The sequence below is a fragment of the Orbicella faveolata genome, unplaced genomic scaffold (assembly GCF_042242905.1).
Source record: "Orbicella faveolata isolate gen_17 unplaced genomic scaffold, um_ofav_v1 contig_35, whole genome shotgun sequence".
In the NCBI taxonomy this organism is placed as follows: domain Eukaryota; kingdom Metazoa; phylum Cnidaria; class Anthozoa; order Scleractinia; family Merulinidae; genus Orbicella; species Orbicella faveolata.
This window is the reverse complement of record NW_028301564.1, coordinates 22,147,837-22,292,015: the sequence shown is the minus strand read 5'-3', so window position 1 is coordinate 22,292,015 and position 144,179 is coordinate 22,147,837. Positions and strand designations below refer to the sequence as shown.

At 38.6% G+C, this 144,179-nt stretch overlaps 8 protein-coding genes, 4 long non-coding RNA genes and 3 pseudogenes across 15 annotated transcripts in view; 8 read left to right on the top strand and 7 right to left on the bottom strand.

Moving 5' to 3' along the window:
* Positions 1 to 22,473, top strand: part of LOC110062018 (RYamide receptor-like) — a 30,232-nt gene extending 7,759 nt beyond the window's left edge. The window contains exon 2 of the mRNA XM_089272881.1: positions 20,670 to 22,473. Coding sequence (XP_089129007.1) covers positions 20,692 to 21,690 — 999 coding nt within the window. The 5' untranslated portion in view covers positions 20,670 to 20,691 and the 3' untranslated portion in view covers positions 21,691 to 22,473. The remainder of the gene's footprint in view (positions 1 to 20,669) is intronic.
* Positions 22,474 to 28,341: 5,868 nt separating this feature from the next.
* LOC110062019 (allatostatin-A receptor-like) lies at positions 28,342 to 30,357 on the top strand. Its single transcript, XM_089273886.1, has one exon. The coding sequence runs from the start codon at positions 28,342 to 28,344 to the stop codon at positions 29,332 to 29,334; it is 993 nt and encodes a 330-aa protein (XP_089130012.1). The 3' UTR covers positions 29,335 to 30,357.
* Positions 30,358 to 35,913: 5,556 nt separating this feature from the next.
* LOC149103770 (uncharacterized) lies at positions 35,914 to 64,365 on the top strand. Of its 3 annotated transcripts, none has more exons than XR_016201875.1 (4): positions 35,914 to 36,060; positions 37,348 to 37,428; positions 38,096 to 38,129; positions 64,171 to 64,365. It is a non-coding gene; the product is annotated as an uncharacterized LOC149103770 (long non-coding RNA). The 3 variants fall into 3 exon arrangements; XR_016201874.1 differs by having other exon boundaries at positions 35,915 to 36,069; XR_016201876.1 differs by lacking the exon at positions 64,171 to 64,365 and adding an exon at positions 38,826 to 39,017 and having other exon boundaries at positions 35,915 to 36,069.
* LOC149103773 (melanopsin-like) lies at positions 43,694 to 44,436 on the top strand (annotated as a pseudogene).
* Positions 58,888 to 60,254, bottom strand: LOC149103772 (uncharacterized; annotated as a pseudogene).
* On the top strand, positions 60,913 to 62,485 carry LOC149103771 (uncharacterized). Its single transcript, XR_016201877.1, has 2 exons — positions 60,913 to 61,067; positions 62,405 to 62,485. It is a non-coding gene; the product is annotated as an uncharacterized LOC149103771 (long non-coding RNA).
* A 10,056-nt stretch (positions 64,366 to 74,421) lies between the features above and the next one.
* Positions 74,422 to 75,979, top strand: LOC149103769 (melanopsin-like). Its single transcript, XM_089274210.1, has 2 exons — positions 74,422 to 74,877; positions 75,073 to 75,979. The coding sequence occupies exons 1-2, from the start codon at positions 74,762 to 74,764 to the stop codon at positions 75,977 to 75,979; spliced, it is 1,023 nt and encodes a 340-aa protein (XP_089130336.1). The 5' UTR covers positions 74,422 to 74,761.
* Positions 75,980 to 83,120: 7,141 nt separating this feature from the next.
* On the bottom strand, positions 83,121 to 83,637 carry LOC149103768 (uncharacterized). Its single transcript, XR_016202242.1, has 2 exons — positions 83,561 to 83,637; positions 83,121 to 83,500 (listed from the first exon to the last, which is right to left on the bottom strand). It is a non-coding gene; the product is annotated as an uncharacterized LOC149103768 (long non-coding RNA).
* Positions 83,638 to 85,612: 1,975 nt separating this feature from the next.
* On the top strand, positions 85,613 to 92,049 carry LOC110062011 (uncharacterized). The gene is made up of 4 exons (XR_002298039.2): positions 85,613 to 85,694; positions 89,010 to 89,108; positions 91,395 to 91,419; positions 91,750 to 92,049. It is a non-coding gene; the product is annotated as an uncharacterized LOC110062011 (long non-coding RNA).
* Positions 92,050 to 94,422: 2,373 nt separating this feature from the next.
* On the bottom strand, positions 94,423 to 95,338 carry LOC110062020 (mite group 2 allergen-like Ixo r 2). Its single transcript, XM_020768893.2, has one exon. It carries the CDS (start codon positions 95,248 to 95,250, stop codon positions 94,798 to 94,800), a length of 453 nt encoding a protein of 150 aa, XP_020624552.1. The 5' UTR covers positions 95,251 to 95,338; the 3' UTR covers positions 94,423 to 94,797.
* Positions 95,339 to 96,987: 1,649 nt separating this feature from the next.
* Positions 96,988 to 106,349, bottom strand: LOC149103767 (heparan-sulfate 6-O-sulfotransferase 1-B pseudogene; annotated as a pseudogene).
* Positions 106,350 to 106,480: 131 nt separating this feature from the next.
* On the bottom strand, positions 106,481 to 122,593 carry LOC110062025 (ras GTPase-activating protein-binding protein 1-like). The gene is made up of 13 exons (XM_020768900.2): positions 122,455 to 122,593; positions 117,906 to 117,984; positions 113,434 to 113,535; positions 112,836 to 112,910; positions 112,601 to 112,697; positions 112,154 to 112,298; positions 110,741 to 110,843; positions 110,137 to 110,344; positions 109,844 to 109,953; positions 109,175 to 109,370; positions 109,045 to 109,082; positions 107,959 to 108,018; positions 106,481 to 107,343 (listed from the first exon to the last, which is right to left on the bottom strand). Exons 1-13 carry the CDS (start codon positions 122,544 to 122,546, stop codon positions 107,044 to 107,046), a joined length of 1,605 nt encoding a protein of 534 aa, XP_020624559.2. The 5' UTR covers positions 122,547 to 122,593; the 3' UTR covers positions 106,481 to 107,043.
* A 3,788-nt stretch (positions 122,594 to 126,381) lies between these two features.
* On the bottom strand, positions 126,382 to 130,496 carry LOC110062027 (mortality factor 4-like protein 1). Its single transcript, XM_020768903.2, has 2 exons — positions 130,154 to 130,496; positions 126,382 to 127,576 (listed from the first exon to the last, which is right to left on the bottom strand). The coding sequence occupies exons 1-2, from the start codon at positions 130,381 to 130,383 to the stop codon at positions 126,907 to 126,909; spliced, it is 900 nt and encodes a 299-aa protein (XP_020624562.1). The 5' UTR covers positions 130,384 to 130,496; the 3' UTR covers positions 126,382 to 126,906.
* An 82-nt stretch (positions 130,497 to 130,578) lies between these two features.
* On the top strand, positions 130,579 to 133,174 carry LOC110062026 (GDP-fucose protein O-fucosyltransferase 3-like). 2 transcript variants are annotated; one of them, XM_020768902.2, is made up of 3 exons: positions 130,579 to 130,880; positions 131,268 to 131,516; positions 132,009 to 133,174. In XM_020768902.2, exons 1-3 carry the CDS (start codon positions 130,634 to 130,636, stop codon positions 132,977 to 132,979), a joined length of 1,467 nt encoding a protein of 488 aa, XP_020624561.2. In that variant the 5' UTR covers positions 130,579 to 130,633; the 3' UTR covers positions 132,980 to 133,174. The 2 variants fall into 2 exon arrangements, with proteins under 2 accessions (XP_020624561.2, XP_020624560.2); XM_020768901.2 differs by having other exon boundaries at positions 131,265 to 131,516.
* Positions 133,175 to 136,010: 2,836 nt separating this feature from the next.
* On the bottom strand, positions 136,011 to 143,797 carry LOC110062029 (uncharacterized). The gene is made up of 5 exons (XM_020768904.2): positions 143,177 to 143,797; positions 141,931 to 142,416; positions 141,100 to 141,228; positions 138,545 to 138,667; positions 136,011 to 137,815 (listed from the first exon to the last, which is right to left on the bottom strand). The coding sequence occupies exons 1-5, from the start codon at positions 143,675 to 143,677 to the stop codon at positions 137,594 to 137,596; spliced, it is 1,461 nt and encodes a 486-aa protein (XP_020624563.2). The 5' UTR covers positions 143,678 to 143,797; the 3' UTR covers positions 136,011 to 137,593.
* Between the last annotated feature and the right edge of the window lie 382 nt (positions 143,798 to 144,179).

Here is a 144,179-nt window from a genome sequence, read left to right as displayed (position 1 = left end):
AGCCTTGTTGGCTTGGCAGTCAATCAATTTGTTTACTCCGTCCTCAGAAGAGGAAATACTTGATGAAATTCTTTGGAACAATAGATTCATCAGGATTGGTAACTACTCAGTGTACTACAAAGAATGGCATGAAGCGGGTGTAGAAAAAATTAGAGATATCTTCAACGGTGACACATTTACATCTTACCGAGATTTCTGCTCTCACTTTGCCCTTAAAACTAACTTTCTAACCTATTACGGTTTATGCCAAGCAATTCCATCTAACTGGATTAAAATTTTGAAAGGCAAATTACAGCCGCATTCGAAGGAACCTACAAACATGGATAGAATTCCCCTTGAGAAGCTCTCTTGCAAACTTGCTACTAACTACCTTGTTGAAAAGAAGTTCGTTTCTGCCACCGCCGAAAAAAGACTGAAAAGAGCTAATTTGAACGACCAGCAAATTTATCAAACGTACATTATGCCTTTCAAGGCCACTAAAGATATTCAACTCTCGATGTTTCAGTTCAAGATTGTACACCATATTTTACCCACCAATGCTGCATTACATAAATTCGGTATTAAAGAGCACGATCGCTGTCATTTATGTGCTGAAAAGCAAACAATTACACATCTCTTCGTAACTTGCCCCAACGTCCAGCTGTTTTGGACAGAGTTTACTGATTGGTGGTACAGAAAAAACAATACTGTAATCACGCTCTCTGAAGCACAAATACTTTACGGCATCACAGACACCGTGCCTCTGTGTCTCGGTTTAAACCTCTGTACAATAATTGCAAAATATTATATTTACACCGCTTCAAAAAATGAGGAAGATTATTTCTTAGACGCTTTCTTGGCTATCCTTAAAAACAAAATAGAAATAGAAACTAGCAGAGCAAAGGTGCAAGTTAAACTGTAAATATAGCTAAATATACTGTAAATTGTCGCTTTTTTGTCTTTTTTTTTTTTTTTTTTTGCAGTTTTCACTAGTTCTAGTAACCGTAGTAAAAGTTTGTAGTAATTGTCCGCGATTAAAAAGTAGTGTAACGTAAGCGGTTTACATAATACTGTTGTTCCGTCAAGCATTGTAATTAGAGCAAGTTGTAATTAGCGTAAGTAGCTGTATTGTTGTAGTTTTATACGTAGTTTTTTGTAATTAATAATGTAAGTATGCGTGCTGTAAAAAATAGATAATTAATAATAATAATAATAAAAAAAAACAAAAAAAAACAAAAAAAACAAAAAAAAACAAAAAAAATCAATCTAACGAGTTTTGATTGGGCTGAAAATTGACCATTTTAATTCGATTCGCATTTCGCAACTATCACGGAGCGCTGAAGAGTTGCAATACTACCAGTTTTTTTACAGAACTATTCCTTGTCCAAAAAGCACAATTTCAAGAAGACTGGATTAATCTAATTATTTCCCATAAACAAAACCAGAGTGTTCTCCAATGTTGAGTTAGTCGGTTGGTGAAATGTGCCAGCCATATCTCGGAATTCCAAAAGATTTTAGATTCTGACTAGGATAGGTCTTTCGATATATGTAAAGTTTACTTTGGGCAAATGATTAGACTTTCGAGATACCTTTCACTTATTACTCAGCAATAATTAGCTAACTGGAGAAATAATTTTTAGTTATATAAAGGATTTAAGTGGGCGCAGCGTTTTTTTTTTTTAAAAAGTTGCACTCAATGAAAACATTTGCCCTTATATTTTCGATAAATTGTTGATCTGGTTATATTGACTAATAAGCTGGTGGGATTAAAAGCTACTCGCTAACGAGCAGTTTTTGTTTACTATCATAAATAAGAAAAGAGTGCATATGTTGTGTGTGTGGCAGTTGTTTCAATCTAATTCTGACGAGGTTTCTTTCTTTCTTTCTTTTTTCTTTGAACTTCCATAACTGGCTGGGAGAGGGCTGAATCCCTTCTCCTCCTTTCAGTAACTTCAAGAATTAATGCTTAAGAAATTATTACGAATGGGACTTTGAAGTCCCAAACTGTCTCCTTTATTGAAAACACCATGGGACGATGGCGTCACATCAGATAATACGGTAATTACTTCACAACATTCAAACAACCACCTTCTTTAATCCACCATCTCGATTTTCCCCAAAATTGTAAACAAACGAAAAACATCAAACATCACCAAAACTGACTCACTATTTTGTTTTGTATCCATAATGATATATTAACAGAACTTCCCGTCAGAATCGCATCAGCTCGAATGCGAGGAGCATCTAATCCCTGCAACATTCTTTTTTTTGTTGTTGTTTTTTTCCAACTTGAAGTACAGCATATACATACACTGGTCACTATTACAGTACATTGAAAATCATGTACAATCAGTTTCATGCAAAATAGCTAAAACTATGGAAATAAGTTTGAAAACGAAACTCTGGCGAGATGAGCTGATTTTCGAGAATTTTATACTGTTTATAGAACTAGCGAAAACTTTTAAATAGTTTGCAAAATAAGCAAAAGGCTTCTTACCAGGCAAAACAAAATCCTAGCCCAGCGTTAAGATCATAGTCGATTTGGGCCAGCCGCGAGTAGCGCAGAGTTGGTTAATTTACAATTAATTCAAGGTTACAGTATATCTTCGGGTCGGCAATTTTCTTCAAGTTTGGATTTTTGGGTCAAAGTAGTGGTCGAAGAATAATCCCTAATTTCTGAAAAAAAAAATTGAAAAAGGCTCAATATTGGCGGAGAAATGGCGGTTTTACGTTTTCACCGGAAGTAAAAGTTTACCTCTTGATTGACAGCCCTGTGGTGCGTATGCAATCAACCGACACGATTTTCGCGGGAATTACCTGTATGGATGTCATGAATTGACTACTCAGTTGATCAGCATTGTTGTTCTGACTACCCAGCATTTTTGGTATTAGGTGTAACTCCATTAAGTTATAAGCAAACATAGACCACGTTAAAACCATGGACCAGTTCGAAAAAGCGAAAACAGCGAAGAACGAATGAAAATACATCAAGGAGTGAAGAAACGAAAGTTCGCCACGCGGATGAAGCTATAGCTATCGTATAATTAAGGCGGGCAAAATATTCGTGGTAAGAGAAAAGAAAGGTTCTGTAAAAATTTCGGAACTTGACAGCAATAACAGGGATGTTGACAGAGACTCTTTTGATGAGTCCGATATCGACGAATCGCCGGACTCATTGAGACCATTTGAAACATTATCCATGCACAGTTGACCACACACAGTTGCTCCCCGCGCTCTCTTTTGTTTGTTTTCTTCGCTCAGCCACTCTAGCGTTCGTATCCAATTTAGTCTTCCCCATTTTGCCAGAGCAGCTTCAAGAAAAACCGAGCTACAGAAAAATTATCTCTCCGCCTTCGATTCCTTGAGCGCATTGCGAAACACAAGAGTTTTTTCAGAGATTCGTGCGTAAATTTCACCAGGAGGTTAACGGTAATAAGCTTTCCCTGCACTGACTGGCTCAGTTATCTGAGAACCCAGTTGAAGGCGCTTGTGGGCGGAATTTGTTTGCGAAGCAGAAGATTTTTCTTAGCGCTGTTTTCTCGAATAAATTTTTTCACTTGAAGCAGACACTTTAACGAGTTATAACTCAAAGGGAATTTGTTCAATTGCCCTCAAATTTGGACAGTAGCTAGTAACAGTAACATATAAACTACAAAAGTGTGTCTGGGAATTGTTAATTTCGAAATACCTTTTCTTCGACAGAAATTTTTGTACGATTACTCCACATTTTTTAAATCCTATTTCGAAAATGTTCTGTAACTTTTTACTGCAATTGAATATGCCAAAACGCAAACACATTTTTAAGCGCTTTGGGCCCTGAAACCAAGGAAAAAATTAAATTTGCGAAAACGAAATTCGCTTTGACTTGTAGCTTTCGAAAGGTGATTCGGGCGCTCGCATTTAGTGGTCGTGAAAAATTCGACAATTAATTTTATTTCAAAATTCTTGGTATAGTTTGATAGCCAGCTCTATAAGCTTTAATTTGATATAGGGGTTTAGGTATCTACAGCTTAAACTGCACGCGCTACATCGCTTGCACGCGAGACACCCCTGAAGGTATACTGTAACCTTAATAAACGAGGGCGCGACTGCACATATTTTGTAAGCTTCCAGCCTTCATAGAACACTTTATGTAACAAAAAATACAGTGTAGATGTTCCATTTATCTATTATTATTGACTTAAATCTAAACAAACTTTTGCCACTTTTTTGTGAAATTGTTGAGCACGAAGTACGAAGGCAAATATATCTGTTGTTCCATCTCAATTCTAACAATTGCAAGCTCTTGACACAAGTACCGATGGAGTTGAAGCTTTTCTTGCATTTGTTTTATGTTTCTCTCTATCGTCTACCTCAGAACAGAATTGAAATATACTTTTTGTTAAAATAAACTTGATAACTTCCTTTTAATGCAGTTGTCTTTGCCAACACTCTGTCGCTAAACACAATAAAAGAACCTCTGAACTGAAAAGAGGGAAATGTCATATATAATTTGAAATGTTTCTTAATAGTATGCCTGCTTAATAGTATGCCTGCCACTATTTTTTCCTTTATGTGTTCTTTAAAAGTATCTTCACTTAAAGCGAGCTGAACAAAGTATTTCTTTCTATCTAAACAGGAACATGTATAAGCGTTGCGCAGTCTAGGCCAACTAAAATGGAGTGCATGTGATCAATGGAACATGATAAAAAATACTGGCAAGTATCCGCGCAAAATTTCAACAACATTCAACTGTTCTTACCGACACTCAGGAAAACATCCGTGTGCACACTTAGGAAAACATCTCGCAACGTCTCGGCCGATGAGTGGTTCGTTAAAAACTTCGCACCTGCTTATAATTATAATTTCTTAAGCCACTTCCAACATAATTGACTGTAGCGAGCTATCAAAATTCGTTTTTTCTTTTTTTTTCTTTTGTTCTCAGAGTAGCATCTGTCAAATGTGCTTGATATTTTTCCATTCATGTTAAAGCGTGTTTATTCTTGCAAGTCTATTTCCGCCTTTCCTTGTGAAAATACAACACATCAATACAACACATCAATACGTATTTATCACTTAATACTAAATTTGAGCTCACAAACAAAATGGCTACTACTTTAAATTACAAGACAACAACCATCAAGCAGTGTTCGGCTCTTTATGGTTTACTTTTCGCTCAGAATAGTTCATAATCCATCACGTGACTCCTTACCAGACTCACTATTTAGGCCTGTGCGTCACTTGTTTATTCTGTTTGCAATTATGATTCAAATTATGATTTGTAGTCTCGTTAATTTAAGTGGAGCAGAGGAACTTTACACACTTCAAATTCAGGTAGATTAAACCGCAAAATTTAATTGTAATCCAAAGGAACTTATTCCAGTTTAACCCTGATAAGTACCAGTAAACTCATACCCCTACGTTGTTACAAGTGAAAGGGAGAGGAAGAGAGAGTGCTGGGGGGAACCCTGGATAGAATATTATTTTCCCACGCTATTTTAAGATTCGCTACCTTCTCAGAACGTCAGAAAGTAACCTAAATTGATTTGAAATTACTCCAGAGTGTTCGTGCAATTTTTTAAGAACTTATTCTACAATGCTAATCAAGAAAACTAGAACAAACCTTACAAGATGTCTCAAAACAAATGGAACTTCTACACATAAAAATGCGGTTGCTACGGCAATTTCAAATGACGAATACAAAGTACTTAAAGGATATAACACAATTTGTGCAAGAAATGAATGAACAACTACTGAAGGTTTCAGCACTATAGAGTAAATTTTTACAAAATTCTGTAAAAAAAAAAAAACGCTAGGGAGTAGCATGGCTCTTTTCCTTTGCAAACTTATATGTATTCATCGCGGATATTGAGTCCCAAAACTATCAACCAAGACGCGATTAAAACTACAGTTTACGTTTAATGTTCAAAGTAAAACAGACAATAAAAACTTCTTACCGGCCCTTCCACCCATCTTCAGGGTTTAAAATCTCACCAAGAAAGTGACACTACTTTTCTGTTCAGTTCAGTGTTAAAGATTAGCGATACAAGCAGCGCGCAATCGATCACTATCAGAAATCGAAGTCACATGCAAAAAAATGACAGCAGACTCAAAAAGATATTACTTTTTGTTGCACAATACCAGCTGTCAACACCAAACATCAATGAACTCTTAATTAATTAAATTTCGGCCGAATCAACCACTACTCAGACGCTTTAAAAAAGTTATACCTTCAAAGAAAGGAAAAATGCTCTAAAATCCTCCTGCTCGTTAGAGCAAGAATTTAAAAAGTTTTTCAAATGTTTCACATCAGAAAAAGAATTTGGGTGGACAGATAGCTAGCTCTCAACACCGTGCTTACTATTTCCTGTTGGGGATGTCGTCAGCGTCATCTTTTCACAATTTTATAAATGGCATCTTCCCACTGACGCGAGCCAAGATGTTTGCGGATGTCAGATTTTCATATTGTGTTGGATTTCGGAAGTTATATATGAGAGGTTGAATATTGTCGAATGTCGTATAGCACCTGTAAGCCCCATGAGCTGTCTGTAACCGCTTCGGCTTTTTCCTTTTTCACATTCGCTCTTGAATCTGCTTATCGCCTTAAGAGTGCCTGCCTGTAAAAATCAGACAAATTCTTAATTTCGCGGCAAGGGTCGAAAATTCGATTTCGCTCATATTCTTGTGGTAGATAGGATAGGGCATGACAAAAACTACTGGATAGTTTTTTTGGCAAAATATCCGTTTATTTCAAAGAAATATGCAAATTACCAACTTCCGTTAAAATCGTCATTTGACGCACCATTTTATTAAGCAAGTTTGAGAGCCTCGCATGCAAAACCACATCATTCTTCCGTCTTTAAAACACTCAAATAGTTTCGTCCAATGTTTAAATGTGTACTGGGTTGGTTTTAGGGAATGTTGCGGTGTCTTTTTGGATGCAAAATAATTAAATTTCGAAGACATGTATTTCATTCACTTAAAAGTACTTCGTGAATATAATTGATTTTCACAATGTGCGAAACCTTCAAATGGATTAAGCTTCTGGTGGTTGAATCGCAGAAGGATGATCTACCGCTTCCTGTAAACATTTCTTTGGGCAAATGATTGTGAGCGACACGAGAGCTTTTCAAAGTACGTCAAAAATGCAAATATTTGACCATCCGTCGTCAAATTTCAATTTACGGGTTAGACGTATATTTTAGCATGCGCCACAGGACTTGACCTATAATAAGTTGAAATAGACACAGAGCTGATAATTTCGAAATTTTCTAACCTTATTTGTTGCAAAAGGCAGGTCCAAAGCCGATTTGACGTGTTTCTAGTCGATCTCTCACCATTCGTCGTACATAAAGCAGAAGTTTGCTTTTGTTTACACAAGGTTAACGTCCGATGTACGTCGCCAACTGTCAACCTATTATTCGTCGAATACCATGGATCTGTGACCATCTTTCTGCGCATATGAACATCACTGCATCTAAAATGGCTGAGTCATTTGTAGATAGTTGCTTGCTTTGTACTGCGCCAAAATAATACGTTTGATCGATTGCTGACCATTGCTGATAAGCGTGTCGGCGCAACACAATCTTACAGCCGTTATTTGTTCGCACGCAATGCTGTCACGGCATATGTTGCACATTTTGATCCATTTTGTATAGAGCACTCTCAGGATAAATGAAACAATTTAATCATAGTTCATCTGTTTGTTCATATATATAATAACATGTGTATATTTATATAATCGTATTCTATAGTGTGCGTGGCCTCGGTCCAAATCACGATTGTTGTACGTTTTGATGTTTCAGACAACAGCTGATAAAGCTAGTGCCAGTACTCACTAGAATTTTTAAAAAATCACCATGAAACAAATTATAGATCAATGAAGCAAGAACTAGCTGAAATGAAAATTGGAGATCACAACGTGTCTAATTCATGAGAAAAACAGACTAAATTTAATTAGTAATTACGTGAGTACATAGCCCTGGCCATGCCATTTTATTTGGCGTATTTTGTTTGCCTAGTGGCGAGGCATCGGTATGTTTGTAACAGAAAATAGAGGACTGTTGTCAATACAGTCCAAAATTATTGTCAGTAAAATATTGTAAATAAAACACCTATTGACCGGTTACCTCCGCGGCCACCATTTGGTCGTTCCGATAAGGGTTTCACTATTGTCTTTACCCCTATGATAGGGGTAAAGACAATTCAGCGGCCACCCAAAATTTAAACACTTTGTTTTGTAAAGGGCGATGGTAGATAAGGGTCCGAAATTGAAGGTGCATGACGAGTGATAATTCAGATACACGTTTATCATGATTGTCTTGAATTGACTCCACGTTCACCAAGAAATTTATAACCCGATAGTGAAAAATTAAATATTCAGAGTACACCTCTATTTAAGCGGCTAGCCCCATAGTAAGCGGTCACCACCCATTTCCCCGGGGGTAACCCACTGTATTACATGTAAATCAAAAATAATTGCACAGCGCGAAAAGACCTAGGTATGAGTTTAGCGTTACAGTATTACGCAGGCCATGTAGGTAACGGTGGTCGAGTAAAAGATATCAACAGGGGCAATGGTAAACTATTCATTCTTCTCATTTCTTAATTTAATCTCTTCCTACTCAACACGATTGTATGCTCCCAGTGGTTCCCAGCTTTACGGAGCCTTATGTATTAAGGATAGAAATTGTCCTTCCCCTACCCCCTAAAATAGGATGACAGTATTGCGTGACGAAAAAGGAACCGCTGCAAGCAAGGATTCAAGCCATCAAACCATGATGATCAAACGTAATATTTTGGTGTCTTGCAAAGCAAGCAACTATCTACAAATGACTTACCCGTTTTTGACTTAGATGCAGTGGTAATCATATGTGTCGAAAGAGGGTCACAGATTCATGGTATTCGACCATTAAATAAGTTGACAGTTGGCGATGTACATCGGACGTTATGTAAACAAAAGCAAACTTCTACTTTAGGTGCGACGAATGGCGAGAGAAACACGTCAAATCGGCTTTGGACCTGCCTTTTACAACAAATGAGGTTAGAACATCTCGAAATTATCAACTTAACATTGGTCAAGTCATGTGGCGCATGCTAAAATATACGTCTAACCCGTAAATTGAAATTTGACGACGGATGGTCAAATATTTGCATTTTTGACATACTTTGAAAAGCTCTCGCGTCGCTCACAATCATTTGCCCAAAGAAATTTTTTACAGGAATCGGTAGATCATCCTTCTGCGATTCAACCACCAGAAGCTTAATCCATTTGAAGGTTTCGCACATTGTGAAAATCAATTATATTCACGAAGTACTTTTAAGTGAATGAAATACATGTCTTCGAAATTTAATTATTTTGCATCCAAAAAGACAACGCAACATTCCCTAAAACCAACCCTGTACACATTTAAACATTGGACAAAATTATTTGAGTGTTTTAAGGACGGAAGAATGATGTGGTTTTGCATGCGAGGCTCTCAAACTTGCTTAATAAAATGGTGCGTCAAATGACGATTTTAACGGAAGTTGGTAATTTGCATATTTCTTTGAAATAAAAGGATATTTTGACAAAAAAACTATCCAGTAGTTTTTGTCATGCTCTAGCCTATCTACCATGAAAATATGAGCGAAATCGAATTTTCGACCCTTGCCGAGTTATTTTCCATTTTTATGGACAGGGACTCTTAAGGATTTGGGCAAAAATATTTCGAATCGAACAAAACGCTTGTTTTGAATCCTTTCAAAATTCTCCTTTGTTTGTATAAGTAATCCTATGAATGCGAATGCAATTAAAGGGAGGGTTTCACGGCTCGGCGCATGTGCAAGCTACAACGTTGAACGTTCAACTTCATTGTTTATAAAACAATCGGAGGCGTGCGGATGACTTTTCCAAGAGAATTGCCATTGGCAATTTGCTGTCATTCGCGAAAACTTAACGATAGCGGTGAGATTTCTCATTCGAATTTCTTTCGTTTGTTCCGACTTTATGCGTAAAGTACATTTTCATTTTGGCACCAACCACATCTATTTCAGTACGTAATCAACGACGGTAATTTTGTGAAATCAGAATGATAGCTTTTTTGTTGTTTGGCCTGACGGTTTATTCTGGACCAGACGTGTGAGCTGTCTACTCGCATCTGATTGGTTCATAAACAATGAAATTGGGTGAGTTACATCATGGTTTGCACGCGCGCTGAATCGCGAAACCATTCCTTTACAGATCTACAACTAAGAGTGATTTTGAATTTTCAAATATCACAAGAAGTAAAATTGTTCAAGCTTTCATACGATTATTCATTTGTTATATGACTGAGCAAATTATGAACGCGCGGACGCTAATTCACACTGCAGTGCAAATTAAAAATTAATGATAAATTTGCCCGCTCTAAGCCAATCACAAGTTTAATTTTTTGTTTATTTCATTAACCATTCGCTGCCTGTTTACATTTGGTCGCCAATAATGAAAGTTAGTCGCCAAAATATATTTAGATTATTATTGATAATTAATATTATCAGTAATAAAAAATTGTTTATATATTATCTTTAATATTTCTACCACTTGCCTTGATTATCGCAATTAAGTAAATATTCAAAGTCATATAATAAACGCCTCTTACTAACCAAGCTCGAGGGCTGTACTGCAAGTTACGGACGGAGTTTTTTTCTCCACCGATTTACGGCCCAAGCGCGAAGCGCGCGGGCCATAAATCGAAGATGAAAAACGAGGATCCGTAACTTACAGTACGGACCAAGAAAACGAGGTTAGTGAGAAATTTATAATATCTCTACTGTGTATCTGTTGGGTTCGGGAACGATTTCTATTCACGCGGAAAGGCTTCAAATTTCTGACGCACCTCGAAAGCAAAGCGAGTCAATATGAAGTCATTGTTAACTGGCTCTTAAGTCGTTAGCGGGTTTTAATACATAATTTCAAAAGTAAAAGAAATTTTTAAACTTTTACTCGCGTAAAATGTTAAGAACACTTGGCGATAAATCACGAGCCATTTTGGCAACAAAAACAGCTTTAAGTTTAGCAAGCCGTAATTGACCAATCACAGCGCGCGTACTAACTGAGAGATATAATAATGTAAATAACACGCGGTGACAGCTAATCAATTCACATGGGCCCGTTGGCCTATTTAATCAGTGGGGTAAGTGTGCCGCAAAAATATAGAAATCGTCAAAAAAATCAGGTTTTGTGCAATGCCTTTAGTTCTCAGGGTTCGTTTGAGTGAAACAGAAATTCAGGCAAGAGACTAAAAATGGTTGTGAGCACTTCGCAATGAAACGTATTTCAGTTAGCCCTGATATTGTTTTGAGAATATTGGATCAAACATAGTAAGCAGGTTAACTTATAAACTTCTATTACACCTTTATGGTAGTAAGTATTGAGCACTATGACAACGCTCTGATCGGCCATTTGTGAGTCGTAATTCCTCTCTTACGCCCACAGTTATTACGAGTTATGGTTAATGTCCTACTAAAGGAAACAGATTATTCAAAGCAAACAAAAGACGACCTTCGTAAGAAAACGCATTGGGAATCCGGGATCGCAGTTAGCCGTGGTTTTGTACTAACCTTAATATATTTTTTTTCTCGTGTTCGATTGTAGCTTCTAGAGTTCTTCTGGGAGCAATCCTAACCTCTCACTTGACAATTGGCTGGTACAGATGATTTTTACATTAACACTGCCCAAACTTTGGAGGCAAATATTTTTTCACCTTCAATATTTTGCTGTCATCGGAACGGAAGCTTTTAAAGAATCCATTCAAAATTTAAATACGATAAACAAAGAGGAATTACAGTATATATTTAGGTCTTGTACGCTTACTCCATTCAGCAATATATCACATATTGATTTGTGCAATATCTTCAGGAAAAGATCGGTAGTTTGAAAAAAATTTAAAATTATTTTTGGCCAAAATCATTTCCTAAGACGCACCAAAATGAAGCAAATGTTACACCACCGTTAATTTGTGTCAACGTTGTACTTCCAGAGTTCAACCACTTTATTGCTGATATGTTTTAAAAGAGATATGCAAAATATACATGTTTGGTCAAAAACTACTTTGCTTTAATTGGAGGCAAGCCAAAGGTGCGGCATTTTAATGACGGTTCATTTCAACCACTGAAAGAAATTTGAGGTGTCAGATTAAATAAACAACCGCCTTTTAAATAACTCATTGATTCTAGTGAAAAAAAAAAAAAAAAAGCGCAAACGGCACGCAAACGAGATTGTGGTGAGATTTGTTCTATCAACTCATGACATCAAGAGAACGTTGAACCTGTCATTCAGCCACATCTTCTTACATTACAATACTCAAATTAAGGTGAGATGTGTTATTGCATTTTGTCCCAATTTTCAACATAGAATTTCTAGGTCACTTTTCGTTTGTGGATGTCAAAGCGAAAAAATTACATCTTCAATAAAACGGTCGAGAATGTCTGCGGTTATTCCGTGTCAAGTCTCAAGGAAACTACGAAGTTGTAGTCCTGGAAGTAATTGCCTTGGGTATTCATAAAAGACATAATTGACAAATGGACCCATCTGAGAGTCAAATGGATTTTTTGGTACAGTGCAATTGTTTTAGTGAGAAGTTTTACTTCGACGCTAGAACCTTTTAAAAGTCACGTTTTTCACACTTTTTTAATAATAACATCCAAGTGAATCCTGACTCTTCGTAACGTAAAATTGTAATCGTCTTAGTAGGATGCCACCTGCAGATAAAAATCCCGAATAGAATTCATACAACTGATCGATGTACGCTAAACCTCCTGATTAGCAGAAAAATACTTAAAGTATGCTCTTTAAGATTTCCGATTTACTTTTTGCTTGAGAAAGATACGATGAAAAACTAAATCATAAAAGAGAATCATTTTCTCTCAATTTCTTTTCCTACTGTTTTTGTCACAATGCTACATCTTCAAATTACCACCACAGTAAATAAAGGGCGAAAACATTTAATATTGCAAGTTTGAACGTAACACTTCAACACCGGTATACACATCCACAGCTGTATAAATGTTATGGAACGACAATAACAGATGATCGACAGCAGTTCATAAATGGACGATTTCCATTTAGACTGAGTGACAATTTTTAAATATACACTACACCATTTATAACAAACGAAAGATGAAACAAACATGCCGACGGCAGCTTCTCCGGGCTCGGCTTCCTTGCTGAACAATTAATTATTTAAGAACAGGAGCACACAAATCAGTGAAATCAGCAGTATTCGGACATCACTTAAAGTAGTTTCGTGCTATTGCTAGTTTTGATGGTTGTAAAGGTTAGGCAAGAAACGGGTCAATTTTAACATGCGCATGCATGGCCCTAAGATTTAGAGCAACGCAACAAATATAGGTTTGGGGGATTGTTTGTTTGTTTGTTTTTTTTGTTTGTTTGTTTGTTTGTTTTGTATTTTTCTTCGGGTTGTTTTTCTCCAATATGCATGGGACGTGTAACTACAAAAATGACTTGCCAACCCAGCTTTTAAATGGAAGAGGGAGACTCGCCTTGTGAAAAAAAAAAAAAAAGCTATCGATAGAGGCGACATTCTGTAGACAGGTTGCTTGACATTAAATTGTGCTATCAAATACTACTGACAAAGCAAATTAAAGTTGTTTTTAAAATTAGAGCAACTCAGGACGCCTGTTACGAGGAAATAAAAAATAGTCCCATGCAATGGGCCATAACAGACCCAGCTCGGTAGAATTCAAGTTTCTGAAAAACGCCCATGGGTCCATAGCGCATTTAATTTTGCTGTAATTGTTGTTGTTGTTGTTGTTGTTGTTGTTGTTGTTTGTTTGTTGTTTTTTTTTGGCTTGGTATACATCACGTTTTTATCGAGTTGATTCATTAAAAATTACTCCAGACTTGTCGGCAACCTTTCATCCTTTACGAAACGCGTTGTACTGTAATCTTTTTGCTATTTCTCCGTTTAACTCCGAACTATTTTGATGATTATATTTGACAGTACTTTTTCGGTGTATTTAGCCAAGAAAACAAAGTAAAGTTAATGTTTAAACTGCTTCCACCTGGTTAAACATTTCATTTTTCACCCCATTAAAATTGGCGGCCAACGTTAATTTCAACATTGAATAATTAATGGCTTTAAAGTGAGCTTTCCTTATAAGTTAAGATTATAAGCTTTTGTTTTTGTACATCTTTACGTTGATTGCAGGGTAGTAAATACTGGTTTCAATATGATCGCTGCAATCCTTAAGATCGCTACAGAAAAATGTGAGCGACCTTACGACTTCGGGACATTTAACCAAGGAAACAAAGTAAACGTAATGTTTAAACTGTTTCCACCTGCTTAAACATTTCATTTTTCACCCCATTGAAATTGGTGACCAAAGTTAAATTCAACATTGAATCATTAATGCTTTAAAATGAGCTTTTCTCATAAGTTAAGAGTCCCTGTCGATAAATATGAAAAATAACTCGGCAAGCACCGAAAATTCGATTTCGCTCATATTTTTATGGTAGATAGGCTAGGGCATGACAAAAACTACTGGGTAGTATTTTTGGCAAATTATCCTTTTTTTTTCAAAGAAAAATGCAAAATACCAAATTCCGTTAAAATCGTCATTTGACGCACCATTTTATTAGGACGGTGCATCATGTAAGGCATAGTGTAAAAGCCAGGCGAGCGCTTGGTTTGGAATAATCAACTACGCTACCAAGCGCGCGACTTAAAAAAAAAAATCGTATTGTGGCCGAAACAAATATCGCAGTAAAATTACGAACGTGTACTAAAACCAGGAACACCAGAAAAGCAGCATATCGCTAAGCACTAACTGTTAAGGGCTTTCAGATGAAAAACTAGCTGTTATCGTACCCGCAAAAGAAATTATATCCAACTGCAGATGGCTTATGCGCGTGCCAAACAAGTGCGAGAGACGTCAATGTTTGACTTCCTAGGAAGGTCACAGGAAAAAATGTAACGGGCAAACAACAAAGTTTTCGAAAGGATGAAACAACCCATTTAACTTTTGAAAACGTGTGATCACCGCTACATTTTATGCTATGAAATGGAAGTGACAAGCTTATTCAACACGTGAATAGTTTTTGGCTGTGAGGAAAAACTATGTAGACTGTATTTTGGCTAAACCAGAGGAGAGCTGTCCAGGGATGCTAAAAGCGCCTTTGCGACGATTTTGTTATTAAAAACATACCAAAAGTTATTTTTATGTTACGATTTGGCATGTGCTTAAAGATGTTTATTAATGTGTTTAGTTTTCTGCATGTAAAGGCGAACTCTAGGAAAATCTGTGAAGAAATATCTTTTCCTTTTTTTTCCGACAAATGCTAACGTCAGCAGTTTTCTTCGAGATTCAACGCTAGTATCTCGGAAAATTTAATGGCTACCCCCAGTTTTCTTTGTGGATTCAAATAACCCTAGCTAAGACCTACTTTTTCCACGTTCTCCTTACCTGGCGGAAACAGGTTTATATTTAGTAGACACCGTTCTTTATGAGCCTAAGACACCCCTCAGTTGCTAACGTCGTCCAGTTCTGTGATGGAGCACAGCTACATGTCTGCACAAGACTAGTCTTCAACTCTATGTAGGGTGCTTTACGCGATCTTGGGATGTTGCAAACATCTAGATCAAAATATTCGCATATCAAGCTAAACATGTTGACGCTTAGCTTTTTAAAACTTTTGCTGATGCAATTCAGCGCGCGCACAAGGATTGCAAAAAACAAACGTGCCGTCAATAGAGCGATCATTTTATTTACTCAACACCCGCAGTATCCGTGCTATTTTTCTCTCTAATTGAACGCATTGTATTGATGGCTTTAGTCTTTCATTACAAAGATATGTTAGAAAAGGTGACGATGCAAAGAACCCAGCAATTCTTAGCTTTTTCTTTCTTACCGAAAGAACTCAGTTAAATGCAGCGCATGCGTAGTAAGTCAAAAAATTGCGATTGAATGAAAATTGCACTCTCGGAAATACGCCTATTTCTCGAGAACCACTCATTAGAATTTCACGAAATTTGGCACGAAAATACTTTAGGAAATACGTAACTGGAGTATTGAAAATAATTGAACTTTAACAAAGGAAATTATAGATATTCCAGTGAACCTTCAACAAGGGATAATTAAAGATCTCTCTGTTAAATTATTAGCAAAATGGTGTTAACTTGTGAGAATCGTTACAAGCTTGTTGCATGCAAATTATAAAGAAAATCTAATGACTAGATTTTCTGCAAATAAACAAAACCGATTTTAAAGGCCTGTTTATATTTATTCATGTTGCCATGGCAACGGCACATACGTCAGCTTAACCATCAAAAAACCAAAGTTTGTCTTGTTAACTAGCTTGCTACCATTTTTGACGACCGAGGGATCAAGGGTTTTAGAGAAAAAGGTGAATGAAACACAGGTATCAAAACTGAGTTCAGCCACCTTAACTGACACTTGTCAATTGCAAGAATATCTGCAGCTCGATTCTCAGCGGGCTGTTATGTCTTCTTCGAGGACCTCCTCCTGTCTATTTCTGAGGTTCGCAGCCATCCTGGAGAAGAAGGATTGAACGTGGCGAGAAGTCAGGAACTCATCTAAGATGAACCCCCAATTCTGTCCTCATCTTTTGTGATACAGTAACTGCTTCCACTTTATGGCCGTCTCCTGACCTAAGAAAAACGTTTCTTCAAGGTATTTTTTTTGTTTTTCATTGAAACGAGTGGCCAGTTTCGCCAGTTTCAGGGCCCAGCCTTTAGGTTTAATTTCTTTAGCAGGGTCTGGAAGTGTAGAAATTGCTAGGACCGGGTGAATAACACGACTGTCGTTATAGCATATTTTAGCGTAGTCAAATAGGTTTTCTCTTTCAGGAACAAGTCAACATGAACCGTCCTGTAAATGGTTCTTCAGTTATTATCTTAGCATTTCCTTGCCTGATGCAAAAGTGAGACGGCTTAGAAGATATTAGGAGTTTGAATAAAACGCCGCTTACCATTACTTCTTGCGCACTGCTTGTCAGTCCGTTGCCTTTCAGCAGCATTTGATGGCACTTCGGGCAGCGAAAGACACAAGTATCATATAATGCTGAACAAAAAAACCAGTAAGAGGCTTTTTATTGCAATTCTATCCCCATTTTATTTGTAGTAAATTAAAACGCTCCGGAAAAACTAATGGCTGTCAATGAGCTTAGGATAAATGGTTACATATATAGTGTGGGATGTTGTGCCTCGATCTCGTTGCAAAGATACAGAGGGTGTCATGTAAGACGTTCGTGTTTAACTGTACAGAATTCGGAACACTTTTAATTCTCTGTTTATTTCTCTAGCCCCGTCTCTAACCCCGTCTATTTATTCAGGGTAGTAGGGTAACGAGTGTGGGCTTAGAAATAACTAACAAGGGGATGCGTTACCTAACCTCAAACCCCTACAATCAGATACCAAACTCTCATATTTCACCGTGATATAAGTACTAAAAGTCCAGAGTAAATGCTTATAGCAGTTGGCATACTTTATTCTTTGTGTTTATATTTTATGAGGTCCTTATGGGGAAGGAGGGTAAGGGCTGTGTATCCCTTATCCTATTAATTTTTGGCCTAAATATCTTGTATCCTGTTAATCGCAGCTTAACGATTTCCTACTCAATTAATGTCCCGTTTTATCTGATCTAAACGTGCTCTACCCCATTAATTTTCCCCCTTAATTTCGTGTGTCCTGTCAATTTTTAACCCAAATATCCAGTATGGTCAAAACCCCTAATAGAGCCTCGTTGAAAAACTGATAAAGCTGAACAGGAGATTATATCAAGATTATAACCTTTTGACTTGATATTATCTATCGGTTTTTTTTTTTGTTTTTTTTTCATACAATGCACCCCTCCCTCCCCCCTCCCCCCCCCCCCCCCCCTACTGATAATGTAACATGAGGTATCGTGGAACACCCAGTTGTCGACATGTCGCGAGGTAAGTGGAATATATCATCATTTTCTTTGTGCATCGTTGTTTTCACGTCATTATATATGCTAATTAGACGGCGGTCTTAGTTGACAAAAGTTCGGCAAAATTTTCGCCGAATTTCACGGGTCTCGCAGTCTCATTTTTTAGCGGTTATGTGCGTCTCACAGTCTCGATTTTCTTCACAAAGCTGTCTCGCATTCTCGATTTTTTTTCAAGGCTAAGAAAGTAGCGAAGTACCGATTTGTTTATTTTTTTTTTAAGTAAAGTTAAATGACATCACAACATCTTAGAACCTGGACCTCTTGAGTTCGCATTTAAAACACTTTAAAGTCTCGGTCTCGCAATTGAAGAAATCAAAATGTCTCGGGCTCGCAAAGAAAAACGCTTATCTCGTCGTCTCGCAAAGTCTCGCATTTACCATTCGCCACCCCTAATGGCGTAGTGTACGTTTTGATCCTTATTTGTTTAATTTGAAGCTCGACCTCGTTATTTTGTGTTTCTTTGACGGCATCCAGATTTTTACGCACTCTATGGCTAATCTGCAGTGTGGAGCTATTTTGATATAAACACACACGTTCTGAGTGCGTATTATTGGGCCTTATGCTCCTTGACGTTGGTTGAGTGTTGGTATGTCTCGCACGATGTAGAACGGGGCCTGTCCATAAAATGGGTTGACCTCAAAAACTTTGCCATAGCACGGTCTAACGGCTCAACTCTACTTAAAAATCCTCCTTATAACACAACATAAAGCGCCCTTCATAAACACAACTAAAAGGTCGAGAGACCTAAGAGAGTACGGCAAATGTACAAATGTCACGAACTGAAGGAGTCGTGAAGGCCTGTCAAAGATGATCACAGATTCATGGTATTCAACCATTAAATACGTTAACAACTGGCGACGTACATCGGACGTACTGTAAACAGAAAAACTTTACTGCTTCAAATGGGCCGAATGGTGAGAGAAACACGGTAAATCGGCTTTCGGACCTGCCTTTTACAGCAAACAAGGTTAGAACATTTCAATATTATCAGCTCTTTGTCAATTTCAACTTAATATAGGTCAAGACATGTGGCGCATGCTAAAATATATGTCTAACCTGTAAATTGAAATTTGACGACGGAAGGTCAAATTTGCATTTTTGACGCACTTTGAAAAGCTCTCGCGTCGCTCACAATCATTTGCCCAAAAATTTTTTTACAGGAATCTGTGGACCATCCTTCTACGATTCAACCACCAGAAGCTTAATTCATCTGAAGGTTTCGCACATGGTGAAAATTAATTATATTTACGAAGTACTTTTAAGTGAATAAAATACATGTCTTCGAAATTTAATTATTTTGCACCCAAAAAGACAACGCAACATTCCCCCAAATCAACCTAGTAAATATTTAAACATTGCACAAGACTATTTGAGTGTTTTAAAGACGAAAGATGTCCTTTTGCACGCGGCGCTTTCGAACTTGTTTAATAAAATGGTGCGTCAAATGACGATTTTAACGGAATTTGGTAATTTGCATTTTTCTTTGAAATAAAAGGATATTTTGCCAAAAAAAAAACTATCCAATAGTTTTTGTCATGCCCTAGCCTATCTACCATAAAAATATGAGCGAAATCGAAGTTTCGACACTTGCTGCGAAATTAAGAATTTGTCTGATTTTTACCGGCAGGCACTCTTTAGATTACGAGCTTTGGTTTTGTGCATTTTCACGCTGATTGCAGGGTAGTAAATGCTGGTTTCAATATGATCGCTACAATTGCTAAGATAGCTACAAAAATATGTGTGCGACCTCGCTCTATGTTACGTTTCAACACAGAAGATTATCACGATCGATGCAGAATAAGAAAACGCCCGAGAGGAACTGGATCAGACAACGACGAAGTGTATTCTGATATTCCTATAACCGTAACAACGATCTCTGGAGAGCTGTCCCCGTATAATAGCAATCATCGCCGATCATCACCAGTGATCGTATACGAAATGACCGCTGTGGTCGCTACTATCGCTCAAGAGTTGTTTTAAATGATCGCAAAGAGCACTAAACGACTGTTTTTTTTTCGGTGACTGTTACTGTCAGAGCGATCAAGCGATTGTAAAGTCACTAGCCATAAACACCAAAGATACGTAAAACGGTCATGAAACATCAGCTATCATGTGACAGTTTCGAAATTCACCCTACACCCTACATATTCACCCTACAGCGTATAGTTGTGATACTTAAATTTACACCAGGTATATAATCAGGGACAAAGTTGACCATAAGGTCTACGCCCGTATAAATATTACGATAGCGCGCGTTAGACTGTCCTACTCTTAGCCAATCACAATGAAGTAATTTCCTCAGTCAGATAATCAGAAGCGGCCACCTGGGGCCATTTCGTTGTGTTCTTGGGCAAGACACTTTCCCTTAACAGTGTCTCAGCCCAAACGGCAGTGGAATAAATCGCGACGGCGTCTCAGTGCAACGACAGCTTATAAAAATGATTGGGAAGTCTAGAAGTAGCAGTTCTTCAAAATTTGTAATTATTTGTAATTTAATGTGTAACTCCCAATGCTATGTCAGATTAACCTATCAGCTCACTGATACCCATTTTGGGTTAAGAGGACTGAGCACTTTGAGACTTAAGTGCCTTGTCCAAGAACAGAAACGATCCCAGCCAGTATCTAAACTGCGACGTGCCAAACAGAAGGCTTCCCAGTCTCTTTATTTCACTATCAGTTAATCGTTGACAATGATACTGGTCCACCGAGAACTTTCTGACTGACTTTCTCACTTTCTTTAGACTGACAAACACTAAGAGGAGGATGTCTTCCGCAGAAAACATCGTATTAACCGTCATGTACATCATAACGATGCTGGTATCATTAGTCGGGAACATTCTTCTACTCTACATCGTGTGGAAGAAACCTGACGTAAGATCAATGACCAGCTTCATGTTCGTCAACATGGCCGTTGCGGATTTACTGGTCACCTTGGTTGTGATTCCTTACACAGTGTCCGATTCCTACACTCACGGTGTGTGGCCGATGACTGGTCTTATTGGACAAATCACGTGTAAAGCAGTAATATACGCCGCTTTCTTCACAATAACCACGTCCATTCTTTGCCTGACATTTATGGCGGTTGACAGATTTTATGCAGTGGTTTACCCATTCCGACGCCTTCTTTGGTTCCGAAAACCCAAAGTCCTCACACCAGTCGTCTGGCTCTTGTCAATGGCGTTGATGTCTATCGCTCCTGTTTTTGTTGTCTTGCAATGGCATCCTAAAAATTCGGAATATGTGTGTCAGGTGGACTTTTCAATTTTGGGAGACAAATCGAAAGCCATCCGCGGGGTGTACGTTTACTTTTTCGTCATCAACTATTTGCTGCCTGTAAGTATCATTTCCGTCCTCTACACCATTACTGCTCGTAAGTTGTGGTCCCATGAGGCACCAGGTGAGGGCTTGAACCAAAATCGGCAACGACAGCAGCAGACCAAGAGAAAGGTTGTCCGAACGCTCATCATCGTTTTCACTGCGTTTGCTCTCTGTTGGCTTCCTGGGCAGGTGTTCCAGCTGTATTTAGCGATAACGGAATGGCCCAAGGATTTACCAATTGTCACCGCAACCTGCTATTGGTTTGGCTACAACAACAGCGCCATTAACCCATGGTTGTACATTTGTTTGAACAGCAAGATCAACCATGCATTTTCTACACTGATTGGTAGGAAAAGACTCATGGGAAATCGTTTGTGGAAAACGGGGGTAACAGATATGACACTCGCAGAGATAAAGGAGACAAAACAGACACATGTGAATTAGTCAAATGCTTATGAATAAAACAATCAGTGGTATTCGTCTATTCATAGTTAATGGAGGGCAATGGTTAGAAAGGCCGTTCAACATCAAAAAAGCGAGCAAACATGCTGAGAGTTCTGTTGGAAGGTCGCTGACCCTACACATCTTTTGTTTTGTGCTCATAGACTATGCGTGAATTACGTAATCGAAATGCTTCTATTTGTAGTTGTATGAGCACACATAACAAGATTTTGCATTTGCTACGTTTTGTGCACGGTCAAACCCCGAAATAGCCATTAAAATAGCCGAACAACCATTTAGGCTGCCAAAAAACACAAGGAAAGCGGTTAAATCCTTCTTGTCAATAAAGCGAAACTTTGCAAAGTGATCAAAGCGCGAAGATGTAGAAATAGGTTCGAGCAACCTTAAAAGCCAAACGTTTTCTTCATTTATTCACCATTTCTTCTAGAGAGTGTTTTTGCTTGTTTTCATCACGAAGAAGCCTACGATTAGATTAGATAGACATGTTAATTCAGGACGCGCGGGTACAAGCAGGACATTAAGTGATCCATAAATAACTTGCATATGATCAAGTGAAATGATAGCTAAGAAAGGAAATTAAGTGAAGTTGTCAGAACTGGCATCCATAGGTAGCCCACGCTGATGTGGAAATTAAGGTGATACACACGTTTCTTCTTTTGTGAAGAAAATGAAACTTCTTCCGGTGTCTGAATCTCGCCCTACAAGCAAACCTATTGCTTCAAACCAGATCGTGTTTAAATAAAGGTTGTTGTTGTTGTTGCTGCTGTTGATGCTGTCTTGTCTGATAGTTTGCTACGTATGTGAATCACTCAAGATAATTATTGAAAATCACTTCGAACTAAACCAAAATATTGCTGATTGAAGAATTTTTAGTACTAATATTGTTTAAGTAATACTTAGCAGTTTTCGTTTCTATATACCTGTAACAACAAGTCTCCTTTTTTAAACGTTGGTAATATCAACGAGCACGTATTTGAAAAGTATTATAATTTACACACAGATAGTGGAAGGGGTTTTCCTCTTTCATACAATTATGCGCTATGTATCTCTCCGGTTAGAGGAAGTTGCTGGTTGATAAGTGGACTAAAAGAGTTGATTTCCTGTCGATTCCAAGCATGAGGAAGTTGATTAATGGCGAAGTACTCGTCGCTTTTAAAACCTTTTAACTCTCATGATTTATTTTACGCAACCTGCTCGCTATTTAAGAGTTCCGAAACCGTCTGTGAACCTGCCTCTTCTCAGTTCGAAAAGAGTTCAAGTTCATGAACTTGAACTCTTTTCGAACTGAGAAGAGGCAGGGGCCTATTGGATGTTCAGAACACCAAAGCTAAACTAATGGCTATGTTATTTAAAACTTAAATATAAACAAAGACGAATTTGCGCAAAGTTACAAAATGTATGCCGCTAGAAACCTTTCAATAAGATATCATGTATCTATCTAAGCTGCGAGAAAACTCTCTTCGGTAAGAATCGTATTACCGGAAAGATTTTTGTGGAGCGTAAAATAAGGAATTTGAAAGCTTTGGACATGCACGGTATGGTTAAACTTCCCATGGCACAGAAAAAAAAAATTACTTCAGTGAATCGAATAAAAGATGATATCCGATAGGAAATCGAGCAATGTCAGATTTTAGTGGACAAAAACCTTGTACCAGAATAATTTTTTAGTGATAACAGTCTTTTTTGCATTTTCTGTTTTGCATTTTTCTTTCTTTTTTGCATTTTCAGTTCGATTAGCTTTTTAGTTGTTCTGAGGGAATGTTACCTTCATTTGTATTAATATATTATGCTGTTATTTAAGTTTAACTTTTAATCTGGTAATAAAGCTTGTTGTTGTTGCTGTTGTTAAAAGCTAAAAATATAAATAGTTGCCTGAAATAACGCCAAAAACAACTTTCAGCGGGAACACGAGAAAATAAATTTCAAAGTTCATAGACATTTTCCCAGCACGAGTAAAATTTCATGATGATCAACATTTCACCAGTACTTTGTGGTGTTTTTATGAACTTTAAAATTTGTTTTCCATGTTTGGTGTTGTTAGAAATGATATTCTGTTGAGAAGATATTAAAAACAGTCGCACAGAAGTTTGCAATACAATGTAAATATTCTTTGTACAAAGTTTTTGTCCGCTTGTTGCTCGAGCTTCTGGTAGATTCCTTCTTCATCTTTACTCTTTTCTACATATCATGAAGGTCAATAATGAACAGTATTGCTTATACTGAACTAAAGCATTTGCCATAGATATTTTTTAATAAAAAAAACGTCATCACGGACCATGTTTTGAAATAAATGATGCCCAATCTGCAATTAAACCAAGTAGCAGTCGATGTGCAGAATGGTAGTGCAATAGCAAGTGTCCCCAATTAGTGCTTTTTAAACCTAAATACCCTTTGGCACTTAAATATAGTCTTTCATTCATTCATTTACTCAACTTCTTAAAAGCCATAGCTTGAAATAAACAAAAAACTGTTCCGTTGAAACCATATATGCTCCAACTTGGCCATTAGATCGGTGACAGTTTAGGTGACAGACATTTTAATGAATCTTTTTCTCCCTGCACCTGTTCTTTATATTGGTCATAAATTAACTTACAAATAGAAAACATATAAAACGATGGCACTGCAAGCCGTAGAAACACAGCGGTCATCTTGCTTCATTTGAAGAAAACTTTGGGCTGTTGTTTGACCATCTGTTTTCTTTCAATCGCATTGCAAAAGTGAAAAGGTGAGATGGATTTCAACTAGGCTTATTACAATTTTCTGCGTTAGAATTACTCCTTTTCAGCTAAAGTTCAACCAATCTTCACTATATTTTTCCCGTGTTTGTCGTGGATCAAAACACATCGAAAAACGAAACTCTCACCTCTGTGTATGTAGGAGTTGTTCGGGTCATTTCAGCATGGAGCCGTAAATAATGGTAAAATCCTTGTTCTTTTTTCATTGCTGTTTTCATTTAAAGAAGTTAGGGTGTTATGCGTAAATCCGGTTAACTGAACTTAACGTTTTGGTGTCTTACCTCCATAAAATCGCATCCAGACTATAACACCGATGGTTCTTCTCGATTCTCAGGGCACTGTTGTTTTACAGATGCTAATAACTTCAAAATCGCGTTTTTTGTGTGTGTGTTTTTTGTTTTGTTTTGTTTTGTTTTTGTTTTTGTTTTTTTATTTTTTATTTTTGGTAAATAGGGACGGCAGGCTATTACACGGTATTTGAATTTTACAATTCGCGCTCACCACAAAACTCATCCATTAAGTAAACAAAGTAAAGTAAAGACGTAAGTGAGTTAGTGAGGGGATCAGTCAAGCAATTAACTTTGTAATTATTTAAGCGAGACGCTAAAATAAACCGAGACCAGACTTTACCTCTGAGTGTGATAGACACTAAAGAAATAGAGAAGCATCAAGGGAAAGATATGTACACAAATAAGGTAAAATTCCAATTCTCTCTCTCTCTCTCTCTCTCTCTCTCTCTCTCTCTCTCTCTCTCTCTCTCTCTCTCTCTCTCTCTTTGAAAGGCAAAATCGGGCACAACTTTCTCCTAAAAGCAACATAAAGTATTTTTTGAAGAAATATCCTTCGTATACATAGTTGTTTCCTGCTTAGGTATAATTAGACGGCTTTTGTCACTCTGATTCACCTCTTCTCTTCGTTAAACCAGCAGCCAGACCTGTTTTTCCTCTTTAGTTTCTTCCCGCACAAATATATATACGCACAATGTTAAAGGTAAAAGGTAAAGGTAAACTTTATTTAGCCTGGGTGGCCCATTCAGCGACGTGGCTGATATCCCGAGGGGCCCTGGACTAAAAATATAATTATTAAAGATAAAAGACATCGTAATAATTTAAAATACAAGATAAAATTTAAAAAATACAAGATATAAATTAAATTTACAAGTAATAATTAAAAGTATAGAGTATAATATAAACAAGCATGCAATAATTTATAAAAATCTAGTTCCTATATAATGTAAAAATTGTAGGCGTCAATTGAAACTTTGAAAGAAGAAAGTGACTCGGCGTTTTGAATGCTACGGGGTAAGAGGTTAAAAAAAGCTAAGCCCGAATATCTAAAGGTTGGGTTTGGGCAGGGGGCAAATCTCTTCTTCTGCGAGTATTGTAATTATGCACGTTATAATTTCTTGTGAAATAGTCACTCAAATATTTAGGTACTAGATTATTTAGACATTTATATACTAAAGTACATTTATGTCTTTTTCGCTTTGTTTCTAGCTCAACTCACCCTAAAACATTAAAAGTGTCTCAGTTGGAAGAGTCACGCCTTAAAACCATGCGGGCAGCGCGATTTTGTAACCGTTGTAAAATTTTGCTGGAGGTGGCTAACAATTCACCCCCACAAGGTGTCCGTATAACACAGGATTGGATCTATAAGTGTATGGTGGACACACTTCGCTGCTTTAAGAGTAAGGCAAGATCTTATTCGTGCTAAAATTTCCACTCGCTTTAGTTCTGATCTTCTGCTGCTTCCGTCCTCTGCTTATTCAAAAACCTAAATATATACAAAAAAATAATAATTCCGTCCAAAATATTCGCTCGTATAAACTAACTAGAATGGATGTTGTAACAGCTCTGACTTCCAATTGGATTCAGGCTTGTTATTTGTTTGTATTGACATGAACCGTAACCAATAACACTGGAGTTCTCGATTTGTCCACATTAGTTGATTTGGAACAAGCTAAAGGTCAAGCTAAACTTTGGCTCATTGCACAGAACGCAGCAGAAACTGTCAAGGTGAGCTTGTTTGAAAGTCAAATGTTGTATTTTAAAAGAACAGGAACTGTTGACGTCAATGCTATAAATTAAAACCTCAAAAGGGCGTGGCTGGTTGCCGTAACAACCATTTTACGTAAAACTTTTAAAATTTATTTTCTCTTCATAAATGCAATCGCACATTGTTTATCATTCTTCGCCATATTTAAACAAACGTTTTGGTCCCTTTTCGCCTATTGGGCCACCTTAATTTATCTTGAAACAGAAACTGCTTTAAAACTTTAAGTGCCACCGTTGTAGTCATCTTTGGGTTTAAGATCTTTTAAGTATGATATTTCATTGCAGGAAAAAACGTCAGTCTTCCACTTGCCGATAAGTGTTACGTTTCTCCAATGTCTCGATTGTAGCTGGGTAGTGACAGCTGTTCGTTTAGCTGTTTTTCAGTTAAAACAAAGGAAATTTGGAAAATTTTCCAAGGAGTGTTAAAAGTTGGTGATATAAACGAGGATGAAACAGTAAAATCGGTCCCGGATCCTAAATTAACTATTTTAAATAGACCGGCAGAACAAGAAAACTCAACACACGCAAGATGGTAAGCTCGGCCTCCGTGATAGTGCAAAACGTATTGTTTAAAAATCATTGCGGAGTATTCTTTGGGAGAGGGAAGGCATCCTTCTGGGCGAGTGAAAATTACAGCGGGCGAATGCATTTTGAGAGTCACTCGACCTAATGGCGAGCGCTGTCAAACTTTAGTTTCAAACACCGTATATACGCTCAATGTTTCTGATCTTTCGCTGCTTCCGCCTTTTGCCTACTTATCCCTTTTTTTAAGATGATTATTCCGTTCAAAATATTCGCAGGTATAAACTATCCAGAATGGATGGTGCAACAGCATTTACTTGCTGAAACTTTTAATCAGATTCAGGCTTGTTTATATTCATGGCATAATTTCAATAAAACTTGACAGCAACCTCGTCCACTAACTGGAGTTTTCCATTTGTGCGATATAACTTGCTTTAGAGCAAGACGGGGGCGCCACGTCAAACGGTAAAAGACAATCCAAACTAATCGAGCAAATATTGCAGGCCTATCCGTTGTGATATGCTATCAATAACCTACTAGAATGACAGATTAATGTAATTTCAAAGTTGCACTGATAATGTTATGCAGAAGATATGACGTTTTAAGTTCCGCTGTCTCGTGAAAAGACAAAAGTTAGATCAACGTTAAGACTTGGCGCCATTCAGAAAAAAGACATTTTCACTTCCTTACATTGTTTTGCAGTTGAAGGACTGAACAAACTCCTGAACTGAGACAACCAATTCAAGGTGAGAAAGGATAGAAAAATACTATAAAAGACAATCCAAACTAATCGAGCAAATATTGCAGGCCTATCCGTTGTGATATGCTATCAATAACCTACTAGAATGACAGATCGATGTAATTTCAAAGTTGCACTGATAATGTTATTCAGAAGATATGATATGTTTATCATTCTGGACAAACACACAGACGGACAGACGGATGGACGAACTGACGGACGGACGGACGAACGGACGCATAAACGAATGTACCAACGAAAAAACTTTTTGTTTTTGCAAGTTTATGCACCGAGCCTGCTGAACTGACTATATTGACGGGCACGCTCGATAACGTCTCAGAAAAATATGCCCGGTCAATAAGAAGGATATTCTCTGATAAAATGTCCAAGAAACGACCAAAAGAACGAACAAACAAACGATCAAATGGACGAACGAAAAAACGGATGCACCAACGGACAAACCGAATTCAAAACTTAACTACCCGTAAATGAGAGCAATTATACTCCATAAAAATTATAACCAATTTAGTGACAAATTTGCGTGCAACTCGGTAATAATGAAAATGTTTGCTTTTTAGCAGGAATGGTGTCACAAGTAGAAAACATCATATTTACCGTTATGTACATCATAACGATGCTGGTATCATTGGTCGGGAACATTCTTCTACTCTACATCGTGTGGAAGAAACCTGACGTAAGATCAATGACCAGCTTCATGTTCGTCAACATGGCCGTTGCGGATTTACTGGTCACCTTGGTTGTGATCCCTTACACCGTGTCCGATTCCTACACTCACGGTGTGTGGCCGATGACTGGTCTTATTGGACAAATCACGTGTAAAGCAGTAATATACGCCGCTTTCTTCACAATAACCACGTCCATTCTTTGCCTGACATTTATGGCGGTTGACAGATTTTATGCAGTGGTTTATCCATTCCGACGCCTTCTTTGGTTCCGAAAACTCATAGTCCTCACACCAGTCGTCTGGCTCTTGTCAATGGCGTTGATGTCTATCGTTCCGGTTTTTATAGTTTTGCAATGGTATCCTGAAAACTCGGAATATATGTGCATAGCCAAGTTTTCCATTTTGGGAGAAACATCGAAAGTCATTCGCGGAGTTTTCATTTACTTTTTCTTCATCAACTATTTGCTGCCTGTAAGTATCATTTCCGTCCTCTACACCATTACTGCTCGTAAGTTGTGGTTCCATGAGGCACCAGGAGAAGGCTTGAACCAAAATCGGCAACGACAGCAGCAGACCAAGAGAAAGGTTGTCCGAATGCTCATCATCGTTTTCACAGCGTTTGCTCTCTGTTGGCTTCCCGGGCAGGTGTCTCAGCTGTACTTAGCAGTAACAGCCAAACATTTACCACTTGTCCAGACAGTCTGCTATTGGTTTGGCTACAACAACAGCGCCATTAACCCATGGTTGTGCATTAGCTTGAACAGGAAGATGTACAATGCATTTTCTCGAATGACCGGCAATAAATTACAATTGGCAAAAGGTAGCTTGAAAAAGGACGAAGATGAGATGACACCCAGACTGACAAACGAGTCGCAAGAGTCACGGTTGTAAAATAAAAAGGCCTGCGGAAGAAGTCTCACGGTTATTCAGTTGTTTAATGAAATCCTCTCATAATGCCCCATTCACACCAACTAAACTAGTTCAACTAAATCAGGTTTGGTTTTCTCCAATTTGTCAATTTCGCTTTGTAGTCATTTTGAGAAGAGAAATTTCAAAACCATCTTACTCAGATATTTTAATCAAACAGGTTTTTGCCTTGTTTAGTTGTGGGGTTTGCACAGCATAAGCAACTAGTTTTTAAAAAGTTAAACCAGTTTTAAACATGTTTAACATGTTGGCGAGAATGGGATATAATTAGTGAGCGTTATCCTGAAAGGAACTGCTTAAACATCATCTGAGGAATCAGTTTCAAAATCGATTGAAAACTCATTCTAATTGGCAATTTTACTAGTAATTTGCTGTAGTGTAATTGCTCACTTAAAGGCTGAACTTAACACCTCTTAACGACCATTGACACCAGTTAGTTACTGGATACTCTATTATGCTTATTAAACTGATTAACATTGACGCCTTTATAAACAGCTTTTCACTTGTCAAAGTGTCCAGCTGTAGGGCTCTTGTTTACAGTCTGTATATATTTTCGTGGCTTGTTGGCTATGACATTCTGTAGGTAAAATGGTTGTGGATGATTTTTGGTAAACAGTGGAACATTTTCATTCCTATAATCTACCTGTTGTTTCATGCTAGCAAGGTATTCTGTGCCAGTTGCCAATTGTTGGATGTTATAAACAAAAGTGAACATAAACAAGACTTTGGCCCATTTGTTGAAAAAACTGCGCCCCCTTGCAAATCTTCAGGTTACAACATTTGTTTTCTTATTTCAGTGTCCCCAATTATTGCAGTAGTGTTAAACACTTCGACACTTAAAAAATGTGATTTATTTATTTTTATTTATTTAGTTGACATATCATATCAGCTTTGTAGTTACCAAGACAGCAGGAAAAATCTGTCATGTTAAGAGGTTACTAGTTACATTACTTACATTTTAATAAAGAATGTTGTCATGCGTGTATACATTTGCGCCATTTCTCTTAAACAGGAGCAACTGCATCTATCGCCTTTGCTTCTGTGTGTTGTTTCCAGCAACGCATCCAGCAATAGAGGGGTGGGGGCTGGCGGGGGGGGGGGGGGTGTTTCTAAGGCACTCTACAACAAGGGAAGGTGTCGCTTATGCCACGTAGCGTTGCGAAATATTAGTATGTACGTCATCAGTTCATGTTGAACCGTGGTAAACAAAACCAGAAGTTAAGACGAGTGCATTAGAAAGGACGGCTCTCTTTAAATTGAGATTGAAAACTCGAGAAGTGCAGATATTGATACCGTAGACTAACATAACAGAACGTCATGAAGTAGAAACATTTACCATATCTGACTGGCTTTCCTATCGACCACAGGAAACAAGATCTAGACATGAAGGGCCAACCTCATTTTTAAGAACTGTTTTTAATACTTTCCGTCTTTTATTTTGTAAAAACAAACGTACAGCTCAGTCACACCAACTTTACGATATTTGCTCCCCAAAGTAAAGACCCCTCGAAAGTAGCGAGCCCCAAAGGCTAATACTTCCGAGAATAACAAGGGTCGTTTCTTTAGGAATTTTATTTCGTTCCATTTTTACTACAAGATTTGTACTTATAGCGATAATTTATGCCAACGTCACACCCATTCAAACCAATCAAGTCGATAAGCCGAGGCAGGTTGAACCTTAACAGAAGAACGCCGAAAGAGAAGTTAATGAATTATTTACTTGCATCAATAATTTTAGCTGGGTCATGGGCATTATTGATATTTTCCATGAGAAGGTTTCGCTGAATCATGATTCCATTGCTATGTATAAAAGAACCCATTTTCAAAACGCGATTCATTTTGGTGAAGGAACACTGCCAACCTTAGCTGTCGTCTGAGAGCATTCGGAAAGTTATTTAAAATTCCGTTACTGGTCAAGTGAGAAAAAGTATGTATCTCATATGTTTATATTATATTGACTGCCTTTCCGGTTAAATATTGAGCGGGCTCTTTTTTAAAATGTCTTCCGAGAGGTTTGATTGTCACAGAATCTGTTTACTCTCTGAAGCATTCCATCTGGGAGGTTTGTAATAAAAAATATTGTTTACTTATTATATCTATCAGCTAGTACACGCTGTGATTGGTCAATTTAGTGGGCCATATTCTACTATACGGCCCGTTAAAATTTAAAGCTGTTTTTGTTGCCAAAATGTTTCGTGATTCATCGCGATCGTCAAGTTTTCCTAAGTTTCTTAGCAAGTAAAAGTTTAAAACTTCTGAAATTGTGTGTAAAAACCTGCTTAAGACTTAAGACTCACTTAACAACGATTTCAAATTGACTCGTGTGCTTTCGAGGTGCGTCAGAAATTTGAAGCCGTTCGGCGTGAATAGAAAGCTTTCTCGAACCCGTCAGACACACGGTAGAGATATAATAAATATCTTAATAACCTCGTTTTCTCGGTACGTACTGTAAGCTACGGTTCCTCGTTTCTCCCCTTCGATTTATGGCCAGCTTGGGCCATAAATCGATGGGGAAAAAACTCGATCCGTAACTTAGGGTCTGTTTACAAGATGAGAGGGCTACCCTAGCAAGCGGGTTACCCTAGCACTCACACATTTCCTCTTTTTTTTTCTTCGTCGTGTTTACAAGGCAGCTACCGGGTAGGCGGGTTACCCTATCTGCATGTTAGGGTTATCCTGGCAGGCGGGTTAACTTTTTCTCTTGTAAACACTCCAGGTAGGGTTAAACCGCCTACCCGGGTTAACATTCTATTTGTTTCCAGACCCTTTAAGTGTAATCGCGCATTAAGTGCCGGGTTGTAGGGTTACCCTACCTGTGAAATTTTGCTTCTGAACCCGGGCTATCTTTTGCCCTCCAGCTAGGGTTAACCCTCTTGCTTGGGTAACCCTTCCTACTTGTAAACAGGCCCTTACAGTACGGCTCTCGAACTCGGTTAGTAAGAGGCATGGATTGTTTACTGTGTCAAATGCCGCGAACCTATTGCGGTATAAATTAAAGACGACGCAAATGGCTGGTTACAGAACTATAAACTAAACTATCCTCCAACGTCCCGTCACCAGTCGCTGAATATGGTTTGAAAGTATTCCACTCATGTGAGAATATATCTAAGAGCGATAAGAACGAGAGGAAATTAAATACAACACCTCCTTCTGTTATTGTAGCTGCATTATGGACAGTATAAAGAGTTAGTCCCAGTATTTTTCGTTCATTCATTAAGGAACTTTAGACTGGACTGCAATCGCCAACAACCAAGCCATAAAGATATACATTGCCTTTGTGGTGATGTGCCTTGTTTCTTTGCAGTCCCAACACCGAATGAGTTTGTATTTAGAATTAAAATAACTTTTTCAAATTTTACGCGCAGCTGCGAGCGCTTAAAACCTTGTCCGAAAAACGCTAAGCACCAAAAGCAATAAAAAAAAAAATTAAAACGTTTGGAAATTTGTAATCTAGCTTAAAAACTAATAAGATGACACGCAGTTTATGACTCATATATTATTCTGTTTCTATACGTTTTGCCACAGATAAAGTAACTAATTCGTAAACTAAAAGGAACTCTCCTCGTTACCCTGTGGTGAGCAAAGTCACGTCATTTGTACTGGACTGTGAAATTTTAAAAAAGAGTGGAAAGGCGGGCGCTTGACTCATATGTTCTGATCAGTCACCAATTTGGCGCGCAAAGTCAGTGCATCAGTCAAGTCTTGTTCTCACATCTCTTCTGCATGTTGAAACATGAAAAACGCCTGGTCTGATATTTGTTAAGTACTCGAACTTTAATAAGCACAACAAGTACAACGCTACGTCGAGCACATGGGGGACCTGATCCAAGAGCGCGTTGATCTGACGTAACAGCACGTAAACGAGGCTACTGACGTACCCAGACTCTTATCGGCGGGAGTACAAAATACACCACAATATTGAATAGTGTCAAGACAACAAACGAGTTCTTCATCGACAAAACATTAACAATTACACTTGCGATTAGCTACAAATTTTCCGTTCTTTACTACATACGAGTTTTGATTTTTAACAAGAGCACAGGAGTCGTGTTATCGTGTTTTCCCCTTTTATGTCTTCGACGTTTTAGGTTGCAACAGCGATTCTTCTGGAATGGGGGAAACATATCACTTTCATTTCGACATCATAAACGATTTGCCTATATATCTAAAACAATAGCAGCAATCTTTTATTTACACACGATTTAGTTTAAAGCAATAGGTCTTCTTGTGGGGTCGTGTTTAAACTAAAAGCTAAGAAAGCTATTTTGAGAACTCGAGTTTTACATGTCCAGACGAAACTTCTCAAACTCATTGATAATTCATCAATTTAAAACAAAGGAAATCACAACCGTGAAGGAGGTTTGGATACTCCGTCTTAATTAGCATAGATTTTGACGATTATACTTCTCCGTTTACTCCTTAGTTCTTCTTTAAATTGAGAAGACATATCAAACACTTGAAACAGTGTTTCATCGGACATCGAAACACCTCTGATTTCGTCAAAAATACTCTGCTGCGCGTCGTATTTTCAACTCTCTTCTCAGCGTTTCGATATCCCAAAGAAACACTGTCTCTCGTGTTTGACATATTACATCAAATTTTAATTTGATGATGCGTCTGATCACGCACAACGAATAATTAATATTTTCTCTAAATCGCATGCCTTAAATTTTTTAAAGTAAACATGGGCAGATATAATGTAATCAGTTCAACAACTGTGGAGCAAACTGTTACAAATTTTGTAGGCAACGTTAGTATTTTTTTCCTCTTTCGATTTTTTTCTTGTCGTGAACGTTTTTATCCAAAAAATGTAAACCACTCTTTCAGCAGAAAGGTCTTTCTTGTAACAAGCTCTTCAATCGAGAATTTTCATTCCGTTTCCAGAGCGCTTTCTTTTAAAAATGGTCATTTTTAAATTTACGATAGTTCAGCTGAGCACATTCCCCAAATGACAAAACTGGCAAAGATCTTCACTCTACAGATCCATCTTTGTGCTGGACAGGATAGTATCGACATATTTTCAGAACATACGCTGTGTGTAAGCAACACGCCGCTTCGCACACTGCTACACTGTAGAAGCAGGCTGTGCTCTAACATGTCAACACTCCGATTACCAAACAACATCTTACTTGATTTACTCTGGCCTATTTAGCCTAACTAGCACTAATATTTGGTTTAAGCTTACAACACTGAAGCACGCTTTCCTATCAACCAAGTGACAAACGTTGTATTTTATTCTTATGATTTTTTTTTTTTTTTTTTTTTTTTTTTTTGCAGAAATTTGTCCAGACGCACATCTTGTGAGATGCCATTTTGATTCGTGTCTGACAGGACCTTGTGAAAGTGGTTTCAAATGTATTGCTTGTAATAATTCCATAGGATTTTTTTGCAAACCATAGTTCCTGTAGAGGGCCGATCTAACCTCCGTTAATAGCACCATTCGTGCATCAGGTTAAAGCAAAGACTGAGATTGCTCCTACACGAAGAAAACTGCTTTACATTGCAAACGACCATGATTAAGCGAAAATTACTACTGTGAAATATCAATATATATAATACCCAAGGTACAGCGAAAATAACTGAGATAAAAATAATACATACAACTTCTTGCTTCCGCGTTGCTTTACAACCCAGAAGCACATCCTGGGAGGTGCCATTTTGATCCGTGTCTGACAGGATCCTGTGAAAGTGGTTTCAAATGTATTACTTGTAATAATTGCATAGGATTTTTTGCAAGCCATTGTTCCTTAAGAGGGCCGCTCTAACGTCCGTTAAAACTACCATTCGTGCATCAAGTTAAAGCAAAGACTGAAATCGTTCCTACACGATGAAAACTGCTTTACGTTGCAAACGACCATGATTAAGCGAAAATTACAACTGTGAAATATCAATATATATAATGCCCATGATAACGATCATGATTAAGCGAAAACTACAACTGTGAAATATCAATATTTATTACACAGAGACGAGTGTTTTACTGGAAAATACACCCCTCGTGAGATATTGTTCTTGCCACTGGAACATAAAATTCGTATCTTCTCGCCACCGAGTGATATCCTCTATACGTAATGCCCGCGATACAGCGAAAATAACTGAGATAAATATAATACATTCAACTTCTTTATCCGCCTTGCTTTACAACCCGTATTGTATCTAAAAAGTTGACCGTGCATCTTCTTATATTGAGCTTGTATTTTGTTGGCATGACGCCAGAAGACATAGTGATCTTTAAATGTCCATAACAGTGGTCTAAATCAACGACATAAGGATATATGACATCAAACGAACAATATAGAAGGCCCACCATAGAAGGCATTTAGAAACAACGACTACTGGGCCATAAATTGTTCGTTTAATGGTTTTTACACCGTGTGTTTATGACTATTTACATTTGAAAACAACTATGTCTACCGACGTCATTCCAACACAACAGAAGCTCAACACCTAGAGATGCAAGTCGCGTTGTAAAGCAATGCGGAAGAAAAAAGCTTAATGTCTTATTATTAACTCACTTAATTTTCAGTGCGTCATAGGCATTACAGATATTGATAAGTTATACCAGTAGCTTTTGCTGAGTCATGAATCGGTGGTTATGTACAGAAGTTTTCTTGGCGAAGCAACATTGTCAGCCATCACTTTAACCTGAGAGGATCTCGGAAGTTCGTTTCTACGACAGTTATAACTCAAGTGATTAGAGTATGTACATTGTTTTCTTTAAATATTGAGGTCTGCTTTACGCTCAAGGTTCGAAGGCGTTCTAGCGGCTTTAAGGGAAATAGAATTTGTTCAATTATTGGAGTTACTGAAATCGGTTTATTTCCAAGAAGATGGTGACACTATTTCGCTATCCGCCACTGGCACGGTCCATTTTCCCGGTTTGCGCATCTTGAAAAGTTAAGCCTAAATTTTTCTCGTCGTTTGTAATCCACGTTAATCTTCTTTATCCTTAACTATCCTTGTTTCTTTATGGTTTATTATTATCTCTTTGGTGTTTTTTCAATCTTAGAAAATTACTATTTTCAGGTTTCCTTCAATTTAAAAATAGTTTTGTACGTGGCCAGAATAACTCAAAAATACCTTGACCGAGCTCCTATAACATTTAGGTCATCTCTAACAAATTATGAGCTTTTCATATGGGCATATAGGTGAGAACAAAAGAAACGAAGGGAAATTGAATGAACTACTTGCAGTTTGTTTTGCAGTTTGTTTTGTGTGGAGGCGCGGTGGCCTCATGGTGATCGAGCGGTCCTGGTTCGAGCCCTGACCGGGGACATTGTGTTGTGTTCTTGGGCAAGACGCTTTACTCTCAAAGTGCTTCTCTCCACCCAGGTGTATAAATGGGTACCGGCGAATTTAATGCTGAGGCTAACCCTGCGATGAACTAGCATCCCATCCAGGAGGGAGGAGAAATACTCCTAGTCGCTACATGCTACGGAAACCGGGATAAGCTCCGGCCTGGTGGGCCATTTGGCTCATATGCAGACTTCAGCTTTACCTTATCTTGCAGTTTGTAATTTAAACTGCATGTCATGTTGAAGTTATTAATTTTCTACATTCAGTTTATTTTTTGCTAAATCTTGATTCATTAACCGTACACAGTCAAACCCTTTGTTATCCCTTCCACCTCGGGAGAGCACCAATGTGTTTGTGACGTCTCTAGGCAGGGTGGTGCCAATAAGTGCCAATAATCGAGTAAACGTTTAGTTCCGAGCAATGAGCCACAACTGAACTGTCTTAATTATTTACAAAATATTTCCCAAGATGTTTTTTTCGTCGAGTTGAACGCAATAAGTAATACGGAAAGAATCCTTATTCAAGGGGTGTCCTCCGTATTAAGCGGCTTCTCTGTAACATCACGATGTATGTGACTTGTAGAGGGTTTCCTTATTTAAAAACAGTCATTATCATATATATGAGCAAAGCTGCTTCGAGTGTGTATGCTTAAACTTTAAGGAACTATTGTTATCTTAACAGGCGATCTGAAGCGTCCAAAGCATGAAGATATACATTGTTCTAACCGTCTTGATGTGCTTTGTTTCGTTGCAGCCCCAAGAAGTGAGTTTATAATTTGGTTTTAAATAATAACCTCAAAACGTTTTCCAAAACAGTTTTTGCTTTTTTTTCATATTTGCTGATACCTTAGGCAGAGTTAATTTTTGGTGTACATTCTTGACTTGAGATTTCATCTATAAAATATTCTCAACATTTATAATGTTATTAAAACAGCGTTCCTATTAAGAAATGATTTACAAAAAAATTGGGCTTGGTGCCTATTATTTCAATAATCGTATCCGTCTGTAACAAAATTCTCGATCGTGATTGGTTTTTCGGGTATCTATTAGTCACAAAATCGGCGCGCGATCGCTTGGGTCTCCAATAACAGTTATCCAAAAATGTAATGGGATACCTACGCAACTGGCACGTCAATTACGTGCGTTATAATGGTATCCTTCTTAATGCTTTCTACAATTTTAAAACTTATGGAAAGCGTTACTGACTTTTTCGCTCAAAAGAAGTTCTCAAAAGATTTTGTACTTAATAAATTGCTATAAATGCGATTAATGTTATAATTTTAACAAGAGTTCTGTAGTTTTTTTTTTGTTTTTTTTTTTGTTTTTTTTTTTTTGTTTTTTTGGCCGGTTCTCGTTGTCAGTGAAAAAAGAAAACGTGTTGCGTTTAAATATCATAAGTAACCGTTACCCAATCGCTTTCCTTCCTTCAGGTTTTTGGAGGCAAACTTGTTAAAAGGAATATAGGTAAGAAAAGTATTTAAACAATTCGTGGCTCCGTTTTCCGAATGAAACATCTAATCACTAAATATACATTTTACCGAATAATTGTTAGCTATTCGTAAATCTTTTCCCCAACAACTAAGCTGTTAGTCCGCTCCAGTCTCTGAATTCTCCCTTTTCCCGCCAATTACTGACGGAGTCTAGTTTATGCTCCTGATGATACCAGGCTGGACTTTGTTGTCAATACCCTTTTAATTTAATTTAATTTAATTCAATTTAATTTAATTTGTTTATCGAGGGAAACACAGAACAGTATACGTAGTAACTGAAAAACCAGTGGCCCTCATATAAATATTTACAGAATAAAAAGATTAACTATTATATTCGCGGTTAACTTTTCTCATTTACATTACAGTGTTATCCAATGGATGCGAGGTGATTTCGGACAGAAACGTCAAAATAGCCCGAAATTGCCTCACATACATGCTGGTTTATATCGTAATGCAAATGAGAAAAGTTAACCGTGAAAAAGACTACCGCTATAATTAGTAGCTTTGTTTACAACAGCTCGGCTGTCCTCATGACAGCAATCTGGTTACCCGTTGACAACTGAATTACATTTAGTTAATTTGTCATGAGTTTTTAGTGATTGTTATTGGTTTAAAAACACTTAAAACATGCTCTACTAAAAACTATTTCATCAACGTTGCTTATTTTTAGAAATTTGTGACAAAGGGAGTTCTGACCGGTGCTACCCTGATCCGTGTGCCAGCCACGGCTGCCCGAGAGGTACCATTTGTGTTCCTTGTCCAGGCTGCGGCAGTATCTTTTGTAAACCCCATTTCTAAGGATGGAGACAGTATGAATAAATATCTGCGAGCTGTAGATCATTAAAAGCAAGCTAAAACTAAAGTGTGCTTTTCTTTTTATGGTAATCATTTTGGTGTGCGGGACTGGTATCGCCTTTTTATTATTTCTTTTTAACACGTTTACAGGCTTCGACTTCGTCAAACACACACCAAACATTCACTTTGCCAATATCTCACCAGCACGGTGTAACGTTTGGTCAATAACCGATATTATTATTTATATAATAACCCAAGTTATTCTCCCATTTTGATTGGTTCTCGCCTATGATCTATTAGAGGACAAACGCACGATTGACGTCATCATTACAAAGTTTTTCCCTCTGTGTTTTAATATGGCGGAAAGTTTTGAGAATTTAGATAATATTTTACGTGACTGGGCAAAAGATAAGGTACAAAAAAAGTCTTGTCGAGGCATTGAACAGGTACGAGAAGTAGGAAGAAGAAAGATAAAGCCGTTTCTTTTTTAGAAAATGACTTTTATGTTCTCGTGGCAAGAACAATATCTCACGAACGAGCGCAGCGAACGAGTAAGATATTGTTCTTGCCACGAGAACATAAAATTCATATCTTCTTGCCACCATGTAATATCCTCTATTTACTATATGACCCTGTCTCACATGGACTGGGAACTACCGAAATTACGAATTTGATTGGCTGCAATTGATATTGACTGCGGTCTAGCAAACCAAAATCAACTCACGGTAAAATCAAATAAACTTACAGCAAAAGAAAATCTACTGACGGTAGAACAAAATCAACTCGTGAAAACACTTGAAGCAGCCTGGTCATTTCTACGGTGAGTGTTGTTTTCATTTATTATATGGCTGAGTCTCACAAGGACCAGGAACGACCGAACTCACGAATTTGATTGTCTGGTATCGATATTGACCGCGGTCTAGATTTTCTCATCAAGACCAGCATCTATACCGATTACATTTTGCGGTGAAAAAGTTCCAAACTAAAATGCAAAAATATTGACTATTTTCTTCTAAATGGAAGTGCCAAAAAGCATGATGAAGAAAAGAAAAGTAAGAGGACAAGCAAACTTGGGCAGATTTAAGTTCAGTTTATTGCCGTTCGCAAGAAAAAGGGTCAGCTAGGTAGTACAAACCAGTTACATTAAACGAATTACAAGTTTCTTGCATGCCATGTAATAAACATCTTATTAACCGTGGTCATATAAAACATGTCAAATGTTGCCAAATCACCTCGAGCAACGATAAACCGATTTCGTTTGACAGTTCGGCGTTTAGTATTCTTCTTCGGTATAATTGGTGCACATTGGGTTGTAAACAGGCAGCTGGACGCAAAAGGTGTTTTTCACGATAACTGAAGAAATTCTCGCGCGCTCACTAGCTAATTTTCACTGTCAATAAGCAGACATAAACATGAATTTATAATTTATGCGATGCGTCAACGAGCGAGAGCCGACAATTTGACAATTTGCTATAGTAAAAAACAAATTGACGTCAGTTTTTCATGCGTCTGTCCTGTTATCGACAATAAATTTTGTCATAACATTGTCAAAGTAGTCTGCGCGGATGTGTTTACAATCTATGAAATAATAAAAAGAAAGATTCTAAAATCTCTGAATGCTAGATAAAATCAACAATTGCATGTAACGACGTCTGCAGAATTTAAATTACTCGATTCTGATTGGCTAAAAAGGAGTACAGTTCTCATGTAACACGAGTGCAACTTTGAAGTACGGGTGCAAATTTGAAATACCAGTGCAAGTTACAACGAAGATATCCGAAGTTAGTTCGAAGACACTCATGACTGCCGACGGTAATCCGAGGTAATTCGAAGGTCGTCAAAGTTCACCCGAACCCTTCCGAATATAGCCGAAGGTAATTGGACGTTATCCGAGCAACCTGAACGATGATCCTGCTGGTATACGTTGGATCAATAGTAATCTAATCGACCTTACACATAAAATGAAGAATATAAAAGTAGAAACCGACACACCGTAGGATGATTTTTTTTGAAGGCGTAGCCGAAATATAGTACACCTTCAAAACAATCATCCAACGTTGTGTCGGTTTCTGCTTTTATTTTCTTCACTTCAAAAGATCATCTGAACCCTTGCCTTCCGAAGATCAACAAATATCAACCAAACGTTTAGGAAGACCCCCGACAATCACTCGAACCCTTACAAAGTTTTAAGTTTTGACTATTGTCGTAATCTAACCAACATTTAATGAATTTAGTCGAGCACTCAATTTCGTTAAAAGCTATAGCTAACAATTAGCGTGGGCGATCGGGCATATCAATCAACAAAAAGACTGTACCGTTTAAACATGGAAACCATGTGTTCCAGCAGTGGTCATTAAGGTAAGGTGACTGTTTAAGAGACGTTTTTTTCTACCAGCACCTGTTCCTTATATTGGTCATCGATTAATTCAGAAAGAGACAACATTTTCCGGTTTTTTTTTTTTTTTTTGGGGGGGGGGGGGGTTTATAGAAATACAGTTGAAAGTTTGAGAGAACGAGCCGAAAGGCGAGTGTTTCCACAGTTTTTAAAGTTCTCCCAAACTTCAAAGAGTTTTTTCTCGCTATAAACTCTTTCAGAAAACACCCTTAGCAAAAGGCAGAAAAATCATTAGTTCGATTGTCAGAATTTAAATTATGTTTGCTTGTTCCATCATTATGTCAATAACTCGTGTTACATGTCTTATATCTTTGTTTCTGTCTTGTTATTGAAGTATTGGTTTTAGTACACGTTGAAGCATAATACTGGTAAATGGAAAAATGTGGGAAAATGTAGTCATCTTGCTGATTCATTCTTGATTCTTGATTCAAATCTTTGGACTGTTGTTCGACCATCTTTTTGTATTCAATCGCCTTGCCGGCAAGAAAAGTGAATTTAAGGTGAGGTCGATTTCAACCAGGTTTATTGTAATTTTCAGCGTTGGAATTAGTATTTTCAACTGGAGTTCAACCACACTTCGCTATTTTTACCGTGTATGTCTTAGGGTCAAGCTACATCAATCGAGACCGCTATGTATACATGTGTGAGAAACGGCCCTCAATTGCAAAGACTGTGTTTGTAGGTATACTTTTGATATATGATGGCGACGTAAATAATATTAAACTCCTTCCTTATTTTCAATTTGAAGCAGTTGGAGTGTTATCGCTAGACTGTAAATCCGGTTAGCTCGATTAAACGGCATCCAAACTTAACATTGATGGTGCACCGCCATTCTCAGAGCAAACTTGCTTTTTGGATGATTATAACTTTAAAACCATGTTTAATTTGGTGACTTGCTTTCTTAACTACATTAAACCGCATCCAAAACTGGCATTGATGGTGCATTGCATTGATGGTGCACTCATAGCAATGTTGTTTTACAGAAGCTTACATGAGCTTCAAAACAGTGTTTTGAAGTAAAAAGCATCCGTCCCCAGTGATGTAGAAGTACGGGTTTAAGTCAGAACAAACTAAAGAGATTTGATACAAGGCAAATGGCAAGCTAGTTTAAGTAGTGGAAACACAGTGGTCTTCTTGCTTTATTTAATGAAGACTTTGGACAGCTGTTCGACCATCTGTTTGCATTGAATCGCACTGCAAATTAAAAGTAAGGTTCAAACCATCTTGGCTACTTTTCCGTGTTTGTCGGGGATCAAAATAATCAAACGTCTCTAGCTGTTCTCTAAAATTGTGATGTTAGAAGGAATCATGTCTTGGTTATTTCATGATGGCCTCGTTAAGGGTCCGTTAACAATGCTAAAGATCTTTTTTACGATTGAAGAAGCTGGAGTGTAATGGCTAAATCCGGTTATGAACTTGGCGGTTTGGCGTAATTTCAAATTTGCACTCACCACAATAAAACTAATCGATTATTACAGGCGGTGAAATATGCAGGGGATTTTAGGTTTTGCCTAGTTTGTGATTGCATCACTTAGCATAGCCATCAATCCGGTAATTTTATTCCCATACAGGTCTAATTTCTTTGGGGGGGGGGGGGGGGGGAGGGGCGGTGGAAAGTTTCCAAGTGTTTCATTTGAGCCAGACTGAAAGTTTTATTTCGAAATACAGCCATGTTTCTCGCACCGTGGTTTGCAAAACGCGAGGACAACAGGAGAATTTGAAATGTCAGTGCTCTTTAATCAACAGTCCCTCCACTTCTCTGCGAGATTTCGTGCTGGAACTTAGTCTCGTCTCATCTGATCACTGGGAATCTTTCCATTCGCATCAATTATTTTTCGATAAAGAAATTAAAAAACTGCATAACAACAACTACAACAAACTTCATTTCTAACAATTTGCATTTATAGATAAAATTACAATTTTTTAATGTTAACGGTTTCTTGTTGCAAGGATTGATTATAGATTTCTGTAAGTGCCTCACTTATTAAAGAGGCATGCTAGTTTAATACATTTTGGGGCTCCAATGGAAGATTTTTTGAGCTCTAGTCCCATTTTTGCGTCCTGTACTTCGTGTGTGTAGATTCCGCGAAACTGTCCAGGTAAGGATTTGTATCGCTCGGCGGGAGGTCTTCAGAAAGATTTCTAGCCACATTTATAAAATGCGTATTTAATTGATGGGCGATATTCTTCCTATCTGTGTAGGACTTGGCATTGGATAATAATTTTGTTACTGCTGATGGGGCGCTGGTTTCAATCGCCGGGTAAAAAATTTTTGCAGTCATCCTACGATAACAACAAACTTTACCTGTTACTGAGATCCCGGAAGGTACGCAAGAACCAGCGGAAACATGAACAACTCTACTCACATCGATACCAGTGGAAATCCGCCTTGCCCGGGCGGTGTTTCTGTGTTCTTCACAACGGCCCTGGCTGTGATAAGCTTAGGAGGGCTTATCGGAAACATTTTGGTGATTGCAGCGGTGTACAAAACGGCAAGCCTCAGGACAAGCATCAACTGCTACTATGTGAACATGGCGGTCTCAGACTTTCTTTCCAGCCTTACCACCTGGCCTCTGTACCTTACTGATGAGATTATAACGAGCAGTGGAAGTCTCATACAAGGTCCTCTGGCAACCGTTGGGTGCAAAGTGGGAGTGTTCTGTAGAATAGCATCGATTATAGTGTCCATTCTAAGCCTGGTTTTGATTGCTGTTGACAGATTTGTGGCTATTGTATTTCCGTTGAACGCGATGCTGGTCACACGAAAGATGAGGGCTGTCCCACTGTTTACAACGTGGTTTGTGTCGATAGCTTATTGCATTCCCATCGTCTACTATTACACAACGGAAAACGTTGGTCAACAAACATATTGCAAGTTTGCGTGGAATAGGTATGCGCTCATGGTATACAACATTACGGGCCTGGCCTTATTCCAGTTATTTCCACTACTTACAATCATCATTCTTTATCCCGTATCATGAGTGCATTGAGCCAAAGATCAAACGCAGAGTACACCGCAAGGTGCGGTATCAACCAACAAAACAGATTTAAGCAGACCCAAAACTTCATTCATTCAATACTTTTTGCGTAAATAATGCTTAATGGTCCGGCATCTAAGCACTGTTTTAGTGAAATTGCTTTAAATAACAACAAAATGTGTCTTGGAGTTATTATGTTTTGAAGCCACGAAAGTTTTGCTGAGTTTCATTTTCGCAGGGTGACCTTTTTATCCTCGGCCAACTGGAACAACTTTTCACATATAAACTTCCGATTAAGTTTTCTAGGAGTAAGGTTGTCTCGAGTATCCGAGACCATAGAAATGGCGCCTAAGGTTTTCACGTGTTTTTTGCCTAATGGGTGCAACGCGACGTCAAACACTCAAATTTTCTCATTGTGGATTCGGTCTGCGAAAGAGCTGGATATCTGAGAGGATATCAAATCATTTTTGAAATTTCCAATATTGTTTGCATTTGAAGTATTACAAAATCAGGAACAATATAATTATAATCCATCAAATATTTTCGCTCGCGCGCAATTGGTCTAAACGCGTCCGGTGACCGAATATTCCCAGAATATTCCCCAATTTTCAAAACTGGGCGTGTTGCAAAAAATTTTTGAAGGATTATAAACATAATAGCCTCCATTTCACTTTGAAAATGTGCTTGGATATTTGTCCTTAGACATTTTACCTGTTCCTCAAAGCTCACAATTTTCCTCGAGCATCGCTTCTCGGAACAGATAATGGCCGTGGACAAATATCCGAGCATATTTTCGCGCCAAATGGAGGCTATTGTTTATTCACCGACCTCCCAAGTGCCATGAAATAATGTCGCAAAAGGCCACGAGAAAAGTCTGATTACCACAGCTTTGAGCCTAACAGGTACATAGCTTCGCAACGCGTGCGATTAACGTGAAAAATCAATCTTGACAATATTTCATGAAAGCAAATGTTGTCTTTGAGATGTCGCTTGATTCTCTTATTTGCGGCTAATTCAGGCATGTCCTGAATGCTGATCTTTAAAAACTGATCTCAATCTTCCCAATCTTAACCACATTATGTTCCTTTTCTCTTGTTGTATTATCATTTAATTATAATATTTATAAAAATATTGTTGTATCATGACTTAATTACCATAATTGTAATAATATTATTGTTTTATCATTTAATTGTAGTCACAAAGAATCTGACTGAATATAACCCGTCATATAAACTCCCTTTTAACATACCGATTTAAATTTCGTGCTAATATTCCAAAACGTGCCAAGACCAAAGGTTAACAAGTCCCGTTAACCCATTTGGATAACTGTAAATATTGAAAGTGATATTTACTCAATTTGCCGTTGTGAGTACACACCTTCGCTTCTAAAGACAACGACCAATTAACACAAAGGACCAACTTCTCGCCCACGGAGCACCTTGGTTACAGCTCTGGATACCAGCCACTGTGCTGAATGGGCCACCCTGCATAAATAAAGTTTCACCTTACCTACCTTACCTATTGTTGTTTGTTGTAATCCACGACTAAAGAATCCCATTCAGCTGAGTTACATCGTCTTTTCAAGGACACGAGTCTTTTGTTTGGATGATATGCAAAGTTATTGTCTAATGCTTTGATCAACAAAGACACGCCACAGTCGATAGTGTTCACAGCGAGTAAACACCCGACAAACGTAATTATTCTACGCATGAATAAGTATTACAGTTTAGAGAGCATCGTGATTCCAAAGTTTTTCAATCACCAAATTTCAGTTTCCCGCTTTTGGTACAGGGTGTTCACAATACACACTCAAAGTCATAGACCACACAACCAGGTAAGTGAAAATGTCAGTTCATGTTTTATCATCCATTGAATTTTCGGTAATCAGAATTACAAAATCTTACTGTAACCGGCAATCCATAGATTTTACCTGGAATAAAGTCTGTCATTTTGAAAACAGAGTGAGCAAGAAGCAATCTCAAATAATTCATTTGGGTCAACTGAGGTACTTGCCCATTCTAAAAGCATTTTGCTGCAGTCATAATCGGGGACTGCAAATTTTAATGGAACATGTAGACCAGGTTTTTAGCTTTAACATGCATTTATCTTCGGGGGTTCTGTCATCGATTTTCAGGGGAAAATGTTTAAAAGCCGATAGCTAGGGTGCTATCGGATTTTTGACCATGACATGGTAGTTTAAAATAGGACTAATTGTTGAAACTCTTGAGTTGCTAGCCAACTTGCCGCAGCAGCCTGCTATTGGCTTGACTACAACAACAGCGCCATTAACCCATGGTTGTACATTAGTTTGAACAGGAAGATGTACAATGCATTTTCTCGAATGACCGGCAATAAATTACAACTGGCAAAAGGTAGCTTGAAAACGGACGAAGAAGAGATGACACCCACACTGACAAACGAGTCGCAAGAGTCACGGTTGTAAAATGAAAAGGCCTGCCGAGAAGCCTCACAGTTGTTCAGCTGTTTAATGAAATCGTCTCATAATGCCTATTCACACCAACTAAACTAGTTCAACTAAATCAGGTTTGGTTTTTTCCAATTTGTCAATTGCGCTTTGCAGTCATTTTGAGAAGAGAAATTCCAAACCATCTTACTCAGATATTTCAATCAAACAGGTTTTTACCTTGATTAGTTGTGGGGTTTGCATAGCACAAAAAACTAATTTTCAAAAAGCTAAACCACTTTTAAACATGTTTAACATGTTGGCGAGAACGGGATATAATTAGTGAGCGTTATCCTGAAAGGAACTACTTAAACACCATCTGAAGAATCAGTTTCAAAACCGATTGAAAACTCATTCTAATTGGCAATTTTACTAGTAATTTGCTGTAGTGTAATTGCTCACTTAAAGTCCGAACTTAACACCTCTTAACGACCATTGACACCAGTTAATTACTGGATACTTTATTATGCTTATTAAACTGATTAACATTGACGCCTTTATAAACAGCTTTTCACTTGTGTTTTACTCGAGTGTTCAGTTGCAGGGTTTTTGTTTACAGTCTGTATATATTTTCGCGGTTTGTTGGCCTTGACATTCTGTAGTTGAAATGGTTTTAGATAATTTTTGGTAAACAGTGGAATATTCTCGTTCGTATAATCTACTTGATGTTTTTATGCTAGCAAGGTGATTCTGTGCCAGTTGCCAATCTGAGGATGTTATAGACAAAAGTGAATAGAGGCAAGACTTTGGCCCATTATATTTGTTGAAAAATCTTCAGGTTACAACATTTATTTGCTTATTTCAGTGTCCCCAATTATTACAGTAGTGTTAAACACTTCGACACTTACAAAAAGTGATTTATTTATTTATTTTATTTTTATTTATTTAGTTGACATATAATATCAGTTTTGTAGTTACCAGGAAAACGGAAAAAATCTATCATGTTAAGCGTTACTACTTACATTGTAATAAAGAATGTTGTCATGCGTGTATACATTTGCGCTATTTCTGTTAAACAGGAGCAACCGCATATATCGCCTTTGCTTCAGAGTGTTGTTCTCAGCAACGCATCCAGCAATAGGGACGGGGGCGGGGGGTTCTTCGTCACTCTACAACAAGGGAAGGTGTCGCTTATGCCACGTAGCGTTGCTAAATATCAGTACGTGCGTCATCAGTTCATGTTGAACCGTGTTAAACAAAACCCGCAGAAAAGACGAGTGCATTAAAAAGAACGTCTCTCTTTAAATTGAGATTGAAAACTCGAGAAGTGCAGATATTGATACAGCAGACTAACATAACAGAACGTCATGAAGTAGAAACATTTACCATATCAGACTGGCTTTCCTCCCGACCACAGGCAATAAGATCTAGACATGAAGGGCCAACCTCATTTTTAAGAACTGTTTTTAATACTTTCCGTCTTTTATTTTGTAAAAACAAACGTACAGCTCAATCACACCAACTTTACGATATTTGCTCCCCAAAGTAAAGACCCCTCGAAAGTAGCGAGCCCCAAAGGCTAATACTTCCGAGAATAACAAGGGTCGTTTCTTTAGGAATTTTATGTCGTTCCATTTTTACTACAAGATTTGTACTTATAGCGATAATTTATGCCAACGTCACACCCATTCAAACCAATCAAGTCGATATGCGGAGGCAGGTTGAACCTTAACAGAAGAACGACGAAGGAGAAGTTAATAAATTATTTACTTGCATCAATAATTTTAGCTGTGTCATGGGCATTATTGATATTTTCCATGAGAAGGTTTCGCTGAATCATGATTCCATTGCTATGTATAAAAGAACCCATTTTCAAAACGTGATTCATTTTTGAGTTATTTTTTTGTAAAAAAAATACCTCTTAGTCGGCGCGTCGGGTATGTTATGGACGGGTCAATGGGTGAGTGAGTGAGTGAGTGAGTGAGTGAGAGATGTATGTATGTCACACCAATCAGATTGGATCTACTATGAACAGCCAATCAAATTTCTTGTTGTAAAGGTAAATGATACTTGAGAAATACAAGGTATGTATAAACGCAAGGACTTTGGTAATTGAAAAATAAATAGTGACGTGTATGTTGCCGGTTTGTGCTTTTAAGTCCGGTTTGGAGGGGAGTGTGACAGTTACATACGTACATTGGGTTGTTTTAGAGTGCATAATTTTCAGTGTAATGGTGGCTAGTTATGAACGAGATGAGTCTTGAGTTTTGAAGCAGTTCATGAGTAGTAGGCAAATGGCACGAGATATTTTTATTTTTAATTACAAAGGGTAACTTGATACTTTTGTTTTTCACAAGGAGTTAGTTCAATTAGAGGTCACGAATCGTCAGTTCTAGTTCTTGGGACATGTTTTAGAGGAGACGAGACTATTTAGATTTGAAGCAGTTCTAACGTTTACAATAGTAAGTGCAGGTAACGATTGTTTTGTTCTTATTGCATGCAAATATAACGAGGTATTTTTATTTTTTAGTTACAATGGGTAATTTGACACTCTTGTTTTTCACAAGGTAGTAAATTCAATTAGAGCTGACGAATCGTCACCATTTGTTCCCACGAGATGTTTGCTATTTTTAGTTACAAATGGTAACTCGACACTTTTGTTTTTCATATGGGAGTAAATTCAATTAGAGCTTACAAGTTATCGGCTATTGTTCCCAGGATATTAAACAAAAAAGAAGCTTTCATTTCTAGAGTGTTTTTACGTCTCTGCAGTAGCAGTTTAATATTTTTATTTGATGGGCATTTTATGACATTCTTTTCAGTCCGATATTTTTAAAGGTAAAAAGTATGAAAACTGTTCAAATGTTCTTTGAAGACTGTGTGGCACCATGTTAGAGCGCAATTTAATTAAATCAGACTTTCAACGTGTCAGAGAGGCTTTTTCTCTTTCTTTCAATTTTCGGTGAAGTAGTGTTGTTGCGTTGTGTTGTGTAAAAAGGGTAAACTTACGACTCGTATAAAATGCGAAAAGTTCTCTTAACTTGAGTATTTTTGAGCAAAAATTCCTCCTGGGGGCTGGAAGGGCTCCCGAGGGGGTACTCCCAGAAAAATTGATCGGGGGTGTGCGGCCCGCTTCCCAAAACCCTTACCCTGTTTATGACCAAAATCTGCGATATTCCTTACCCTATTTATGACCTGACCAAAAATTCCAAACCCTATTTACGACCTGACCTCAAATCAAAACCCTGTTTCAGACCTGCGTTATAATTAGCTCCCTATGTCGAGGAAAAGGTTGTTGTTATTCATCGTGGTAGATGCGATAATAAAGTGTATTATCGTTTGTCTCACGATGTAGTCACTTGAGATGTAGATCGCGACGTTTCGACTGCTTACTGCTAGTCTTCTTCAGGCGATAAGGTCGACTGATTGCACGGTATCATTTATATCACAAAGGTCGGCTGTGATTGGTGCATTTCGATCCTCCTATTGTTCCATTATTCCGGCGAGTAGCTGTTCCCTCAGTGGTCCGCTGTTGTACCGTTCTCCTGTTGTTGTGTTTCTTGATCGTGGGTATCCATGCTTCAGTAAGCAGTCGAAACGTCGCGATCTACATCTCAAGTGACTACATCGTGAGACAAACGATAATACACTTAATTAATTAGCTCCCTAGTTCAAACCAATGATAAATTACGGTAAACATATAAATTTGTGAAGGGCTTTTGTTGATTTTCTTTTCGATAATGATGAAAAAGTGGCTTCTTCTTAAAGCATACCCATATCAAGGCTAGAGTGCAAAAACCGTACCCTATTTATCATCAAAATGAACAAAACCAGCTAAAATCGATACCCTATTTATGACCAAAACGGCTGAAAAACCATACCCTTCGGGGCTGCACAGACCTATATGGCCCATATAAGGGAGTCCTCCCCCCGGGGAAGGGCTACGTGATCGGTGAGTGAGGGAGTTATGCATGTGCGCGTGTCAGACCAATCACAGTGTGGGTTGTATCAAAGAACGAATAAAATTGCCTGTTAGAAAATAAGATGGTATCTACATTAATCTGGAGACGTGTCAGATTACTGTAGTTTGTTCAGTCAAACATTTTAGGGCTTACTATTTAGTTATCTTACCATTACCGATGTAACATCGTATGTACATCATAAACTCCCAGTTTCTTTCTTGCTGTACATCGCAACCAAAAAACTTGTCAAATCAACCAAATCATTACTGTAAACAGTTCCATGAATGCTCCTATCTCCGAGACTTATAGTTCACAAAAAAATAACTCTTGCACGCCTTGCGTGCCTATGTTTGGTGAAGGAACACTGCCAACCTTAGCTGTCGTCTGAGAGCATTCGGAAAGTTATTTAAAATTCCGTTACTGGTCAAGTGAGAAAAAGTATATATCTCATATGTTTATATTATATTGACTGCCCTTCCGGTTAAATATTGAGCGGGCTCTTTTTTAAAATGTCTTCCGAGAGGTTTGATTGTCACAGAATCTGTTTACTCTCGGAAGCATTCCATCTGGAAGGTTTGTAATAAAAAATATTGTTTACTTATTATATCTATCAGCTAGTACACGCTGTGATTGGTCAATTTAGTGGGCCATATTCTACTGTACGGCCCGTTAAAATTAAAAGCTGTTTTTGTTGCCAAAATGTTTCGTGATTCATCGCGATCGTCAAGTTTTCCTAAGTTTCTTAGCAAGCAAAAGTTTAAAACTTCTGAAATTGCGTGTAAAAACCCGCTTAAGACTTAAGAGGCCCTGCGCCTAAGAAACGACCGATGATTTCCGGCTAAAAAATAAAATCGGCCGATTTTTATCTCTCAAGTAGAGGTTACCGAATACTATTTAAAAATGAATTTCTTTTGTTTCAGTTTCGCTTTAAACCAAAAATATCGAGCCGCAAAGTTTTTCCGTCTGAAAGCAGCAAAATCAGGCCGAAAATAAGCCCCCGCAAAAAACTGTTTAGAAATTACTATCGCAACGCAAAATAATGATAAAACTACACAGTGTTGAAGAAAAAGGCCTTTTAATGCAATATCATTCGATAAACATCAAAAAACTGCCGAAGCGATTAGCAAATAAAGTTTCAAATATTGCATACTAAATTAGATGGAGCGTTGGAGCTGATTTTAAAATAATTATTTCTCAAAAGTTCAACGCTTTTGAAAGCAATCACAGTGATGAATGAGACATTGGAGGGATACAAATCACGTTTCTGGAAAAACATTTTTCGGCCAAAGTATATTGACCTTGTACAAAGTGTTCAAAGTTACCGTTTTTACCGTTATCCTGCTACTTCGGCGAAACACTTCTCTTTTGCCAATACGGCCGTGGATAGCGTGTTAAACGTCACTTTAAACCTTGCTAGGCATTCAAAGACCGTCCTAAGTAGAAGGAAGAAGAATTAAAAGAGAAAGGATGATGAAAAATACACAGAAAAAGAAAATAACTCGAAATTACCATCTGCTAACGAAAGTTCAATCTGGAAAATGTCGTCGCGTGACAGCGGCCATTGACGTCATTTGTATCAATAGCGGTGGAATCCAAACGAATGCACAAATAGGAAAACAATTTTTCCCGGCCAGAAAACGTTTAGTGGAACAATGTTATGTTATTTTTCACAAATGATGGTCACTCAAAAAGAAAAACTTCCCCAACCGCCACACCGTTTTGGCGGCAGCGTGATCTGAGTTATGGGTCACGACTGGATCTCTAGCCGCTGACCGCCCGAAGGACATTGCAGACTCGTTTTCCCACGCTCTTGCGACCTTTACGTGACAAATGACGTCATTGGCTGCTGTCACGCGACGACATTTTCCAGATTCAACTTTCGTTAGCAGATGGTAATTTCGAGTTATTTTCTTTTTCTGCATATTTTTCATCTTCCTTTCTCTTTCAATTCTACATCCTTCTACCCAGGATAGTCCCTGAATGCCTAGCAAGGTTTAAAGTGGCGTTTAACACGCTATCCACGGCCGTATTGGCAAAAGAGAAGCGTTTCGCCGAAGTAGCAGGATAACGGTAAACACGGTAACTTTGAACGCTTTGTACAAGGTCAATATACTTTGGCCGAAAAATGTTTTTCCAGAAACGTGATTTGTATCCCTCCAATGTCTCATTCATCACTGTGATTGCTTTCAAAAGCGTTGAACTTTTGAGAAATAATTATTTTAAAATCAGCTCCAACGCTCCATCTAATTTAGTATGCAATATTTGAAACTTTATTTGTTAATCGCGTCGGCAGCTTTTTGATGTTTATCGAATGATATTGCATTAAAAGGCCTTTTTCTTCAACACTGTGTAGTTTTATCATTATTTTGCGTTGCGATAGTAATTTCTAAACAGTTTTTTGCGGGGGCTTATTTTCGGCCTGATTTTGCTGCTTTCAGACGGAAAAACTTTGCGGCTCGATATTTTTGGTTTAAAGCGAAACTGAAACAAAAGAAATTCATTTTTAAATAGTATTCGGTAACCTCTACTTGGGAGATAAAAATCGGCCGATTTTTTTTTTTAGCCGGAAATCATCGGTCGTTTCTTAGGTGCAGGGCCTCTTAAGACTCACTTAACAACGATTTCAAATTGACTCGTGTGCTTTCGAGGTGCGTCAGAAATTTGGAGCCGTTCGGCGTGAATAGAAAGCTTTCTCGAACCCGTCAGACACACAGTAGAGATATAATAAATGTCTTTATTAAATCCATTTTGAAATCACTGGTTATCCTTGCAATCTGATTGGCTCTCAATGGTGCGATTTATTCACGAATCGCACTATTTTTTGCTCTAGATCGCATCTTCTTCTCAGCCATTGAGAATGGGACAGTAAAACAAAACAACAAATCAGATTGCAATATTAGTTTAAAGTAAACAATAAAATTTCAAGAAAATGAAAGGCAAAAAGCCATTGTTTGGAGAATTTAGCAACTAGTATTGCCAAAACTTTGTTGTTATTGTGTTTTTTTCCAAAAAACTTGACGAATGTAATTAATTGCAGTTTCTAAATGACGATTATCAGCTCCTTCAGGCTGAACACCTACTTTAATGGAAGTTTCCAACTTTCAGTGTCCATTTTGACGAATATTTTGGCGATTTTTCTTCAACATCTGCTCAAAATCCGTATGATACCGAGTCCAGTAAAACATAAACAAACGAAAACCACACAACAACAAATTCAGGGCCATCTCAAGAAGGTAGATGTTTCCAGGTTTCTGGTAGTTTCAAACGAAGCAACAAAAGAGCTCAACTCTGTCGCTGTGAATAAACATAGTCAAAATACGCCCCGCTCCACAAAACAGTGAATGAATGAACGTCTTACGAAGCTGGTGTTAGTCCCGCCATCTTGGAAATATCTTGAAACAAATGGCGCCGCAAGAACTTGACAAGGTCCTGAGTATTGAGTCCTTCGCCGAGGTCACAAAAAGAAACGGAGGTGATAACGAGCTGGACTCCCTTAAAATTATGCCATTAAACGGTATGAAAGAAAAAAAACGTACCATCCACTGGACATCGTGCACTCGAGGGAGTTTCACAACTCAAAAGAAATCCATCGCAGAATTACGCAGGATGCACCTTCAAATTCCTTCTCCAAAGACAATGAAAAGTCTCAGCCTCAACCACAGAAGAAAGAAAGACCTTCCATCATTGATTCAGGCGACGAGAATTGAACTTTTATACCTGAAGCAGACTATTTTCGTTCTGACTTCAAAACCGCTTGTTTCTTTGTCATGCTCGGATGAGTTTTCGTCACATGACATCGTTTTGCATACTAAATGAGACGTAAAGGCGTTTCCGGTTCCGCTTTTTTTTAACAAATCGGCTACTGGAACAATACACCAAAAGTCTAAAAATTAAGGCGATAAAATTGTGCGATTTCAAAATGGATCTAATAAAGTGGCAATTGAACTGAGTGGAGTGCAATTTTGGTCTGAAATCATACTTGTGATTTCAAATCGAACTCGCGCTGCGCGCTCGTTCGATTTTGAAATCACGCGTATGATTTCAGACCAAATTGCACTCCACTCAGTTCAATTACCATTATTAATAACCTCGTTTTCTCGGTACGTACTGTAAGCAACGGATCCTCGTTTCTCCCCTTCGATTTATGGCCAGTTTGGGCCATAAATCGATGGGGAAAAAACTCGATCCGTAACTTAGGGTCTGTTTACAAGATGAGAGGGCTACCCTAGCAAGCGGGTTACCCTAGCACTCACACATTTCCTGTTTTTTTTTTTTCTCCGTCGTGTTTACAAGGCAGCTACCGGGTAGGCGGGTTACCCTATCTGGATGTTAGGGTTATCCTGGCAGGCGGGTTAACTTTTTCTCTTGTAAACACTCCAGGTAGGGTTAAACCGCCTACCCGGGTTAACATTCTATTTGTTTCCAGACCCTTTAAGTGTAATCGCGCATTAAGTGCCGGGTTGTAGGGTTACCCTACCTGTGAAATTTTGCTTCTGAACCCGGGCTATCTTTTGCCCTCCAGCTAGGGTTAACCCGCTTGCTAGGGTAACCCTTCCTCCTTGTAAACAGGCCCTTACAGTACGGCTCTCGAACTCGGTTAGTAAGAGGCATGGATTGTTTACTGTGTCAAATGCCGCGAACCTATTGCGGTATAAATTAAAGACGACGCAAATGGCTGGTTACAGAACTATACACTAAACTATCCTCCAACGTCTCGTCACCAGCCGCTGAATACGGTTTGAAAGTATTCCGCTCATGTGAGAATATATCTAAGAGCGATAAGAACGAGAGGAAATTAAATACAACACCTCCTTCTGTTATTGTAGCTCCATTATGAACAGTATAAAGAGTTAGTCCCAGTGTTTTTCGTTCAATCATTAAGGAACTTTAGACTGGACTGCAATCGCCAACAACCAAGCCATAAAGATATACATTGCCTTTGTGGTGATGTGCCTTGTTTCTTTGCAGTCCCAACACTGAATGAGTATGTATTTAGAATTAAAATACCTTTTTCAAATTTTACGCGCAGCTGCGAGCGCTTAAAACCTTGTCCGAAAAACGCTAAGCACCAAAAGCAATAAAAAAAAAATTAAAACGTTTGGAAATTTGTAATCTAGCTTAAAAACTAACAAGATGACACGCAGTTTATGACTCATATATTATTCTGTTTCTATACGTTTTGCCACAGATAAAGTAACTAATTCGTAAACTAAAAGGAACTCTCCTCTTTACCCTGTGGTGAGCAAAGTCACGTCATTTGTACCGGACTGTGAAATTTTAAAAAAGAGTGGAAAGGCGGGCGCTTGACTCATATGTTCTGATCAGTCACCAATTTGGCGCGCAAAGTCAGTGCGTCAGTCAAGTCTTGTTCTCACATCTCTTCTGCATGTTGAAACATGAAAAACGCCTGGTCTGATATTTGTTAAGTACTTGAACTTTAATAAGCACAACAAGTACAACGCTACGTCGAGCACATGGGGGACCTGATCCAAGAGCGCGTTGATCTGACGTAACAGCACGTAAACGAGGCTACTGACGTACCCAGACTCTTATCGGCGGGAGTACAAAATACACCACAATATTGAATAGTGTCAAGACAACAAACGAGTTCTTCATCGACAAAACATTAACAATTACACTTACGATTAGCTACAAATTTTCCGTTCTTTACTACATACGAGTTTTGATTTTTAACAAGAGCACTGGAGTCGTGTTATCGTGTTTTCCCCTTTTATGTCTTCGACGTTTTAGGTTGCAACAGCGATTCTTCTAGAATGGGGGAAACATATCACTTTCATTTCGACATCATAAACGATTTTGCCTATATATCTAAAACAATAGCAGCAATCTTTTATTTACACACGATTTAGTTTAAAGCAATAGGTCTTCTTGTGGGGTCGTGTTTAAACTAAAAGCTAAGAAAGCTATTTTGAGAACTCGAGTTTTACATGTCCAGACGAAACTTCTCAAACTCATTGATAATTCATCAATTTAAAACAAAGGAAATCACAACCGTGAAGGAGGTTTGGATACTCCGTCTTAATTAGCATAGATTTTGACGATTATACTTCTCCGTTTACTCCTTAGTTCTTCTTTCAATTGAGAAGACATATCAAACACTCGAAACAGTGTTTCATCGGACATCGAAACACCTCTGATTTCGTCAAAAATACTCTGCTGCGCGTCGTATTTTCAACTCTCTTCTCAGCGTTTGGATATCCCAAAGAAACACTGTCTCTCGTGTTTGACATCAAATTTACATCAAATTTTAATTTGATGATGCGTCTGATCACGCACAACGAATAATTAATATTTTCTCTAAATCGCATCCCTTAAATTTTTTAAAGTAAACATGGGCAGATATAATGTAATCAGTTCAACAACTGTGAAGCAAACTGTTACAAATTTTGTAGGCAACATTAGTATTTTTTTCCTCTTTCGATTTTTTTCTTGTCGTGAACGTTTTTATCCAAAAAATGTAAACCACTCTTTCAGCAGAAAGGTCTTTCTTGTAACAAGCTCTTCAATCGAGAATTTTCATTCCGTTTCCAGAGCGCTTTCTTTTTAAAACGGTCATTTTTAAATTTACGATAGTTCAGCTGAGCACATTCCCCAAATGACAAAACTGGCAAAGATCTTCACTCTACAGATCCATCTTTGTGCTGGACAGGATAGTATCGACATATTTTCAGAACATACGCTGTGTGTAAGCAACACGCCGCTTCGCACACTGCTACACTGTAGAAGCAGGCTGTGCTCTAACATGTCAACACTCCGATTACCAAACAACATCTTACTTGATTTACTCTGGCCTATTTAGCCTAACTAGCACTAATATTTGGTTTAAGCTTACAACACTGAAGCACGCTTTCCTATCAACCAAGTGACAAACGTTGTATTTTATTCTTATGATTTTTTTTTTTTTTTTTTTTTTTTTTTGCAGAAATTTGTCCAGACGCACATCTTGTGAGATGCCATTTTGATTCGTGTCTGACAGGACCCTGTGAAAGTGGTTTCAAATGTATTGCTTGTAATAATTCCATAGGATTTTTTTGCAAACCATAGTTCCTGTAGAGGGCCGCTCTAACCTCCGTTAATAGTACCATTCGTGCATCAGGTTAAAGCAAAGACTGAGATTGCTCCTACACGAAGAAAACTGCTTTACATTGCAAACGACCATGATTAAGCGAAAATTACTACTGTGAAATATCAATATATATAATACCCAAGGTACAGCGAAAATAACTGAGATAAAAATAATACATACAACTTCTTGCTTCCGCGTTGCTTTACAACCCAGAAGCACATCCTGGGAGGTGCCATTTTGATCCGTGTCTGACAGGACCCTATGAAAGTGGTTTCAAATGTATTACTTGTAATAATTGCATAGGATTTTTTGCAAGCCATTGTTCCTTAAGAGGGCCGCTCTAACGTCCGTTAAAAGTACCATTCGTGCATCGAGTTAAAGCAAAGACTGAAATCGTTCCTACACGATGAAACTGCTTTACGTTGCAAACGACCATGATTAAGCGAAAATTACAACTGTGAAATATCAATATATATAATGCCCATGGTAACGATCATGATTAAGCGAAAACTACAACTGTGAAATATCAATATTTATTACACAGAGACGAGTGTTTTACTGGAAAATACACCCCTCGTGAGATATTGTTCTTGCCACTGGAACATAAAATTCGTATCTTCTCGCCACCGAGTAATATCCTCTATATATAATGCCCGCGATACAGCGAAAATAACTGAGATAAAAATAATACATTCAACTTCTTTATCCGTGTTGCTTTACAACCCGAATTATATCTAAAAATTTGACCTTGCATCTTCTTATATTGAGCTTGTATTTTGTTGGTATGACGCCAGAAGACATAGTGATCTTTAAATGTCCATAACAGTGGTCTAAATCAACGACATAAGGATATTTAACAATTATTCCATGAGCGCGCGTTGGATATGAGATGGTAAATAGCCAACGAGGCCCGTAGGGCCGAGTTGGCTATAACCAATCTCATATCCAACAAGCGCGAATGGAATAATTGTTTTATTAAATTCTCAACCTTCGGTTTTGCTAAATTTTTATTTAAGTTTAAGAAACGACCGGAAAGTGAGGTGACTTCCGGGCGCCAAAACTACATGATCTCATGATCACATGATGAGTGCACCGCCGTGCGAGCAGTTGAATGAAAAATCAAAAGCGAAGCAAATTACCGTTGAACTCAATTTACAGTAATCCAAACTTCACGGTCTGTTTTGTACTGGTAAAAACCTTACTGCAGTGTCCTCAAGTGTTCAAAGTTCAAACTCATCGGGAAGAGTAATAATTGTGGACATTTACACTACAGTTGTAAAAATACTGGGGAAAGCTTCTCTGATCGCCATGCCGTGAAACGGAGGTTGAACTGGTGGAAAAATTGTTTTCGACAAGAACTGCTCTCCCGGACTCTTGATGGGGAAATTCGTCTGGCATTGGTCTGCTCTGCTGCTGTATTTCGTTTTCCTTCCCCTGCACTGAAGTGGCACTACCAGAAGACGCATTTCCAATGAAATCACTGAGAGCGAGTGACATCTTCTGTTGTTGTTCCATCGAAGGCCGCTCGTTGTAGGACTCAACTGCCTGGTCAGACTTGTGTCCCGTTATGGACTTGATGTGCCTCGTCTCGCAATTATGGTCGGAAAGCACTGTGACAGATGTAGCTCTCAGGCAGTGGTTTGTGAGATGTGGTTCTATACCTGCTCGCTTTGACATCTCTTTCATCACGTTGTCGAGCGTAGTTGTACCCAGAGGTGCGCTGCAAAACCAGATTTTGTCGGCTGCGGGATTGAACTTCTTGCTTTGACCATCTCTTGGTCTCTGAAACAGAGCATCTGACGTTGGATTGAGATGACCCAAGTAGTTCTTGAGCGTTTCCACTGGACATCTTTCAGATGCCGGGACGGAAAATATCTTCGCATCCGATTCATCCTCAGCATCTGCGAGGCCTCACTGGTGATTTTTTGTAGCCGGCAAGTAACCAGGCTGACTTCTGTTCAGTTCGTAGTATTCAACCCCTTGTGGAGTTTTTCGTAGAGAAAGCATTGCGGGTGTCAGCTGTCGCTGGTTTTTACGTCCCCGTCTTCCAAAAAAGAGGCCGAGGTAGAACCAAGCCGTCCTCTGTAACTGGGCAGGATTCAAACTGTCGGCTGGGCCGAGTTCGCCGCTCTCAAATAGTTTCTTCACCTGCTCTTTCGAGATTGCGTTTTTGTGAACGACGCCAACTATTTTACCCGTTTTCCTTAGGTCTTTCACGAAAGCGTCCAAAACTTTATTTGCCTCAGTGAAAGCGGGGTCAGAGATTATGGAAAACGGTTTGTTGTGTGGCGGCGAGCGAAGAAAACGATCAATGGCGGCTCTTATGGATTTCGTGGATGAACTCTTATAATATGTGCCATCTTTCTTCCTCGCTGACGTGTAAAAGCACTTCAAACAAACGTTCAGCTCTTCTTTTGACATTTCTTGTATTGATTTTGAAAATGTGGTGCCACCAGGACTAGCAAGCCACTCTAACATTAAGGTAAATATTGTTGTTGTTGTTACGTAACCTTCATGAATGCGTAAAATCTCGACGGTCGTATTTGAAATTTTGCAACTTTTAATTGAAAATTAACGGGTACGTACCGTTAAATAATCTCATCCCGAACTTTGTGGCTTTTTTTGTTGTTTCTGGGACAGCCTTGTCCATGATTTCTTGTATTTCTTCCGTGGATAGCTCACCAAATCTGCTTTTTTCATCCATTTTTTTTTTCTGTCGACGAAACTTGGCTTCCCGGGAAAAATTTTATGCTGAACGACATTTGCCGCATTCATTTCCGTATAAGGTCAAACGCAGGTATAATGGCTGGTAACCGAGATCTAGTGAACCAATCAGAAAGCTATAATTGCATTATCCGAGGTTGAGAATTTAATAAATGACATTAAACGAACAATATAGAAGGCCCACCATAGAAGGCATTTAGAAACAACGACTACTAGGCCATAAATTGTTCGTTTAATGGTTTTTACACCGTGTGTTTATGACTATTTACATTTGAAAACAACTATGTCTACCGACGTCATTCCAACACAACAGAAGCTCAACACCTAGAGATGCAAGTCACGTTGTAAAGCAATGCGGAAGAAAAAAGCTAAATGTCTTATTATTAACTCATTTAATTTTCAGTGCGTCATAGGCATTACAGATATTGATAATTTATACCAGTAGTTTTTGCTGAGTCATGAATCGGTGGTTATATACAAAAGTGTTCTTGGCGAAGCAACATTGTCAGCCATCACTTTAACCTGGAAGGATCTCGGAAGTTCGTTTCTACGGCAGTTATAACTCAAGTGAGTAGAGTATGTATATTGTTTTCTTTAAATATTGAGGTCTGCTTTACGCTCAAGGTTCGAAGGCGTTCTAGTGGCTTTAAGGGGAATAGAATTTGTTCAATTGTCGGAGCTTCTGAATTCGGTTTATTCCCAAGAAGATGGTAACACTATTTCGCTATCCGGCACTGGCAAGGTCCATTTTGCCGGTTTGTGCATCTTGAAAAGTTAAGCCTAAATTTTTCATGGTCGTCGTTTGTAATCCACGTTAATCTTCTTCATCCTTAACTATCCTTGTTTCTTCATGGTTTATTATTATCACTTTGGGGTTTTTTGAATCTTAGAAAATTACTATTTTCAGGTTTTCTTCAAGTTGAAAGTAGTTTTGTACGTGGCCAGAATAACTCAAAAATACCTTGACCTAGCTCCTATAACATTTAGGTCATCCCTAACAAATTATAAGCTTTTCATCTGGGAATACAAGTAAGAACAAAGAAACGAAGAGAAATTGAATGAACTACTTGCAGTTTGTTTTGCAGTTTGTTTTGTGTGGAGGCGCGGTGGCCTCATGGGGATCGAGCGGTCCTGGTTCGAGCCCTGGCCGGGGACATTGTGTTGTGTTCTTGGGCAAGACGCTTTCCTCTCAAAGTGCTTCTCTCCACCCAGGTGTATAAATGGGTACCTGTGAATTTAATGCTGAGGGTAACCCTTCGATGAACTAGCATCCCATCCAGGAGGGAGTAGAAATACTCCTAGTCACTTCATGCTACTGAAACCGGGATAAGCTCCGGCCTGATGGGCCACTTAGCTCATATGCAGACTTCAGCTTTACCTTACCTTGAAGTTTGTAATTTAAACTGCATGTCATGTTGAAGTTATTGATTTTCTACATTCAGTTTATTTTTGCTAAATCTTGATTCATTAACCGTACACAGTCAAACCCTTTGTTATCCCTTCCACCTCGGGAGAGCACAAATGTGTTTGTGACGTCTCTAGGCAGGGTGATGCCAATAAGTGCCAATAATCGAGTAAACGTTTAGTTCCCAGTTCTAAGGGAAAATGTACGTCAAAATGTTTTGGTTGTATACCGGCTTAAAAAGCAATGAGCCACAACTGAACTGTCTTAATTATTTACAAAATATTTCCCAAGATGTTTTTTCGTCGAGTTGAACGCAATAAGTAATACGGAAAGAATCCTTATTCAAGTAGTGTCCTCCGTATTAAGCGGCTTCTTTGTAACATCACGATGTATGTGACTTGTAGAGGGTGTCCTTATTTAAAAACAGTCATTATCATATGGGCAAAGCTGCTTCGAGTGTATATGCTTAAACTTTAAGGAACTATTGTTATCTTAACAGGCGAGCTGAAGCGTCCAAACCATGAAGATATACATTGTTCTAACCGTCTTGATGTGCTTTGTTTCGTTGCAGCCCCAAAAAGTGAGTTTATAATTTGGTTTTAAATAATAACCTTAATACGTTTTCCAAAAACAGTTTTTGCCTTTTTTATATATTTGCTGATACCTTAGGCAGAGTTAATTTTTGGTGTGCATTCTTGACTTGAGATTTCATCTATAAAATATTTTCAACATTTATAATGTTAATAAAGACGGTGAATTTTAAGCACGGTAATGAAATGTGAAGGTGAATTAATCAACATGACGCGAGCGTGGGACAAAGAAAAATTCTGAGTCCCCGACAGGAATCGAACCCATGACCTTCCAAACACAGGGCGGGCGCTCTATCCACTGAGCTACGAGAACTCATGGAGAGCAAGGTCATTTAACTTAGTTCATATATGACAGGTGTCCTGCATACTGCTAGGATCAACGCTATCGAAGTCATCGTAAGTAGTGATAAGTTAATAAAGGTGGTGTTCGGGAGGTCATGGGTTCGATTCCTGTCGGGGACTCAGAATTTTTCTTTGTCCCACGCTCGTGTCATGTTGATTAATTCACCTTCACATTTATAATGTTATTAAAACAGCGTTCCTTGTGAGAAATGAGTTTACCAAAAAATTGGGCTTGGTGCCTATTATTTCAATAATCGTATCCGTCAACAGCCCTTTTCTTTTCTTTTCTTTTCTTTTCTTTTCTTTTCTTTTCTTTTCTTTTCTTTTCTTTTCTTTTCTTTTCTTTTCTTTTCTTTTCTTTTCTTTTCTTTTCTTTTCTTTTCTTTTCTTTTCTTTTCTTTTCTTTTCTTTTCTTTTCTTTTCTTTTCTTTTCTTTTCTTTTCTTTTCTTTTCTTTTCTTTTCTTTTCTTTTCTTTTCTTTTCTTTTCTTTTCTTTTCTTTTCTTTTCTTTTCTTTTCTTTTCTTTTCTTTTCTTTTCTTTTCTTTTCTTTTCTTTTCTTTTCTTTTCTTTTCTTTTCTTTTCTTTTCTTTTCTTTTCTTTTCTTTTCTTTTCTTTTCTTTTCTTTTCTTTTCTTTTCTTTTCTTTTCTTTTCTTTTCTTTTCTTTTCTTTTCTTTTCTTTTCTTTTCTTTTCTTTTCTTTTCTTTTCTTTTCTTTTCTTTTCTTTTCTTTTCTTTTCTTTTCTTTTCTTTTCTTTTCTTTTCTTTTCTTTTCTTTTCTTTTCTTTTCTTTTCTTTTCTTTTCTTTTCTTTTCTTTTCTTTTCTTTTCTTTTCTTTTCTTTTCTTTTCTTTTCTTTTCTTTTCTTTTCTTTTCTTTTCATTTCATTTCATTTCATTTCATTTGTTTATCGAGGGAAACACAGAACAGTATACGTAGTAACTGAAAAACCAGTGGCCTTCATATAAATATTTACAGAATAAAAAGATGAACTATTATATTCACGGTTAACTTTTCTCATTTGCATTACAATGTTATCAAATGGATGCGAGGTGATTTCGGACAGAAACGTCAAAATAGCCCGAAATTGCCTCACATACATGCTGGTTTATATCATAATGCAAATGAGAAAAGTTAACCGTGAGAAAGGCTTCCGCTATAATTAGTAGCTTTGCTTACAACAGTTCGGCTGTCCTAATGACTGCAATCTGCTTAGCAGTTGACAACTGAATTACATTTAGTTAAATTGTCATGAGTTTTTAGTGATTTTTATTGGTTTAAAAACACTTAAAACATGCTCTTCTAAAAACTATTTCATCAACGTTGCTTTTTTTAGTACTTTGTGCCCAAGAGAGTCCTATTCCGTGCTACCCTGATCTGTGTGCCAAACACAATCCCTGCCAGGGAGATTCCATTTGTGTTCCTTGTGCAGGCTGCGACGGTATCACTTGTAAACCCCATTTCTAAGGATGGAGACAGCATTAATAAATATCTGCGAGCCGTAGATCATTAAAAGCAAGCTGAAACTAAAGTGTGTTTTTCTTTTTATGTTAATCATTTTGGTGTGCGGGACTGGTATCGCTTTTTTATTTTTTATTTTTTTAACATGTTTCGACTTCGTCAAACACACATCAGACATTCACTTTGCCAATATCTCGCCAGCACGGTGTAACGTTTGGTCAATAACCGATATTATTATTTATATAATAAACCAAGTTATTCTCCCATTTTGATTGGTTCCCGCCTATGATCTATTAGAGGAAAGACGCATGATTGACGTCATCATTACAAAGTTCTTCCCTCTGTGTTTTAAAATGACGGAAAGTTTTGAGAATTTAGATATAATTTTACGCGTCTGGGCAAAAGACAAAGTACAAAAAAAGTCTTGTCGAGGCATTGAACAGGTACGAGAAGCAGGAAGAAGAAAGATAAAGCCGTTTCTTTTTCAGAAAATGACTCAGAAAAAATACTCGAGCAGTCTCAGTCGTCAGACTGTCGAGCGAGACTAAACCAAGGACAAAATTGGCCTTGGTAAGCCGAGAACAGTTCCTTTATCTCGAATTTGACAAACCCAATAAACAAAATGTCTATGAAATTAATTTATTTAAAAAATTCAACTTTTCTCAGTCTCAAATAATTATATTGTTCACACACTGATTGATGTCAGGAACATCACTTCTTGAAATCAGCTAAAATAAGCACATAACCTTGCTTTCCGATGCGAATGTTCCCGTCCGTTTGAGGGCAAAGCAGTGAGCAAAGTATAGCTAACTACAGCTCACGGCCAATTGTATCGCAGCTTAAAGGTGTCTCCGAGACTATTCCAAACTGATTCAACCACAAAGGACACAAATTTCCGCCGTCACTAACGCTCCTTTCACTCAAACCTTGGATTGGAATGGCCTCCAGTTTACCGCAACCGCAAGTTTTCCGAACGTATTTTGTCAACTCCTGCAATATTCAAGGCAACATCCAAGCTTTTCGGCCCACAGGGCTGCTCCGATGACAAACACTGACTTGATTTTTCCAGCATTTTCTTTAAGATTTGTAGATTTCGCAATTCAACTCTGCTTTCGCCGTAAGTTTTCATTCCACGAGAAGCGACCCTCGAGTCAAGTTTGACAGTGGCGTGATCTTCCTGGACCAATCACAATTCTTTACTACGCATAGCAACCAATGAGATTGCTTCATTTTGTATAGACAATAGATTAAGTCAAATCGCATTTTTTTCGTGTTCGCCAAAGTGGCCAAAGGCCGGCTTTCGAGTTATGTTGAAATAAAAAAAAGCTTCATCCGTAGTACTTTGTTCCGTAATTATATAAAACAAATAGATTCCATGTTGCCGTGCGTCTGTTCTGTGCCACTTTTTTGTTCTTACCAATTTTGACGTCATCTGTGATCTATTACTGAACAGACGCACGGCAACATGCAATCTATTTGTTAAATAGACAAGAGCGTTTTATAATGGTAATTGAACTGGGTGAAGTGCGATTTGGTCTGAAATCATAGGCGTGATTTCAAAATCGAACGAGCGCGCAGCGCGAGTTCAATTTGAAATCCCAAGTATGATTTCTGACCAAAATTGCACGACACGAATTTCAATTGGCCATTTATTAGATCCGTTTTGAAATCGCACAATTTTATCGCCCTAAATTTTAGATTTTGGTGTGTTGTTCCATTAGCCGGTTTGTTGAAAATAGCGGAACCGGAAAAGCCGTTACATTTCACTTAGTATGCAAAACGATGTCATGTGAGGAAAACTCATTCGAGCATAACAAAGGACCAAGTAGTTCTGAAGTCAGTACGAAAAACCGTCTACTTCATGCATAAAAGTGCAATTCTCGTCGCCTGAATCAACGATGGAAAGCCTTCCTTTCTTCTGTGGTTGAGACTGATACTTCTAGTTGTCTTTGGCGAAGGAATTTGAAGGTGCAGCTTGTGGTAATTCTGCGATGGATTTCTTCTGAGTTGTGAAACTCCCTCGAGTGCACGATGCCCAGTGGATAGTTTTTCTCTTTTAAATACCCGTTCAATGACACTCTGCATGATTTCAAGGGATTCCAGCTCGTTATCATCTCCGTTTATTTTTTGTAACCTCGGCGTAGAACTTTATACTGAGGACCTTGTCAAGTTCATGCGGCGTCATTTGTTTCAGATATTTTCAAGATGGCGGGACTAGTGGCACCAGTTTCGGAAGACGTTCGTTCATTCACTGTTTTATGGAGCGGGCGTATTTTGACTATGTAAATTCACAGTGACAGAGTTGAGCTCTTGCAGACGTTGAAGGAAAATCTTTAACTATAAAAAATTGCGATAAAGTATTTCTAAGCATATTGAGAAAGTTTAAAATTTGTTAAAAAACGACGACGTTTCGACGTTGAGCTAACGTCATTATCAAGTCAAAATGATAGTTGTTAAAAAATGTATAAATAGTCACTAAAACAATAGTTCAATGGATGTGTTGAAGGAAAATCGCCAAAATATTCGTCAAAATGAACACTGAAAGTTAGAAACTTCCCTTAAAGTAGGTCTTCAGCCTGAAGGAGCTCATAATCGTCATTCAGAAACTGTAATTAATTAAATGCATCAATTGTTTTGAAAAAAAAACCAACAACAACAAAATTTTGGCAATAATAGTTGCAAAATTCTCCACCCAATGGCTTTTTGCCTTTCATTTTGCTGAATTTTTGTTAGTTGCTTTAAATCCTGCTTTAAACTAACCTTGATATCTGATTGGTCATTTTGTTTTACTGCCCCAGTCTCATTAGCTGAGAAAAAATGCGATTTAGAGCAAAAAATAGTGCGATTCGTGAATAAATCGCACCGCTGAGAGCTAATTAGATTGCAAGGATAGCCAGTGACTTCACAATGGAGTTAATAAACTGGAAAATACACCACTCGTAAAATTCATACGAAACCACATACGGGACTCGAGTGGCGTATTTTCCATACCCTCATTAGTGAAGATATCGATGATTTCACTGATATCAAGTTTGTCTCTGAAATTGTACTTAAATTCGTTGGTGTATCATCGAAACATCTTCGGGTCTTCCTCGAAAATCTTCGGCAATCTTCGGTAATCTTCGGTAATTTCGGAAATGTTCAGCAACGTTCGTGGGCCCTTCGGACAAATTTTGGAGAATATTCGGAAACTTCGGCAAGTGGTTGGAAATCTTCGGAAAATCGTCAAAAACGCCGTCATCAGTATGTCTACATAATGAAAAGAACATTACACGTTAGCTCGAAGATATGACTTTTATATTCTCGTGGCAAGAACAATATCTCACGAGCGAGCGCAGCGAACGAGTGAGATATAGTTCTTGCCACTCGAACATAAAATTCGTATCTTCTCGCCACCGTGTAATATCCTCTATTTATTATATGACCGTGTCTCACAAGGACTGGGAACTACCGAATTTACGAATTTGATTGGGTGCAATCGATGTTGACTGCGGTCTAGCAAAGCAAAATCAACTTACAGCAAAATAAAATAAACTTACAGCAAAAGAAAATCTACTGACGGCAAAACAAAATCAACTCGTGAAAACACTTGAAGCAGCCTGGCCATTTCTAACGTGAGTGTTGTTTTCATTTATTATATGGTTTTGTCTCACAAGGACCAGGAACTACCGAACTCACGAATCTGATTGGCTGGTATCGATATTGACCGCGGTCTAGATTTTCTCATCAAGACCAGCATTTATACCGGTTACATTTTGCGGTGAAAAAGTTCCAAACTAAAATACAAAAATATTGGCTATTTTCTTCTAAATGGAAGTGCCAAAAAGCATGCTGAGAAAAAGAAAAGTAAGAGGACAAGCAAACTTTGGCAGATTTAAATTCAGTTTATTGCCGTTCGCAAGAAAAAGGGTCAGCTAGGTAGTACAAACCAGTTACATTAAACGAATTATATTTTTCTTGATTGCCATATAATAAACACCTTATTAACCCAGCTTAGTCGGTCTGTATGTGAGAATCTTGACCTCGTTCGTGTGTACTCACGACCAAGGTCCAGATTCTCCCTTACAGACCTCCTGCTCGGTTAATAAGAGCTAATTGCATAACGTGTTCATATAAAACATGTCAAATGTTGCCAAATCACCTCGAGCAACGATAAACCAATTTCGTTTACAGTTCAGTGTTTAGTATTCTTCTGCAGTATAATTGGTGCACATTGGGTTGTAAACAGGCAGCTGGATGCAAAAGGTGTTTTTGCGATAACCGAGGAAATTCTCGCGCGCTCATTAGCTAATTTTCGTTGTCAATAAGCGGACATAAACATGACTCGTTATAATTTATGCGATGCGTCAACGAGCGAGAGCCGACAATTTGACAATTTGCTATCGTAAAAAACAAATTGACGTCAGTTTTTCATGCGTCTGTCCTGCTATCGACAATGAATTTTGTCATAACATTGTCAAAGTAGTCTGTGAGGATTTGTTTACAATCTCTGAAATCATAAAAAGAAAGATTCTAAAATCTCTGAATGCTAAATAAAACACAGGCGGCCCAAGCTCTCAATGTTATCCTTTTTTTTTTCTTTTTTATGCGAACGTTCAGGCTAACGTGACATATGGCATGTACTCTTACATAACGACCGAACTTGACCACGCGAAACATGACTCCCGCCTTGCAGCATATGGAGGTGTTGTGTTACAACGGTTTGAATTTATAAAGGTTTGTATGGGAATGCAACGGCTTTGCTTGAAAAGCCAATTATTCTTATATTTTGTGAATAAAATCTACTTACCCTGTTGCTGTGTTGTATTCTTTGTTGTTTGCCAGCTCCTCGGGCCGATCTAACGCGATTTCGGCGAGTTATCGTTCTGTGGGTTTCCACTACTAAAAGAAAGACAAGGCCGGACACCGATTTCCGGAGTGCCCGCCGCTCGAAGCGAATAAATCCACTGAAAATAACCCTGCCGGCTCAATTCCTCCGTAGAATCGAAGAAGAGATGTTGAAGTTCCATGTCAGTTCACTCGCAACGCGATTCTGTCCACAACGCCTTCGCAACGATACATTTATTTCGAGATTGCTTCGCTCGTAAACTCGAAAACAGCCGCGTCACAAAAGTTAGGACACTTTCGCGGTGTTGGGTAATTATAATTAGCCCGACCGGGGGTAGTCAGCAACGATTTGTCAACGGTCAAACCAAAATGCTCCCCGGGTAACCGGGCACCCCCTCTATGGGTTTGACAACTAAAGCACGAGGGTACCCGGGGAGCATTTTGGTTTGACCGTTGACAAATCGTTGCTGACTACCCCCGGTCGGGCTAATTATAGTTACCCAACACCGCGAAAGTGTCCTAACTTTTGTGACGCGGCTGTTTTCGAGTTTACGAGCGAAGCAATCTCGAAATAAATGTATCGTTGCGAAGGCGTTGTGGACGGCATCGCGTCGCGAGTGAACTGACATGGAACTTCAACATCTCTTCTTCGATTCTACGGAGGAATTGAGCCGGCAGGGTTATTTTCAGTGGATTTATTCGCTTCGAGCGGCGGGCACTCCGGAAATCGGTGTCCGGCCTTGTCTTTCTTTTAGTAGTGGAAACCCACAGAACGATAACTCACCGAAATCGCGTTAGATCGGCCCGAGGAGCTGGCAAACAACAAAGAATACAACACAGCAACAGGGTAAGTAGATTTTATTCACAAAATATAAGAATAATTGGCTTTTCAAGCAAAGCCGTTGCATTCCCATACAAACCTTTATAAATTCAAACTGTTGTAACACAACACCTCCATATGCTGCAAGGCGGGAGTCATGTTTCGCGTGGTCAAGTTCGGTCGTTATGTAATAGTACATGCCATATGTCACGTTAGTCTGAACGTTCGCATAAAAAGGAAAAAAAAACCGATAACATTGAGAGCTTGGGCCGCCTGTGAACAAAATTAGCAGTTTCATGTAACGACGTCTGCAGAATTTGTAATTAAATTACTCGATTCTGATTGGCTAAAAAGGAAGGCAGTTCTCATGTAACACGAGTGCAACTTTGAAATACCAGTGCAAATTACAACGAAGATATCCGAAGTTAGTGCGAAGACACTCACAACTGCCGAAGGTAATCCGAGGTAATTCGAAGGTGGTCGAGGTTCACGCGAACCCTTCCGAATATAGCCGAAGGTAATTGGACGTTATCCGAGCACTTCCAAAGACTAAAAAATGTTTAAGCAAGCAACCGGAACGATGATCCTGCTGGTATACGTTGGATCAATAGTGATCTAATCGGCTTCACATATAACATGAATAATATAAAAGCAGAAACCGACACAACGTAGGATGATTTTTTTGAAAGTGTAGCCGAAATATAGTACACTTTCAGCAAAATCATCCTACGTTGTGTCGGTTTCTGCTTTATATTCTTCACATCCAAAGATCATCCGAACCCTTGCCTTCTAAAGATCAACAAATATCGCCCAAACGTTTAGGAAGACCTCCCGACAATGACTCGAACCCTTACAAAGTTTTAAGTTTTGACTATTGTCGTAATCTAACCAACATTTAATGAGTTTAGTCGAGCACTCAATTTCGTTAAAAGCTATAGCTAACAATTAGCGTGGGCGATCGGGCATATCAATCAACAAAAAGACTGTACCGTTTAAACATGGAAACCATGTGTTCCAGCAGTGGTCATTAAGGTAAGGTGACTGTTTAAGAGACGTTTTTTTCTACCAGCACCTGTTCCTTATATTGGTCATCGATTAATTCAGAAATGGAGAACATTTTCCGTGTTTTTTGGATTTATAGAAATACGGGTGAAAGTTTGAGAGGACGAGCCTACAGGCGAGTGTTTCCACAGCTTTTAGAGTTCTCCCAAACTTCCAAAAGTTTTTTCTATGCCTCGATATAAACTCTTTCAGAAAACACCGTAAGAAAAAGACAGGAAAATCATTAGTTCGATTGTCAAAATTTAAATTATCTTTGCTTGTGCCATCATTATGTCAATAGCTCGTGTTACACGTGTTACATCTGTGTTTCTGTCTTGTTATTGAAGTACTAGTTTTAGCACACACTGAAGCATAATATATGGTGAATGGAAAGTAGTGGTAAAATGTAGTCATCTTGATTCATTCTTGATTCTTGATTCAGCGCACATGTTGTGGGAATGAGTTGTCTGATGAGTTACCAGTCACCCACGGGGTTCCTCAGGGAAGTATCTCGGGTCCCCTCCTATTTGTCATCTACATCAACGATATGCCAAGCGTTCTAGATGCCTGTCAAGCGTCACTCTATGCAGACAATACGGTGATCTACTACTATGGGTCTTCCTCCCAGGAGCTGACTGACAAGCTCAATCAAGACCTCCTGGCGGTGGCGAAATGGCTGAACGAACATAAATTAACACTGAATCTGGACAAAACCAAATGTATGCTCATAGGCAGTAACAGGAAACTAGAGAGTAAAGTTGCTCTAACTGTGTCTATTTTTGATCATTGTGTGAACGATGTTACTTGTTTTAAATATCTTGGAATTTTAATATCGTCTGATTTTACCTGGACAAATCATGTCGAATATATGGCAGGGAAAATTAACCAGAGGCTTGGCCTACTTAGGCGCATTAAGCTTTTATTACCGTTTAGGGCGCGCATTCTTTATTACTAAAGTCTTGTCATGCCCTTATTCGAGTAGGCAGATCTAGTTTGGGGTGACAAGCATAATGTAACTTTAATGTCTAGCCTACAAGTTTTGCAAAATAAAGCGGCTAAAATAATTTTAGATCGACCGCTGTATTCATCTGCGTCGCATGCATTAGCGACTCTGAAGTGGATACCATTAGAGAAAAGGCGTTTCCAGCGAAGATGTGTGCATGTATACAAATGCCTAAATGGATTTATAAATCACGAATTGACTTTAGTAACACAACAACATCAGCATAATTATAACACCAGACATAAAGTCAATCTTAGACTCCCCTGCGTTAGAACGAATTGGGTAAAACAAAGAACTGCCTATCGCGCTGTTAATGATTTTAATTCTCTCAGCCAGATAATACGAGACTCTGCTAATGTAGATATTTTTAAGAGACAGGTTTTTAATTTTTTAACTTAAGTGTTTTATAAATTTCATATTTTTAGTTCTATTAATTACTATTAATCTTTGAGGCCCTTTTCGAAAACCACAGGTACGTGAAAAAGTTTCCTCAATAAAGATTATTCTTATTATTGTTATTATTATTATTATTATTATTATTATTATTATTATTATTATTATTATTATTCAAATCTTTGGACTCTTGTTCGACCATCTGTTTGCATTCAATCGCATTGCCGGCAAGAAAAGTGAATTTAAGGTGAGGTGGATTTCAATTAGGTTTATTATAATTTTCAGCTTTAGAATTACTATTTTCAACTGGAATTCAACCACACTTCGCTATTTTTTCCGTGTATGTCTTAGGGTCAAACTACATCAATCGAGACCGCTATGTATACGTGTGTGAGAAACGGCCCTCAGTTGCAAAGACTGTGTTTGTAGGTATACTTTTGATATATGATGGCTACGTAAATAATATTAAAATCCTTCCTTATTTTCAATTTGAAGCAGTGGGGGTGTTACCGCTAGACTGTAAATCCGGTTAGCTCGATTAAACGGCATCCAAACTTAACATTTATGGTGTACTGCCATTCTCAGAGCAAACTTGCTTTTTAGATGATTATAACTTTAAAACCATGTTTGGCGACTTGCTTTCTTAGCTACATTAAACCGCATCCAAACTTGGCATTGATGGTGCACTGCAAAGATGGTGCACTCATAGCAATGTTGTTTTACAGAAGCTTACATGAGCTTCAAAACAATGTTTGAAAAAAAAAACATCCGTCCTGATGTAGAAGTACGGGTTTAAGTCAGTACACGCTAAAGATATTTGATATAAGGCGAATTAATGGCAAGCCAGTTTAAGTAGTGGAAACACTGTGGTCTTCTTGCTTTATTTAATGAAGACTTTGGACAGCTGTTCGACCATCTGTTTGCATTGAATCGCACTGCAAATTAAAAGTGAGGTTCAAACAATCTTCGCTATTTTGCCGTGTTTGTCGAGGATCAAAATAATCAAACGTCTCTAGGTGTTCTCTGAAATTGTGATCTTAGAAGGAATCATGTCTTAGTTATTTCATGATGGCCTCGTTAAGGGACCGTTAGTAATGCTAAAATCCTTTTTATAATTTGAAGAAGCTGGAGTGTAATGGCTAAATCCGGTTAACTGAACTTGGCGGTTTGGCGTAATTTCAAATTTGCGCTCACCACAATAAAACTAATCTATTATTATAGGCGGTGAAATATGCAGGGGATTTTAGGTTTTGCCTATTTTGTGATTCCATCACTTAGCATAGCCATCAATCCGGTAATTTTATTCACATATAGCACTAATTTTTGGGGGGGGGGGGGGGGGGGGGGAGGGGCGGTGGAAAGTTTCCAAGTGTTTCATTTGAGCCAGACTAAAAGTTTTAGTTCGAAATACAGCCATGCTTCTCGTGACCGTGGTTTGCAAAACGCGAGGATAACAGGAGAATTTGAAATGTCAGTGCTCTTCAATCAACAGTCCCTCCACTTCTATGAGAGATTTCGTGCTGGAACTTAGTCTCCTCTCATCTGATCACTGGCAATCTTTACATTCGCATCGATTATTTTCGATAAAGAAATAAAAAAAAATGCATAACAACAACAACAACAAACTTGATTTCTCACGATTTGCATTATAGATAAAATTACAATTTTTCTTAATATTAACAATATACCTTTTCAGTTTATAATTATAAAAGTTAGAGTATGGCGATCAAGTAAACCATTCGGTATTGCAAGCAACTGCTATTGAAATAGAATAACTAGCTTTTCATTATAATTACTGAGTTGCTTAAAAATCCATTTTTTCAAACATTTGAGAAAGAACTGATAAAGTTGCAATTGGCTGATAATTCGCTGAGTGGGTTGTGTGCCAACCCCACCCCCCCACCCTCCGCCCTTTCTTGTCAATAGGAGTTACTTTCTATATTTGGAGTATATCTGAAACGGTTACTTGTCGCAAGGATTGATTATAGATTGCTGTAAGTGCCCCACTTATTGAAGAGGCATACTAGTTTAATACATTTTGGGGGGACTCCAGTGGAAGATTTTTTTAGCTCTAGTCCCATTTTTGCGTCCTGTACTTCGTGTGTGTAGATTCCGCGAAACTGTCCAGGCAAGGCTTAGTGGGATTTGTATCGCTCGGCGGGAGGTTTTCAGAAAGATTTCTAGCCACATTTATAAAATGCGTATTTAATTGATGGGCGATATTCTTCCTATCTGTGTAGGACTTGTCATTGGATAATAATTTTGTTACTGCTGGTGGGGCGCTGGTTTCAATCGCCGGGTAAAATATTTTTGCAGTAATTCTACGATAACGACAAACTTTACCTGTTAGATCCCGGAAGGTACGCAAGAACCAGCGGAAACATGAACAACTCTACTCACATCGATACCAGTGGAAATCCGTCTTGCCCGGGCAGTGTTTCTGTGTTCTTCACAACAGCCCTGGCTGTAATAAGCTTAGGAGGGTTTATCGGAAACAGTAGGCTGATTTAGCAAGAGAACGGGAAAGTCACTTGACGACGGCGCGCGCAGTACAAATACCCAAATATGGTCAAATTAGAACAGAATCCAGGTTATTCCGCGCGCCTTGCAGTCGTCATCTGACCATATTTGGGTATTGTACTGCGCGCGCCGTCGTCAAGTGACTTTCCCGTTCTCTTGCTAAATAAGCCTATTTTGGTAATTGCTGCGGTGTACAAAACGCCAAGCCTCACAACAAGCACAAACTACTACTGTGTGAACATGGCGGTCTCAGACTTTCTTTCCAGCCTTACCACCTGGCCTCTGTACCTTACTGATGAGATTATAACGAGCAGTGGAAGTCTCATACAAGGTCCTCTGGCAACTGCTGGGTGCAAAGTGGGAGTGTTCTGTAGAATAGCATCGATTATAGTGTCAATTCTAAGCCTGGTTATGATTGCTGTTGACAGATTTGTGGCTATTGTATTTCCATTGAAAGCGATGCTGATCACACGAAAGATGAGGGCTGTCCTACTGCTTAAAACGTGGTTTGTGTCGATAGCTTATTGCATTCCCATCGTCTACTATTACACAAAGGAAAACGTTGGTCAAGAAACATATTGCAAGTTTGCGTGGAATAGGTTTGCGCTCATGCTATACAACATTACGGGCCTGGCCTTATTCCAGTTATTTCCACTACTTACATGTACAATCATCATTCTTTATTCCCGTATCATGAGCGCATTGAGACAAAGGTCAAACGCAGAATACACTGCAAGGTGCGGTAACAACCAACAAAACAGATTTAAGCAGACCCAAAACTTCATGAAGACATTCAGGTCAATCGTTGTTGTGTTGTTCACTTTGTTTTCACTTTCTACTCTGTATTTGATTCTAAAAATCATTCCTCCTGTACTTTTTACCAGAGACCGGTGCAAGTGGATCTTCGGTTTCGCCTATTTTGTGATTCCATCACTTGGCATAGCCATCAATTCGCTAATTTTATTCACATATAACACTAATTTTCATCAAGCTGTGCCAAAGCTTTGCCCTTTTCCTTCACGCAATGCCGTTCATATAGCAAAGCAGGAGAGCACGACGAGGCCGTCAAAATATGTCTAGCTACAGCTCGTGGCATTTGAACAGAGACCGTGTTGCATATGAAAGTTGCTGGCATACTGTTGTCAAATGAGTCTGTTGTATCGTACCGTTAGGACTGGGCTTTAGGCCCATTACATGCTGGGGCCACGCAGACCCGGTTACCTTTATTTGGAGTTTCAGCCACCATGGCATCCGTAGGCTATTAAGGAGTCCCATTATCCTTTAAGACTGTTACTAGTGTCAGTAAATCGACATACGTGGTGTGAACCCGAGGCAATATATTTTACACTTAATTATCGATGCCGAAGGACGCAGTTTGTTTTGTTTTCCCGAGAATCTCGTTGTTTCCCCAGACGAAGTCGACGGATATATCGATTTGAGCTAAATTTTCTCAGAGAGAAAGCAAAATCTAACACGGTTTGAGCTGTAGGCCTTGAGAAGGACTGATGAAAAATGACTGAAAAACCGACTGGAAAATCATTTACAAAGTCAGATGATAATACTGTATGTTGACACAAAAGTTCAGTCACGCTAAATTGTATTATATTGGTCCTTGTCATTGAATAAATACCAACTGTATGTAAATTCCCCCTTTTTCAGCAATTCAAATTATCTTTCGACACATATTCCCGTATCATGTGCACTTTGAGGCAACCCAGACTGATCGCTTAGGAAGAAAATATGTTAATTCCAAGTTTTTTAGATACGTCTGTTGCCATATGAGGAAAGGTAAGGGAGTGAATAGGTTTATGGATTGAGGGAGGGTTGCGGACATCGGAAATGGATTGAAGTTTGGTATTATGTATGTCCTAAGGCAATCGACATTTCCATGGAAACGATAAACAAACATTGAGAAACCGTAAAACACGAATTATACACGAAGCAGATGTGAAAGTTAATGTCGGCCATTGTTTTAATCTATAGTTTATGGTAAGTAGAATTCTGAAAAACAAAAAAAAAATCTGTATATTAGATTTTAAGTAAATCGCAAAAAAAAACAAAAACATTTCAATACTTTTTGCGTAAATAATGCTTATAGGTCCGACATTTAAGCACTGTTTTGGTGAAATTGCTTTAAATAACAACAAAATGTGTCTTGGAGTTATTATGTTTTGAAGCCACGAAAGTTTTGCTGAGTTTCATTTTCGCAGGGTGACCTTTTCAGCCTCGATCAACTGGGGGTTCTGTCATCGATTTTCAGGGGAAAATGTTTAAAAGCCGACAGCTAGGGTGCGATCGGATTTTTGACCATGACATGGTAGTTTAAAATAGGACTAATTATTGAAACTCTTGAGTTGCTAGCCAGTTTGCTAGCCAAAACAAGTATCGTTCAAATTCGAAAAAAGCCAACTTGAAGTTAAAATAAGATTGCTTATGTGGTCGAGGTTCATGTTTTGAATGCGTGCTCCAGTCTCCAGGATGGGAGACGAAATCTAGCTCCAATAGTTCAGCCGAACTAAGGACATTGTTTGGCCATCGTCCATTTTTGCAGGTTGTGTGGAAAATTTGAAACACTCCGGAGCGCTAGTTACGAAGTTAATAAGTCGCTAAGTGCTAACACGAACAACTACGATATCTCCTCGATAGTGATTTATCACGTTCCTCTAAAGGCGTCATGCAACGTTTGAAAAACCACATCAAACCAAGGGCGTCTGTTTTTTTTTTGTTTTTTGTTTTTTTTTGTTGTTTTCCCTTTTTTCATGTTTTAACCGATAACGAGGTTATCAGGCGATTCTATTTCGTCACCTGTCTTTGTCACAAGGAAATCACGTGAGATATGCATGCGCACCTCTGCCTACAGTTGCTTACTAAGCTTCAAAGCGTTTGGAGTTACGTCGACCACTTTCACTTGTTTAGAAGAATTAATCCCTTGAATAACAAGATATACCAGAGCTGTTAAGTACTAAAAAACTCCTACTCATCTGGGACCCGCCAGATTCAGCGAAGATCCAGAAGAAATCAGACATTTCGAGTTGACATCATCTTGAGAAATGGCGGGAAAACACTCCCACGAGAACGATACTCAGGAAAACGTTGGAAACATGGCGGAGTTAGACCACAATGAAGACGGTTAACTCCTTGGGGAAGGTGATGAAATCAACCATTCCCCAAGGACAAAACCTGCCGCTTTAGGAAAAAACCAACGAACCGTTGGGAGCGACACTTCTACAGCTGAATGACAACATGTTGTCAGTAACTAAGTCGATGCGCCCCACGCAAGAAACCCTTGAACGGTGTTCTGATGGCCACAGACCTTCGAAAAGGCCAAGAGTTAATGAATTGTCTGACACAGACACCGATTCAAATAAGGACGCGTCTGAATTTTCCGAAGATGACTGGGTCGAGCTACTTGAAGGAGAGACGAGTTGCCCGACTCGGGACTCGAAAGATGATCCGATCGACACGATTATAAATGATCTCAATGCAGACGAGCAGACTGACCAAGATGTATCGGATAAGCGCGCCAAACTCAATAAAAAGAGATGGTCGGAGAAATGAAATTCAGATTAACTCTCTGAGAAATTAAAGAAACATTCCCGACCCGGAAACCCTCAGATCAGCCAATACCCAGAACATCGTTTCAAGGTGGGCACAATTATTGCAAAATGCACTGACAATTTGCTCAAGGCCCGCATAAAAGGATGCAAAGAAAATTTGCATTGATGAAATGGTTCGTTGTCATACCGATGCTCTGGCTTTGTTAGGCCACACGCAATACGACTCATCACTGAAAAGGCGCGAGGCGATAAGACCCAGCCTCAAGAAAGAATATGCTGCACTTTGCTCTCCAAATGTCCCTGTTACTTCGTTGCTTTTTGGGAATGACCTTCAACAGCAGCTTAACAATATCAAAGCGGCCAATAAAATCTCACAAGCGTACGCGAACGCCAACAAATCGAAAAAGGCTGACTACAAGGGCGTTCTTAGTGGCAGCGGACGGCACAGATCCTACGACTAATAGTACAAAAGGTCTTTTCATTCCAAAAACCAATGGCGAAATTGTGGGGACAACTCAAAAAACTTCAAAGCCCCCTTCTACAAGAAGAAGTAGGGGGGCAAGAGCTAAATACAACTGTTAATGAGCTGACCAACATCCAAACCCTGCAGGTGAGCAATTTTGAGTCTAATGTTGAGAACGTTAAACAATTATTATTGTTTAAGATTCAGCGCTTTAAGGATGGCAGCGTAAGAAAATTTTATCCGAGATGGACAGACTTAACCTCGGACCCTGAGGTCCTGGGCACTGTGAAAGGAGCGTTTATTGAATTTACTACCACCCCTTATCAAGACAGGGTTCCAGCACAAAAGAAATTCAGTGTAGATGAAAGCACTGTTATTCAGCCTGAAATTAACAAATTACTTCAGAAAGAGGTTATCATACCTACTAGAAATGAACCAGGGCAATTTATATCTACTACATTCCTCAGACCAAAACCTGATTTCACTCATCACATGATCCTAAATTTAAAACTACTTAATAGCTCAATAAAATATGAACACTTTAAAATAGACACCCTCTGGACGGTGTTTCGAATGATGAAACCTAATTGTTATATGACCTCCGTTGATATCAAGGATGCGTATTATTCAGTGCCCATGGCTGTAACTGACCAGAAATACCTTAAATTTGAATGACAAGGAAAACTGTATAAATGTACATGTTTCCCTAATGGCCTGGCGTTGTGCCCAAGAAAGTTCACTAAACTGCTCAAGCCTGTAGATATCATCAAATTATTTGATTCGCCGGATTTCATAATACACACAGAAAAGTTAGTCTTCCTCCCTACCCAAACCATTACTTTTGTAGTATTTATCCTAGACTCTAGGAATATGACAGTTTGCCTCACAGAACAAAAACAACTCGAAATGAAAAATGCCCGCCTCCATATTATCAAGGTTCAGAGGCCAACAATTAGACTTATTGCACAGTTGTTGGGGCTAATGACCTCCAGCTCCCCTGGGATGTATCACCGCAGATTTGACACGGAGAAAACCAAAGTCCTATCCCAATGTGAGGACTTTGAGGGTACCATGGAATTAACATCCCCTGTTCTTGATGATATAAACTGGTGGATAAATAATATTCATTTATCATATTATGTCATTGATCATGGGGAGCCTCATGCAGTCTTATACACAGATGCCTCAACAACTGGGTGGGGCTGTGAATTTTAGGGAGCCCCCACAGGGGGGTCGTGGAGCTCAATTGAGACCCAAAATCACATTAATTGCCTTGAAATGTTGGCCTTCAAACTAGGACTACAATATTTTCAGGAAAAATCAGACATCAGCATTTGAAACTCATGTTGGACAATATGATAGCAGTCCCAGTCCTTAACAACATGGGTACTAGGAATATGGCTGACTGTAGCCCATATTCCAGGAAAAACCAACCTAGTTGCTGACAGAGAATCTAGAGAGCATCGGAGAGAAATTAAGTGGACCATTAATCAAGGGTTGTATGACGAGGGTAACTGTAGACGGTCAGTGAAACCAGATATTGACCTATTTGCCTCCAGATTCAATTATAGACTTAAGCCTTATGTATCTTACAAGCCTCACCCAGGTGGTGTAGCTGTGGATACTCTTACTGTACAGTGGTCACACTATGTTTTTTTATGCTTTTCCCCCATTTGGTGTGATCACGAGAACCCTTCAGAAGATACAACAAGATCAAGCGACCGGGCTGCTACTTGTACCCTTTTGGCCCACTCAAACATGGTGGCCACCACTAACAAGGATACTGATACAACCACCACTTGTACTGCCGAACCGAAAGGACACACTGTACCTTCCTCAGGATCCCAGTGCTGTACACCCACTGAACTGTCGGATGTCCCTATTCCTTTGCCACTTGTCCCGTCAGCATCCGACATTATCATGCAGTCCTGGCGCACAAGCACCAGAGTCCAGTATAGCTCTTACATTAAGAAATGGATGGAATACTGTCGTAAATGGAAAATTAATCCAATTTCAATTCCTGTAGCAAGTGGACTCAACTTTCTTGCTGAGCTTTACAACAAGGGGCTCAGTTACAGTGCGTTAAACACTGCGAGGAGTGCATTGACCAGTGTCATTGTATTACAGGGTGACCAGTCTTTTGGTAATCATTCACTTGTTTCTCGTTTTCTTAAGGGAACCTTTACGACAAGACCAGCCCTACCTAAATACAAGGAAGTTTGGGACGTGAATATAGTTCTTGTACATTTAAAAACGTTACGTCCTGCAGAAACTTTATCTTTAAAATTGTTGTCATTTAAAATAGTCATGTTAATGGCCATATTGTCAGGCCAACGCTGTCAAACTATTCATGCTTTAACTACAAGCAACATGAAAGTCTCTAATAGCAAGGTTACGTTTATTGTAAATGACTTATTCAGTAAAAACCACTAAGCCTGGTAAAGAATGTACTAAGTTAGAAGTTTTGCGGTTCGATGGAGATCCTCAGTGGAATCTGTGTAGTGAAATATCACTCTGGATACCTGAAGAGGACCAAGGAGATGTGGCATGATCATCAAAAGTTACTTGTTAGTTATCAGAAACCACACAGGCCGTTTTCCAAGGACACTGTTAGCAGATGGTTGAAGCACGAATTAAAGCTTGCTGGTATAGATACGTCCACCTTTGGTGCCCACAGTACGAGAGCTGCATCAACTTCAGCGGCAAAAGCTCAGAAACTCTCAATAACCACTATCAGGAGCCCATCAGATGGTACTCTGAAAATACCTTCATGAAATATTACAACAAAGCAATTTCCGAACCGGCAGATAACTTTGGACAACAACTGCGTACTGCTTTGTAGAAAATAGTCGTTAAGTAAGCTTGGTGCTTGATTTAACCCCAGTTGTTAACAGAGTGACTGTTACAAAGCGTTATTCATGTTTATGACAGGTTGTTTTATAAACATAAGGTGTGATTAAAATTCTGGTTTGCTATTGTCAAAATATGGTCGACTTCTTACGGTCACATGCTTACAAGTCTCACGTGATTTCCTTGTGACATAGACCGATGACGAAATAGAATTGATATTCCCACATAGATGGTGTTACTTAAATGCAGAATCGCTAAATAAAAATTCAAAAACGAAGCAAATTACAACAGCAACCAGAAAGAAAAATAAACATAGTTAGTTACAAGATTCTTCATTTTAAGTTCTAGGGTTACAAAATTCTCTTACTTGTAGTGCTTCGTATGTAAAGTAATCTAGTTTTTTACAAATAAAAGTGTCAGCATTGTTAAATAGAAATATTGTTTTCTCTGTGTTATTAAAGGAATCAAATTTTGGATATTTCTTGATGATGTCATTTGTGACTTGTTGTCTAATATTATTGTATCGGTCACAATGAAATAAGAAATGCATTTCATTCTCAATTTGGTTAGAACAGCAGTATTGACAAATTCTAAGAGTTTCAGGTAATTTAGGAGTACAGTGTCGCCCAGATTCAATTCTAAGATTATGATTACCAGATCGGAGTTTTGCCAAAGCTTGTCTATGTTTGAGGTTCTTTACTTGTTCTAGGTACTCAGATTTGCTTACATCTCTTTTAAAACTTAAGTGGAAATTCAACTTTCTGTTAGACCGAATTATCTCCATTTGGTGTCTTTTCATATCATTTGAGATGTGACATTTTAGTTTTTGTAAATTATGTTTGATGATTTGTTCATTGTAATTGTGTGTGTTTATATTATGCGGATGGTTTTCGTCATCTAAATAATTTTTGATGATTTCATTGACTGTTAACATGACAGTATTCGACCAATCATATGTCGTCTCAGCCGGAGCAATGGCGGACACATTTTTCGTTGCGAATGGGGAGTAGGTTGTCGTTTCTCGACCGATTTCTGCATCAAACCTTTTCTAGGAGCTGCTATTGTAATATCTAGACCAGTTATTTGCCAGGCCTCAAGTGCAGGTAAGCAATTTTTTGCATCAGAACTAGTCAATGGAAATCACGCTATGTTGAAAACGGTAGATTACCACACGCGCTTGACATGGATATTCTTTTGGTCGTTTGCAGGATAACATGGATCAGTATTGTGAATTTTTTTTGCTTGAAACTTTAGTTCGAGAGTTGAACTTTAAGAAAAGTCCGGCAGGCCCAGGCGGGCCCCGCCGTTTTAACGGTCAAAATCGGACTTGAAGTTGGGGCATTTTCCTTGATTTGTCAGATGTTCGCGGTATTTCGCGGGAGTGATTGTGTGATTTCTACCCTTGTTATTTTGTGGCTCGGCTTGTTCCCTTTACATCTTAATGTTTTCTTGTTATGTTTTTTTTTTTTTTTGTAGTGCGTATGTCATCCGTTTGTTTGGCCGATGTTCAAGACTTTTGGATCCTGCTTTGGATGCTAGTCCATTAAAGATATCGTCTCATTTACAGTGAATTTTCACTATCATGATCACTGCCTGTCTTGAATTGTTATCTCTAACAGAAATTTACTACTCTTGGATCGGATGTTATTGTTCGGTCGTCTATGGCTGATTATTTTTGATCTCCCACTTCTTTATGCTTGTTTTCCTTTGAATGTTGGTAGTAGTGGGAGACTATACATCAATAAATAATAAGTGTTTCATGTGTATAGTTACGCATAATCGTCAACCCACCTGGAGCAGAACCAGCCAATGTGTTTGAAGCAAATGCTGAATTACCCGCTGGTATTTTAAAAGACTATGGGCTTGAAATTAACTTTGCTATATTTTCCAAGAACTAAATTTATCCACTTACACTGTAGTGATCTAACAAGGAAAGCTACAGCATGCTGCTGTTTAGGATATCAAATTTAGAATGGAATAGAACAAAACAGAATGCATAATGACATAATGCAAGTGACTACTTAGAAAGCTACATGGCAATCCCAAGTTTTAAGAGCTATTGCAAGTGGTCAATATAGTGTATCTGCTTGTATTTTAAAATGTTGTTACATCTTGGTTATCTCAGTCAAAACATCTCACTATAGATGATCTAGGATACAGCTACATGCTAGATTATTCTGAATTAAGTTGGTCACAGTCATTACGAGTCAACACAAGGAAGTGCTGCGGAGATTGTTTTTGGCAAAACATTTAACAGCCAATGTAGGAAATGTTAATAACGGTACATGATCACTGTGTTGTTGACCACAGGACTTGCAGTAAATGATAAATTTTAAACTGATAGATATTTCAAATGACCTGCATAGCACTGTTCTGGGTAAGGAGCTCCCTTTAGTTTACTTAAGTTACATTGAACCTTAAACTTCAGCAGAGTTGCGATATGAGGACATGCAATGAAGGCACAGGACCATGAGCAATTCAGTCATTGCTAATTGACAGCGCCTATCATTCACAGTCTTCCAGTTTACTAATTTATAAGTGAACTTAACGTTGGCTGCTGTTTCCAGAATATGGTTTTTGTGCTATTTTGCTGGTTTTTAGTTGTGCTTGTCAGTACTTTGCAAATATTCAGTTTAAAAAGCATACTTTGGAATTGAATTATTATTTGCAAGTAAATGTAAGTCAGTTTTTTTTTTCACATCTCCCATATGCAATTTTAGTTGCAACCACTTTAAATAGCATGAGGTATATTATTTGTCCAAAGCATTCATTTCATGTAACTCAACCAAGCCTTCTTTCCATTGAGCCTGATTTCCCTTTTACACGGCCTCACATGTACTGAGAACCCAGGAATGGACACTTGGAGGCAGATACAAGTTACATCCAACCCCTAAGCACTAAGCGAAGAGAAATCTCAAACTCCCATCAGTTTGAACATTGATATATCCAGTGGCAATGTCTGAGGCAAAGTCATTTGTAGACCTTTTACTTTAAATGCATTCAAGGAAGTTGAATTAGACCAAAATCGTGTTATCCCATTGTCTACAAAATGGATCCAAACAGTACATATTTAATCTTGGATTTGTAAGTTGAACAAGAATTTGCTGGAAGTGTGATCTGGTACAGGGGACGAATACAATTATTTTTTACCACTTACATTGAGCAAAACATACCCTACTTCTCCCATTAAGCTCCTAGTTTTTTTATTCCATTTATTGCAAATTATTTTTGTTATTTTGAAAGAGCCATAGCTCATTAGCAAGTTGTTTATGACTCCTTTTGGTTAATAAGGAAATACAGCGGGCGAAACTCGATTAATCAAGCTTTACACAAGTTTTCAAGGACAAAACGTTGCTTTGATTTCGAATTATTCAACCCTTTTTTTCGTAGGGTTTACTTCTCAGCTCTCTTATCGTCGAACGAAAACATAATATCTGTCAAGAACCATGTTGTTGGCCAGCGATACACTGATATACTTCACACACAAGTCGAGATATCTAAGAAGGAAAGTGCCGAAGGTAGGTTCAATTCCGGCAAGTTAAGATCGAATTCGAAGAGATCAGAAACGGAAATAATTTATCTTTCAACCGTAGAGATTCGACGGACCGCGAAGCTTCGATTCCTAAAATCATCTGTTTAGCACTGAAAATGGTGGCTTTGTAAATCGAGCAGAAGTCATCTACAGCTATTACTTGGCGTTCGGAACATTTCACATGGATGTCATTCCAGATTTCTTTCAGCATCTGATGCGAACGAACCTCCTATAAGTCATACTTCCACATCACCATCAGCGCGTGGAAATGTCTGCCGTTCAGCGATCAGATGAAAATGAGCTGCAGGGAAAAGTTCTCCCGGCATGCTTTGCAAGTCGTGTTCAACACCACCTGGGTGACCCTAGACTAATCAAACCTCAACTTACGTACAGGTAAGTCTCGCTTAATTTTTCAAATATTAACGTTAAAAGCCGACGTTTCGGCGTATCGTGAAACCATTCTCAAGGCAAAGTGAACAAGTAATGCGAAGATTTGATTTCTATACAGTCTCTACAAATTAGCATAATAACAAAGGGTCACAAGCTTTTCAAGTGAATACCTTTGTGCGAATCGAGTCCGTTTGCACGTTTAGGGATGGTTTAAGTTTTCTTATCGAAAAAGCATCTCCTTAATGAGGCAAACGGACTCGATTCGCGCAAAGGTATTCATTTGAAGAACTTGTGATCCTTTGTTATTATGCTAATGTGGAGACTGTATAGAATTCAAATCCGTGTTCGCATTATTTATTCACTTTGCCTTGAGAATAGTACGTGTCACGATGACGCCGAAACGTCGGCTTTTAACGTTAATATTCGCCTGCTAATGTTTTAAGAAATCGTTATTGGACGAGGTTATCGCTGGTGAATAAGTATTTTTTCATAAGACTACTGTTTTTTTCCGGCCGAGGCAAACGGACTCGATTCGGGCAATTAACGTATTTACTTGAAGAACTTGTGATCCTTTGTTATTATGCTAATTTGTGGAGACTGCATGGAGATCAAATCTTCGTATTATTTATTCACTTTGCCTTTTGAATGGTGTCACGATGACGCCGAAACGTCGGCTTTTAACGTTAATATTCGCCTGCTAATGTTTTCAGGAATCGTTATTGAACGAGGTTATTGTTGGTGAATAACTATTTTTTCTCAAGAATACTGTTTTTTCTCGGCCGAGGCAAACGGAATCGATTCGTCCAAAGATATTTACTAGAAGAACTTGTCATCCTTTGTTATTATGCTAATTTGTAGACACTGTACAGAAATCAAATCTTCGCATTATTTATTCACTTTGCCTTGAGAATGGTGTCAAGATGACGCCGAAACGGCGGCGTTTAACGTTAATATTCGCCTGCTTATGTTTTAAGAAATCGTTATTGAACGAGGTTATCGCTGGTGAACAATTTTTTTCTTTTTTTTTTTTTTTAAATAAGAATATTGTTTTTTTTTTTTTTTCGGCCGAGGCTGAATATCCATATTTTCCTACCGATTTTACGCTGAAAATATTCTTGTGAATATTCTTAGATTATAACATATGATATATATATTTTTTTCGAATGTATTTGGTGTCTGGATGGTGTTCAAGTAATTTTGGAGCCAGGCTGCAGGCATTTAAGCCTTATATGACGTACATAACTTCTTGCAGAAATCTTATTAGCATGGAAAAATTAACCCTTTGACGCCCAAGTGGCCATATACGGCCACTTAATGGTGGTGCTCTTTGTACCACTTGTGACGTCATCAATTTAAACGTCATCAGATCTTCTTGATAAGCAGATAGTAGTACTAGGCTAGGCCTTTCCGCACAATGGTCAGGTTTAGATATCGACGACATTCCGACGTCGTAAATCCAAAAGCAACGTTATCAGTTTCGGTGCAAAAACGGTGGTAAAATGGTCCACTACGCCTATGATTGATCAAGGTCCATTTCTAGGCTTCACCCGTAATTAACATCCAACTTTTGACGGCAGCCAGAAAGAACATACAACGCAAAAGGTAGCCAGTGTAAAAGGGCCGAGAAAAACAGAAAGGAAAGGGGGCAACAAGCAAAATTGAGAACGGTTAATGGCAAAAACAAACAACCAAAAAAAAAAAAAGTACAAATTTTGGCTTATGCGCATGCCCGGATTTGAAATTTTGCTCAATTATGTGCCTAATCCTCGTAAAATCTCTCCTTTTAGTAAAAAAAAGCTTTCTTAGCAAAACTTAGGCTTATTTAGCGTCATGGCAGCTGAAAAACCTCACTAAACGGTTTAAAACGGTATTTTTTGGCTGAAGTTTGGTATTCAAAGGGTTAATATGGCTAATGCTGTTTTTGTTCATTTTTTCTTGTTTTGATGTTTGGAGAAAGGAAACATTTTACATGGTTCAGTTAAAAGCATATAATTGTATTGTATTGTATTTATATTATATTCCTTTCAAAACCTCTGCCTCGGGTTTTTTACTTAAAATTTCGCAACTTTCAACCTCGACATTTTTATAAAATATATTCATATAATAAAGAATGTATCTGGGTTTCAACAGATTGTTTTGGGGTGTTTTTTCTTTCTTTCTTTTTGGAACGTGCCTGATCATGAGTCAGATCATCATGTTGTGCACTTTCAGTTTAGTCGGTGAAATTGAAGTCAGCATGTAAACACGGAACACACGTCAACATTGCCGTGATATTCCATAGTGTCAACGAGACAAACATTTTTTAGTATACTCAAGAGATTATGGTATAATTTATTGAGGAAAAACATAACAAGATTCTAATGATCTCCAGCCAATTAAAACATGTTTTTTGTTTGTTTGTTTGTTTGTATGTTTGTTTTCATGTACATGTCAGGAATTTACTCCTTCGGAGGGAGGGGGATATCAGGGAATTTCTGTTTTACGTGATAGAGTTTTAAGGAACCCTTTTTCGCATCCTTGTTACTGGCACACGCTCTGAGCCGGCTGCTACCATGTTGTTAAAAAATTTATTCCCGCTCAAGATCAAACCTTATCCAGCTTTGACCATTCCGCGGAGCCCCCGTTTCTTTTGGTCACGTGGTGCGAACGACATTTTAAGACGAGTAGCACTGGGGACGAGAATAAGCTTTGACTTTCCCGCGAACCTAGTGCTGCCCTGAGGTAAACGATCCCTTGAACTGCACTAAAACTGCAGGCTTATATTAGAGGCTAACTTCTCCAAGTTCTGTCCTTCGTAAATGGTTTGTTCACCTTGAAAGATCAACTCTTTTCAACAGGAAACTTGCTAAAAGCTGGCTGCGGGGAAGGGTGACCTTCCTACCAATGGCTTTTACCCCTTTTTTTTTAGTGTACGCAGCGTAAAGTTGTGCAACAAATCATTGTAGGCAATCTCCTGCGAAACTGAGAGTAATCTCTTGGTTTTGTCTTTTTTTTCTTTTTGAATCTGTTTTGTTTCTTTGTTTTTGTTTAGTTTGCAGGGAAGATAATAAGTTTGTCAAGTCATAATTGGGGACGTCGAAGAACAATTAACCGATCTCGTATAGTATTATGTCCTGTTGTGGACAAATTCCTGTCTAAAATCAGCAAATATTGACTCGGGATTTACGAAACTACTTGTGAAGTTTGCATGCGATTTAGTACCCTGAGCTAAACGAATCTAATCGGAATGTAGCAAAAACACAAAAACCATGAATCAAATAAAAGAAGCTAGTAATCTTGATATCCATAAATTGCGTCTGTACCGCTTATCTTTTCCAGCCATCCCAGCAGCTACTGACTTTTGGTGCCGATATGTCGATCGCGAATATATTCACCGTCCTGTTAATACTTTACTTTTCTTGTGGGGAGGCTTTGCCGGTAAGTATGAAAATTAGTCCATTTTACAGTCTCGTGCTTAATGGCCAGGCGTAGTCAATCGAGAAAAACTGATATCGGAAATCAATCGATTCAATCGATATCAATCGGCGATTGCTATCGATTGATAACGGCAATCGATAACAATCGATAACTCAGAGAAAAATTTCTTTATCGATTGCTATCGATGGGCAAAAATCGATAAACAATCGATAATTCCTGTCTTCACAGGAGCCATAATCGGGGACGGAGACCGTAAGTCTCGGGATTCGCGCGCACCTATGATATGGGACAATTTTTCTATTTTTAGAACAAATTGCGCCATCCTGACGTCATATATCCGCGCGGATTCACGCACATGTCGGGGGCTCTCGCGTGGATGTTGTCACGTTGCGTGATCAAATGGTGAGAGTTGAGAGATTCTCTTGCGTATTTTTCACAGCGATGGCAGGGAATAAGGCAGGGAATACGAACCAGGGCGCTTATATGTAGTTTTATGCTCTGAGCTAACGGAAAAGGTGGGTTTTTCAGTGTCGAAAACAAGACTTCAATCTCGCTCTGGGAATGAATAATAAGATCTGCTCACGCTAGTTGTAAGCTTACGCGAATGTTTTTGCGTTTATTCTGACTTAACAATATAGCAAAAAAAACTCTCTACTCTGGTATCGAGTTAATTTGTGAGTTTCTCAGACAATGGTTCATCATAACCAAAACCTGTTTTGATGGTTTCTTATTGTTTCTGCTTGTTTGCTGAGTTTGCAAAAGTTTTTGAAAGGAAAGTCTGACGCGTACAATTCGCTCATTTGCATAGTGCAGCTCGCGCACTTTCACGTCCGAGTCGGTCTTTTCAATTGTCAACAAATCTTGACAAAGATTTCTTTCGTTATCTTTTGTGCTGAGATGCTGTAACAAATTTCACGAACGTGAAAAAGGCTACTAACATCATGTGTGTTTCTTCAACATAAGCATAGTGAAGTTTTACACTGCGAAAATGAAAATAGACAAGGAGTTTGATAACTCGATCAACAAAATCGAAATCGTTATTCCAAGTCGATCAAAGAGAGCGTCATAATAAATTTGCTGATTATTTCTGCTTTATTCACATATTTTCAGCTTAGCTTTTAATATGCTGTCAAACATTTATCAATCTTAAATATATTTAAAAACTATAGAGTTATTGTGTGAGTTCGATATACGCTTTCACACGAGAGTGCGGCGGAAGTACAATTTGTCATGTTTACTGACTGTACAAAAACACGCATCGGCGGGCTCTCTCATTCATCGACAACAGAGAATTCACTGGATTTTTACACGAATAAAACTCAGCAGTATCTACGGACGTAAAGTTATTGGGCCTTGATGAAACATCAAGCGTTGCTTACAATTCAAGCCAAAATCAAACTAGCAATTATTTCGTTTTACTTTTCGGTCGCGATAGACTGACAAATTCCTCGCAAGCGTATGGCAAGAGGAGCTAGGAAACTATGAAGTCCTGAAGCTCTGCTATATCTAAATATATCCAACTAGTTTTTTGCTGTGTAATGGAAAAGCTGTTAATCTTCAACATATGTGAAATTTAAAGTGGAGTAATGTACAGCTCATGCAAAAGAAGCATCCGTCGGTACACAACTTGGTCAGCGATATATATAAGCTTACAGCGGAACATACCTAAATTCGACACTGTCTTACTTTACTCAAACTGGAGCAGCTTACGACGAAAATACTTAAGCAAAATTCCAACAGACGTAAACGCGTTGAGTTGTGGGCGAAAAACATGAAAAATTTCGGGAATTTCGGACGCCATTTCTCCCGCGCGACATCTGCAAAAATCCTCGCAACATGTACGCGCGTGTGCCGCAGGCGATGGCGCAATTTGTTCTAAAAATAGAATTATTGTCCCATATCATGGGGACAACCCCAATACTAGAAATGGCGCGCGCTTACGGTCTCCGTCCCCGATTATGGCTCCTGGTCTTCAGGAATATCGATTGTTATCGATTTTTAAAAAAAGATCGACAATAACCGCCCAGACTATTCAAAGATGGCTTTGTTATTGTGTAACAACACGAGACGTTCATCTTCAGCATGCTACTGGTGTAGATTACATTTTCCTTTTGGCCTTCTCCGAGTTGTTTCCTTATGCAAATAATTGAAATCACAAGAATGGCTCACCGAAAGTTGTGGTACTTACCTAAAAGATCTTCTGCCAAGTAATTCCTTTTACTCAGCCCAAAATGAGATTTTCCATTGCTCTGAATATTTCCTTTTTATCACATTCTCTCTCCACAGATTGAAGGCGAATTGGAGCCCATAGGTATAAGAGTGGTTAATCATTTCATCTACAAATATAATTTTCTGCGCGGAGCTTCGGGGGTTATACCAACGCTAAAACCTTTTCAAGTGAAACATGACGTATGTTGTTCTTGAAGCAAACCTAATCGACACTGATGTACATGGAGTTTTATTTGCGAATACAAAGTCCGCGCTGCCATCATCCCAGCAGACACACGCTATAACAGCCAATTCATATCAATCAGTCATTTCCGTTTTCCATTTTTACTTCTAAACATGTAATGAACATTGCAGTTGAGTCACACATGTATAGAGCTTGAAAAAGTGGACAATTAACTTTTTCCATTCACAGGTCGGGGTAGTCCGTCTGCGACTGCGCGGTGCCATTGCTACCCACCACCCGAAAATCCTCGGGAATGCACCTTTGATCCGTGCAACGTTAGTTTTTGTCCGGTTGGTCAAAAATGCAGACCCTGTCCATGCAATTGCAAAATTGGTGAATGTGTGGCTATATAACTTATCATTGGCCATTGGAGATGGACCATCAGAAGTCTCTTTACCGTTAATACAACTAAAACCCAGAGATAGAGATGACTGTAACGATAAGTGCAAATATATCTCTTGAATAAAGTTAGCAGTGTTCTTAGCCCGACACATCATAGTCGACTGATTTACTGAATTCTGAAGCGAATCACTTCAAATACGGGTTTAAATCAAGGTGGTAACACTTCAACCATACGATGAACTGCCGACCCCTTTCAGGAGGGGGACACGGGCTGGAGGAGGGGGCGCTTAGCAGAGAGGAAGGACATAATAGAAAGAGGGAGCGGAGCTATTTAAATATGGCCAAATCCTTGCGGGCTGTAGCTATTTAACAACCAATTTACTAAGTGACCCGGCTACGATTCTTGTTTCGTACATAGTGTTTTTCACTCAAGGACGGATCTCAGAGCTCGCAGGTATAGTATATTGAATTCGATTCCGTATTGCATGGTACGATAAAAGTGCACGGGTATTGCAGTCCATTATTTCAAGACTCGCACATTTTCTTTCGTTATTGATCGAGCTCTATTTTACTTACAACTCGGGTGAATATTACAGTTATTGAAAATCAGGGGAGCTCAGGACTTGAGGCAGCTGGGAAAAGCAGCTAGGACCGAGGTAGTATGCTCCATTGATCCCTTGAATATTTCAAAATTTTTCCCTTGTTCCTGATCAAATATGTTTTCCGATTGGAGGAGAACGTGTGACGTGTCGTGGGTCAAACTCACTAACTCCTTAGGGAAACAACAACTTGAACTTTTGACTTGCACGTGATCAGGTAGTGCTCCTTGAAACCGCGGCAAATTTGTGAGCCTGCTGGCGTCAAGCAAACGATTTCTTCACATTTGTTTTTCTTTTTGAGTTGGGAGGTATAACAAAACACTTAATGACTGATCCCGTGGGAAACAGTGAGTTTTGTTTCTCCTCGATCTCAAGGTTCCCCTCGGCTTCGCTTCGGGGAACTTTAAGGGTAGGCTCGATTTCCGCCGCTTTCTCGAGTCCGGTCCACGTTCCTCGGGGGAGGAGCGCGGGCTCCTTTCCCGAACAGCGGCTGGTAATCGAGCCTACTTTGCAGGTCTCGGGGAAACAAATCTCACTGTTTCCCTCGGGGCCAGTCATCAAGTGCTTATTGTTCCCAAATTCCCATTGTTTCCGTATTTTTTGACAAACTTCCCTTTAATAGTAGAGTTATCTCTTGCTTTCTCAAATTAAAAGTATCCTAAATGTATCCCTTGTTCCCTTAAAATAAATCGGACAGGTATTTATAAAGATAAATCCTAAAACAAGGGATTTATCGGTGTAAACCCTCATTGATATTCTACATATTCTACATTCCAGCTGATTCATGGTCATCCCGACAAAATCAAGTCCTTGCTTTTGAAAGAATTCCAACAATAAAATAAACCGCTCGATACAAGACCTGTCAAGAAAGAAAATTAAATTTCGGCCGCGTTGTTCTCAAAAATTTATTTGTCGCCAATCCCTCTACTGATGTGTTTCGTTTTATATTGCTGTTTTCAATCGACAATTAGCACTTCGTATTCTCGAAAACGTTTAGGTCACTTTCTACATTTTGAAATTCAGCTTGATAGTGAGGCCTGGAGGACACAAACAAAAGAAATGAACAAACATGGCATTCAATTCCCTTTGTTTCTGTCCACTAAGCCTCACTGCCAAGTTGAATTTTAATATATCGAAAACAGTCTATACTATTAACACCAGCTTGAGCTGCAGTTTGACCTTATTGCTGTTGTTGCCTTACCTCTACTTAAGGCGGGGGTTAACATGAAAGCCGTATTTTGGCTGGGTATTATGGTTTTAACGCAAATATCTCGTTCACGTTTCAAGCAGTCAAACATCTCTCTGCTCATCCCACATATCTACGTTTTTGGGCTGTTTTGTAAATTTTTTGGTGATTTTTGGGTACATTTATGGGGATAAATAGTTTTTCTTAAAGGATTAGTAAAATTTATGGAAATAGGAAATTTTGAAGATATGAAGTTGTTTTAAAATTAGAATTTGAAGTTAAAAACTTGGTGGATGTACAGTTGTCTACCAACCTGGGGTGCCCTTTTGGGGGGCGTATAACTGTCTGGTGGTGTTCCAAAACATTTTTTTTCCTTTTAATCCCTCTTTAAACTTTCGAAAATTTCACTTAATTATTGTCTGAGAAAAAAAGCTTGTGATAATAATAAATTTCTTGCTCCAAAAAGGGGTGGGGCTTATCAATGATTCACAGTTTCCCGTTTCTCTATGAAACCTAGCTTGGGCGCTTTCCTTTCGACCTAAGATTCCGGTTTGAATTTCCAGAAATTTTTGTTGGCGAATGAAACAGCGTTCCCAAAGCGGTCGACTATTTCATACCCAGAATTTCCGTTCTTCCTTATTTTCTTCCGGAATTTCCGGAATTATCGGCTGAATGGCCTTAACAAGATCTGAATTTTCTGAAAACTTTCCTGAAATTTTGGAGCACTTCAAGCCATTATATGAAATATAAATTTTAATTTTCGTGAAAATTTAGTTAAACTGAGGGAACAAACCTTCACATTATCTACCCGTTGATGACACTTTTTAACATTAATTCATTCATTTCTATTGAAGACTGCCAAAAATGTATTTTTTTTCACCGATATTTCAAGTGGCGATCGATGTCGCGATTTGCTATTTTGTATTGCTATTTTGCATTGCTATTTTCATACGTGTACCACAAAATAATGCTTCACTAAGAGAAAAACATGATAAAACTAAAGCACTACAAAAAGAAAATGGTATGGTTATAGTAACTGAGATGGCCCGGGCAATCTTGAGAAAAGTTTCAGGTGAGTCTTGTACGATGCGCCATCCCAAGGCATCTCGTTTAAGCGATTTCTAAATTAATCTTTACACAGACCACCAAGTTGCCATTTTGGTCCTTGATGTAGGCTTCCATCGCGTACTCTCCACGCGGTATGTAAAATGCATGAAGTTTCACAGAGAACACCAACTCCGCTTCGACGCCAGCCTTCAGAGGACAGCTCAGCCCGTAGCCTTGGCAAACATCGTGGTTTATCGGCAAAGGAATCTTCGCACCACCCATCATTCCGTTGGCATAAATTTTTGCGGATGTTATCAATTCGCGCGGAATGAACTTCATTGTAAATGTCTCCTGTTTTCCTCGTCTGAAAACACAAGGATCTTGATCGCAGGGAGTTATATCCACGGAGCTGATTTCTGCACGCGTTTGCGAACCGCAGCTCTGGTATCTGATTCTCTTTGATGAAACTGCGCCAATGGTCAACAACATTACGGCAAAGAAAATGTTGGCATTCATAGTGATTGAGGCAGGTTTTTAGTCTCAACCGTCTGGTCGTCTCTCTGAAGCTTACTTCAGCAGCTGAACGAAAAATGCTTTGCCTAGCTGAATTTAATGGAAACTTTGAGGTTCGGTTCGGAAGTAGAAAAACTCGAAAGGAGATTACAAAACTATCACGTGGCATTCTCGACCAATAACTAGCAATCCAATGTGAAAAATGGTTCGACCTGTTTTGGTTTGGAGTCAATACTTCAAGATCGAAACATCAGAGACCTTTCGAACTGATGTTAAACTCTTGAATTGATGATGGAAAAGAAATTTGGTGAAAAAGTATTAGGTGGAATGAAAATTAGGGCTGAAACTTTTATATTACAAATACTGGTGTACTGATAAAATAGGTGCATGGCTTTAAATAGCGATGCCACGGCAAACAACCCAACTAAAAATTTCACGATGATAGTTGTAAGTAATTAATTATGCATTACTATCACAGAGCAGACCGATCGTTATCATAAATTTAATATTTCTTTGTTTACATACTTGAAGCGCAGCCAAAGCGAGCATTTTAACTACTTCCTTACGGAAAAGTCGATCATAAATCTGATAAATTATTGCTCCCTTATTTGGCAACGAAAGATAGACTGCTTTCAGCGCTTTGAGATATCTGCCGTTTGAATTACGAAACTGGAAACGTGTATTGTCTTGGCAGTGCCAACAACAGGCGAAACTGGAAAAATTAAAGGCTTGTTTTGAATTTAACAAGCCCGATTTGTAACTGGAAGTAACTGGAGTTGGTTTAGAGGGAAAAATACCATTCACTTTTAATAAATATTTGGACGACAAACGCGTCCACGCATCCCTGCCTGCTTTATCGGAAATTGTTTTCGTTTTCGTCTACTAGTGATCTTTAGTCTTTTCTAGGAATATTTTACAGATTCCGAAAAACTGTTGTAAGGCATACTATAGTTGCAGATTTATTTTGAAGACTTTCCATAATGACTATTAACCGAACTACACGCACCGACGAGAAAAATGGAAATTTTATCTGTGTCACATCCTAGACAGAAAACATATTTGTAATTTATTTAAGTCAACCATCGGAGAAGAGGGAAAATTATTTAATTTCCATATTGACCCGCAATGCGGGCTGTAAATGATCAATTGAAACAATACCCTTGGACAAGAGAATCTCTTGCCTTGGAATAACTCTCATAGAACAAGCCTCGATCCATTCCGCCTGAGCCCAAAGAAAATACTTTTTAATCGGACGTCTATTAGACTCGCCAACTATCAAAGGCGTGAGCCTTTAAGGTGCGTTCCTTTGAAGTGATCTGGATCAGGATCAGGGATCCAAGATCACTCGCATCATGGTGCATCAAAGGAACCGATGAATCCGTGACCAGAGCAGATTCATCGGTTCGAAGTTTGATGTACCCTGATCCGAGTGATCTTGGAGCGCTGATCTTGATCCCGACCACACAAACTTTATTGTTTTCGCACAAGCCATCGATCAATGGAAACGAAACAATATTTCAGAATTGAAACTGCACGAAAATTAAATGTTAAAGATTTACCAAGATTTGTCGTATATTGTCATATATCGATCGTTAGACGGGCACTACATATAGCCAATCAGATTGCACGATTACTTGATATTCACTTCTGAGTGGGTTAAGCTTATCGCTGACAGAACACCGCGACGGTGCGATCATTGCGATCCCGTGGCTTGCTAATGGAAAATTATCCGCCACGATGTTTTTGTTTTTGTTTTTTTTTTTTGTTCCATTTCCTCCTAGACGAAACGCGATATCATTTTGGCTTCAGGAGTAAACTATTAACACAGCACTTGGTGAAACCAGCTTAGAAGACACGACACAAGAGCAAATTGAAATACCCGGAGACTCCCATCAGGGAAAGGTCAGGGAAGCTTGTCGGAAAATTTTAATTGGATATCTTTAGTGTGTGTACTGAAACATTTGAACTACTCGCTTTCGTTTTCCTTGGATAAAGATCGTATATCAGTTGCGTTAGTTGTCCAGAGGTTACCACCACAGTGACTGCGCATGGGGAGAAAAATGTAAAACAGAACATGACGTAATAAAAGAACTAAGCAGGTCTTCATAAGTAGAAGTTTAAATTGACAAAACAATTTAGACTAATCTCCTGAGTCGGATACGTGGACAGATTATTGAGTGCCAAGCACCAATGAACACTTTCGATTTTGTTTTCCTTCGGGCTAAATTTAAAATCGCAAAACGGCTTTTTTCCCCACCCAGATAACTTATCAGAATCGTACAGATCCGAGACAACAATGCCAGTTGTTAGTGCTAAACTGGTTGCTTATGTCGACATCTGAAGCGACGCTCATTCAAAATCATTCTTCGACGCCGGCGATTTCCCTCATTTGCAAATTAATGTTGTCAGCGACAAAGCGTACACCAAGGAAAATTGAAATCGACAGCAATACCCCCACAGCTAACGAACACGACACTCCTTTCCATAACAAAAGTACTTGGAACCCCACCAACGACAGAGGACGAGCCCTAAACACCTTTTTAGACGCTGTTAAACTTGACATAACCACAGGTAAACCCAACACTATTCATGATAACCTTACTGCTACAGAACGACAAGCCATACGCCAACTTAAACAACGACAAGATATAATTATAAAACCGGCTGACAAAGGTTCTGGTACTGTTGTTATGGACAAAACTGGGTACATCGACGAATGCAACAGACAACTTACTGACACCAAATTCTACCAACGCTTAAACGAAGACATAACTGCCGACATACAAAAACGTGTCACCTTTTACGTTAACATAATGCATAAGGACAAACTCATAAACGACAAAACCAAACAATACCTTATACAGTCTGACGTTAAACCAGGCCAATTTTACATTCTACCCAAAATACATAAACCGGGTAATCCAGGACGCCCTATTGTTTCATCTAATAGCCATCCCACTGAACGCATATCCCACTTCGTTGACTACCACCTTCAACCTTTAGTTCATAAACTGCCATCCTTTGTTAATTGGTAATTTACCCGCTAATTCCTTACTAGTTACACTTGATGTTTCATCATTATATACTAATACCCCACATAATGAAGGTATTAATGCTTGTGAGCATTTTTTACGTACTTGCTCTCACAATACCATTCCTACTGGCACACTGTGTGACCTCATTCGCATGATTCTCACCATGAATAATTTCTCATTTAATGATAACCACTATCTTCAAATCCATAGCACCGCCATGGGTACTAAAATGGCCCCCTCTTATGCTAACCTTTTTCTAGGTTATTTCGAAGCCAACGCTTTGGAAAATGCCCCATTTCAACCCCACACGTGGCTACGATACATCGATGATATTTTTATGATCTGGACCGAAGGTCTAGACAACCTAAAAATTTTCATCGATTATCTTAACAACATTCACTCCACCATTAAATTCACCAGTTCACACTCTTCTACTAACGTACCTTTTCTTGACGTTAGTATCTCTTTGACTAACGACGGTAATATATCTACTGACCTCTACACCAAACCTACAGACAAACACCAACATCTACTCTATTCATCTTGTCATCCCTTACATACTAAAAAAGCCATTCCTTTCAGTCTAGCACTCCGCTTACGACGTATCTCACGGTTCTACCGATGCCACGTTTAATACTCGCGCGGCTCAACTTACCACTTACCTCCTTAAACGAGGTTACAACCGTAATTTCGTCACCAAACAAATACGACGAGCCGCCGACATCCCCCGCAGACTCTCGTTACAAACCAAAGACGTAAACAAACCTAAACGTATACCATTTATAACTACCTTCAATCCATCACTCCCTCACATCTCTAACATCATTAAAGAAACATTACAATTTGTTGCTCTCTTCTAACCGCTGCAAAAACGTTTTTCAGCATTTGCCTGTTGTGGCCTTCAGACGTTCCCCTAACCTTCGTGACTTACTAGTTACAGTTAAACTCTCTTCTAATTCTTCTAATCCCCAACTACCTTCTGGTTCTTTCCGTTGTGGCAAAAACTGTGTTACTTGTAACTACATTTCTCATGGACTTACTACATATACCTTCTTTTCTACCGGGGAAACGCGTGCCATAAAATCCAACCTGACCTGTGACACTAAAAACCTCATCTACATGATTCAATGTAACCGCTGTAATTTACAATACATAGGAGAGACGAAACGACGATTAAAAGACCGATTTAATGAACACCGCCGTACCATAGATAACCCTAACAACAAATCTAAACCTACTACAGCCGCCGAACATTTCCTATCCTCTCCTAACCACACTGCTAACAACATGCAATTAATCCCCATCGAAAAAACCGTTTCTAACCGAGACTCTATCCGTAAGGCCAGGGAAGCTTTTTTAATTCAAAAAGGCAGAACAATTGATCCTAATGGTCTGAACATCCGCGAAGAAACATATTAATTGTTTCCATTTGTTTTCTTTTATTATGTTCTTTTATCATGTTATTTTATTTTACCGTATGCTTATCTTCAATTTACACTATCAATTACTTTTGCGTATTTCCGGTATTACGTAAATATCGGCTACATAAAAACACGCACCAATATAAAATCTTCCATTGTACCTGAAGAAGGCTGGTTTGGCCAGCCGAAATATAGTACACCTTCAAAAAATCATTCAACGTTGTGTCGGTTTTTGCTTTTGTATTTTTCTGTAAAAAGACTGGACTGTACTTTGAATCCATTTAGTCTCGATCTCTCTCTCTCTCTGGAGAAAAACTCGCTAGATCTCAAGGCTATCAAAAGTTAAATGCAGAGAAGTAAATTTGTCTTTGTAATTGTTTAACACCACACTTGTTGATTTCAGAAACATTTCCTGAAAGTTCAGGGGAAAGAGCATGCGCCCCACCCTTACGCCTGCCCCGATTGTGCTCGTACAATGCTGGAAAGCTGCCCACTGGAATGCCAAAAAGTTGCCAAATTGCCAGAAATTCGAAAAGTTGCTACCTAACATTCAAAAGTTGCTTCCTAAATTTCTTGATATTTTAGGTCAAGAAAAACAGCTTGAAACTTAGCTTTAGGGTTGCTCGCAAATATGGGCGAAATTTAAGAACACTCTTAGGTCTAACGGAACAAAATACACGGTTCATTTGATGTCCTGCCGAACGTATGTGTTCAAGCTTCAAAAAGCTGCTAAACATTCAAGAAATTTGCATAAATTGAATTTTTCTACGAAACCGTTGACTTTTTCGTGCTTGATACGTGCTCTAAAACGATATTTTGCTCAAAAGTTGCTCAGAAAGGCAAAACCTGCAGGAAGTTGCCAGAACCGCAAAAAGTTGCTCCAAACGCCAAAACGTTTCTCAAAAGTTGCTAAGCACAATAGGGATAGGCCTACCCCCTCCCACCCTTATTAGCTCACGCTTTAGCACTGCCGACCTATCAAGTGTAGAAAAATCCAGTTTGAAGGCTTGGTATCAGTTTACGGCTTGATTCAGCAAAGGCTATGGATTTTCAGCAGAAATGGAAACTTACAGATCGGTTTGTTTGAATTTTCAGCCTGCTGTTATGATGTCCTTCAGCTTCCTTCCCAAGTTAGGGAGGGCTAAGAGCGCCCTTGCGATCTTAGTTGAATTGGAATCAATCGCACATTTTTACGTCTGAATAAAATTTTAAGATGCCTGGAGTCTGTCACTGCTCGAAGTACTGAGATTATGAATATGATTTCGGACAACGACACATGTCAAACAAAAGCTGATCAAACCCGAGATAAATATATTGATTTCTTACAACAGATGTGCACAATAAACTTGAGAACGATATCAAAGGAAATTGAGTCGACTAGAACTTGCTTTCAATTCTCATCGCCATCACGGCGCCATAGCAAACAGCTCGTTCAAATGATTAGCTATTAATGGTCATTCATTTGCAGTTCTAGTAAGCAGCTTTATGACAGCCGACCCCAGAGAACTACTAGTATCAAAAGACTAAAGAGACAGAGTTCCCTCTCGCAAAGTCTCTCTCGTATGGCCCTAAATTGGACAAACATTTTAATATGAGATTTTAACATGTTTAACGAATTAGTAAACAAACTGCGAGTCTTTACGGTCTGTAACATGTTTACTCAGTTTCCCATTCCATTCTAATTCTATCTGCCTCTTTAAAGTGTGTCAAGCGCTTAAAGAACACGTTTTTGGCGAACGTGTATAGCTCTATGTCCAGCGAGTTCAAGGTCTCTATTTGACTCAACACAGAACTGTCTAATATTGGCAATATATTTCCCGCTCGAGTTTCGTCCTCGGGCAACTGAGCAAACGGAGTCACGAATTTCAACCCAAATGTCTTCTCAAAGAGATACTGGCTCGCCTCTTGATATTCAGTCAGGCCAAAGAAGGGCATTCTTTGCAGATTTCTCTTGGCGCTTTCAAGCATGAGTCTTCCTCGTTCGGTTGGCGACATTCCACTTGTATTGTAACAGTTTACCAGCCGTAGATCAGCCAGCATTCTGGTTTGGCGATTGAAAGCTAGATTCCAAGGGCACCCTAGAAATTCGTCGAGAGTGACGTCGCTGAGATCTGCTCTAGTGAAGCACTGCGGAAGTTCTTCTTGAGTTGGCGATCGACCATTACAGCGAAGAGAAGAAGCTCTCCACATCTCACCTACGTTCCGAACGAAGGCGAATTCGCTCAAAAACCTTGAAACGGCTTCTCGGACTATCGTAATGTACACGAACTTTCGCCTATTAAAGTTTCGCCCCTCTCGTTTGTTCATGTATTTTGGAACGCATTCATGGTGCTCCGTCCAGTCGGCATGCAAACCACAAGGCCAACCTAAATGATGCCGAGAAAACAGCCAAATCCTTTTCGAGCCTGGACGAAAACAGTGACAAACCTTTCTTTCTTTAGTCTTCTGTTTAGCTGCGTGTTTACGGAGGTCGTGTGACCCTTTCCTTGAACATACACACGGCCTTTTTAAGTCCAAGTTGCTCACAAGTTGAGCACCGAATTTCGATCCTCCTGTTTTTTGAATGTGTAAGAAAACCATTACTTCAGTCCCTCGCATGTCGAACTTGTGATCTCGCACCACCATGTCCATTTCGGTTGTATTCGCGAATGAAATTTTACGAACAGGAAAAAGTCTTGGCACTTGTAAAACTGTGACAGCCATCAAAACGACAGACCCCGTCGTAACAAGAAGAATTGCAGCGAAAGCGTTCTTCAAATTCAATCCACCACAATACTTTACGACCATAATTATATAAACGCATTGATTTCCCGTTTCAAAAAGAAGTAGCCTTGTTTCGTAAGCTTATATGCCTTTTGACCTTTACGAAAGCTCGCGGCGATTAGCAAAACTAATCATGACGAGTGGCACAATCATGAAGTTTGAAATTTGACACTAACTTTTAGCACGATTTCTCTGCTTGGCATGCTTTTCATTACGGAACAACAAATGTGGTCACGCAAACTTCAATTTCGCTATTATGGCGTTGAAAAAAAACACAAAAATACTACTTACAATGCACAAAACGCAGGTGGCGATTTTTCCGCTGACGAATAACAGCTTTCAGTGGGTTTTATTTCTCGTCTTCCGTAAAAAGGAGAGGCACAATCTTGGCGCGTCTGACTTCCGGTCCGCATAGTGTGCTTGTCAAAACACAAAAAAATTGAATGGTTCTCTAAATAGCTGTAGTTCCTGTTTTGAGTGTACCGATCTCTGTTACACGCCTATCGATTTCCTAGAGGCATTTTCAACTGACTTGGAAAAGCATCTGCCACCTGTCAAATAAAGTCTATCTGATAAAATTGAATCTGCTTTCAACTCGATAGTTCTCGAAACCAATTAGCCGCGCGACCGCAAAAATTAAAAGCCGTGCCCGATGTATCGGATATCATTGAACACGATCACGTTTGCAGCTGTTGGTTTTAATAAAAAAAATACGTGAAATTTTTATATAAAACCCAGATAATACGGACACCACATAGACACGGAAGAGCGTTCGTATTAGCGGCTCTGGGGCCCGTTTCTCGAAGGTCCCGAAACGCTTTCGCATCCGCAAAATCTCAAACCTTATAATTATTGATCTGCTTTATTCACGTATCCTTTTAAAATATGAACAAAGATTCCCTTCATACAAGAAGTTTCAGGCGTAAACACCTCTCTGTTTTTAGATACAGATTAATTGAAAATGGCTTTGCGGACCCGAAAAGGTTGCGGGGCTTTGGAGAAATGGTCCCCTGGTGACCGGCTGGCGACCGTATCAAGCGAGCACGCCCGACGTCAGAGACACTCGTTGTAAATAATGGAGAAGAGAACTAAATTTGGAAGTTAAAGAACGTCTTAACTGTTACTTGCAGTCTACAAAGTAATAATGAAAATAAATCTGTGACTTTCTTTAAATCGCATATAATTAATCCTGTAGAAAGCTTATCTTCATTTTCGAAAAGGTTACAATATGAGGTACATCTGAGTACATAATTGCGGCCGCATAAAACCGGTGTCCGGAAGGGCTTTCATTTACGATAAGGTTACAATAAGTATATAGCTGCGACATACTGAACCATACGAGACTATATAACCAGCGTCCGGAAAGCGAGGTTAACCTTTGAATGAAAGCGTATATCGTTTGGGTCGGAAAAAAAGCGTCCGTCGTCTTTTCTGTCAAAGCTGGTATGGTACCGGATATTTGTGCTTTTTTAATCCCTTTATGAAACGTCAAAGATACCCGGAAATAACGAAAGAGAATCTAAAGAATTGCCGTCGTACGAATTCTATGGAAGGTCCAGCAAGGTTTTGGCCAGACGACGATCGAATAGTATCCCATGATGCATCTGGTTTAGACTTATATTATCACTGCGTACGTGACGTCATCATTCATTCCACGCTCTCAGGATGAAGCCATGGCGTGCTTTCACACTTGTGTGGGATTACGTGGCTTCTGCTTTTAAGAGTACCGAGTTAGTTTATGTTCAATGCGTTTCAAAGGAGAATTTTGCCGTTACAGTGAAAGGTTTTACTTGTGTTTCGTTGGTCTGTCGAGAAATACATATAAGCTATGTGGAAAGCATAGACGAACGAAGAAGAGCTCTCGTTCGTGTGGTTGTTGTGAATTCGCCTACGGACGAATTATTCGCTGGGGTAAGAAGCCCTGTGCTGATACGAATAAGTTACAACAGGTACATTCTCCGAAGTTCAGAAGGTTTTCTGATTTTTCTTTTGACATTTCTTGTTCGCTTCTTAGCAGGCTTGTTCCGTGTTGTGCCGTTTGCTGCATGACATCTCTTGATTACGGCTCCATTAACTATTGAAATTTACGAAGTTAAACACTCCGTTATTAAGGCTAGTTATCACTGCTGAACATTTTGCAGTTTCGGAAAGAATAGCAAACAAAACACCTTCGAAAATAATCATTTTGACTCTAAAAGATGACCAAGCTCGGGAATAAAGCGCCAAACGAACTGAGACTTTTAAAAGCAGACATTCACACACGCAACACTGGTAATTGCACTGATATGTTACGAAATTTCAGTCCAGTTCGATCGCTTGAAAGGTCATAAAAATGTGGGTACTCCTCGGTACTTCTTTGCCAAAAATCATCATTATGTCTATATTTTGTGGCGTGATGCCCAAAAATCGAAGACATCAACATACTGTGCCAAGAAAAGCGAATATTCACGACCTTGTTACGGGTCGACGAACACTTTGTGATGCGAATAGTCACATAACACGATCAATGACAAGAATACTATAATAAGGCCGCGCTCTTAAACATTTGCAAATCATTATAATCGCGTCAAAGATTTAAATAATGCACTTTTCTAACCTTTTACTGCAATAAAAATAAGAAATAGACGCGGAGAAAACCACGTTATTCCACGCTGAAATCCATGATAACTTCGATGTTGCGTCACGTACGTAGCAAATTGCATCATGGGATACTATTCGATCGTCGTCTGGATTTTGGCTTAGAGAGCTCCCTCATCCACGGCTTCTGTTTTCTCTTAGCAAAAAGAAGATTAAAAAGATATCGAGACTAATATTTTATCCCATAAAAGTATTGTCAAATACTTGTGGAAAATAGTTCAGTTCGTGGCAAGTATGACGCGGCGTTTTGTCTCGGCCAAGACCCTTCAGAGAGTTATAGAGTTTCACAACAAACTCGTTGAGCATCGCGCTCAATTCAAGTCGACCCGTTGAAAAATCCAACTGAAGATGTTAGGGCTATAGCATCTTGTAAGATTTCATCCCCAAATAAAATTTTGCTTCGTGTGACTCTAGACGTTAAAATAAACAATTAACTTTATCTCCGTCTATTGATTTTCCATACAAATCGAAAGACAACCAGAAATTGGTCTACGTTCACATGCTATAACCCAAAGGAAATCCATGTTGATACGTGGAAACCTTCCATTTTTTTCCCATAAAAATCTCCCTTTGCGTCAAAATTTCTCACGTTCATTGCATCCTGCCCGATTGTGTCGCTTATTCCATATAAAAGCGACAAAACACTGTTAAGTTCACGTCCGCAATCTCAAACCTCTGCCACCAAGCCTCCACGTCACGCGTTTCACACTTTTGTGGCGAGCAAGTGAAGAGCGCGAGCTAAGGAACTTGGTACCAGGCAGTCTGGCACCTCGCACGATTTTTTTTTCTCTAAACTGAATTATAAAATGTACAAATGTGGGGCTTGGGGGTTAAATTGCCTACAAATAATTATAAATAAATAACTCAGTGTCGCCCAAACCGCAAAATGGAGGTTAATCCCAAGCAAATCCGAGCGGAACTAAGCGCAAGCAAACCGGAGACGAGTGTTAACCATGGTTCAGGTCCTTGTTATGTATAGTTCTCGACTGAGGGCAGATTACTTATACTGTTAGGTGACTGCCATTAAAATCACTTAATTCCTGTATCATGAAAATAAACTTTTTGAGACTGCTTAAGTGTATCTTCAATTACAATTTATGTCAAATTTGCTTTTTATCCTTGGTCTCAAGTACTCAGGGACTTGCAAACAAAATTCAGGGACTGCTTATAAAAATTCAAAGGCTGTTCAAGTAGAAAACTACAAATTTACAAGACTTTTCAACGACAAAATTTCAAGGACTCGACTAGGATTTGAAGGCAATTTTTCAAGGCCTCCTCAAGGTCTACGCGAACCCCGTGAAATCAAAATGGCGGACCGCGGGCTCAGGCTCTGTCGCTTCTGGCGTTTTCGGCTAAGAATACTAACAACAGCACCAGTTACAATATTGCAGGCTTCTTTTTATTCCTTGGTGATTCGTAATAGTGGTATCCAATATAAATACTGCAAACGTCGCATTTCCATATAACTTTGGACGGTCTCTATACTAAAAAAAGGTCACAATTATTTTTAAATCTGAAATTTCACTTCGTATAAAGTTCGCCTGTGTTGAAAGAGCGATAGAGGATGGGCAAAACCATGGCGGCATTGCGGCTCGGTGGTGTAAAAGCCTGGCTTTTCCACTTGCCTTGAAAAAATAAACGTAAGTGGCTTATTATTTAGTAACGATAAAACTCTCTAACACGACGAGCACACCGCGACACTGTATGACTATAATTACAACTACTACAACAATCTTCAACGTTATCCGCCAGCAGACAAAATGCAAACCAGCCCGCCATGTTGTTCGGCCGACAACACATTATACATGAAAACGACATAAAAGCTTTCTAGGAAGTGAAAAGGAAAAAAAAACAAAAACGCCACCATGGCTGTCTGCTTGCTTTTGTCTTTTGTTTTCCTTGGGAATAATTTATGCTACTTCTCTCAACGTCGCACCATACTACTTGTATTTCCCGCCACGACCCCCGCTGTCCCGACGCCCGCCCGATCGCCCGCTAGATCCAGACCCTGCGTTTGCATTGCCAGTATTCGCTCCAAATCCTCCGCGGTTACCCGCCCGAGATCCTCCAGCGCCTCCTCGGCCAGCTTGTCCACCGCCTCCACTGCCACCCCCACGCGCGTTTCCACGCGCACCTCCGCCACCACCACCACCTCGACGATTTCCACCTCCACCGCGGCCGACTGCTCCGCTAGGCTTCTTCTCTTCAATGTTGATTTCATGGTCACCAATTTTGATTGGCTTAAAATAAAATGAATAGTAGTGGACTTAAATACAGAAAATTGTCGTGTAAAACTTTGATGTTCGTTGGTTTTACCATTCTTCCACTCCCTCTACCACTATATTTTGACATAAAGGAAATCTCAGTAAGTCCTTGTTTTCTTATCTTAGGAGTCCCTTGATACGGGCAGCACAGCGTGCAAAAAGAAGTCTTGTAAATTTTCTAATCGGACTAGTGATTTCCGTCAGAAAATTTTTCAGGAAAATCACGTGACAGAAGTACCGTAAGAGATGAACTTTTCGGGCGCTAGTGAGAATAGTTTTGGGACTAGTAAATCATAGTTCTCCCGAAAATGTTTTTTTTTTCTTTGCACCGTGGCAGCTTTGTATTGCCCATGGATAACAGTGATCAATCATCTAGCTTCTCCTCACAATAGCAATACACTGTCAAGCAGAAAGGTGGCGAGAATATGGAAAATCATCAACTATAGGATACATTTACAAGATACTTTTGGACTGTCTTCAGCCCTCTACTAATTGGGGACACTTTCAGCTTAAGCTTAGCAAGGTATACTTCCGCAATTGTTCAATTATCGCTCATATTTTTGTTTTCAGGATTTAAATATTTATACTCACTCTGTTGTTTAGAATTTGTTCCACTGGGTCAGAGCTGTTAAAGATCACAAATCCAAAGTTCTGATGAAAACCAAAAAAAGAAAAAAAGAAAAAGAATTTTAAAGGTAATGTCATCAAAAGGAAGTTACATCTGTGCAAACAGTTGCTTCATGCTTCAGAAACTAAGACACATGTTGATGAATGCAAGTCATGGTGTCATAGGCCTGCCAGTACGGCCACAAAATAGCTCCTGACCTTTAATAGACTGACCATATTCATATTCTCGCTTTTGGACTGGAACTAGCTTGCAACTGAGGCTAATGCAGAGAGTCTTTTCAAATGCAAATGGTATTGATCTCTTCTTAACCCTTTGAATACCAACTACGCCTATATGCGTAATTAATGGTCGTGCTACCACTTGTCACGTCATCAATTTAAATGTCATCAGATATTCTTGATAAGCAGATAGTAGAGCTAGGCTAGCCCTTTCCAATGGTCAGGTTTAGATATCGACGACATTCCGACGTCGCAAATCGAAAAACAACGTTATCAGTTTTGGTGCAAAAACGGTGGTAAAATGGTCCACAACGGCTATGATTGATCAAGGTCCATTTCTAGGCTTCGCCCTTAATTAACATCCAACTTTTCACTGCAGCCAGAAAGAACATACAATGCAAAAGGTAGCCAGTGTAAAAGGGCCGAGAAAAACAGAAAGGAAAGGGCCAACAAACAAAATTGAGAACGGTTAATGGCAAAAAAAAAAAAAAAAGGAGTCCAAATTTTGGCTTATGCGCATGCCCGTAATTGAAGTTTTGCTCAATTTTGTACCTAATACTCGAAAAATCTCTCCTTTTAGTGAAAAAAAAAAGCTTTTTTTAGCAAAAGTTAGGCTTATTTAGCGTCATGGCAGCTAAAAAACCTGACTAAACGGTTAAAAACGGTATTTTTTGGCGAAAGTTTGGTATTCAAAGGGTTAATGATATTCCCCCGCATGAACCTCCATTGCAAGCTAGTTCCAGTACAATATCGAGAATACGAAAATTGAATGAGCTGATATTCACAATGAAGGGGAAAAAAATAAAGCTGAAATATAACAGAACTTCCTACCTTGGGATTGAGCCTGATTTCCAGTATTGTTCCATACTCTGAAAAGCAGCAAATGACAAAAAGGACAACATCAGAATTAATAAACTCTACTTTTTGTTTTTACTGCAAAGCATTTTCTAATGTTACTTACTACAAAACACATTTCGCACTTCATCATCCTTGACTCCAGGAGGCAAATTACCAATAAACACCTGATGATTATCAGGTGCATTCCGTGCCGTCAGTCTTGCCTCTCTACTGCTCATTCCTCCACGGGTTTCCTTGGAGGGGCGGGCAGGGGCAGCCTGGGGTCTAGGTGGTGGTGGTAAGACAGCCTGAGCAGGAGACTGGAGACAAAGAGCAAATAAAGTAATTTAAAACAAATGCAGTAAACAAGTACCCAAGTGTTTATTTTGCTTTGTTTTGTTTCTGTGTGTGATAGTTTGTATTAGACTGTTCGCAGCCTCTTTATTTTGCAACGCATTCAAAAGAAAAAGCGAATGAAGTGATTACAAGCTCGAAGAACGAGGGGTGGGGCTGGGGAGGTGAGTGACACAAGCTAAACAAATATTCTGCTCATTCCCCACCCCCTACCCTGTGAAGTATCCCATTTTACGCTGAAGTCTAGTTCTCTCGTGATTCAATCTGTGCGTTCAATAAAAATAAGGGAAATAAAGGGCTGTGAACAGCCTACGTTTGTATACCTTTCCAAATTTTGCCTATGTTCTGCAGCCATTGAAAAGAGAAAAGTTCTCTCACGCAGGTTTGAAAGGTACATGTAAGCCTCCCACCACAGACAAATTCTCCATGTAACACTCACCTGTTGTGTCTGTCTCACAGGGCGTGAGTTTGTAGCTGGAGCAGAGTTAGATTGACCTGATGGTGCACGAGATGCAGCAAGGGCAGCCCAGGTCTTTGGCTTCTCTGGTACTGCAAGAAAATTGCACAACTTTATTTACTAGGTAAACTCAATCTAAAGCAACACAGAAAACCACATCATATGAATTAAGAGGCTGATGTTTGGTCCAGCAAGAAAGACTGATATAACTGTTGTTTACAGTGAGGGCAACAGGGCGCCCTTGAGTGGTAAGAAAAAAGCTTCAAGTGTGGTACCTGATTCAACAGGCTCACCAGAGACATCCTCTAAAGGTGCCTCTAGTTCAGGCCCTGGCTCTTCAGGCTCCTCCTCCTCTTCGACATCTTCCTGCTCTTCTTCATAAGGAGCCTCAGCAGGTTGTCCATCAGTAAGTGGAGAAACAGCTTCCTCCTCCTCCACTGGTTGAGTGACTTGTATTTCTTTGGCAGATTCATGATGAGGAATCTGAAGCAATCATAGTCAGAATGATGTGAACAATATAATATTAAATTTGGACATTTGACTCATTTCACAAAATACATGTAGCTATCAACTTTAATTTTTAAAGTTGCAACCTTTTGTTGTATACATGTAATTAATAGCCCTCCAGGATTATTTCCTGGAAAAAAAATTTTGCTGAACAAACACTTTGGAGGATTCTCTATTGAAATGAGTGGTTTGAGCTTTCCAAAAAAAGCGTACTACTTTCAAGTGTTGGAAAATGTTCTTGAAAGCATTCTCAGCATTCAAACATGACCAGACACCTGAGCCCTTAAAAAGAGCTACTAGAATGACCAGCATTATTTCAGGGTTGACTTATTTCAATTACATTAAGCAAGATTAAAATACTAGCCACATTACCTGTGGCTGCTTGTCAATGACGACTTCTTGCAGTTCTAGTGATTCTTCTTCATTGCCATCATCTTCATCGACCAGTGGCTCTTGGTTCATCAAACTTCCAGGACTACAACATATAAATAGCAGGATAGACATTACAGTAAGGTAAAGGTAAAGTCTGCATGCAAGCCAAGTGGCCCATCAGGCCGGAGCTTATCCCAGTTTCTGTAGCATGAAGCGACTAGGAGTATTTCTACTCCCCCCTGGATGGGATGCTAGTTCATCGCAGGGTTACCCCCAACATTAAGTTCGCCGGTACCCATTTATACACCTGGGTGGAGAGAGGCACTTTAGAGTAAAGTGTCTTCCCAAGAACACAACACAATGTCCCCGGCCAGGGCTCGAACCCGGACTGCACGATCTGGAGACGAACGCACTAACCATGAGGCCACCGCGCCTCCCACAAGACATTACAGTGGAGCCCCAATAATAACGTCACAAAAAGCTATGAAAATTAAGCTTTATTAACTGGGTGGGCATAGTAATGGGGTAGAGGCAGATTTCACTGAGTGATGTCTTAACATATGTATCAAAATTGCACTTCTGAACAATTGTTATTAAATATCCAGACTGTAGATATAATTACCCCCCAGCACTAAGTTCGCCGGTACCCATTTATACACCTGGGTGGAGAGAGGCACTGTGAGAGTAAAGTGTCTTCCCAAGAACACAACACAATGTCCCCGGCCAGGGCTCGAACCCGGACCGCACGATCCGGAGACGAACGCACTAACCATGAGGCCACCGCACCTCCCACAAGACATTACAGTGGAGCCCCATTAATAACATCACAAAAAGCTATGAAAATTGAGCTTTATTAACTGGGTGGGCATAGTAATGGGGTAGAGGCAGATTTCACTGAGTGATGTCTTAACATATGTATCAAAATTGCACTTCTGAACAATTGTTATTAAATATCCAGACTGTAGATATAATTACCTCCCAGCACTAAGTTTGCCGGTACCCATTTATACACCTGGGTAGAGAGAGGTACTGTGAGAGTAAAGTGTCTTGCCCAAGTATGTAACACAATGTCCCCAGCAGAGTAAATAAATTGAAAAAAAAAAAAAAACAATGTCCCAGCGGCCAGGGCTTGAACCCGGACCGCTCGATTTGGAGACGAGGACACTAACCATGAGGCCACCGTGTCTCCCATGGACTAGCATCCCATCCAGGGGGTAGTAGAAATACTCCTAGTTGCTTCATGCTACAGAAACCGGGATAAGCTCCGGCCTGATGGGCCACTTGGCTCGTATACAGACTTAACCCTTTTACCTTTTCAGTAGCATGACATGTAAACTATGAAACTTTGAATTCTCTGACTTCTTGATGTAAGTTTTTCTCGCTCTAGAATTCAAACACAACATAAGTAATCACCCATTAGTTTGTCCCTGATCTGCATAATACAGATTATCACTGGCACTGTCTGGAGCAATGTGTTGCTCCTCGTTAGACTGGTCATAGCTGCTGACACTGTTGTTTACTGGCACTTGCTGGGAAAGTTCCTCTTCACCTTCAGAATCTACAAAAGAAAGGTTAAAAAAAGTATAAGCCAGTTTTCTCAAGCCAAAACAAAGGTGCAAGAAATTAAATCAAGTGTTGCAAAAGTATGCACAAGAGCCTTGATGTGCTTTCCTCTGTTACAGTACTCAAGAGGTGACAGAAGCAATCAAGTTAAATGGAGAAAAATATGTGAATGTGTGGCTAAATGTACTGCTTTTGTCTATGCTTCTCTTGTTCTTTCATAACTACCTTGTATATGCTTTGTGATTAAACAAAAGGTAGTAATAATAAATTTGTTATAAACTGATGGCATCTCCTTACCAACAGTCCCATCAGCTGGCTCGTCACTTGTCTCCTCTGAAAACACTTCATCTTGATAACGGAATATGTCATTATGAACGTAATACTTTCTTGGACCCTAATTAACAAGAATATCGCATTAATAAACTTAGCACTGGTAGCAGCTTACAATGTAACAATAACTGGAACCATGGTTCACACACCCTTGGTAAATTGTGGTCATTGAAATTGAAAGTCAACAGAGATTAGTAACTACCTCGCCAGGAGCCAAGACAAAGGTCTGCATAAACCTCCTCATGGGCTGTCCATTATTGGATAGTTCACCAGACACCTGAAACAAAAGGAACCCGACAAAAATATAGAATTTTCTTCTTACAAAACCCTTTTGATCTTAGGACAGCTGAAATTATGAATTAGAAGAATCACAAAAGTTTTTGGATGAGATGTACATTGTAGACCTGTTGCAAAATGTTTAACAACTGTCCTGACACAACAAAATTTAGCTTACTGGCCCGGGTTGTTCAAAAGGTGAATAAGGCTATTGCCAGGTGGATAAATCACTATCCACTGTAGTGGAAAGCATGGTAAAGTTCTGTCCACACTTATCTGCAGGATAGAGTTTTATTCCATGGATAACTTTATCCATCTTTCAAACAACTCGAGCCTCATACAATTGCACTTATCAACTTATTAACTATTGAGCTTGGGAAAAATTCAGTTAGCTTTGTTACCATATTTTTTCCCTAGAGATCTGTAACGAGACTACAGAATATTTTGAATTCATTCTTTTGACACATCAGAATCCAGATTCAGTGTGAATTCTATTTACATAGACATGTACTGTATGTATTTACCTGCACTACCACTCCTCCACCAACAGTGGAGTGACTGTCTACTTGTCTGATCTTCGTGTGGCAGTCATGAAAATTGAGTTCTTTGATCTTGGTGTAGATTGCCTGTGGGGAAAATACTCACTGTAAACAGACGGTTCACTCAAAGAACATACAGAATGCAGAAGGTTACAAGTACCAGGTAAAGTTCAGGAGTTTCATGCCCCAGGTGTATTGAGAATTAACATTTGAAGAAGCTAGTAATAAAAGGGGATAAGTGACGATTTTGGTTGCTTTTCTTTTTTCTTGCTCCAAATTAGCTGAATTTTTGCATGTGGTCTTCAATGTAATAGAAAAACGTGTTCCTGTATTTTTGCCGCTGGTTTTTGCTTCGCTTTATAAAGACGCCGCTAGGAAAACCTAGTGGTTTTTTGCATACGCAATATCCTGAAAACGAAGCAAGGTTTAGCACAAAAACTACGGGACATTGCTAAACATACCTAAACAAAACTCTATGCGAAATTTGGAGCGTTTTCGACAAAGTTCACTTTTGATTAAAATACCTAATGCCCTTTTCCCGCCGAGGCTGCAAATAAACGAAGCCGGGCCTTTGTTATGATAAACAGAGCTGATCCTTTGTTATAATAACCAAGCCAAGCCTTTGTTATAAGTCGAAGTCTCGCCTCGGTTTATCATAACAAAGGATCGGCCCGCCGCGACCGCAGGGACTTTGATCTCACTTAGAAAGCAGCAAAATGTCAATTTCACGCAACGTATAAGCTCAAAAATGTTGATTTTAGGTCAAAAAAGGTTTAAATGTTGATTTCACGTTAACGCGTGACGGCAAGGATGTTGGTTTCACTTAGAAACCAGCAAAATGTCAATTTAACGCAGCGCATAAGCTCAATGATGTTTATTTCAGGTCTAAGTAGGTTGAAATGTTGATTTCACGTTAACGCATGACGGCAAGGAGGTTGATTTCTCTTAGAAACCAGCAAAATGTCAATTCCACGCAACGTATAAGCTCAAAAATGTTGATTTCAGGTCAAAAAAAGGTGTAAATAAAAATAAAACAAAACAAATAAACATTTCAATAAACACTTTTTCAAATACGGCAAGGTCTTCAATGGCTAAAAAATCACGAGATAAAACATAGTTTTCGACAAACGCGATCGTAGCTTTATGTCACGCACCGCCATAACTTCCAAGTTCAAAATGCGCTGGTACCTCTTATGCCTGATGAGGACAACAACTTTGGCGGCTGTTTAGTTTTGGATTTAAGAATTTGATGACTCCACGTGAAAACGCTCTATAAATAGGGCTGACAGATTAACAGATTAACCCTTCTGCGCAACGTACGGGTCTCCATACATCTGCATGTCCCCTGATCCCAGAAGCTCAAAACACTACAAATCATGCCGATTTGAAATAAAATCAACGCAAACTGGATCACAGATCTGTTACAATCGATCGCCACTAGCTGGCCATTATTATGTTTAAATCTAGTTACCAGTTCGAGAAACGTCCGCAGAACGTAATCGCAATGCATGCCGGGAAGGGTCTTTACACCTCGTGCGCGGGAAGACATGGCGGTCGATACAAGACAAATTTTATCACTCTAAAACCAGTTCTCGCTTTCCAAACTTTGACGCTAGCAATGCTTGGCAAATGGGCCACAACTCACCAGAGGGTATTTTTCTTGGGCAAGAACTGCTCTTGGACTTTGCTACCTGGCTCGATCTGACTTCGAACGCCGATAACACGATTACGGAATATCAGCTGCCTTCGAAGTTTCAGAACACATTTTGATTCTTTAAAACGTGCTGATGACTTACGGGTTTATCGAGGCTTTATGATGCCTCTCAACCACCAGGTAGGCACACAAGGTACTTTAAAACAATGCTTAAGATATTAGTTGACAGAGCTCTAATGCGGCACATCTCTTTTTTGTTTGATGGCATTTCGTTTGACGCTCGATCGATTCACGTGTTGTGTTCACGTCACAATAACCGGTGTAAACAATCCGTTCCCAGATTTCCGCTCTATATGCTGTGGGATTTGGTTTTGACTTCATACACTATAAACAGTCTGCCTGTTTGCTGTTCAACAAATAAACTCCTAAAGACATGGCTAGGAAAAGCCAAGTTTTTTGCCTACGTTTTAACTCGAAAACAAAGCAAAAACCAGCGACAAAAATACAGAACCACATTTTTCTATTACATTGAAGACCACATGCAAAACTTCAGCTAATTTGGAGCAAGAAAAAAGAAAAGCAACCAAAATCGTCACTTATCCCCTTTTATGACTAGCTTCTTCATTTATAATAATTTGTCACTAAAAACTTTCACTTTCTTTTGAGAACTAAGTATTTATGTTTTTCTATTTCAATTCAAAGGCCTTAGTTGTTTTTGCCTCTAGTTAAGGCCTTTACTGTCACTTGCATCTAAGCGTGAACACGTGATGCTGAAACATGCTCTAATTGGATGTCAAACGTGGCATGATTCGTTATCAAACATTTAGAGTTTATCCGACCATAATGCGAAAATGTTCACTCAAAACTTTTCACTTTGAAAACTCAAAATGTTCACCATCAACAAATACTATAAAAGTACTAGAAGTAAAACCAATTTTCGTGAAAGGCGTATGCATATTGACACAGGTTAGGGTCAATTTCTCTGAAGAAGTCTTCAATGTCCGATCTTTCTGCCATTTCATGTGCTGAACGTTTAGCGCGAAAAGTTCGTGTTACGGTCTGCTAAACTTCAAATGTTTGATGACCAATCATGCCATGTTTGACACCCAATTAGAGCATGTTTCTATTGCAACTTTTGACAAGGGTAAAAAAAGCTTTCATATTAATCTGGTGTCATCGTAAGGTTCATTAGGGTTCTTGGCCTTAGAGTGAAAACTAACGTCAGCACTTACTAAAACACAGTCTGTGAAATACAAGTCAAGATATCAGTTAGTTATCTTCTTATCAGTATGGCCCAGCTTTGATTGTAACCCTAAATGGGAAGAAAGGTAATGGTAGGGTGCCAGAGTGTTGTTTTTTTAACGTCTAAGAAACTAGAAGTATTTCTACTCCCCCCTGAATGGGATGTCTGTCCATCACAGGGTTTATTCTCCACCCTTCTACACTGAAATTTGCTAGTACCCATCTATACATCTGGGTGGAGAGAGGCACTGAGAGAGTAAAGTGTCTTGGTCAACAACATGATGCAATAACCTTGGTCATAGTATCACGACATACAGTTTTCTTGTTTCTTGCTGAGCTCCAATGTTTACTCCACTGTACTTGTAATGTACACTGGGTGTGCTTATAAAACATTACTTTCTTCCCTTTCCAAAATCGCCTTAAAAAATGCCAGGGGCAGCTTACAAAAACCAATTACAAAATAGCCCAAAGAAAATATGTACACTGATTGGTTTAAAATGGTGTTTCTTTAACTCGATAGAGAAACAGAACTAGCATGAGTTGTTGAAGTAATGATGGTGCGAGCAAAGAGAATTTATATTCTGATGATCAAAGTAAACCAGTTGTTTTCTTTTTTCACTGCAAAATTTTCTTAACAAAACAAAAACACATGTTCTCTGTGTTTCTATTGAGGAATAGGGCGCGATCCATTCAACCAAGATTTGTGGAAATTTTGGTCTAAAATTGAATGGATTGGGTCGCTCCAACCAGAAAAGTTTCAAAAAAATCGGTCCACCCTGAGGTGGATCACTTTTCTTGGTTGGACTGGTCTGATTGAAATGGACCGTTCCACTTGACCATTCTGACCCATTCTAAATCCCAGTACCTCGATGGTCTGTATTTTCCATGTACAACAGGGGGGGAAACACTTATCAGTGCAGCTTTTATGGATTGTTAACAGCGGATCTATCGGTGTTACTCATACATCCATGTGCAGTTACAACAGGTCTGTAGCTGCTCTGCAAGCCAAGTGTAGGTTTTGGCTGTTAACCGCTCTTAAAGACAACTTACATGTATTTCCCGAGAGAATTTGGAACATTCTTTTCGTCATTCAAAACTGATGTTTGAACTCATATGGCAAATATCTGGGAACAGTCTGCCCAAAATAACCCATTATACTGGTTAAATTACTACACATGAAACAGCTCATACTATCATTGATTAATGATATCACCATCAAAATCGTCATCTAGCTCTAATACGAGTAACAGTGATCCAGCATCCTCCATTTTAAATGAGTTTTGTGAGTGGAATGGAATGAGGACCGTTCAGACCCATTGCGATCCATTTGACACCAAGAAATTTTCGAACCTCAGCCTGGAAATTTTTACTGAACGCCCATGGAAACACTCATGGACATCTAGGAGAACTCTCAAAACTGTGGAAACACTCGCCTGTCGGCTCATTCCTTCAGCACTTCTCATTCTCCCAAACTTCCACTTGTGTTGCTATAACTCGATAGGAACACAGCACATGTCTTCTATTTCTTAACTACATTTTGCAGCGTGGGAAATCTTCTTACCTCTTGACCAATCACAGGGGGTTCAGTAGGGCCATTCTCTGCCCTCCCATGGAGAAACCAGGATTGTTTTGTGTAAAACCTGCAAATAACCAAGAATATCAGTTGATACAGCTGTCATAACAACAACAGCTGTACATGCAGCTCTACATGCAGCTCTACATCTGTTGTTGCCAAGCAAAGGAGAACAAGAAGATCTTTTAGATCTTATAACCGCGCTTTTAAAATTTAACTGTTTGCTTAGCACTACCGTCGGAATGTAGTGCACATTTCAAAGCAGTCATTGATGATTCTTTTCTTACTGTAGACATCACATCACTTGATCAACACAAACTGTATTATTGCACCATCAGTGGTAGCCATTGACAGATCTCCGATGACGTAATGGTCCTAATCTAGAACTTTCTTCGGGATATGTATGGTCATGAACGATATGAACCACACGATAATAACACTATTAACAACAGCTTTCTTTCTTTAAAGACATGATTAAATTTGATTGGTGTTTTCCACGAGTAAAGGGCTAGCAAAGTAGTCACGTAATTTAATAATGAAACTCTATCCCGACCGATGTATCGATTTTGGTCACTCCAGTGGCTACAGATTGAAAACGTGACAGGAAATTGGCGTTACTTTCGATTCTCACCAAATTTGGACAGTGGGATGATCTCATCATTAGCCAATTACAGACCATTTTTCAGCTCTTTTCGTCACATCCTCCCCCCTCGGGAGAATTTGTCAAGTTAGCCAATTTAGTATGCAAGCCACCGTAACGGTGGTCGCTGTCGGCGAAATGTTTATTTGCTCAAAATTGGGGCAAAATCTTTCGGAGATGGAAGTCAGGACATTTGTAAGGATACAGAAAGTAATATGGGACCAGTTGGTGGCTTCTAAGGCTGAATTTATCCAGGAGTAAGCTGTATTTTCGTTTTCGTGCGAAAGCCACGCGGTGAAATATTATCGGTTTGTTCTGCTGTCTTGTTCTGTTTTTTCTCTTGGTCATTTTTGTAGCCCGCCGAGGCCATTCTTTCGTCTAAATGAGTTGAAAAAAGTTCGAAAAAGATGTCCCCATTCAAGTTTAAGCTCTCAGGCGATAATTCTGGAGTTTTTTGGCCGAAACGTCGGCTTTGTTATGTTCGTGTTTTTCGGTTGCTATGGGCGACCGTTGCTCCCTTTGTTAAGTCAAGTCTGGGGAGTGAGGTCACAAAAAAATTCTAATTAATTCTGGTTTTGTTCGATTTCGCTGAAATTTTAGCATGATAAAGCTGGATTGTTAAGGAATAGATTTACCTTCTGCCGATGTGTGGTAGCTATTAACGCTAAAGTGATACATCGCTTCGATGTCAGGGTTTTGAAGAAATTTTTTTGCAACGTGTAGGTTCGGCGTGATTTTGTAATCTGAGATTTCTGTTGACCCTGAGGAAACAAGGTTTGGCGAGTAAACATTACAGGTTGCGTAATTCAAAGTTGGCCGAGTGGAGATCTGCGTCTGGCCTCCGACAAAAAAAAAATAAAAAAAAAATAAACCAAGGGTAGAACATGAACCGCGCTCGGCCCATGGCCGCGCGGTTAAAAAACAAAAACATTTCTAAACCTAGCATCTTCAGTGCACTGGTCAGATACTACCACAAGGTTTTTTGTGTGGGATACCTGTGCAGTGCTGGAAATAATTTTTCTTCTTTAACAGGACATGTGTCCTTTCAAATCTTCATTTTGGTCGGATATCTTATCAATTTGACCGGACACTAATTTGCATAATTGATTAGCATAATTAATTAGCATAATAAAATTTATTGGCATACTGTAAAGATTTTCAATACAAATCGTTCAACACTGCGTTTAAATTTGATTTATTTATCATTTATGATGATTATATGACTTAGTCTACAAGATGACTGCATGGATCTCTCCTGGTTATCTCCTGATTATATGTTCTTCAAGAAAACCTAGTTTCCTACTGAATTTTACCATTAAAGGGACACAGTCAGCTTTAGGACTGCACTGACCTGGACACTTCTTTTCTCACTTTGAAAAAAGTTCACCTCAACCTGAAATCAAAGTACATCTAGAAATCCGCTTCAATCTTTGCAGTGTTTTTCTTGATTTTCAATCGTTCACTGAAAAACCTGTTTTTGAGTGTGCTTTTCCTCAATCCTTTGATATTATTTTTATCACATTTGGTTAAAAACAGTATGGATCGCATCTATTTGATAGGCAAATTAGCTATGAAATGGTATCTAATGTGCATATGCACCAGCTGACTGTGTGCCTTTAAAGCAGGAGCCCATCACTAGGAGTGTACAACTACCCCAATTATTCCTGTCCCGGCGGTTTCACAGACCCATCTATTTTTATTTTGAATTTACCACGAATTCAGCCCCCCCCCCCCCCCCCCCCAGGAACCTCAGTGACCAATCACAAGCATGGACTTTATAGTTTCACCAAAAGATTAGGTCGACATGTCCACCTGAGGCCGCCATTTTTCTCCTTACTGATTTGTGCTCATATAGACCGGAACTGACCTTTCTTGTGGGAAAAGAAACCTAAAAATAGACCGTTCTGTAAAAATACCATGACATAGGCTTAGTATGGGAGTTGCAGGCTCCTAGTGATGGGCTCCTGACCAAAGTTGACTCAAGGGTACAAACATGAAGTGCTAACAGCATATCGCAATGCACATAGTGCATAATAGGGTGATTTCTGAAGAGTATTTTATTTGGCAAGTACAAGATAAACACTTCTGCTTTATGATATGGCTTTTCCGTTCTCTGTATGTGTGTTTGTGTCTGTGTGTGTGTGTGTGTGAATGAAATCGTGTCCTGTTTTTTTTTTTTTTTTCATATATTCTGTAACTTTACTGCAATATTTTTTCTGCTTGGCCCAGCCACTCGATTAGCCTTAGCTATTTCTAAGTGGCTGTGCTCTGTTTTTCATTGTTATTTTTTTACATTGCATGTATTTATTTTTATTGTAAAATTTTTCTGGGCACGAAATAAAGATTGTTGTTGTTGTTGTAAGCCCAAAATGGGCTCCTGGATATGGCTCAAACTGTCAGAGGCAAGGGCCTAAAATTAAAAAAAAATCTTGAGTTGCCATTTGGCAACTAAGTGATAACAATCAAGCAGGAATTTTACTCAGATAAGGACTCAATGCTTAAAGTCTGTAAAGAAAAAATTTCCAAGACTCTTTTGGCTGCTAATTTTGTATACGTAGCTAATGTAATGTCTGTGAAGGATTCATGCATTTCAAGAGACAAAATCGGTAGGCATACATGACGTACTCAATGCTCAAGGGTTTGCAATGCATTATAGGACGATTTCAAACACGAGCACCCATTTGCAAGTTTTCTGATGTGAGGGAATCCTTTACAGCAAAGCAAACGGATAGATTGCTTTCTTTTCTTATGTTGAATGTTGAATTCTTTTATTATGTTGAATGTTATAGAAGCAAAGGTCTTTCACTATGTAGTTCTGGAAGGACATAATGTCTGAGAAAATAACCGTTATTGATCATCAACACAGAGAAATGAAGTCGCCATTATGGTAGCCTTTGAATGCAGACGTATTTTTGGCTGTCGACCAGAATTTTTGGCCGCCAAAGATAAAAATTTCAGCCGCAGTAGCAACCGTACTGGTCGCAATATCAAGCCTTTTAACAATGTATCTAACCAAATTTTATGGATGGACAATAACTTGGTGTTTATAAAATGTTCGGACATCGTGTCTGATCATACTGTGAAATTGGCCGGCCATATTCAAAATTTGGTTGGACAATGTGCGATGACCAACTGTTATTCCAGCCCTGCTGTGGTATCCCACACTGTTGTCATTGGCTCATGTTCATTAATGCAAATGAGGTATTTCACAAACGTACCCTTTGGGTACCAATTTTTCTTAAAGTAAAGACCTCCCACAAGTACATGAAGTGGGCCCCTGAAAGTAGGGATAGAATTTCAAGGAAGGAGCAACCTCAAATATGATGTAACTTGTTATTTCCATTGCCTCCCATAACCACTGATACAAAATGATTTAGATGATCCTTTATACAAACACTGTATATATGTACATGTAATTATGTTTAACATTTTAGATTATGAGCTGGAGATTTCAAATGAGTGATACTTTAACGAAGGTGCAGCCCAAATCAACTATCATGCATAGAAATTGACAGCACATAATCTAATTATTGTTTTTAATTAACACAAGTCTACTAGTCATTCAAAACTTAAACTAAATCCTCTTCACAGACACTTCAAAAGGGCTAATTGAAGAGTAATCCCACCATGCTAAATAAGCGCAACAACATCCACCATATGTTTGTACATTTAGGTAGCTGTTAGTTGTACAGCCAGTGTCTAACACCCCTTAAAGTAACTAAAGCAAAAACTTACTTGGACGCAAAATGGCTTTCAAATTTGAGACCAGCCATTTATAATCATTGCAATGCTCCTCAAAAAATATATTTCATCACCCTCTCCTTCAAAAAATCTCACTAAAAGGACCTTATACACCCTTGTGCAATTACTATTATAACAATAATATTATTATTATACCTGTGAATCTGCACAGGTTCTTGATTCAGGAGGGTGTAATACTGCCGGACAAATTCTCGTCCAACACATTGAGGGGATGGCACCGTCACCATCTCTTACTGAAAGGAAAGAAATAAAAACAACAACTTTAAAACTGAGTCAGAATAAATGGCAAGCCAAGTTCAAGGCTACACATAAGTTAAAAGAACTATAAAACTCATACAGTATACAACATGATTAAGGTAATAACTAACAAATACAGAGCATACTGATCTGTAAATTGGTATGAAATGGGTATCAAAAATCCATGTTGCCTATGAACTGAATACGTCCCCCTCTTTTTTTTTCTTCAATTGATACATGTACTAGCAAACACAGTAGCCAAGTTCTTTGCATCAGTAGTTCTTATCCCATGTTTTTAGGGTGCATTTCTTTGGAAAAATACATGATTGGATTCTTGACTGGAAAAATCGGATTTTGACTTACTTTGCTACAAAGATGAATCCAAGATCACTTGGATCAATATGTGCAAGGATTCTTCCATTCCTTTGATGCACCATGATCTGGGTGATCTTGGATTAATCTGTTAAGTAAAGAAACACAAAATCCATTTATGGATTTAAGAATCCAATCTTGTGTTTTTTTTAATGAAAAGCACCCTTGTACATCAATTACATTACAAGTTTTGGCTAACAGTTGTTGTTCTTTCATTCGTTTTTTAATAAAAATCTGAGACAAAAACATTATCATCCACACATGTCAATAAAAGCTAAAGGTTCATTTGGAACCAAAATTCAATGCAAACAATACGGTAGTCTGAAAATGATCCTTGCAGTCTGTTGGAACAATATTGCATGTAGTGTAGTAGCAAAACCATTCCTTTAGTTTGCAGATATTCTAATATGGAAGATTTACCTCAAATGCACAACTAAGAGATGTGGAATACATATATTTTGCCCATCGATTTTAGAGATGTATCAACTAAATGATATTATCTGCTCTTCAATTGACCAGGTGTCAAGAGACTCATAACTGGACAGCTGATAATAACCTTGCACTTCAAGGTTTTCTCTCATTTTACCTCACACAATTAGATTCAATTTGATGTTATTGCTTGAAGTCAAATTCACAATAAATGAGAATCAACACTAAACTAAAAACACACTACACTTTGTCAGCTAACATAGCAGATATTTCTTTAACTTTATGACTGTTTCAGCAAGATGATAGGAAAATATTGTTAAAAAAATCGGCGTAATTATCGATGAAAAACATCTTCAATGTCCTGTAACCTTTTCTTGTTGCTAATGGATACCAGCTGTCTTGTTCGCTGCACATTCGAAAAAAAGAGCTTTCGTCTTTTAGTGCTACAACTAGGATAATATCTAATTTCGAGCCTCTTGTATAAACACGGCTTAGATGAATGCACCGGTCAAAATGTAAGCTTACAAGGAATTTTGTCCATAAATTGCCCATAGCGAAACACCCAATTTCGCACAAAATGAGCACTTTATCAATTATTTTCCTGCATGAAATGATTTTTTTCAAGCGTGAAATGAAATAATATATGGAGCCAAGGATAACAACCGGCAGTTTGAGATTTTTAAGAGAAAAAAACTGAAGTTACGAACCAAATCGACAGCATTTGGGGGACTCAAAACCTCGTCCCAACAAGAAAATTAAAACTTTCTATGCGAAGGGATCGACGAGTATATTTAAAAACGTGGCAGAGAAAGCAAAGTGACTAATAAATGTCCCTTTTCAGCAGTAACTGTAATAATCAGAACAGAATTGAAAGACCCTGCCCTGACTAACGAATGGCGCGGTTCACACACCACGCGTCGCTACACTACATGAAAGCTTCTTGCAAATTAGGTCATTAAAACACACTTGCCTTTGCAAATCCCTGTAATCAGAAAAATATACTTTTATCTGGCATCTCTCTTTCCAAATGACCAAATCGCAAGGCTATTCCATGGGGCAAACGGGCGATTTTCCTCTTCTTTCGAACCAAATTTTCATGCTCCTCCAACAAAAATCACATGCTCGCAGTCACTGCGCAACTAGGTCCAGTCTCCCCTGATCGCCTCAAAATTCAAAGTGAGGCTAAAGCCTCGGTTCGGTATCTTTTTATCATTGTGAAACGGGTTGTGAGTTGAGCTGAGCTGGGCCAGGCTGGTAGAAAGACTGACTGAAGGCAACACTCGTTGGCCTCTGATTTTGGGAGGGGGATCGAGGGGGTATGTGCTCAACCTCTGGTTCCACACGTTCCTTCCCGTTACCAATGAAAATTATTTGTGATGACAAGAAATCCATCAATCTATGGGTGGGAATACTCTACACCTCCCACTTGAGTGACATATCTGCCAGTAAGAAAAAAATCACCCTCGTTCCCAGGGCCTTTTCCCTGGCTTGGCTTAAGCGTGCCCCAAAGCAAGGGTAAAGGCCTTGGGAACGAGGCTGGAGAAAAATGGACAAAAATAATAAACAGATTTCGCCAAGCTTACAAGCAGAACCCTGGTTGCAATAAGTCAGCCACAAAGGGAAAAAAGTTATTCGTTTTCCACCCAGTGCCTGGGCAGCGGTCAATTTCAAAAACACACACGACCTCGATGAGCTCTAAACCTGGTCCCGCGATATGGTCACGTGACACTGGTCAGTGGATACCTTGTTTTGACAGCTGTCAATTGTTCATAGCATGGATGTTCAATATCAAAGATGTACCTATGGTAATGGTGCTACTCTTTTATTTCTTCAGGTTTGGGGCTCAGCTCGCGCTTGTGCAGTGCAAGTGGCGTACGGATGAACGTACGTACAGTCACGTGACGACCAAACTTTTTTTAGATCAATGGGTTACCAATGGGGCTCCCCTCAAGCGCTTTCGGTGTGCAGGAGCTCCGTTATGAAAAAAGTAAAGAGAATTCTGTTACTGATCTAATAGCCATGCATTTTCTGATAATGCGGAAAATTCGTTACAGCAGAAACAGTCCCCTGTAGTTGATTTCATTTTTTCACTTGAAAAAGCATAGAGCAATCACAATAAGAGACAAATGCTTCTCACACTTCAGAAAATTGGACATTAGGGCTTCTCAATTGATAGCAACATAAATTTATTTATTAAGAAAAATCAATGGTTATTATCTCCTAGGATCATTCCAATACACTATGATGGAAACTAGTAATTCCCTGTGAAGATCCTGCTCCCAGGCATGCATTTTTCTGGAGCGAACAAGGAAAAAGAACGTGAAAAAAAAAACAAAACAAAACAAGTCTGGAGGTCAGCGTAACAAGGACTGCAGCAGATAGTGTCAGATGACAGAAAATGAGACTCAATGGCCCATCAAGATGAATGCAAAGAACTGTAGATGCCCTATGGTACAAAGAGGAGTGAGGGGGTTTACAAACAAATAAGAAGTATAAAATCCCATAATCCTTTGGGCATGAAATGTTATCATATTAAATGGGGTGGACATAAGATAATGACAGACAAATCATTACTGCATCCCAGAACAAGTAACTGTAAGAATAAGTTGGCTGTTAATGACTGGCTGGATGCGAGGAAGGATCACACTGTACTTTATGATTAAATTTTCAGCTTGATGGCAATAAGTCGAAGAGGTCACAAACGATGAAAAGAACATGCTCATTCAATATGCTTTGTTTATATCCTCTAGACCTCACTGAAGGCCTGAAGAACCAGGCCCAGAAAGTCTTTGTTGCATGTACCTTGCGTCTCATGTTGCCTCATTTGAACCATGTTGTGTTTTCTAAAATGACTTGCCTGGCTGACGAGTTTAGAAAAACCTAATGTGAAACTCTGCTTTCAACATTTTCTACACTCTCCATGTAAATATTAATCACTCATTCTATGTGTTTTCCTACGTATTGTTAGTGTCACATCAATTAACTAAGAGATTTACATGTAACTTTTCAATCTTGGAAACACAATGGAAAACAAGACAGCTTTTTATTTTCCAGCAGGTCTACAGAAGACACTCAAGGCAATTTCTCACAAAAACTGCATTATCTTTACATGGGTGAACTAATCTATAGCACAATAATTTTAAATAATCACACCCACAACTGAAAAAAACCCAAGACAAGACAGGAACCACAAAGAACCAAGGTGTGTCTTGTTACTAAATTTAACATGTCAACAGTATTGTAAATGTACAATATATGCAATGAACTGATGTTTCACAAATTTACGCACAATAACACAAACTGCTTTCAGAATAACTTCTCGCTTGCAAATAACTGGAATATTAACCAAGTACTTGGGATTATTGACATAGTTATTGAAAGCCTTAAACTTGAAAAAAAATCAAATAAAACATTCACATTTTCACACCATGTACAATCACCCATCCACAAAAAATCACCATCTTACTGTTGCAAACTTCACAAATGCAAAAAAGTTGCACACTTTAATATTCAAACTAGGAAAAAGAAGAGACACTATTTTTAAAAACATTATGTGGCTGCTCTGCGATGATACTCTGGTGTTGCAGTCTCGTAGTCAGTTGTAAACAAGCTATCTGCATTCTTAGACAGATAATCTAAAAAGTCTTGAATGTGCGTCACCACAAATTGCACACTCTTCTCGTCCAAACTTGAGAATGACAGAGCATTGCCTAGTTTTACAAAAAGTCTCAGCAAATGTTCTGCTCCATATAAATGAGACATAGGAAGGTTTGTGTGTTCAGATAGCACGTCACCATACTGAGTCCTTTCAAACTTGTAAAGTAACTGTGTTCCCAACATAACATTAAAATATTCTTGAATACCATTTGCTACTTCTTGGACAACTCCAGGTTTCAACCCATCATCAGGATTAGCAGTTCGTGATTTTATATACTCGTCCAGAATCTCTTTTACATTCTTTTTCCTCGGAACGGGAACAAGTTGTTTTTGGCGTGTGACAAGATCCCAATCATCTATGAGCCAATGTTTGAGATCATCTGGAATAGTTATTTTGACATCAACACGTGATGTGAAGTTCTCATCACTTTCTATAGGATTAGCTATTCTGGATCTCTTTTTCCTAACCGGACCAGGAGTCTCCACCACTGGTTCACGTTTTAACGGTTTGTCATTTTCCCCTACTGCTTTATCAGTACGCTTTCTTGATTTCTTGCTTTTCCTGCAACAAGAAACAAATAAACTTCTCTTAAATCATTATCATAAAGAAAAACAATGACAAAATTAATCTTATTCAATACTATAACAATAAAATGCATTTCCCCACCTTTTCAATTTATCTTTTTGAGAACAGAGTAACATTTGAGAGTAACATTTAAACTTTATTTTCTATACAGTGCAAGGTGGTTAAAGGACAGCTATAATAACAAAATAAAATAGTATTTTTGAAAAGACAGATGAGATTATGCGAGTAGTGAAACAAGAGTAAAGATAAAAAAAAGAATAAGCATTTTGTATTATGAATGCTGAACTACTCTCGGTAAACAGTCAACTTTCTGATGATTCACTGGTACTAAATAATATATATTATATATCACAAAACTTACAATACTAACCAATCATACATAATGTTAGTATTGTAAGTTTTGTTATTATCGTTAAATTGTAAGTTACGTTGACATTGTAAGTAGTAGGTAATTTTTGTATGTAATGTAATGTAAGATATTGCGATGAAAAAAAAAAAATATATATATATATATCATTACAATACATTAGATAGAGGAACAATGAAAATAAAAGTTTTTTCTTTATGACCCTGGCCAGAATTCAACCTTACAATAAAGCTGTGCTTTATTTTTGAAGCTTGCTTGTACAGATTTAATTTCTTGTTTACCAGGTAATGTACAGCTTTGCCCACATGCCTTATACCACAATGATATAGGAAGTCCTGAGGTACAGCTGAACAATAAAAATCATTCTGAATGAAAACAAGCATGGACATTTGCCTGTATACATTATCTGTTTTGAGAAGCTTGGATGCTCCAGGAAAACTGTTTTCTTCTCAGAATAAATGATTCCCAACAAAAAAATCTGCGCACATTTTGGCAACAAAGACGCATTATCCTTAAAATATTTTCAAAGATTGTTTTGGGGTGACCTCTTTCCCAAGCTGTTAAATGCCAAAATAATTTTCTGTTGGCATTTAAAAATGTTGCTTGCCTGTTTAAAATATTCAGCACTGTTCAATTTTTACAACCATTTATTACATAACTTAAAATGACACGGAATGTGGGGACAAAGAAATAATGCAAATTTCAAAAAGTGGGGAATGTAAGTTAGTTGACATCATCAATATTTCCCAGTTTTGCCTGTATCACATAATGTGTTTCGATCAACCATGTATAAGGAGACATAACAATTATTATCATTGAAAAAAGAAGTACAAGTACAAACATCCAGTGACATTATATTGGTATTCTAGGAAACTGGTCAAACTGGTTGAACAGGCTGGCTGTAGTCCCTAATAGTTCTCCTGACTGTAATTTAATTCAAAACACAGTTCAAAGTCTGGTTTTCACGACAGAGAAACTGCAAATAATTAATTCCTTACCAGACATTTTAGTGCATACTGCTGTTGCACATTTTTACTTGCCAGTTACATTTTACATTGCTCTGTAAGTTTGCTAATTACAAGTAGGCTGTGTTACTATACACTTACAAGATTACATAATCTTTGTTGTTCATGTTTATGAATGCACTTTGAAATCTTAAAGCTCCTCATACATATTTTGTTCATAAAAGTGGAGGTACGTGTAAAAAGAACCTGAGATTTGCATAAAAAAGAATTCATAATCATCCTGAAACTTTCTTTAGTTCTGAATGTAATATTGTCAGCAATGCTTTTGTCACATTTGTAAAAAAAATTGTATCCATGTATGAGCGATATGATTCATGTATAGCATTTTGGTGAACTGATAAAATCTTTTTTCAAGATGCAAACTAGTTAAACATCCACGCTTCATGTTACTGTGGTTAAAGGAAAAGTTGGTGCAAAGTTTCTAGTAGAAGAATCATTTTGTTATCATGCAATAATTCACACTGTTGCATTGCTTCCATTGACATGGCTGTGAGATGCAACAACCCAGATGGAACAAAAGTAATTAAAATGGATCAGTATTACTTGTGAAGCTTCAGAAGTATAGAACTCAATATATGTCAGCTTAGATTATCTTTGGACCTTGGACTACAACCAAGCTGTTCATCTTCAAAAACTGTCTTGAACATTACTATGTCATTACTATAAAAAAACCCTGGCTTCCTTGACAAATATTTACTTTCTTATACCTGCTAACAGCACAATTTGTCCTACTGTGACTCAAATTTAAGAAACAGTATTTCATGTAGTTGCAGCAAAAATGTTATTGCTTCAAGTATATGTAAGCTTTAGCTTCAGCTCAAGAACTCAACTTATAAAAATTATAAGTTTGTGTTACTTTAAAACGTGTCCAAAACAAATTAAATTGAATATTTACGATCGAATCATGCAATGTCATATCTGGACTTTACTTTCTGCAGCTTTCTACTAAGCAAAGTGCGATGGTCAACAGCGATCATTTGCTTTGAATAAGCCGAACATCACTAGAAACAGAAAGGGTAGTTCGACAAGGTCAAACATATATTGCCTAAAGCACGTGGTCTCAACTAGCTCGAACTTTAAAGTTCTTGGCAAGCTTCGATCGGATTAAACTTGAAAAGCCTCTCAGACTAGAAATTTTCAAAGAAAAAAAGCGATACATACAAGTTTTGTTCTCTAAGTTCTCTCTGTTTCTGTAGATTAGCCTCGTTGAATTTAAGCACCCTGTTTTCCGGAACCCATTCGTCCCAGTTTTTGTTCCAGCCGTTGTAATGAATGAGATATCTTGTGACTTTGTCCTTCATCTGTCCTTTCATACACTTTGCTTCGTAGATCAGAGGACCGTGGTAACACAGAATACGTTCACCTTCACCAAATTTCAACTTGGGAGGCATTTTTAGAGCGAATTTGCTGACACACAACTCAAATCCCAACGCAGTTCGAGAGCGAACTGAATATGCCGATTTGTCGAGGGCGAAAAACGTGGTACAATAGTCGAGGATTAATGTATCGCGATGTCTGATTGGTGAAAAGGAATAGAAGCTTGTTTAAAATTGACCAATCAACATTAGTCTTACTTAAGCTAAAGTTTTTCCCGCCATTCAATTCGCACTGCCCGAACGAACTTCCGGCAAATGGAGGTTAATGGCGGTCTTCCGTTTGTGGACTTTCTACAGAGTATTTTTGGGGTTATGTTTTGCGTTAGCGGTCCTTCTGTTATTTACAGAGTTTCTCTTTGGCTTCGAAAATTACGAAGCTCGCAATGAGGACAGTCTTGTGGCTGTCGACGATATTCAATGGACGGAAAACGACGAGAGAATCAAGAAAGGGGATGATAAAATATTTAATTTCCTGGAAGTGGACGAAAATTGGAAAGAACGGTATTCCGAAGGTGGGAGAAGCGTCGTGACTTAATGATGTATTCAGGCTTATAGTGTTGCAGATCACAAAACTCAAAGTGATTCGATCTAGTCGAGGTATAAATGCTAAAATGCGGAGTTCCCCCTTCCCGGGAGGCTTTTTGTTTTGAAACCCTCTACCTCTCTGTAATTCTCTCTTGAGCTTCATAATCTTTAACCATTTTGGCATTTTAGACTCCCTCCGCCACTCAAGAGTATATGGATAATTTGAAGAATTGTACTTAAAGAGGACACATAAGAGACATTAGAGTGTCACACCTCTGAATGCGAGGCCTGCAGGCTCAAGGTTAGATTATAAGTCATATCCCTCTCCAATCATGTAGTGCTTTTCTGATTGCCTTTGATCATTCTTTCAGAAGAAATTTATTATGATGAAGTTGAACATGTCTTGAAGAATCTCCGAAAGCCTGCAGCATATGCTGCAAAGTACAAATTACCCATAATTCTTTGGTGGACTACATTTACCGGTGGGAATGACATCAAGAAGTGCAAACTTGGTGAATGCTATTTCACAGAGGCTCGCAAATTTCAGACCCATCCAAGGACTAAGGCTTTTATGTTCTACGGGACATCCTTTACAGCAAATGATTTGCCTCTTCCAAGATTTGGTAAGCTACTCAGATCATAATACAACATGTTTGTGACACAGCTAGATGGAAACAAGAGAGTTACCTTGTTACTGAGACCTGAGTTTATACAAAGGACTTAACTGAGAGTTGCAATCTCGAAAAAGAAATTTCCCTAGGACACGTAATTGAAAACTACTCTATTGGTGGTGATTACTCATCTCAATCAATCCAATCAATCAATCAATCAATCAGTCAGTCATTCATTCATTCAGTAAGTCAATCAATCAATCAAGCAAGCAGTCAGTCAGTCAATCAATCAATCAATCAATCAGGCAATGATGATGTCAATACAAAGCAGAATTGACCCCTTTGCCTAATTGTGTGTTAAAGTGCTGATAACTACAATAATAGTTAATAATTTGTTGGAAAATGTCCAGGCTGTCTCGGACCTATAGCTTGTGATAATTTTTCAATAAGTAATTAAAAGTGGTCTAATTATTTGTGTTTCCCCTATTGCTTTTCTATATTCAGGGCACCACGAGTGGGCATTGATCCATGAAGAATCACCCAAGAACAATCCCATTCTACATCATCAAACCACAATTGAACTCTTCAACCATACCGCTACATTCCGTAGGTCATCCGACTACCCTTTGGTCACTCAAATGCTTTTATCTTTAGCTGAATTACTGAAAAAGCCAAGATATGAAATCCATGAAAAGGGGACTAGTGGTCTTGCATCAGTAGTGTACGTGCAGAGTGGATGTAATCCACCCTCAGACAGAGATGAGTACATTGCTGAGTTAATGAAATATATAAAAGTTGACTCTTATGGGGCTTGCCTGCATAATAAAGATCTTCCTGAAGAATTCAAGAACCCTTTAACCATGGATGATAAAGGGTTCCATGATATCATTGCAAAATACAAGTTTACATTGTCTTTTGAGAATGCAATATGTGAAGATTACATAACGGAGAAGCTGTGGAGACCGCTTGTGTTGGGTTCTGTTCCCATTTACAAAGGATCGCCGACAGTTCAAGACTGGATGCCTAATAATCATTCTGTTATCCTTGTGGACGATTTTGAAAGCCCAAAGGTATTGGCTGATTTTATCAAAAAGCTGGATGAAAATGATGACGAATATGCTAAGTACTTAGAATTTAAAGATAAAGGTGTTACTAATGAGAGGCTGTTAAAGTTTATGAAAAATCGCCCATGGGGAACTTCATTTGAGGAACAAAACTTCGTGACAGGATTTGAGTGTCTTGTTTGTGACAGAATTCATGAAAATTTGAAGCGCAAGGCATCAGGACTTGTAGAAAATGAGTATGTTGCTTCTCAAGAACATTATGGCTGTCCAAGGCCAGATAATTACAATTTTCCTCATTCAACCAATGTTGATATTGAAGGAGAAAGAGAATTTTGGTGGCAAGAGTATGATCAAAGTGTTATAGAATCAAAGAAACTTAATCAGCATGTCTATTCAAACTGGTACTTTTAACTCCTTTTATTAACATCTTTGAAAATTTAATTTAAATGTTTGTAAATTTTAGTCACATTTCATTAATATATGCAATGTTAAAAGAATTTTACATAAGGGCTAGTCAAAGGGGGTAGTGTTGACTTACCTTTATAATTTTGCAAATATTTTGTATAAAAGTAAAACAAAAAACAATAAACTATGATAAATATTGTACATTGCTATCAATACGAAAGTTAGCAAAAGCTAGGAAAGGGGGGATATTGTTGGCATGTATGTACATGTACCATATGTTAAATTACTACCAAGGAATTGAACTTTGTAAAACATTTATTGGTAATTCTCTTCATTTGCATCCTTTTTTAAAGCCTTCCCAAGAAGTTTTGACCAAACCTTAGAAATGAGATGAGGTTCTAATTCAACCTCAAGTGTTTTAATTCATTGATAGTTCATGGGAGCGGAGAGATTCTTAACTGCTTATAATTATTATAGAAATGATTACCCTGACAATCTTGGTATTTTAATATTAATTTTAATTATGTAGATTTAGCCAAGCCTAAAAGTTAAAGCAGAGCTCCCGGGCTTGGGTGTTCAAAGCCCAATTAAACTAACCCAGAATATGTGAGAATTTTGATTTGAGTTCTGTAACTTTGTGGTGAGGTTTTCTTTTTGTATTGTTTGGCCTTCTGTTTTAAGTTTGAATAATCTTACATGTCACTAAACAGAAGCAGTGAGAAACATTTGTATACAAGAAAGAATTATACTTTGGTTAATCCTGGGTTAGCATTAATCAGCTTCTGTACAACCCAGCCCTGATTACAACAAGTTAACCTGACATGAGCCTGCGATCCGATCAAAAACCAGTACTTGACCAGCAGAACTTTAAAAAAAAACATGTGACCTCAATGAGCTCTAAACCTCAGTCCACAATATGGTAATGTGATACTGGTAAGCGGATACATCGTTTTGACAAGTGCCAACTGACCATAACGTGGATGTCCAATATCAAAAATGTACACACGTAAACCAAGGCTGCATGACTTGGTATTAGCTGGCTGACCGCCATGTTGTGCAACATTGTTGTCATCGTTGTCATTTATTGCCCGCAATCCATGCAACTAGCCATGTTGACCATGAAAGAAAGAGTTGTATGGTTTTCTATTTCTATGCATACATGTGGCTCTGTTCTTATAGTTAATCATGGTGCTCCGCTATAATAATATTTAGTATTTTTACAATCAGTGTCATAGGCCTGCAATATGTGCTTCTTCGTGCATTGTGGACCCATATGATGACTCACTTGGCTTAACCCATTGACTCCCGTGCCACCCGTAACCACCCATGAGCATTGGCCTTTATCCTACTTCTGACGTTGTCATCTTTTACCAAAATTGGCATCATCTATACTGAAGTTCTGCAGGAGGAAAAGATCTTTCCAATGACACCCAGATCAGAGTGATTGGCTCAATGGAGCCTAAAATATGCACAAAAATGTTCAGAAATTTGAGTGAAAAACTCACAGCAAAATTTCCTGCGACAACACTTAGCTACTCCATGGTAAAAATGGCCTGTCTCGATGATGATTTTTCAGCAATTTTTAAACTGGAATCAAGCAGAGTAAAAGGTTGATCACTGCAGCAAAAAGATAAGAAAAGGAGTAAAAGGAAAGGCGAAAAAAAAAAAAAAGAAAATTAGAAGAAGCCTAAAGCTGTAGGTCAGTTTCTCCAAATTTTGATTTCGGCCCATGCCCATGCAAAAATGTTGCAAAACCCGATGCTAGTGGAAAGAACGGCATGCTGTCACGTTGGGAATGTCTTTTTGAATAGATTGGAGCTAATTTGGCCCATATCTCAGCTGAAAATCTCCAAAATGTCCAAAACATGCATTTTTGGCAGAAAGTTCTGGGAGTCAATGGGGGGCATAGGTCCTTAAGGAGGTCTCTCCATCCCTCTCTGTGTTGTGACTGCCAGCTGTTCCCTGGCCTCCCTCTCTTCAGCTTCCTATGATACTATCTTACAATGCTCAAATAGGAACAATGCAGCTGGCTTTTTGCACCCATTGCAGGCCTATATGATTGGTGAGCTCCATGAACCACGTGCACACAGGGCTATTTAGTTCTTATCTCTTCACATGCTTTGTAGTCTTATATGAACTAGCACTTGTGAGTTTAATGCAAAGATACTTTTAGAGTGCCATAAAGCTGTCAGTAGCTCTTCCCACATAATGCAGGTAGGTCTATAGAAAGTGATGCTAGCCAACAACATATTGCTGAGCTTCATAGGCATGTGATACATACAGAGCAATAAGTGTTCAACTAATTTTCCAGTATTATTTTTACAAAGAGCAAAGAAAGGTTTACTTTAGTAACTGATGGCAGGGAATAAAGAGAGCCACCAAAGTGTTCTTTGTTAAGACTTCTTTTTCTAAGTGGCATTGCAACAAGATAAACCAACTCTTCCACTTTGTATGCTCCGGCTAGCTTATCAGGATATCCATAGGTCAGGAAATGGTCAGGGAAAAGTCAGGAAATTTTATTTTGTGTCAGGGAAAATTGTAAAACAATTTCAACTTCCGAACGACTTTGGCAAGACTTGGATTAAAACATCAAGCTACACTTGTGCTGATTACTCAATGCATTTATAATAGAGGTATGACCTTCTTAATAACTAATCAGAATGGAATTCCTCTGGAGAGAATTTGGAACTCAGTTTGATAGAATGGCAAAATGTGGAATAAAATTATACTGAATTACACTTTGACATGAGTATAGCAAGACATTCTAGTCAACTGTCTACATTCAGTCGCACTACAGGTCAAACTTAACACAATTAAGTTCAACACAAACGTGCAACATAAAATCTTCAGTTGACTTCATTAAGACACTAGCATGTAAAGTTTGAACCAAGCCTAAGAGTATGCTTGAGTTTCTCCATACTCAGTTGGGTTGGTCTTGGGCTTATAGAATAGTGTTCATTATCATAAGTGAAAAATCAAGAGGTGGTATCAGCAAGGAAACCAATTGCCTTTTGCTTCTTTTGTAACACACATGAAGTCTAGCTTTATTTTTTATTTTATTTTTTTTAGTATAAGACAAGGAATGTAACAAGATGGCAACTGCTCACATCTAGTTTTACAGCTGTGTATATATGGCTAGCAAACATAGTAAAAAACAGAGCATACAATCACGTACATGTGCCTTGTTGAAGCAACATCATTGTTGAAGCAACATCAGTTAAAACTGATGCCTCTTTTGAAAGGGATCTTAATTACACAGTAACATTAATCACGAAAGTGTTGTTCTTTATGTACCAAAAAAGGTTACATGAGACTTAAAAAGTAAGTTTGAATTTTTGAGCTCTTTTAAACAAAGACAAGAATAAAAGTAATGTCAAAATATAAAATAGAAATAATAAATTACAGTTAAAAATCAAGTCGCATAAAATCTGCATGGAACATTAGGGATATAAATGTTTTCTTTGAGTAGTTCTGACTTCACCTACAAAAACTGATCCAGCACCATATTTAATTTAATAATATCTCAACTACCAGACTACCAGATGGGTTTTGAACCTGTACAAAACTTTGCTATACGTAGGTTATGCTTTGTTTCAAAAGTCTGCTACATACAGACTGGTTTTAGGATTGACTGAAACTGTTTAACACTTCTGAAAGTAAAGAAAAACCTCAAATGTAGAGAGGCAAAACTAAAATAAATACTCAGATTGCATTCAGGAAAAACTCTCAAAATTTCAGTTGGAATTAATTTGTAAATGCTAGGACTGTTTTGGTTTGCCCAAGCCAAATATGTTGAAAACATTGAAATGGAACATCTTTAAAGGTAGTCCAAAATTACCAATCATCATAGATTCCAATTCATCCTTAATGTGCAACAATGCAGCATGCTTCTGGGTGCTCCAGGTAAATCCTGGTAAATGGAGCATGCCAAATCTCATACCAAAAATTTCCTGTCAGGAGGGAACCAAACAACTTCCCCTGGCACATAATTGGTAAACAATCTTGATTACTGTCTGCACAACAGACATTGAGTTCTAAACTGTAATAGCTAGAAATTATCTTCAATATTAAGCCAAAACTGGACTAGGAAATGAATATTTTATTGTCATTTCTTACCCTCTCACTCAAAGTTTACTTAAGTTGGTCCTACTTGACCATAACTTCGACTAAAATGTTGGAATCAATTCACAATCCCAGCTATACAATATTAAACCTCACCAGAACAACCCATTCAAATATAACACAATATAAGGGGACTGAGTGTTTTTTTGGTCTCAACCTCAAAATATAATTCTCTTCACTACTTGCATATGAAAATGTTTCGTTTAATCAATAATCACAAGTTAGATGTGAGAATTTGGAAGTACATTTAAAAAAAATACTTTTAGCTTGCTAAATACTGTAGTTGATAATTTTCTTTATTCTTGCAACTTTGCTGCTTGATAGTAAGATGCTAAATTTATGTTCAGATTGGGAAGCTGACATAATAAATGTGTGACATAATAAATGATTTGAATGAGCTCTAAAAAATGTGACCTTAAATAGGCTAATTAAGATGAAGATAAAACTCTTTCTACACCATTATACAATACAAGTGACAACAAGCATGCTCCACCGTTTTTAAGCTTCATCAACACTCTGCGAGTCATCATCACCATTATCATCCTCCTTATCAATTTCTGTTAATTCTTGGTCTTTATTGCCCTCCATTTCTTCGTCCTCTTTCTCACCCTCTTCCATATGTGAAGCCTCGACATCATTAGGTTTACTTACATGTGAATGTGAAGGAACGGTATCAGAGACTTGCTGCTGCACAAGTACTGTTACTGGTGTGGGTGATGGCTGTGAGAGACAACAAATGTTTAGAGAAGTGTCAAGTCAGAAGCTGTTATACAAACCTTATCTACATGTAGAAGTAACATGGCCATTTTCCTCCAGAAATGCATAATCTGTCTGGACAACTTAAGACAGTTTTACTCAATACATCTGGTTATGCCTTTACGCAAATGAATTATCTGCTTTTTTAGAAGTGCACTTTGAATGATAAACTAAGTGACAAACTTGGGTGAGACAGATAATCAGTCTGCATGTATAACAAGGGGCATATAGGACAAATTATACACCAGCAAGGTAAAGCAGGTGCAAAGCTGACGATAGAAGACTTGTACAATGTCGTCATTTGAATACAACTATCAGTCAGGAATTCACTAAATATTTGTCCTTCATTATTTAATTTTTTAAACCACAATGTTTTAAACTTGTAGTTAAATGACATCATCATGCAAATCACCTATCAGTATGTAACAAGACAAACTATCTTCTCCTGTGCACATGTACATGGCATGACAAACTGTCTCTCAAACATCTAGTTTCATTCCTCTCCTTCTCTACACAGATACAGCAACAACAAACACATAATTCTTGCAGGTTGCTGTTGACCTCAAAATGCACATAATGAGGTGCAAATTGTACTTATAAGTTTGACTCAGCCGACTGCCAAAGTGCTTGGAGCTATGGTACACTGTACACCACCACCTGTACTCCTCTCGGACCCTGTCATTTTCATCTTACCTGTGTCCTAGAGTATAAAGCTGTTTGTAACTGTTTCTCAAGCTGTAAAATCTTCACATCCTTTCTCAGGTTCTCTGTTTCCAATCTTTGAACTTGATGCTCTAGTCTGTAAAGTTCTCCTTCCTGGGAGAAAAGAGCAAAATGCAACTTAATGTACATGTAGGTTCACATAGTTTTCAAACTCACTGACTAGTTAGGGTTCAGAGAGCACAAGATCAAATGTTTGAATGAATACAGCGAATGCAAATATGGCGGACCGCTCAGTTGGCGCCCGGGACAAGTCGCATGCAAGCGAGGCTAGTCAGGCTTTGATGTTTTGTTTTGACAATGCTTCCCCAGAAAAGTCTTGCTTCGTTGTCGATCTGGTCTGTTTTCGTTTCGCCCTCCCTATACGTTGTTGTGTTCCTGAATGCCACCAGAAGGAATTGAAATCTTCCACAGCAGAGAAAGTGTTTTTTTTTTTTGTTTCCGTGTTCGCCTCTCAGGGAAAACAGACGAAGGTAAGTAGTTCATGATCGCCGAAGGAACTGTTAAAGTTTGTTTGTTCAGGCTGGAAGATCTTAGAAAATGTTTAAGCGACCGCATTTAGCTCCAAGTCGTTCTCATTTGGCTCAAAGCATTCACTGGATACAATGCTGGGGGCAGTTGAAGTTCATTTGCTTGGTTATTACACCTTAGTATTTGTTTCATGCGATTCCGTGCAACTGGATGTGAAGTCAACTTCTTCCTTTGAGACAGAGGATGTTTTTCAACAGGAGCTTTTCTTTACTTTGGGGAAGGTACTGGCCATGTAAATCGTGTTGGAATACCACCAGACACCACATAAGCTCGTCATTTAAACGATTTTCTAAGATTTTCTAATGTGAAATGTAGCGAACAGACTTTAGTTCCTGCGGCGATCGTGAACTCCTTTTCTTCGTCTCAATGAATTGCATTGATCCACTATTTTCCCTAAGCTTAAGAGGCAAATGGTGGAAAATTTATATCCCTTCTTGTGGCGTTCAAAAACACAGCACCTCGTAGCCACAGCTAAATAAAACAGACCAGATCGACGACGAAGCAAGACTTTTCTGGAGAAGCATTGTCAAAACAAAACATTAAAGCCTGACTAGCCTCGCTTTCATGCGACTTGTCCCGGGTGCCGACCGAGTGGTCCGCCATATTTGCATTCGGTGTATGGAATTAAAAGAACCATCAAACAATGAAAGTTTAAAATTTAAAGCAGTACTATGATCAAATTTTTACCCCTTGATTTTTTAGGTGTATCACATAGAATTCCTTGAAAGAATAAAAACGCTGTTTACCGTTTGCAAATATCTGCATTAGTTCCGGAGATACTTAAGTTTGAAAAATGTGAAAAATATGCAAATGAGGTGACTGATGACGTCATACACTCAACCCAATACTATATCAAGTAAATAAATAGACCTACATGTATCTTGGCCAATTTGCAGCACAGACCATTGAAACTTGGTAGGCTAACAGCTCTACAGGAAACAAACCTACCGCTATAAAAAATTCTGTTCCCATGGCAACTCACTCTTTTCCAGTTCCCACCCACTTGATTTCAATATGTTAGTGATTTTCAGCTCAAAAAAACGTTAAACAAGGCCACAAACTTGAGCTAACATATTGATATGCTTGCTGGATTGTGCATATGAGGCACCATTTGCGAATATCAAAATGGAACGGCAAAGGTGGCCAGAAATGCCTTTAATATTGGGGACGTCTGGAACCCAGTACGTTGCCGGGGTAACATAACTGTTAAGCTCGTATTGTGGAGCACATTTAGAAGAATCTTACAGCAAAGAATCAAAAATTTGTGATAGAAGTTGGATGAGATATCTTTTTTCATCATATTTGAGTGTATGACATCATCACTTGGCTAATTTGCATATTTTTGAAACTTGAATATCTCTGGAACGAAAAGAGATATTTGAAAATAGTAAAGAGCATTTTTCTTCTCATACAGGCTACTAAATTATGTTTTAAAATGGCTTCAATAGGAAAGATGCGCTTTTTGTCATAGTACCACTTTGAGGGTAGCAGTCTGCTAATCCAAACAGAAGGCCACAGAACAACAGTCTAGAGGATTGCCAAATAAAAAAAATAAAAAATCTAACTCTAACTTCCAGGCTAGAATATAGCTCAAGGGGAAGTATGGCATCTTTTAGGCAGGTGGTGATAAAGATAACATCAGTTGACAGCTATTACTCTCTGTCCCTCTCTACTTGTGAGTCACAATACTGCTTGTTTTTGTTTTACTTCTGATCAGTAGAAAATATACCAAAAACTTCAAAAACCAATTTAAAAAAATTGTAATGCAGAACCAAAGCAAATGCCAATTGATTTTTGTCATTCAAATTAAAACCACTCTTTTCTCAGTCTGGTAACATTAGTCTTGGGTATTAACAAAAGTTCCTTTGATTTAAAGGTAATTAACTTAAAATTGCATGTTAACAAAAGTGACGCAAAAATGATGCTAAACTAAACATAGTGGCAACAATGGTTTAATACATAACAAACTGTAATGGCGATTACTATAAATTTTGTACCTTGAGACTTTGAAGCTGAGCCTCTAGCTCAGCTATCCGCGAGATCTTGCTTAGATGTTCTTGTTGAAGAATCTGAATGTGCTGTCTCAAAGTTAGGATTTCCTGATTCTTCTCTGAATGTTGATGTTGCTGCAAGAAACAGATTTTGTCGGCTCATTCAGCCCAAAGTAACCAATCAAAGTACGTGTAAAGAAGTACATGTACAGTGAACTCTCATCTTGCAGACAACCCACTACTATGAACACCTCACTATTAAATACAGAAGCTACCTGCAGCCAGAACTACAAAGAAATGTGTGGGAACAACTCCTGCTATTATGGACTCTTACAAAGTGCACAATCTTGAGGGTATTAGAAAAATGTCAGGGCAACCAGAAAAAAATGTTGGTGGCAGAGTTTGTGTCCTGTGTATACATGTATGTATGCATAAAAATTTTGTAGGATTTGCAAATGTGAAGCCCGTCCCATCCTTGAGAAGCACAGAATTAAGCTTAAGTTTAAGTTGAACAAACAAAAGAAATAAAAGAAGAAAATATGAAAGACAAAAATGAGTTACCACACTGTACAATTTAAACAATTTTACAAACAGTCAATTTATGAGTCAGGATGCTTAAAAATTGTAAAAGACTCCAGCCTGAAATTTTGAAGCTGAGAAGCCCAGGATGCTTTTTTTGCAAAACCTAGTGTGAAATCTGGTTGGCAGATATGCTGGAATGAACTGGTTAGCATACTATCAAGGCAGGGAAGTAGAAAATCCCCCCAGGGTTAATGCCAACTTTTTGAATTCCGAAGCAGGTGTTCAGACTTGAGGAGAGACTACAGACTGATATACCTGATTTACACGCATCTTTGATCCCGAAAACTTTGACTCTGCTCTCCAAGGTGGAGACCAAGATGGGTGTCCTGAGCTGCTCTTTGTTGCTAAAGAAGCTATTGGTGGTGGCGTGTTAAAAGAAGGTACCTTGGCTTGAGCACCTCGTGAGCTACTCGGATTAAAGGGTGGAGGAGTTACCCCGCTTGCTGATAAAGGTGTATTCAGCGGAGTGCTGGGAGTTGTGGGGCTGCTTGTGGTTGTACCATTACTGTTAACCCAACTGGAGCTAGATCCAGGCTGTACTCCAGAGGCTGTTGTTGTCCAGATGACAATTTCTGGTGAACTTGATGAGCGATGTGGGTTTATCACGTCCACACTGTTGCCTGTCAACATGATGTTCTGTCCAACTTCTAGAGCAACCACCTCTGTACTTGAGCGATCAAGATTTAGGCCATCAGAACTGAGTGACTCTACCATTGTAGGTCGATCATTTTGTTTCCATCTCTGAAACAAACGAAAAGCAGGATCAGAATATTAAGTTACAAAAAAAGACAATGTCATAAATTATTCCATCACTGTAACATCCCTCGAAAAGTGTGCACCTGAGGCAAAGTGATCCACTCTACTAGAGCTTATCGCTGTCACCATAGCATGAGAAGTGCTGCTACTTTCCTCTGGATGGGATGCAGTCATGTCATTACAGTTTTGCAACCCTGTGCTTGTTGTTCCTTCAATACTTTTACCCTTGAGTCAATGAAACCATCAACTACAGTGTAATTACTAGGTAATCCGTGGCATTGTGGTATTCACCCAGATTTTTTGGTTTTGCAATGACACAATCTGACTTGACTAACTTATGACACTTGTGGGTTAAGAGTATACAATTTTCACATTAATACTGAAATTTTCCATCAAAACCAAAAACGAGATGCCCATATGAATTTACATTAATACTGCCAAAAGTCTCATCTCTCTTTATGTAAAATCAGTAAAATCAGAATTAATTGCACAATGTCACTGAGTTACTGCTTAGTTTAGGATTCACTGCACTTGACCAAATTAACAACAGAACGTTTGAAGCATGCTCTAACTGATCCGGTCAGGGTCTCATTTCTCTCAACAATTTTCACTTAATACGCAACTTTCCCAAACTATACACAGTTGAGAGTCTCTTGCTCTTTTTACAGGTTCATGATGCTATTTTAAACCGTGATAATCAGCTCTAGCCATGGCAAAACTGATCCAACATGTACTCAAGCTTTACCTGTGAATGATCGCTAGCATTGCCATCTTCGTCGACCAATCTTCTTCTTTTCGAGTCATGAGGGTTTCTGTGCAACGATGGATCGGTGACGTTTCCACTTCCGTGACTCCCAGAGAAAGAAACCTCGGCAATATCTGGGGAATCGGCGTACACAGTGACCTTACACATCGCGTAACAGTTGCGACGCTTTCCCGTGCAATTCGCTCTCGGAGTGCATCCGTACCTCTTTCCGGGACAGTACAAACATTCACTGACCAGCAGGTACCTCTCAGTTCGTTTTCCCCTCGTTGGAGGTTGCATGCCTTCCCTTAGCCTGCAGCCAAGTCGCCCCGTCACTGAAGGACGCTCTGGACGACCAGACACGGTTTCCATAACAGCTCCGCCACCGTAGTTCAATCGTTCGAAGTTCCAGCTAATCTGCTTCGAGAAAAACTGTGGAAGTTCTGCAACGGGAATTTTCAGCGGCTCCCCCCATTCAGGCAAGGCACAATTACGGCACATATTCAAACTAATTGAGTCAGAGAACCCTTTAAATCACGAGAATATTACGTCGGAAATGATAGATTACTTCTATGATGTTGACGAGAGAGACGCCATGTTCTTCTACAGGGCAACACCGCTGGACGAAGCAAAATCTACCCAGGATCCATTGCGTGTCTTCGCTTCTGCCAATTTTCGAACTAAGCGGGTAGCTGTAAATAAGGTCTACTAAAAACGTTTTAGAAATTTACTACCTGAATCTAACTTGTTCAACGCGGCCACACCAGATCAAGACGGGATGTGAAGTTATGGCTTTTCTTTCTTTCTTTCTTCCTTTTTTTTTCAAGCCAGCTAGATTTCCAGCTATTTTGGGTAATTGGGAAATCGAGCCTACTGTACATGTACTACCAGAGCTGACCGAAAGGAAAACATCGACCAGACGGCAGAGGCCAATGGTCATGGGCTCCTAGCCCTGTCGACGGCTACTGAGACGAGACAAAAGTCTTTCATTTCTTTTATTTAT

What these genes read in the sequence shown, in the direction of transcription:
- LOC110062027 (XM_020768903.2), bottom strand. Translation starts at nt 130,383, where the DNA reads ATGCCTCCCAAGTTGAAATTTGGTGAAGGTGAACGTATTCTGTGTTAC. An exon ending in GAACTTAGAGAACAAAACTT is followed by an intron (nt 127,577 to 130,153) that starts GTATGTATCGCT and finishes TTCTTGTTGCAG; the next exon opens with GAAAAGCAAGAAATCAAGAA.
- LOC110062026 (XM_020768901.2), top strand. Translation starts at nt 130,634, where the DNA reads ATGGCGGTCTTCCGTTTGTGGACTTTCTACAGAGTATTTTTGGGGTTA. An exon ending in GAAAGAACGGTATTCCGAAG is followed by an intron (nt 130,881 to 131,264) that starts GTGGGAGAAGCG and finishes TCATTCTTTCAG; the next exon opens with AAGAAATTTATTATGATGAA. An exon ending in TTTGCCTCTTCCAAGATTTG is followed by an intron (nt 131,517 to 132,008) that starts GTAAGCTACTCA and finishes TTCTATATTCAG; the next exon opens with GGCACCACGAGTGGGCATTG.
- LOC110062020 (XM_020768893.2), bottom strand. Translation starts at nt 95,250, where the DNA reads ATGAATGCCAACATTTTCTTTGCCGTAATGTTGTTGACCATTGGCGCA.
- LOC110062029 (XM_020768904.2), bottom strand. Translation starts at nt 143,677, where the DNA reads ATGTGCCGTAATTGTGCCTTGCCTGAATGGGGGGAGCCGCTGAAAATT. An exon ending in CTCAGCTTCAAAGTCTCAAG is followed by an intron (nt 138,668 to 141,099) that starts GTACAAAATTTA and finishes CTTTTCTCCCAG; the next exon opens with GAAGGAGAACTTTACAGACT. An exon ending in CTTTATACTCTAGGACACAG is followed by an intron (nt 137,816 to 138,544) that starts GTAAGATGAAAA and finishes TGTCTCTCACAG; the next exon opens with CCATCACCCACACCAGTAAC.
- LOC110062025 (XM_020768900.2), bottom strand. Translation starts at nt 122,546, where the DNA reads ATGGTGACGGTGCCATCCCCTCAATGTGTTGGACGAGAATTTGTCCGG. An exon ending in GATCAGGGACAAACTAATGG is followed by an intron (nt 110,844 to 112,153) that starts GTGATTACTTAT and finishes TATATGTTGTAG; the next exon opens with TCCTGGAAGTTTGATGAACC. An exon ending in AAATCAGGCTCAATCCCAAG is followed by an intron (nt 108,019 to 109,044) that starts GTAGGAAGTTCT and finishes GGTTTTCATCAG; the next exon opens with AACTTTGGATTTGTGATCTT.
- LOC149103769 (XM_089274210.1), top strand. Translation starts at nt 74,762, where the DNA reads ATGAACAACTCTACTCACATCGATACCAGTGGAAATCCGTCTTGCCCG. An exon ending in GGAGGGTTTATCGGAAACAG is followed by an intron (nt 74,878 to 75,072) that starts TAGGCTGATTTA and finishes AAATAAGCCTAT; the next exon opens with TTTGGTAATTGCTGCGGTGT.
- LOC110062019 (XM_089273886.1), top strand. Translation starts at nt 28,342, where the DNA reads ATGGTGTCACAAGTAGAAAACATCATATTTACCGTTATGTACATCATA.